This window comes from Plectropomus leopardus, chromosome 23 (genome assembly GCF_008729295.1).
Source record: "Plectropomus leopardus isolate mb chromosome 23, YSFRI_Pleo_2.0, whole genome shotgun sequence".
Classification (NCBI taxonomy): Eukaryota; Metazoa; Chordata; class Actinopteri; order Perciformes; family Serranidae; genus Plectropomus; species Plectropomus leopardus.
Window position 1 is genome coordinate 578509 of NC_056485.1, and position 121896 is coordinate 700404.

The 121896-nt window shown below is 41.3% G+C and overlaps 4 protein-coding genes across 6 annotated transcripts; 2 read left to right on the top strand and 2 right to left on the bottom strand.

Annotated features, from left to right (window-relative positions):
- The first annotated feature begins 3032 nt into the window (after positions 1–3032).
- grpel1 (GrpE-like 1, mitochondrial) lies at positions 3033–12016 on the top strand. Of its 2 annotated transcripts, none has more exons than XM_042512483.1 (4): positions 3033–3149; positions 5415–5562; positions 10240–10321; positions 11060–12016. In XM_042512483.1, exons 1-4 carry the CDS (start codon positions 3082–3084, stop codon positions 11404–11406), a joined length of 645 nt encoding a protein of 214 aa, XP_042368417.1. In that variant the 5' UTR covers positions 3033–3081; the 3' UTR covers positions 11407–12016. The 2 variants fall into 2 exon arrangements, with proteins under 2 accessions (XP_042368417.1, XP_042368418.1); XM_042512484.1 differs by having other exon boundaries at positions 5418–5562.
- A 131-nt stretch (positions 12017–12147) lies between these two features.
- ccdc96 (coiled-coil domain containing 96) lies at positions 12148–18304 on the bottom strand. Its single transcript, XM_042512482.1, has 3 exons — positions 17486–18304; positions 14866–15213; positions 12148–13888 (listed from the first exon to the last, which is right to left on the bottom strand). Exons 1-3 carry the CDS (start codon positions 18239–18241, stop codon positions 13559–13561), a joined length of 1434 nt encoding a protein of 477 aa, XP_042368416.1. The 5' UTR covers positions 18242–18304; the 3' UTR covers positions 12148–13558.
- Positions 18305–18410: 106 nt separating this feature from the next.
- tada2b (transcriptional adaptor 2B) lies at positions 18411–24944 on the top strand. The gene is made up of 2 exons (XM_042512226.1): positions 18411–18752; positions 21381–24944. The coding sequence occupies exons 1-2, from the start codon at positions 18483–18485 to the stop codon at positions 22596–22598; spliced, it is 1488 nt and encodes a 495-aa protein (XP_042368160.1). The 5' UTR covers positions 18411–18482; the 3' UTR covers positions 22599–24944.
- Positions 24945–32438: 7494 nt separating this feature from the next.
- On the bottom strand, positions 32439–110891 carry afap1 (actin filament associated protein 1). Of its 2 annotated transcripts, XM_042512411.1 has the most exons (18): positions 108804–108869; positions 108587–108660; positions 76404–76532; positions 74780–74862; positions 58180–58288; positions 57074–57285; positions 56801–56980; positions 50521–50607; positions 50025–50100; positions 46003–46155; positions 45303–45514; positions 43774–43919; positions 43344–43458; positions 38383–38512; positions 33655–33819; positions 33325–33515; positions 32853–33020; positions 32439–32478 (listed from the first exon to the last, which is right to left on the bottom strand). In XM_042512411.1, the coding sequence occupies exons 2-18, from the start codon at positions 108621–108623 to the stop codon at positions 32452–32454; spliced, it is 2220 nt and encodes a 739-aa protein (XP_042368345.1). In that variant the 5' UTR covers positions 108624–108660; positions 108804–108869; the 3' UTR covers positions 32439–32451. The 2 variants fall into 2 exon arrangements, with proteins under 2 accessions (XP_042368345.1, XP_042368346.1); XM_042512412.1 differs by lacking the exons at positions 108587–108660; positions 108804–108869 and adding an exon at positions 110873–110891.
- Between the last annotated feature and the right edge of the window lie 11005 nt (positions 110892–121896).

Sequence of the window (121896 nt, forward strand, 5' to 3'; positions counted from 1 at the left end):
ATCCAGTCCCTGTATGACCAAAGAGAAAGCTGTGTCCGCATAATTGGCGTAAAGTCAAACATGTTCCCAGTTGGTGTTGGCCTCCGCCAGGGTTGTTCCTTGTCAACAATTCCGTTTGTGATATTCATGGACAGGATCTCAAGGAGCAGCTGGGGGGAGGAAGGGGTCTGGTTCGGGGACCTCAGAATAGCATCTCTGCTCTTTGCAGATGATGTGTTTCATTTGGCTTCATCACACCATGACCTTCAGCATACACTGAGGTGGTTTGCAGCCGAGTGTGAAGCGGTCAGGATGAGAGTCAGCACCTGCAAATCTGAGGTCATGGTTCTCTGCTGGAAAAAACGGTGGACTGCCCCCTCTGGGTGGAGGGTGAGGTGCTGCCCCAAGAAGGAGTTCAAGTACTGTATCTCAGGCTCTTGTTCACGAGTGAGGATAGAATGGAGCGTGTTGGTATGGTATCCGCAGTAATGCAGGAGCAACATCAGACTGTTGTGGTGAAGAAGGATCTGAACCAGAAGGCGAAGGTCTCGATTTACCAGTCCATCTATGTTCCAACCCTCACCTATGGTCATGAACTGATGCTTGAAGAATGAGATCATGGATACCCGCGGCCTAAATGAGTTTCCTCTGTAGGGTTGCTGCGTTCAGCCTTAGAAATAGGATGAGGAGCTCAGACATCTGGGAGCAGCTTAGAGTAGAGCCACTGCTTCTGGCCCTCGAGGGGCCAGTTGATGTGGCTGGGGCATCAGATCAGGATGCACGTCCAACTGGTAGGAGGTTCCGGGGTAGACCCCGAACACGCTGGAGGGATTACATATCTCAACCTGCCTGGCAGCACCTCGGGGTCCCCCAGAAGGAGCTGGAATGCATTGCTGGAGAGAGGGACATCTGGAGTGCTTTGCTCAGTCTGTTGCCCCCACGACCCGGCCTCGGATAAGCGGACGACAATGTAGGATGGATGGATATCATAGCCTATATTTCATAGGGATTACAGAAACAGAAATGGTGTCCAAATACATAAGGTCCTGAATGTATCTTAAAACTTCCTCAATGATTTAAGTGACATAGTAATACATTTTGGATGTTACAGACATAACTGACAGTTACATTTGTTGTTGCTTTGTGAACTGTTTGTAGATAGCTGGTTTGCTAGCTCATCAAAGTCTCCCGTACTTTAACATGTCAACTCTTTAGCAGAAAAATATGTGAAGTAATTAGTTACATTCAGGTTTACTTTCTTTTACTGTGATCAGCCAGTAAAAAGAATGTAAATGCTGCTGACCTGTAATGACTGAGTTGTCTTAAAATAACTGAGCTAGATAAAAGCTAACCTTAGCCATAAAATCTAGTAGAGCAAGCTACCAGTTAATATGTAGCTTCTACTAATATGGTCGCAAGTAAATGTTGCTAACTCTTAAATAAATGGAAAAAGAGGATATTAACTATGTGGGCAAACAAAAACCAGTAAGGACTATTAATTTAAGATGAATGCAATGTTAGGTCAACTGACATCTAGCTAGCCAAGTTACATTAGCACTGTAACTTTAGTATTGACTAAACACTAACTGTGGTGTTTAAAAAAAATAGCAAATAAAATGTTGAGAAGAATCTGTTCTGATCTAATCTGCTGTTTAGAGGGCACTATGGTGTAACTTGGTAATGCCTATAGAGGGCGCCAATACACAAGTGTTCACCAGGAGCTGCTGAAGTGCAGATTTGTTTTTTGCCTGCCTGCTAATAAAGTAGCCAACTTCGCCAGCTCTTCTCTTTGTCATTGTTCACAACAGGTATTTTTCCCCACACAGTCTGTCAACACAACATTAACTAGTTACGTAATTATCTCAAGATAAGAATAACTAAAGCAGGCTACATAAGTGTCATGTCAGTTATACTTATGCATTAAAATGTCCAAAAATGTAGTCATTTCATCAACTTACCAGTGAGCGTGCCTCAGGAGCACTGAAATGGGACTGGGTTGATCACCATACATAGCGTTGCTATCTATTGCTAACTATTGCGAAGGAACACAAGAGTAACTTGTGACGCTTATGTCAAATTATGATTTACTCCAGCTCCCTGGTTGCTTTCTATTTGTGGTATTTATTTATGATTATTCCTATTGTCCTTTCTTTCTTTTATTCATTTTTTTTTTTTTAATAAATTACAATGACAGAATTATTCTTTATGCCCTAAAATGAAAGCGGTTTATGTTTAGGAGGTAGAACTTATTTTGTTTGAAAAAGAAACTGAACTAGGCATAGACATAATAGTAGGTCTATGTCAATTATGTAAACTTTTTTTTTGTATTTTGATAACAAAAATGCTGAACTCGAGGCTTCAAAACGACAGTCCACAAAACAGTGGGTGATGTGATAGTGGCTGTGTCTATTATGTATACAGTCTCTGGATTAAACTTGATTTACTGAGCTTTTTAGCCTCTTCAACTTTTAGCTACGGCTTAGCTCTCTCAGCTCAGTTGTTTTTCTTTTGCAGACAGCAAAAGGTCTTGGCAGCATAAAACAGACAGGCCCAGTAAAGAAACTTTACCTATACTCAGGGAAATTGCTGAGTAGCATTTAAAACACAGGAAAGGGCCAGTGCAAATAGAAAGAGCGCTATTATAAAAAAAAAAGTACGTATGGCCTTTAAAGCTGTTCTATCTGCCCCCTACTTGCTTCCAACAAAACACCTAATTACATCAGGTACTTTTTTAGATTTGTCCACTAATATGTACAGCCCACCTAATTCCTTCATCAAACCAAAAACCCAGAAACTTCAAATGTTTTACTCTCTCCTGTTCTTGAAAACTCCCTGGCCTCCTGTGTGATAGTTTTTTTTACTAAGCAAGCATTGTCATCAGTGCCTTTGGCAGTTCACATGTGTAGGTTTCACCTTTAACTTTAACTCAACCAAACTATGGCTACGTCAACACTTCTCTGAATCTGATTGGTCAAAAGGGGAGAGGCGTTCCTCACACTGACTTCTGATTGGCTCAACCCGTACACGGTTGCCATCAACTTTATGTGACCCGTCAGCGTGTGTTACAAGGAGCCTGTAACTGCACAGTGGAGCTCAGTGAAAATGGCGAGCTGGTGTGTTCGTGCAGTGAAACAGACCTACTCGCTTACAGCGTCACCTGCGCTCAGAAGGTAACACACTTAAGTATCGACTACTTTTTCTAAAATGTGGCCGTTACTGAAGCGCTTGGCTCGGTTTGACAGGAGCCCCTGACAGCTCAGAATCACCGAACAGCAGCTAGCAACGTTAGCTTTCATGACCGACTACGGTCTGTAATGTTGACCTTCATGCGGAAAATATACCCTTAAACCGGTATAGACCGGTGTGTGTGTATGTGTGTGTTGGAGATGTCTTAGTTAAATTAAATACGAACAAGAGTATGTAGTGCGCGTCATTGTCATTGTTAACCAGAAGGATAGTTACGTCACGTGACATATGGTGAAGAGAGATGTAACGCTGCTTCAGTGTGTTAACACATCGCTCACACTGTTCTGTGGAGTTTGATTCGTGTGTGTTCTCATATATTTCTTTGATATCAGCTTAAATGCGTTTCACAATACGTTAACTTCCTTTAGTGTTGTTTCTGCTCGTACACGGAAATAATGCCAAACCAAACGTCATTCCTAAATGTGATAATTTAATGTTTCTTTAATCGTTAGTGACATTTTGCTTAAAGCTTCCATGACATGAAATGTCTCATCTGCGACTGAAGTTTGGCGTAATGTCTCCACACTGTTCTGCGGGCCACTCAAGGATGATGACAAGCTGACTCATTGTGAAATTCAGAGTTCCCATGGTCATTGAAAACTGGAGAAAGTCATGGAATTCCACAGTTACATGTTTCAGGCCTGTCAAAGTCATGGAATTAGTAAAAATCATTGAAAGTTGTTATGTGTAATGAAATTGTTGCAGCCTTTCATGGATATCCTTCCACGTAAAAGAACATAATGGCAATTTTGTTTTCTGTAGCTGTGAACATAATGTAACCCTATCATGTTGACGTGTGACGTTTTGTTTACCATTATTTACATTTCTTTGATTTCTCATCACTTACCACATGTTGAAATTATTTTTGAAGTGAGCTTGAATCTGATGTTACCTGAAAAAGGTGAGGTAAGTGGGGTCAGAACAAATATTATGGGTCTATAGAAAGTCATTGATAAGTTACATTTTGTCAATGAAAATGTGTGGGAACCCTGCAAATAGGCTATTCTACACACATACTCTTATATAATATATTACACTTGTTATCAGACTACAAGTAAGTGGACATGTCTCACTGAATCATGCAGAGGATGATTGCATAAGATTCTTAGTAAGTACAGTCAGCTGTGTTCATTAAGCTGTCTAATACCATCAATTAGCAAGTCTGGACAAACAACCAAAATACCCTGACTTCTGGAGAGGAAACATAATAGTACTTCCAGATGAGATCAAAGGCTTCACCTAAACTCTCCCATAGGTATTGAGTTGTGTTGAGATCTTATAGTGTGTGATTCACATCATTTTCATTATCCTCAAAGCATTCATTGAGCCTTCATACCCTGCATGCTGTTTCTTTATTAATTTATTTCAGCTTTTGCACCTGTCTGTAAATAATACTGTAGATAAGCATACAATTTAGTATATCATGTTGGACACTTATTTTTCAGTGCTGTACCATGTACAGTAATCCTTCAGTTTTTACTCTTTGTGGAAGCAGTGCTCTTGCTGTTACTGTAACTGCGGTTTTGAATGTTGATGCAGTTTATAATGGACCAGTTTCTGAGACAGCACTGAGCAATTTAACAGAATTTGAACTTTGCAGCGGATGAATGAACATTGTGTAACACTACCACTAAATTGGTGGTTTTGGGGCGTGGGGGTGGGGGGTCAATACAGTATTGCATTGCAATAATTTTGTGTGGCAGTATCATATCAATACACATATGCCAAGTAATGATTTTTTCAAAAAATAAATGACAGTATTACAAGTACAAGTTAAGCTTTTGTAGCTTGCAATAAAAATGACTGAAGTGAGATAAACAGCCGGAACGCTTTATTTAAACAGATAAAACCAATAAGATTTCTTTGGGGACATAATTTGCATTTGGAAAAGGGGTAATAAAAAGCAATATGTTGCAATATATACGTTTTGGCAATACTCAGTATATTGCAACATGTTTAAAAACACAGTAATATTGTATTGAGACTTTGGTATCGTGGGACCTCTGGTGATAGAGCTGAAACTAACTAATAATTGAAAAACCTACTAATTTTGCCCATGGTGATCTTTTGTTTTGTCAAACCAGCAGTCCAAAACTCAAAAATACTCACTCTCTCTCTCTTTCTCTTTCTCTTTCTTTCTCTCTCTCTCTCTCTCTCTCTCTCTCTCTCTCTCTCTCTCTCTCTCTCAGAAGGTTTCCACGGTTGTTATGCACTGCCACCCAGCAGAAGAATGGCCAGGGGCCAGAGGAGGAGGCAGAGAAGCCGGAGCAAAGTGCAGCAGAGAAACATCTGATGGAGGAGAAGAGCCAGCTGGAGGTGCAGCTCAAGGACATGACAGTAAGTCTGAGAGTGAAGCATGGTCGCGAGGCTTGGAGATAATTATTGCTTCAGATCTGTGACTGCATTATTCTGCTGACAGTAGTCTAAAGAATTACTCACATTTTGTGTTTTTTGTTGGACCCTAATTTTACCTGATGACCATAACAACAATCAGTAGCATTCAAGGTGGAACAGCTACCCAAACAGTGACACTGTTAACTTCACTGGCATACAAGCTTCTACCGTCATTATTAGTTATTATTAGTTAATGAGACCGATGATCTTTCCGTCAGTATTTAGACTTGGGAATATAACAAACTCCAACACAGTACTGTGTTTAAATGCCTTAAACAAATGTTTAATCAAAACTGAAACATTCAACATCATAGACAGCAAGTTTCCAGCAACTTTAAAAAAAAATGTTTTAAAAAAGAATAAATAAAATTAGTTCCCTGAGGTTTAACAAAATAAAAGTCCTCCCATGCTGATGCTTTCCTTGCACTTTTTAATTTATTAATTTTCTCAGCAACCATTAAAGTAAAACACAGATATAAATAATCGGCAAAATGCCAAATATCGCCCAGCTAATCGCCCAGTCTGATAATCTGTGGACCCCTAGCTCAAATTGAAATCAGTTGATGTGTGGCTGCACACAACAAACACTCTTCATTTCTGAATGCAGGATTTATTGGTTTCATCCATTAATTAACCCTAGTTTTATCTGTACCACCTTTACAAAAGTATTCAACAGACATGATAACTAAATGTAGTTCATTTACATGGGCCTCATAACATAAAGCGGACAATGGGCCTAATGCAAGAAACTATATACTAACAAAAATCTTCTCTTATTTTTACTAGTATCCAGGATTTGTTCCCATTTTGTTAGTACCCATTGCTTTTTGGGATTCACCAATATTTTCTTGTTTTTGCTTTTCTCCTGAGTTTTATGAGTGGTCCAGAGCAGATAAGACAAAAACATCTCACTTCACAGGCCACACATTTTTGAATAAACTTAAACTTACATTTGAGGAACATTTAAGCATGCAGTAATATCATTTAATCAAATTTAGATGAGGGTTTTAGAGGAATTATAATGACTGGATTATTAAATTGCAGGGGTAAAGGGATACTACTATACTCGGTCTATTGATCCCTGTTATTTTGATTTCAGTTGCTGATCGTCCCTCTGCTGACCAGAGCTGAAGTACATTCACTCAAATACTGTACTTAAGTACAAATCTGAAGTTACCTTTACATTATTTGGTTATCTTAATCTTATGCCACTTTCCACTTTTACCCCACTACACTTAAGAAGGAAGTATTGTACTTTGTACTCCACTGCTATTAATGGATAATTACTTAAAAAATTAAGATTTTTTTCACACAAACCAAAAATATTTAAAATATACATGTGCATCTGAAACAATTAGTTGATTAATTGGAAAATTAATCTGCAACTATTTCTTTCAAGTAAGTCATTTTAATGCAAAAAAAGAAAAATCATGGTTCCAGAGCTCATATATACAGGGGACCAAAATGTCAGTGCCCCCGTCACGTGTGATGCCATGCTGCCGGACGAGCTCAACACATTTTATGCTCCCTTAAACGTCCTCAATAAGAACCCAGCTGTGAAGTCTACTCCGCCTCCAGAGGACCGGCCACTCTCAGTGACCACAGCAGATGTGCGAAAACTCTTGCTGAGTGTCAATATAAACAAGTCAGCCACCCCGACAACATTCCTGGACGTGTACTAAAAACTTGTGCTGATCAGCTTGTTAATGTTATAACTGACATTTTTAACATCTCACTCTCACAAGACACTAGTCCTTCCTGCCTCAAGACAGCCATCATTGTTCCTGTAGCTAAAAAGTCTTCTGTGTCTTGTCTTTATGACTACTACCCTGTGGCTCTTACCCCATCCTGATAAAGTGCTTTGAGAAACTGGTTCTCCAGTACATTAGAGACAACATCCCTGTCAGCCTGAACCCTCACCAGTATGCTTTCAGAACTAACAGATCCAGAGAGGATGCCATATATACTGCTCTTCACTCAGTTTTCACTCATTTGGAGAATAAGAACAGCTACATCAGGATGCTGTTTGTTGACTTCAGCTCAGCATTCAACACAATCTCTCACATGAAGCTGATTGGAAAACTTAACACTCTGGACTTAAGTACAACACTCTGCAACTGGATATTTGGACTTCCTCACATGCAGACCCCAGAGCGTTCGGATTGGCAGTCACATGTCCTTTTAGGGCTGGGCGATAAAACAATAACGGTATCAATCACGAAATAACTTTTCTTTGATTGAAATATGAGACGTAGACGATAGAATGTCGATAGAATGCATTCCAGCCATGTTTGACGGACAACACAATCAGCCAGTGATAATAAAAATAGTCCCACTGCGAACAGCTTTGACTAAAATACAGCTGAGTGTTTGACAACCGAGTCGTATGTGCTATCACAGCATTTCATTATTGAGGATCAAACACCTGATGTTCTGACAGCAGCGCAGTGAGACAGACAAACAGAGAGGAACTTCTCCAGCACCAAAGTCTCTGAAACAGCCAAATTTACAGAGGTGGAAAGTGCAATCTACAGACTACTTTGTGTTAGTTTCAGGTTTAATCTGACTTTGGATGGAATTATTTAGAAACACCATGACGCATTGCTCTGTGTCTCATCCAGCCGCTCGCGCTGAGCTCTCATTACTATTGCCAGGGGCAGATGTATTGTTTTGGGGGCCTTGGGCCACAGGCACATCACCTTATTTTTCACCCTTTCTCTCACTGGCAATGCTGCCAAGCTGTTGGCTTGGGTGATGTTGGGGCTATGTGCTGTGGAAACTTCAGCTGCTTACCCAGGTCGACCTGCAGCTGCCAGTCAGAGGCTGCGTGGAGGAGGCCTGTTGTTGTTTTTGCCTGTGCCCGGGGCTTCTCTCCAGCTCTGATGAAGGTGACTGCCTTCTTTGAGACGTGATGGTGCTGATGGCTGAGGCAAAGCTCTCAGCAACTGCCTTTAGCACCTGGTCATGGCGCCACTGGTAGCGGCCATCCCCAAGAGCCTTTGGGCAGCTGCTAAGGAGATGTTCTAACGGGCCTCTTCCACAGCAAAGCCGGCAGGAAGGAGTCACACTCTTCCCCCCAGACATGGAGGTTTGCTGTGCTTGGCAGGGCATCGTAGACTGCCTGCACCAGGAACCGGACTCGATGGAAGTCTGCCTGCGTGATGTTATACCAGGTGGTCCCACGATGCAGTGTGTTCTCCCATCTTGTCCACGCTCCCTGCTGCTGAGTCCTACTGCTCTGCTCACTCTGTGTCTTCCTCTTCCTTGATTTTAGGTATGAGGTTTGGACCTTTGCTGGTAGGAAATTTTAGTAACTTGACCGCCAGTTGGTGATGCCTGTTCTACAGGATATTTTGTCATGTTCAACGTCTGACAGAAAATAAATATGGAAGCCAAAATTAACCTCATGATATCTTCATATATCACTTAGGAGTAAAAGGTAACATTTAAGATGACAGAAATAGTGATTTAATGTATATCGTGATATATATCAATTTCAACTGATCCGAAAAAAAGATTCGACTTTTCTCATATTGCCCAGCCCTACCTCCCCTACATTAGTGCTCAACACCAAAGCGCCCCCAGGGCTGGGTGCTCAGCCCCCTCCTGTTCACACTGCACTTCCAGACATCATGAGAACTCTATTGTGAAGTATGCGGACAACACCACCATCATCGGCTGTATTACAAACAACGATGAGAGTCCATGGTGCACAGAGAACAACCTACTGCTCAACGTCAGCAAAACCAAGCAGCTGATTGTTGATTTTAGAAAAAAGGAGGCAAAGACACTCCTGTCTGCATCAATGGAGCTTATGTGGAGTAGGTGAACAGCTATAGATTCCTTGTAATTACGATCACTGAGAACCTATCTTGGTCATCGCACATCACCACCCAGGTTATAAAAGCACAGAAAAGGCTCTACTTCATATGGAAATTTAGGAAGGCTAAATTCCAGAGCAAGATCCTGGTTAACTTCTACAGAGGAGCAATAGAAAGCATACTGACTGGAAACATAACCAACTGGCATGGTTCGTGTACGGCCCAGGACAGAAAGGCTCTACAGCGGATGATTAAAGCTGCCCAGAACATCACTGGTTCCCATCTACAGAGCATCAGTGACCTCAGCGAAGTGAGGTGTCTGCACAAAGCCCAAAGGATACCAAAAAACAGCAGCCACCCCAGCCACAGTCTGTTCACCCTGCTGCTATCTGGGATACAGGAGTATCCACTGCAGAACCACCAGAATAGAGAGCAGCTTTTTTCCCCAGGCTGCGAGACTCCTCAGGATCAACTTTAATTTAATTTATTTTTAAACCATGTTTAAGAAAAATGACAAATCTACCTTGTATGTATGGGGAATTGCTACTTTATCTTTTTATTTATTTTAATGATTAATTGTATTATTTTTTGAATTCATTTAAACCTTTTTGCATGTGTACTTTTACTTGCTGAAATCACATTTACTTTAAGTTTATTTGAAAGTAAGTTTATGTTAGTTTAACTTCTGCTGAAGTTCTTCTCCTTACAGCCTTTTTTGGTGTCATGCCTCCAGTCTTGGCCATGTGCCAGAGTCTTTGCTTTTCTAAGCCCTGGCTTTCTATTTCTACTGTGTTTCCAGGAAAAGTATAAGCGGGCCTTAGCAGACACAGAAAACCTCCGGACAAGGAGTCAGAAGATGATAGAAGATGCTAAATTATATGGTAAATACGCTCCCATTTTAGCCCCGCTTTTTTCCCATATTTCAACAGGATCCACCAGCTTACATGGGCTTTGTCATGGATAAATCCTGCAGAAAATATCTAGATAAGATATTCTGCAGTTGTATTTCCCAACTAATGGATGTTTCAACTTCTGTCTTTTTGATAAAAGCACATCTTAAGGAGGTGGTTGGCTGTTTAGTTAAATCATGAATTTGCACTGTTTAAATACTAGAATTTACGTGTGGATTCTTTTATACTATATTATGGGTCTTTTTTTTTATTCCTGTCAATAAGCCTTACAATGAAGCTTTAACTTTTAAGGTTTTCTTTCTAGCTTTCTGATATCAGAGGAACTTTAAATAAATGTGTGTAATGTATTGTTAATATCAGATATCAAACAGTGTGTTTTATTTAGCTACAGTAAAAACAATTTTAAGATAAAAAAAAATAGAAATCCTGAAGGTTTGGTTTTCAATACTGTCATAAATACAGGTGCTCCTCTTTCTATTACACTTATTGTATGTAGTGCACAGTATGCACCACCAGAGCTCATTCTCTAGCACCACACATTTATACCATCAAACACTGTGTAGTCCAGTGGAATTTCAGGAAGTATGAAGCTATGATATATTACATACCGCAAGCCTAGTGACTAGACTATAAATGGATATCAGTTATGATACAAAGTCAGCGATTTAAAGTATGCTGAATATTGTTGAAACTGTCTTCCATTCCCAGGGATCCAGGGCTTCTGTAAGGACCTGCTGGAGGTGGCTGACATTCTGGAGAAGGCCACAGAGAGCGTGCCCAAGGAGGAGGTCACGAGCCAGAACCCTCACCTGAAGAACCTGTATGACGGCCTGGTAATGACTGAGGTCCAGATCCAAAAGGTCTTCACCAAGCATGGCCTGGTCAAGCTTAATCCAGATGGACAGAAATTTGACCCCTACGAGCATGAGGCCCTCTTCCATGCGCCTGTGGGGGGCAAAGAGCCTGGAACTGTTGCCATAGTAACCAAAGTAGGCTACAAGCTTCACGGTCGTACCCTCAGGCCAGCGTTGGTGGGTGTGGCCAAAGCCCACTAGAAGTGATGCTATAACACACAAAGTGGAATTTGTATTGTTGCCCTAAGTGATGGAGGAGCTCAGGAACAGCAGACTGGTCAAAGAGAGTCAGAGAGACGAGAATCCAACTGAACTGAACTTTGTATTTGGACCACCACTTTTTAACAGATACATTTTCACTTATACTCTGTCTGGCACAGGACAGTCTTTACTGTAGAATTACAGCCTGCCATCAATCCAATCCAGTCCATCATTGTCAGAAATTGTTAAAAACAAAACTTGACCAAATCCGAGGCTTTCAAGTCTTCCCCCACGACCATAAATCTGAACTGAGAGAGGTGCAGAAAAGGTTTTTAAAAATTATTAACCCCTCTAATTTTGAGACTTTGTGGGTCAGCCATGATGTAAAATCCATCTACAAATTGAGAAGTGCTGATTCTGAACTGTTGGTATTCATCCTAATAATCTTGAACTCCTCAATTGTCTTTCCTTATTGTGAGTTTAAAATTGGTTCTGTGAATGAGGTGAGGAATCTTAAGAAAGATACCTTTATCTGTAAATTAGAATAATTATGTTTATGGACCTTTGTCCAAACTGTCACAGTATCAGAATAAATTGATTAACATTGAAAGATGTCTTGGTTTAGTTTTTTTTTTACTTTTAAACACATCTTGACAAAAAATAAAAACTTGATCCACTTCTCGCCTCAGAGAGAAACAAAAGGCATACCGTGTCATGTTGGGAAAAACAAGGGAAGTTGGTAATTGTAGTTTTGAGCCCTTTAGCCAACATGGTAAACCATGACAGCTGCAACAGTGACTGTGACATAACTCAGTGAAATCTGAACACACAAACATGATAAACACATTTTTAGATTTAGTGTGATTTAAGCTCTGTATACACTGGGATATTTTGGGCTGTCTCAGGCAAGAGATGGCAAAAACATAGCAAACATTGGTCGTGGCTCGAAAACAGCATTCTTACATCGCACAGTGGGAAGTTCATGATTGGTCGTTGTCACGGTCTTGTGATCGAAGACAGCATGGGATCAAATTATGACAGTGTCAGAAATTTAGGATGACCATCTAGGTCATGTCTTGTCTGAACTAGCAACAATAACTAAGGGGAGCGGGACTTAGGATCGATCCATTGTGGACTAATACCCCCGCTGAAAACAGTCTCCAACAAATGCACCATTTCCTCCTGTCTGTTTTTATAAAAACTGTAGTGACCAGTTGATATAATAAACAGCTGAGCCTTTTTAAATAATCAAACTATATATGTGATTTTTGCGCCATTGCGAAAGACAAACATTTTCAGTAGGAATGAATGGGCTTGAGAAGTCAGAAGATACTGAGTAGACAACACAACATACTGTTGGCTTTGGTCTTTTTTCCCCATCCCTTTATTTGGCTAATAATTCTGCAGTTGTCCCTGATGTGATATAGTCTTTCCATGGAATTTATTGACAATAAGAACAATAAAGAATAACTTAAGCCTTGCCATTATTCAATTGTTTAGGACAGGTAATGTTTACATTTATTTTTTTCTAGAACACTAAAAATGCAATTTTATTATTATAATTCTTGTTCTTTACCATTTTATTCTTCATCTTATGTTATTCATTTATAAAGCTCTGCTGCTGAAACTTCCAAACTACCTCACATCACTCATGTCAATGAAATCTGACAGTGACAGTGCACGCTCCACACCTACTGATCCTCAGACATCCCTCATGTTGGCAGAGCTGCTTTCGGGTACTAGATCAGATCAGGTACTTTTAAATGGAATATACTGTAAGCTACACTCAAATTTACAGTCCTACATTCCCGTCAGAGATGTTAAAGCTTTCTTATCTGATGGTTTGTATTATCCTTGAAACCATTTCTTATAACTGCGTAGTTACTGTGTAGTTGTGTTGTTCCTGTGCAGCTCCTGATTTGCTGATTGTGTTTTATTGAATGCTTCTTGTTCTAAGGGGTTGATCTTTGGCTGATCTTAATCTAAATGAGACTGTCTGATTAAATGGAGATTTAATTAAATAAATGAAAAATGAAAACAGCCAGTCGTAATGTCTGATGACCATCGTCTATTTAATCTGTTTTTTTTTCTCTGGCTGATGTTGTGTCTGATCGCACCTTGAAATGTTCATTTTACTCATTTGTCCATTCATTTATTTAATTGTTTCTAGCTTCTTCTTCTGTCTGCCACAGCTGAAGACCATCTCAGCTTGCAGGCCCTTCAGACCCTCCCGCTGTTCCTTCAGGCGGTTGCAGGCATCCACAGTGGCCTCAAAGTCCTGCAGCAGGGCCCTGTTCCCCAGCAGTCCCTGCTGCTCCTTCAACCTCTGGTTGTCTCTCTGCAGGCCGCTGCGTGCCTGCCTGGTCCTGGTCAGGACGTCCCTCTTCCTGGACACTATGGCCTCCAGCCAGGCCAGCTGCTCTCGCTTGTCCTGGACCTCCGACTGACCCCAGAAAAGCTTCTCCTTTACATTGGACAGGAGCTGATAGAGCAGGAGAAAATACAAAGCTAATATCTGAAATCAGATTCTGTGATGCAGGCCAGTCTTTAGGAAAAAGAGGCAGAGGAACAACATTTTCCAAAGGGTTAGTGTTAGGGTCATCAAAGCCCACTAATAATTTGGGGGATTTGTGGGATTTCTTTATTTATAAGGAACACAACCAACATGTTTTAACATGTTAACATTTTCATTCAATCTTGATGGCTACATTAATCAAATATTGGTCAAATTGTTTGCAGAACCAAAGTAGAGTATTTGGCTGTCAACTCTCAAGTTTTCCAGCAATACTTACTGTTTAGAGACCCCAGTAGCAGAAATGTTTACATACCGCATATTTAAAACAGCTATGCTCTTTTTCTTTCTCCAAAATCAAAATTTGGAGAATTATTCAGCCCCTGTCCTGACAAAAAAAGAATGAGATGGTTAGTACTAACAGATTTTTTTGTTTAATATGATGGCTGTCTTTACTGTAGGATTTTAACTGAGCCTTTAACTGTAGATTTTATTTGATATCAGTAGTCTGACAAACTGCTCAGCTCAACCTGTCATACCAGGTTGAGCTGAGCCATTGGCCATTGTCTCTCTTCTCCCTTCATACAGGGTACAAGGTACAAGGTAAATGGTAAAATGGTAAATGGACTGTACTTGTATTGCACTTTTATCTTGTTATCTTGCTATCTTGGGACTTTCTCACTGAAATATCGCTGTCAAATTACCAATGAAATTACAGCTGTGGAAACATCTCTTAAAACAAGGATCCAGGGTTTGATCCCTCGGTTGTCCGCGGGCAACTTCTTTATCACTCATTAAGCAATCTTGGCTAATCGGTTAACCATGAAACCTGAAACTACATCACTTTTCAAGTATTTAGTCCCTTTGAACCCCCCCCCCCCCCCCCGACCAGCTGTGGAGCAACAACAAAAAATACTTTGAAGCAATCTATGGATTCTTCAGCCTACCTCTACGTTGCTGCTGATCTTTTTCTGCATCTTTACAGCTTCCTCGTTTTGCTTCTCAATGTGTTTCCTCAGCTCCAGCCTCTCAGCCTGCAGCTGCTCAAATTGCAGCTGTATGGGGTCTCTGGCATGTTGTACCCCCTCACGCAGCTCTGTCTCCAGCCTGTGGATCTTTATCCTCAGCTGGATGTGCTTGAGGTGCTCCTTGATCAGCTTGTCCTGCAAAAGCTTCTCTGTTGCCAGGGTTACCTCAACTTTGGCCTGAGCAACTTCTTTCCCCAGGTGTCGGCTGAGAACTGTCACAGCCACATCCTGTTTCAGTGCCACAAACACTTGCCATTCACTTTCCACCTGCGGACCAAGATGACACCATAACACACAGTCAATGGTGCCCATCTGTGCAGCTCCCCGAATCTGGGTTCTTAAATATATTTTGAATAACAAGATGTCTGAGTGCAATCATGAGGATGCATCTGAGGAGCCATGTCTGAGGATTTGTTAAATGTTTCAGATATAATTTAAGTTAAGGGTATCCTACACTCTCTACATGTTTTCAAATTACACTATTTATTTCAGACTTCTCAGTTGCATTTTTCAGATTTTCTTTGTTTGTCATAATGCATTCCCATTTACAAGGTGGGAGCGATATCTACATGGTTCAGTGTGCATGTCACCTTTACCCAGCTCACTGCATAGCAACATGTGTACAGCCCATGCCTTTTCCCAAGAGGGGAATGAAGACCATTTGGTTTCAAAACTTATTTTTTTCTTTGTTTCATTAACATAATGTAAAAGTTAATGTAGTTATTAGTTATTATCAGAAGTTTTTATAGGACTTAAGGACATCCGGGGCTCAGCCCAGATCCAGTATTAGTATTAATTACAGAATACTTCACCATTTCCATCTTTTTCTTTATTATTATTTTTTAGGATTATTTTTGGGGCTTTTTTGCCTTTATTTGATAACAGGACATCTTTAGTGTGACAGGGGGAGAGAGAGAGGGAAAGAGAGAGGGAGTGAGTGACATGCAGCAAAGGGCCGAGGCTGGAATCAAACCCACGGCCGCTGCAGCAAGGACACAGTGTTTGTACATGGGGCATCTGTTTTACCAACTTAGCTACTGAGCACTCCATCATTTCCATCTTTACACATTAATGGAGGTGAAAAACAGTTTAGTTTATTTATGTTAAAGGACTGTGTGGGGTTTTCCTAAAAATTAACAATATACAGACAAAAAAGTAATCCCTGTCATTTCTTCCAAAATGTTTTCACAAATTCCTGTGAGATGATAAAACATAGACACATGAAATTTTCACTAATGGCTGGAAGTTGTGTCCAAATTCTGCTCAAGAAATATGACACAGATCGGCTAGATGGGGACACTACAATTAAGGCCTAAAATTTCAGTTTTGGAAAGGTCAATCTCCTCACACTGTAGGTGGGATTGACTTGAAATTCAAAACACAAGTGCATTTTTAATTTTTTTAAAAAACACATTTTGGACATCTCATAAACTGTAGGTCTGATTTCTCTTTTGTGGATCATTATTGGACCAAGCTTATTAAAAGTTTCCAAAGGTTGTTAATATTTTTTTGCATTTTGAAGATACTGGCCTTTAGAGAGGGCTTGGCTCAGCACACAAATGCAAAACAATTAGTGTGGCATAACAAAAAGCAGACTATAAACCAGAAAATGTCCCACCATCACACTTGTTTCTTAACAATGTTGAACTGCGTGTGCAAAATCATTTTTAAATCAGTCAACGGTGGGTGCCACCAGTTTGGCCTTTTGCAAAATTTGACCATAAGTTAATTATATATATTAGCAATATTGTGATCGCAACAATTCATGCAAATACAGGCAAGTGCCTAAGTACAAAGTCACAAACACAGTGACAGAGATGACTGTACAATTTAAATTAAATCAATCTTTCTAAGTTATGCCTAGCAACTTTAGCAAACAAAGTCTGCTATGCTATTCATCTGTATTCTGCTGGTTGCAAACTCATATTTGTATTTTCATAAACATGTTAACATAACAGAACTCACAGCTCTCCTAACTTCATTATTGGCAAAATCCTCTTTGTCATGATCAAGTTAAGTCGCACTAACTTGGAGCTGAAGTTGCTGACACCTACATAGAACAAGATAATTTCACTTGTCATTTTGAAGCTGAAACAACTTTACGGAATTAAGTTAATACAGCTACATTTCAAGTAAACGTAACACTTTGATGTAAAGTATACTATAAATCAAGATTTATAGTTTACTTTCCTTTGTAAAGGTGGCAGTTCCAAGATTATTTTGATATCGACTTGTCAGATTTTACTTAGTAACAATGAAATAAGACTTTAAAAAATCGAAAATAAGAATCGAAGTAGCATTGCAGTTAAGAAAAATCTCAAAACATATACAAAGACTATCCACTGGCACCTAAGACTAGTGAGAAACTAGTACTGGCAGATGAGTATATTGTCCCTGCTCCACCCAAAATACTTTTAAACTTAGATTCTATGCCATCTCAGTCATTTCAACTACAAGGTTGTCATTTTTCCAAATACCAAGCATTTAATTTTAAAACAAAGTAAAAGCTAGCTGCACAGGTCCTGACAATGAGACCAACCTTATCCAGCTTTTCCTGGAACTTCACCCTGAGCTCCTCTGCCTGCTGCTGAGCTGTCACTGTGTCCGCACTGATCTGCTGCTTCACTTCAGTCAGGATGCTGATGTTCCTCTCATACTCCAGCAGCTGCTCTGATTCAGGTACCTCCCTCTCCAGCTGGGGCTCATCCCAGGCCTTCCTGTTAAACAACTCAGCCAGTTTGATGTGCAGCAGGCTGCACTTTAGGCTGGCGGTCTCACGGTCCTCACACAACTGCTGGTGGAACTGCATGTATTCTTCATAGTTAATATCGTCTATGTGTATACGAACAGCAGCAGGCTCCTCTTCTTCAGCTTGGTCTTCCTCCTGTGTAGGACGGATGTTCCGTCTCTCTGGGGTCTCCAGATGCAGTCTGGGAGATCCATCACCATCATTGCTGTTTTCAAAAACAACACTCTCCTCGTGAAACATTAGCTGTCCATTGTCCTCCTTCATCTTCACAAACAAGTCTTCAGTTATAGTGAGGTCATCAACGGCAGGGAACTTGTTTCCTCTGTTCTCCTCGGGCTCAGAGGTGGCTGCTATTTCAGCAGGGGCTTCCTCAGAGGCTTTCATACTTTCAGAATTTTCCTCATCATGACCTAGCGCAACCATTTCAGTTGGGACACCTTCATTTTCACTGATATTGACAGGAGCAGGAGTATTGTCCTTCTCACTGAAGAAATCTGCGGACATCAGTATTTCAGTCTTCATCTCATTTCCTGACTCTTCATCCATTTCAATAGCAGAAGAATACCCCAAACCATTATTCAATGTTCCTATAGCTATAGGGCTCCTGTACTTCAGTAATGACACTGTTGGTTTGGTTTCTGTTGTCCTGGAAACTGGGACCGAGAGCCAATCAGAGGCGCTGCTCATTAATATTAATGAGCAAGCTGTAAGGCGGCTGCGCTGTGAAATTCGCGCTGCGCATGCGTGCACTTCTGTCTCCAACAACAAGAAGCAAGAGCCAGCCAACATGGCCGACCTGGGGAAGAAGTACTGCGTTAACTGCCTCGCAGATGTTACAAACCTGCGGCTTCGCTGCACCGACTGCCCGGACATCGAGCTGTGTCCGGAGTGCTTCTCTGCGGGCGCGGAGATCGGGAACCACCGGAGATGGCACGGCTATCAGCAGGTCGACGGCGGCCGCTTCTCTCTGTGGGGGACCGAGGCGGAGGGAGGCTGGACTGGCAGGGAAGAGCAGTCGCTGCTCGATGCTATCGAACAATATGGATTTGGAAACTGGGTACATCAGCTTTAAGTTACTAAACTCATTTTCCCTCCACACCACACAGTGTGCTCACAGAGCAGAGTTTGAAAAAGCTTACCGAGAAAATATCTCAGTGAAAGTTTGCTATAAACGATAATTTCCCGCTAACTTTAATGACCTTTATGACAGACCGTTTTTCCATGTAGCTTAGTGTCGTCAAAACTGAAAGACTGAGCATTAAATGCGGGCAAGGCGTCAACTTAATGACTCTTACAGCTCCACCGTTTTTATTTTTTATATCGTTTACAATATTAAACTAGATATTCAAGCCACAATAAAGCGTTAATGATGCGTCACTGAGGAAAAAGGGGCGAGCAGTAGCGTTACCAAATACATGAGTTAGTAGTGACTAAACGTTTTCAGGTAATTATGTAGTAAATGGGAAATTCGTTTTCATTGCAGACACGTCATTGAACACACACTGAAACAGAATAAACAGACAGATTAAGAAAATACGAATTGTGGGAACAAACCAAAATCTTTAATGAGGAACTCAACGAAACTACTACTCACAGTACGTTTTACTGCAAGCAGGTTACACAGCTGTGTTGCCCTGAGCCTACCTGTTTACTTATATATTCATAAATACAGTTCATGACCTACATCACATTCTTTTTCATACTAATACAAGCTTTATGAAAACCACTGTCTTTGATTTTGTTTTTACAGCAGCATTTCATTCTTGTTATTGCAATATAAATTTTCTAGTTAGTTCATAATTATTTTCGTCTATATATAGTAAAGCAATGCTCAGCTTTGCAGGTATTTAATTTTAAAAAATGTAAGTGTAATGCAAGGAACTATGGAGGCTAATATGGCACAGATTGAAAGAAGTATGTGCATGTCCTTAAAAGAAGAGCTCCAAATAAATCCAAGTAAACAATCATTCATTATTTAGTTGACTTAACCTGAAGGGAAATGATATGGTATTGTGCAACATGGATCCTATTTTTAGATGTTTTTTTTTTTAACTAAGAGACTAATGGAGGCAGTTTTAGAAACTAGTCCAGTATTAAGAGAAACCACTGCAGACACAGCGAGAAACAAGCTGCATGTGATCCCTACAGGCAGCTGTCCACCCTCAATATATGTCATATTAAAGTGCTTGTTTTTGCAACTGACATGTTCAGGTTGGTGTTCTAAGTGTCTGGAACATTATGAAAAAGATCCAACAGAGGAATGAAATATTTTCTGTACCTTCTGCTGGTCTGCTTGTTATTGTGACTCATTCCTCAAAGTCAGAGAGCACTCTGCACACAGTTAGGATGTGGCAACTACATATTCAGACTGTAAGACAAAGAGGTGTGATTGAAGATGAACAAGTTTGTATATATAGTGAGCTACATGAATTGGAAAGCAAAATTAATTTTATTCTATACTTTTTCTGTATATCTTGATTAAGGATTTTGTTGTAAAAAGTTCATGTTGCTGACTTAGACATGAAAGGTATTGAGAATGGAGCTTTAATCAAATACATTTTTCATAATGTTTTGCATTTTCTGCACAATTTCTTCTATATGCATTGGAAAGAAGAAACTGTGGATTATGAAGTGGATCAAAAATACAGTGTTTGGCATGAATGGATGGAGATGTAGATTTTGTCTTGTTTGGTTGTGTGTTATGTGTTTAGGGCGCTGTGTGTGTGTGTGTGTGTTGGTATATTTGCTGTATTTTTGCTGTTTTTAGGTAATATTTGTGTTTGTGTTTGGTTGACATGTTTTGTGTTGTTGGATGATGGTGTGTTAACATGCAGGGATGTTTGTTTTGTTAGTTATTGTGTCTCAATAATTCCATGAGCTTCACGCGAATGACCAGAAACAGAAATAAAACATATGTATTAATTTAGTCATTCATTCAGTACAAAGAAGGGGTGGGATTAAATAATTTTCTTTACTTCAGCCCTCTCCTTTTTGGATATGTGAACTCATAGCTGGCAAATTCCACAATTTTTTTTTTTTTTTTTTGTTTTTTTGTAGTTGTTTTTTTTTTTTGTTTTTTGGTACTTTGTTGATATTTATTTTCTAATTTTGTGGCATTATACTGGTTCTTGTTTAAAAATGCTATTTTGCTTTTCCTGTTTTGTTTTCTTCTGATTTCAATTAAAAAAGCAACCGGTAATCTTAAACCAAGGTACACCTCACAGTTTCAAAGGTTTATCTTTATTATTGTAAACTTCATTATCGATAGATAGAGAGATAGATAGATAGATAGATAGTTGCTGACAATTTCACATTTTTTTAGCAGACATGATGTGCACTGATGATCTAGATTACATAATCAATTCATTATAATTATTACATTTTAATTATTACATTTCTGATCCTCATAATTAAATGTTTATAGAAATGGAGAAAAATCACAATTTCCCAGAGTGACATCCCCAGATTGCTAGTTTTATCCAACCAACACTCCCAAAGTCAAAGGTTTTCATTCCCAGCTGACATTTGGTGAGAGCCAACCCCCTGCCCCCCCCAGCAGGTCACCGGTTGGATTTAAAGGTGACAGTTAGTCTAACCTGGATGTCTTTGGACTGTGGGGGAACCAGAGGAAACGCACACTTACACTCTGCTCATTATTAACAACTTTCTGCGTGTTCTCTTTCAGGAGGACATGGCTGCCCACGTTGGAGCATCCCGAACTCCACAGGAAGTTATGGAACACTACGTCACTATGTACATTCATGGGAACCTGGGTAAAGCCTGCATCCCCGACAGCATTCCCAACCGGGTGACGGACCACACCTGCCCGAGCGGGGGGCCTCTGTCTCCGAGCCTCACCACACCACTCCCCCCACTGGATATCAGCCTGGCTGAGCAGCAGCAGCTGGGATACATGCCGCTACGTGACGACTATGAGATTGAATATGACCAGGACGCTGAGAAGCTCATCAGCGGGCTGTCTGTCAACTACGATGATGAGGATGTGGAAATTGAAATGAAACGTGCCCATGTGGATATGTACGTGCGCAAGCTGAGAGAACGCCAGCGGCGAAAGAACATCGCCCGAGACTACAACTTGGTACCATCTTTCCTGGGCCGAGACAAAAAAGACAAGGACAAGGAGAAGGAGAAGCCAGGAGTGCTGGGAGTTGTAAGCAGTGCTGGTGGTGTTGGAGGTGCAGGAACTGGTGGTGGTGCAATCGGTTTAGGTTCCACGACAGCAGTGGGATCAGGTCCTGTTCCCAGCACGCCCAAAAGAAAGATCACCAAGGAGGAGAAGGAGCAGCGGGTCAGACTGCGGGGGCTCTGCCAGTTCATGGCCCATCGGGAGTTTGAGGACTTTTTTGAGAACATGCACAAAGAGCGCGTGCTGAGGGCCAAGGTGCGTGAGCTGCAGCGATACCGCCGCAATGGCATCACCCGCCTGGAAGAGTCTGCTGAATATGAAGCAGCGCGCCACAAACGGGAGAAACGCAAGGAGAACAAAAGTGTGGTCACCTCCAAACGGGGCAGCGGAGGAGGGGGCGGGCTCGGCTCTGGGATGGGACTCGGGGGTGGAGCTGGAGGAGGAGGAGGTATCGCTGGTGGGTTGGGGGTCGGAGTTGGGATTAAAGAAGAAGGAAAAGATGGTGAGTTCACGGCCATCGAGAATCTGACGGGCTTTGAGTTGCTGTCGGACAGAGAGAAGGTGCTGTGTAACTCTCTGAACCTTAGCCCAGCACGCTACCTCACTGTCAAAACAATCATCATCAAAGATCACCTGCAGAAGAGGCAGGGCATTCCGGCAAAGAGCCGGCTGCCCAGCTACCTGGACAAGGTCCTCAAAAAGCGCATCCTCACCTTTCTCACTGAGAGTGGCTGGATATCCCGAGACGCCTCGTAGTGATCTGTCTGTAGTCAGGAAGTAAAGTGATGATAGCTGTTTGCTACAATCACCAGGTGGGACGAAACTACTGGCTTCCTTCATGGTGACCATGTGTATATGTACATTGCAAAGACAAACAATGCACCACTGGAAACAAAGTTTATTTTTATACCAGGGCTAAGAACAAAAGGAAGCCTATATTTTCACATTAGGAAAGGGAGAGCGGTGAAAAACAACGCTGTGGGTTCATAGTATTTTGTATCCATCTTGTTACTACACGAACTAAAATGCTAACAAATGTTTGCTAGTTGCAGAGATATTTTAGTGTTATTGCAGCAGGTTAATCTAAGATTTAAAGTCCCAACATGGACACTGCAAAAGTTAGTTTATGCTGAATAGAAATGCGAATGAGAACATTACATTTCCTGGAAATGTTTAAAAGTAGTTTTTTTGGATGAAAACTTGATAGTGTGGTACTGATGGGTAACAGAAATATTCACTCTTGTTGTAAATGTTTTTCAGGATTTTTACTAAAGGCAAAACTTTGTTTGCTATTTCAGTTCAACAAGCAAGACACATTAACACAGTAGGAGATAGCTTTGAGAATTGTCTAACATTTTACAGTTTTTGAGATGGGGCTGTATGAGGTCAGTGTATTACCTACAGCAGACAGCAGTCAGCACACTGCTTGTTTGGAGAAGCAGACATGAGGGCCTACATGAAAGCTAAGCTATGCAGCAAAAGGTACTTTTGCCACCTCAAGAAAGTCCTACCCAAAAAACTGAATGATTCTATACGCTCGATTGAGAATATTTTTACCTGCTTACCTTGCCGTCAGACAGCCCTTTCCTTTGGCATTACATTTTGTCAACCATAGAAATTATTTACACATAAGCGCCACTGTGCTGTTCACTGTATGAGGCCACAGGTCAGCTTTTTCGGGTCAGAAATTGTTGATATATATATATATATATATATACATATGTATATATGGCTGTGCATTTTGCTGTTAACCCCCCATCTACACAGTACATGGCCTAGCTTCTGTGGTGGTACTCCTGTCTGCTTCCCCAAACTGGGAATGTGCCATCAACCATCTACTCTCCATGTAGGTAATACTGTGGAGGAGTACTTCATACAGTCCCACATCAAGAAAACCTCAAGTTTCCCTACAAGGCCCTATTTTACTACACATTGTCATAAATCTTCAGTAAACTCTCAATTCTCTGACATTTTTTTTCCTTCTTCCTGCCTACAATGGAAGGAGAAGAAGCAGCAGGGTTGAGCCATGGTTTAGCTCTCTGAAGTGAAGGCATTCAATATCAGGGTCCCGCAGATACAGGCTGACATAGAGCTGTTAGTAGCTTAGCATTGTTCTATCAGTTTGAGCACTGATGTCATCCAATAAGGAACAAGAAATGTAAGTAAAGAAATGCCAAAGAATATTAAAGTTTTATGCAGGTACAGAGTTGTTGTTTCACCATCTGTCCAGCAGAGGGTGATGGAGAGTTTGTTTTTCAACTGAAAAAAGGCAGACTGAACAACACAGTGACAGTCACAATTCTGAATTTTCCATTTGTTGGTAAATCCTGATAGTTTCTTACATATTCCAAATGAGACCACAGTGAGATACAGAAATCTCTTTTGTGTAAAAAAAAAAAGAAACGGTAAGTCATTAAAGCTGACTGACAAAATGTTGGTCTTAAAATAAATATCACTTTACATATTGACTTCAGAAATCATGTATTAGTTGGGCTCTAATTTATTTTGTACGTAAGTTTTAGTTCGACCACTGAAATGAGTACGAACAATGAACTCTCCACTTTGTGAATATGTCCCAAAATCTTTACATTCACTCAAACAGTGCAACTTGGCAAAGCTTCAAATCTTCTGCTGCCCATGAATGTGTAACCAATTCAACTCAAATGCTAAATTGCAATTCCAAGACTATTGTTTATTAATATTCCCCCTCTTTATCTCACATGGCAGTGTTCCTTATTGTATGCATTTGAGTTTCCACAGTCCCATCTCCAAACTGCAGCAGTGTGACTGACCTCTTCATGTGCACACAGCCTTCCATCTGTTGCTACACACAGAGATCCTGAATGCTTTAAATAAAAGCAAATTAAATACATTTATTTAAATTAATATAATGCTTAAACTTTGAGATTCCTGAAAGCTAATTTAAAATCCCCTTTTTATATATATTTTCGTTTTGACATCAGCCTGCTATATATTCTCTTTGATCAACATATTCATGATTATTTACAGTTAACTGTCATTATAGGCAGAGGCAAAATGAATCATTTAAATCACTGCAAGTGTGACTTCAAACAGGAAGTATGTGGAAGAGAAGTGAGGATCAGGAGGATATTTCAAGTCGCTCTGTTGAATCTGAAGTGGATGACCAGCTTGAGTGCTAGTAGCTACTGATGCCAGTGAAGTTGGTTTAATGTTGGTCTTAGTGGTGGAGAGCCTGATGTTCTCTGAACTGGTCTACAGAACCACTGATCTATCCAGCCAGCTGTTCTCTGCCTCACTTAACATCAAACATCGTTTGGATTTTAAATGTGTCGATGCTTCAGGAAGATCTTTAGTGTGTGTTGAGGTTGGCGTGCACGTAGCCTCTTTTTTTTTGCAGAGTCCTGGTCATTGTTGGTTTCCTAGCAGTCTGTCTGGCTGCTGCTGGACACAATATTCATGATTATCCCAAACATTACAATTCATAAGGATGTTTTTAATCCCACTCTGCAATAAAATCATATATCACTCCATCCGTATGAGATTCATAAATCATAATTCTGCATCTGTAACTGAGGGAAAATTGCCCTTTAAGGGGTGTCGGTGGGGGTGAATGAAAGTCATGAGTAACATTAGTTGTGCAGCAGTAGGCTTCGCCTTAAAGTAGAGCTTCATGGATCAGCTATGGAGGATGATGATGTTCTCTTATGGTCATCAGTCACACCGAGTCATATTTCCTCAATGTGGAGTTCCAAATCATGAACAAGTCAAACACTATAGTTGTTGTTAAATGATAACTCTTGTGATATTTCATGTTTCAACAAATCCCATGAAAAGACAATGAATTGTTTCCATGATCAAACGTGTGTTTATCTTTTTTCTCTGTGCCATCGACTTCCATTGTATGTTCAAAACATGTATGACTGCATCATGAGCTTTTTCAAGTCATCCAACTACTCAAAGCACTTTCACACTACAAGCCACATTCACACACAAGTGCCTGAGGTTTTCAACCATTCACACGTACTCACACACTGATGGAACAGCCATCAGGAGCAAATTGGGGTTCAGTATCTTGCCGAAGGATATTTTGACAAAGACACTCTGACATGTTGCCTGGAGGAGCCAGGGATTGAACTGCTGACCCTCCTTTAAGAGAACAACCCACTCTACCTCTGAGCCACCACTGTCACTATGAGTTGCACTGGGAGATCCATTCTGTCATCACCATGAACACTGTAGTTTATTTGGACTCAGTCCCATACTCACCATCCTGCCATACACACTTGCTAATGGACCAAATGTGCACTAACCTGTGACTGATAGTTGTCCCAACAAATGCACTATTTCATCCTGTTTGAGTGAAAGTTGGATTAACTTTGTCTTTTCATGGAATATGTTGACATAAGAAAAATATCTGAAGACATAGGGACATAAACATGAGAAAAAATGTTTAGTGGAGGGGGGCTGAAGTATTTCCAGCCTTCTCTTTACATAATTAGAACTGCTTCATCAAAGCACTTTTCAATGAACTCATCTTGTGCTGAGTCTCTTGACTCTAGGTCTTAGATTAGAGAACTCCTCACCAACTGCTGTGTGGGAAACATTGATGATCATCTTTCCAACATTACTGGGTCTCCTCCTGCACATTCAAGTGTTGTCCTGCACATTAACTCCTGGCCAACATGTTCTAACTGCAGCTGGATGCAATCAGCTGTGGTGGGTTTACTGTTTGTTGTCTGAACATCAAGTCTGGCATTTTTCCTTAAAGCTGAGGGGTCAGAGGTCAGCTCCAAAGGCCATCAGGTCCCCAGTGTCCCATAAAGTTCAATGCCCAGTCTTTAAACCACACAGCCAACTGATGGTTTTCTTTGTTTGGATGTCTGCTTTGATTATTTCTTCCAAGAACCTACAGATTGTGATTTTTTTTAAGGACTATTTTTCAGATTGGGATAGTGGCGTCATTCTGCATGTGCAACCAAATGTTTTATATTGTACCAAAAATGGTGTGTTTTGGTGTAAGTGTCTCAAAGGAAAATATTGCAATTAGATTGAATTATCCCATTGGGGGCATATGTAAGAGGGAGTTTCTGTACTTTATGTCTCCAAATGTATATAGTTTTGTAAGAAACATTGGAAAAAGAAAAAACTGACCTGTGAAATGTACAGTATTTTGTGTCATGGAAATGTTTATAGCTTTTATAATAAAAACAAAACTAGATTTTGGATTACAAAGATGAAGCATTGTGTGAAGGTTTAGTCATAGTGATGGCATGCTGTTGTGCTGTTGTTACGTCTCATACAGTTAAGCTGTTTTGCTGTCCAATTATTTTGTTATTGCACATGAAAAGGTATGTATGGAGATGTATTAAAAGTGCAAAACAAAATGATTTTGAATATTCCTGTTTCCTCTTCAATAATTAACAATACATGTGACTTTAAACGGACAAACTCACCCCAGAGAACAATTATAAGTACAAATTTGTCCTTTGTTATGCAGTGTAAAGTACGGTGATACAAGTTTAATAGCTGAAAAGCTAAACCCCCCGAGCACTTTTTTCAGCTGAAAGCCAATATATATGTGTATTTGTGTATTTTGTTGATCAGTTCAGGTCCAAATCTTGACGTTTGAGTGCCCATGTTGACACTTTCATGTTCTAGAGGCATTTTTTTTAAATAAGTCAAACTGATGTGTATTTGTATGAGTGCAAGAGTAACATGGGTGTCATTTAAAGCTTGTGCACTTATACTTGCTTTTGAGTGCACAAGTGCATTCACACTGAGAAGTTTGACAAAATGCAGTGCACTATAGGCAGGATTCCATTAACCCTCATATTGGGCAAATTGAAATTAGGTAAGGTGACCACATTTCTGAAATGAAAAGTGGGGACATTTCCAGTTTGGCGATCAATATATCATTTGAATATCCACTGCTAACAGTGGATATTCAAATGATATATTGATCGATGAAGTAAAAGAGTGGAAGGTTAGGGTTTCATTTGATAATGGTATGTTCCACTGTATGTTTTAAATCTGGGAGAGCAAACTTGAAAAGATACATATTTGTGCTGTAGTCCACATTAGTTATATTGAGGATGTAGATAACAGCATGATAGCTGGGTGGACCCTGTATGAGAAAATAAGAGAAAAATTATAATAATAATGGGTGGACTTCACTATTAGGCCCCCAACTCAAAGGGCCCACACAGTAATATACCTAATACCAGAAATTTCAGGTAAATTTAAGTACTCTGTGCTGATACCAGGCTACCCCTACTGAATGCAGGACTTTGACCTAAACTTTTGCTGTGTTTGAGTAGTTCTACGTCTTCTACAGCTGCCAATAACAAACCAACATTCCCAGTTAGAGAAAGGGAAACTTAAGGCAGTTTGTCTGGGGCCCAAAGCCCCCAAATCACTAAATCCGCCCCTGCTGGTAATAATTATAGTACAACAGAGCGACTTGACGAAAGGAGAGGCTTGGAGCCGCAAAGCTTCCTAGTGGAAAAAGTTAAGAAAATTCTTGTGAAGAATTGTGTTTTTTAAAGAGTTTCTCCTTAAAGATCGTCGGAAAGATGAAAGTAATTCACAAAACATCTTAGCTGTCAAGAGAGCTCCTGAGGTGAAAAACTGTTAGGAGTACAGAGGAGGTCTTTAGAGAGGCTGAAGAGTTTCTGAAACATAGAAGAAAACAGCAGAAAAACAAGAGGTTGAAGAAATATTCTCCAAATGCTGGAGGACAGTGAGTTAATGCAACATACACATCAGATGGTGTGGAAAGATTGTTTGTGGTCAACCTCATTAAAGATGCACTCACATTTCCAACTCAACGCTGTAACCATATAAATTAGTGATCACAACACTATTATATTTGGTAACTGCAGCACAAATGACTGCCTCAGGCCTCCATCAGCACTTTGATCACTCAAACAATGAACAACACTTTCACAGTCTCAGACCATGTTCATTTGATTTCCACTGGGTGTCCACACCTCGCACGCTCACAAAAGGAAAACCAATCACATCACTTCAAATAATGTACCTTACCTAGAAAGAGTGTCAACCACGCATCCTCAGAGGGCCAAAGTTTCTGTCCCTGTATTTTCTTGAATCCCCATGAAAACTGTCAGCAGGGACATTTAAAGCATTTCACCATGAATTCATATGTGAAATGTTTCCTATGTGACAAAGCACAATGGCTTTTTATTTCTGTATATATATATATGAATAAGTCACATCAATAAGAAGACAATGCAGTTTCTTTCAATTTTTCAGTCTTAAAGATAAGGTAATAATGCATATGCTGTAACTTGTGTGAAATATCCTAAAAATAAAATGTGCACATGTACATATAATAAAAGTAGTCCACATGAGTAACACGTGTAGTGGGATTCATCAGTAATATCTTTAACCTTACAATGTTGTAGTATGTTGCTGTATATGTGATAGTGACGTGATATATCTGACTGCAGGAAAGAGCTGTCACTGTGTTGTTCAGTCTGCCTTAAATGTTCCACTCTTTTGAAAGAACAGTAAGGAAAACAATCCCACCACATGGTCCATTTAGTTGCTGCTCTAGAGCTTTCATCACATCGTCAGAGGACGGAGTTTGCCCACATGTCCACAAATGTATATGTTGGAATTCCATAACTTTTTCTCAACAGGAGTAAAGTGAGTAAAAAAATATAAGGGACAATTTTAGAGTTTTGTTTTGAGTAATATTCATTAGAACCCTCCAATAAGGCACACAGTCAGTGAGGCTGTTTGTCAGAAGGTTTATTCATTTATGAACAAGCATGTCTGTCCCCGAGGTGGAGACTGTCTGAGATATACAACAGAGTAGAAAATGTATAAGGTGCAAAAATAAACACTGATGCATAAGAGACCCCCCCCCACCCCCACCCCCCCTCCCCCACAAAAAAACATAGCTATGTACAGCAGGTTCACATTTCCTGACATCAGACATGTTGCTTAGTTCTAAGCCTCATTGAGCCAAAAGGGTATCAGAATTAAGTAAATACTTAACGAAATACTTTTTTGTAAAACTCCCCACACGCTGTCTTTATCCTAACATGCTGACTACACGCTACAGCTGGCAGACTCATGGGGCATCACTCTGAGAACAAGAACGGGATGCAAAATATTTACAGGAGCGAGGAGCAGTTGGTGCCCATGTGTTGCATGTGGAGAAACTGGCAGCAACAATCAATCCCAAAAAAGCACCAGGTATAACTAAGTATCAACATGACCACAAGCAGAACACAGCGGGAGCAGTGGAACAGAAAAAAAGCACCATAAAATGTAATATTTGTGTGTGTGTGTCTGTGTGTGTCACAGTCTTTAATTTAACAGAACAGCAATTTGAGTTTATAGCATGTGCCTCTATTTCAGTCAGTGTAATGTTGATGGGTTTGGAATGTGCCATGGAGGCATTTTCAGAGTGTACCCACACACACACACACACACACACACACACACACACACTACACACAAAGTGGGATGACAGGGCTACAGTGAAGCAGTGGCGTGATCAGAGGAGCTGGACCAAGGCTCTTGGATGAGGGACTAATTGTAAGCCACAGCAGTTGAGGTTTCAAAATTTCCAGCGAATGCCAAATCTGAAGGGGGCCACGCCTCAGCCTGACCTGCCTGGCTTTGCAGATGCTCACACACACCAGGCCAGAGTCTTACTGCAGCCTAATTACAGCCATCATCATCATCATCACACCAAAGGAGTATTTAAAGAGGCACAGCGGGTTTCAGTTAGAGGCAGGTGATTAGGTACATTTCATTTGCTAGTTTTAAATACTGAGTTAGCAGTTGCCTGCCAAATCTGTAGCTATTAGCTAATCACTAGTTACTTATTTTATCAGTTTGACACAAACACACTGTATATAAAGATGGACAACATGGGAGTTCCCCCAAAGTGAAGCCAAAACATCTGGATCGCCCCCTGGTGTCTGTCTGCAGTACAGGTCATGAAGCCCGCCTCTTCATGGCCAAACTAAAAACTCAAAGTACACGGAAAATGTTTTCCCCAAAGATAGTTTCTGTCACTGATAGTAGTTCTCATCACCCTGATGAGAAATTGATCAAAAAAATGATCATTTCAACGATCAAGTGATAATTTTTATGATCAATTTAATTAGATATTTACTTTTACATAAAGGAGATTTTCAGCCATGATTGAAAGCTGTGTGTGCCAATCTGTGCACTTGTGTTCAGTTGAGCTGCTCGAGATTTTGGTGGGAACTCCTCGACTGCGGAGATCGCTACTGCACAGACTCTGGTTTCAAATGATGACACCAGCGCAAAATGTCAGCAGCTGTATTCGGGATATTTTGCCTTAATTTAACCATAGAGGAGGTCAGTGGGGATGCGTTGTCCATCTTTATATATAAAGTCTGTGGTCTGACTTTGAGTCGATGTTAAAGTGGGTTTAGTCTGGTTTGGTCCTAACCAATCAGTAGAGAGCGACCACCATCTGTTTCATCTATTGGGAATTTACGTAAATCAAGTTGAAGTTGTCAGTTGTAGAGCTGCCTCCATCTTATTCATGTTTGTGTCATGTTTCATGAGTGGAGCTCTGGAGCTCTAGTTGATTTTTCCAGCCAGGAGGAAACAGATATCAGTGAGGCTTGTTTGGAGGATATTTCTAATTTTCTTGATAACAGGTAACAAGTAATCTTAAGAGTCCTCCTTACCTGATCTCATATTTGTATTTCAATACAGGAGTGCAAAAACAGCATCCTTTGTGTTTGTGGAAATACTCTTACAACATTTTTCAGTCAAAAAATGACATTTGAAGCTTCAGCACCCTCACAGATACAGAACATAGTAGTAAGTAGTAAGTAAGTTGACAAGGGACTCAATCAATACATATTTCATGGTTTATCAATTTCATAATTTATCACTTTCTGTTTGTGAAAATGTCCTTACACTGTCCTGACTGTGACAAAGTAAAAACAATTAACATCATTGTTCATGACCTGGGATACTGTCAATAATATCATAATCATATCGATAATGTCAATCCAGGTTTCAAAGGGTTAAACATGTTAACACTGTCTCCCAGCAGTATAGATGAACCTCACAGTCTGTTGTGTTTTTTTCTGACAGAGCAGCTGCAGTGTCCCTCAACTGGTGTGTGAAATGATTATTGTGAGGCACTTTGCTTGCTGATGCTGACAGCCATGAATGAGAACCATCAACGGTTTAAGGGATGGGATTCAACAAAAAAAAACTTTAAATATATCAGCATAAATAAAGGGAAGCTAGTATTTCCTCTAACATTTACAAATAAATACTTGGGTTTGACCTTTCTGAACCCAAACTGTCAAACAGATTTGAACAAAAAGGAAAAGAATGTGGTTGCTCAAGAAGGAAGTACAGCGGACAACACAAATTGCACAATTTAGTACACTCAGCATGCTCAATGATAAAACTAAAAAGGTTGTATGTGTATGTTGTGTTATTGACAGCATACTAAAAACCAGTGACGGTTATGTTCACGTGAATGATGCTTGTGTGCTCCTCAACACGCTCTGACAGTATCAACAAATAAATATATAAACAATTTCTTTAAAAGAAGAAAGACATGAAGGTCAGACTGATGTGAGGGTCTGCTGGTTTATGTGCCGCTCTTCTGCTCCCATTCCTGCAAAACAAACAAACAAACACACACACACACACACGTTTAACCACTGTCACTTTTTCAGAATAAAGGGTAAACATTTTTTGAAGTAAAATAAACCATACTTTAAATTTAAACCAAACTATAATTTATGCTATATGGTTGTGTGCATTTATATCTATGAGAGAGTGAGACACACACACACACACACACACACACACACACACATATATATATATATATATATACACACACAGTTTATAGATATAGATATATCTATCTGTCTATCTAGATAGAAAGATAGTATCTACCTACAGCTGTGACCGCCACAACTGGCCTGATATTAGAAAGTTTTTCGACACAGCTAGTCGCACTCAGTCTGCAGAGTGACCTCTGACCTTGGCCTTCCTGAGGACGTGTCCCCGAACTGGTGACGCCTTCTGGTTGCCCTGCTGCCGACGCAGCAGAGAGGCGCTGTTCACCGGCAGGGAGCAGGACTCTGTGTCACTGGTGTCACAGCTGGAGAATGGAGAAGATTCATGGGTCCGACGCAACATCGCTGGTGACTACACATACACACACACACACACACACACACACACACACACACACACAGAGAAGAATTATCATCCTCTATCGCTCTTCCTGAGGTTTCTTCCTTTTTTTTCTCCCCCGTTACAGGGGTTCTATTTCCGGACTTTTTCCTTGGGTGATGTGAGGGTCTAAGGGCAGAGGGATGTCGTACACTGTAAAACCCTCTGAGGCAAACCATGTTTTGTGATAATGGGCTCTATAAATAAAATTGACTTGACTTGACTTGACCGCAGTATAACAGCAGCACACATGAAACAGGTCGCAGGTGTTCCTGACCTGGACTCCAGAGGAGCTAGCTTTGGGTTCAATGGTGAGGCCCAGGGTGACCCCACCACTCAGGGCTTTCTTCAGGCTCTCCTTCACCTCCGTCAGCTCCAGCTCCAGGTTTACCCGCTCCTCCTCCCTCTGCTTGCAGTCCTGCTCCACCTTCTTCAGTCGCTCTGACAACGCTGCATGCGAGCGTTTGGCTATTGGAGGAGGAGACAAACTCTCTGTGAGTGTTTGTTACTTTAATAAACTGGGAGCTGGAGAGATGTTGTGTGGAGAACACTTCACTTTCCTGCTCCTTTAGATTTCAGACCAAACATAAATGGAAGCTGTTCATACCAGCAGCAGCCTCCAGCGCAGTGCGTAGGTCTCTCCTCTCTTTTTTCAGCTGGGTCAGATGGTTCCTAATGTCCTGCTTCTTCTTCATCAGCTCTTCCTCCTTGGTCTGCAGCCTCTTGGCGTCGGCCTCCACACGGTTCTTCCCATACTTACACTGGTCTGCACCTGCACAACAAAGATTTGGTGTGAAGAAGCTGAATCCAAGAGGTTACTTCCTGCAAGGTGACCAACACATGACTGAGATAATAATCTCACAAAGTGCAGTGACTGTGGGCTTGTCGATGTTGTCTTATGTGTTATTTTAAAAAGTTCCAACAGATGCATTTCAGTGGGATATGATGACTGATATTGACAGTAACGTTTGTTGTCTTTTTACTAGAATTGCAATGAGCTGTCCTCTTTTATCTGGTATTTCTTGCAAGATGACAGACCAACAATTGAAAGAATAATTTGACAGAGAGTGTAGAGTTGTAATACATAAAGTAACTCATGTTGGAGGAAAGACAAGAAGTTGTGTTTGCATAAGTATTCATGAAGGGTATAAAGTCATATAGTGGAGGGAGGTGGGCTTGTACATAATCATTGTTTTGAAAATGTTTGCATTGGTTGTATTAAATCACAGAGATATGGTACTTTTTGTTGAAGCTAAATCAAGGTGACAGCAGAAACATGGTGATCCCTGTGTACTGCAGAACTAGACAAGCTAGCAACTGAAAGTTCCACCCTCAGCAGTGTCTCATACCCATTTTCCACCAAATTAGCCCTGGTGTGTGGACTCTAGGTGCTATCCAGCGAACCACCCCACATTTTCATAAGTTTTGCATGGAACAATAGTAATCATGGATGTGTTATTAACAGAGGGCATTGCACAACACAAGTAAACAGTAGTAACAAAGTGGTGGATTACAGTAATTATCTGAGAAATTTTGCTCTATAATCACAGATATTAAAAAATAACCATGAACCCACTAGACCACTGCAAACTCTTTATGTTCTGATGATTTTTCACTTGACACCCACTGGTGTCCTCAGTTTGCAGTAGGGCTGGACCCAAATATTCAGCTATTCGTTAATTGGGTAGGTATTTGGTTTTCAATATAGGCATTCAGAATTTTTAAAAAATATATATGTACATTTATGTACAATGTTTTTCAGAGGAAGAATGCCATTTCAGTGTTTGAGATCCTGCAGCTGGGCCTGTCACACATGGTGACAGGAACACGGTTATTAACCGTTTATTGACAAACCATTTCGGTGTTGTGTGAGCAGCACCGGAACACAAACACGTGAGCCCCCTGCAGCTCACCCTGAGTGGAGCTCTGTCCTGCAGCACAGAGCAGATGATCATTTCAGATTGCACAAAGAAATTTAACAGATTAATTTAAAACTCTGGACACAGACTATTATACTGATAACTGTCGGAGTAGTTTTAACTTAACAAACTATTAAGTGTTAAGCTGTCAAGCAGTCGGAGGCACACCGGGAGCTGTCTTAGCTAACACTGAAGCTCTGTGGCCTACGGAGTCTTTCTCTCACCATCGTATGATCTCTTCCAACCTGACAGTGAAGTCATGAAGCACACGGTCTCTCCCTCCCCCATCCTGACAATGAAGTGTGGCAGCACAGACAGCTGTGAGTTGTCATGCCTCATTGGCAATGGCACAGCCAACCACCGGAGGCGCCCTCACCGATCCCTCCCTGCCAGCTCTCTCTTTCGCTGTTCCTGACGGGTGATGTCATATCCGCACCGGACGTTTTGCTTCGGACAGGTAACGCGGCTTGTCTGCTCACCTGCTGCTTTTCACGTAGCATGGAGCTAATGATTGTGTGTTGTGCTGCAGAGTGGCCGACTTGGTGCTTCCCAGGCTCGTGTGCGTGTCACCTGAATGGCCTGCTGTGGTGGTGTCTCCCTCTCTGCCTGTTACACGGTTACTGGTCATTACCGCGGCTAACTTTAGCCTGAGTTGTAGGTGGACGCTGGTTTATTGGGTCCTCAGATCCCTATTCCTCAGCTAATGGTGCCTGAGTGACGTCTGCCGATGGTGCGTGAGTGACGTCTGCCGCTAGTGCGTGAGTGACGTCAGCACCGGCGGACCGGGTTTGCGGCTTGAACTAAAGCGACGTATAGCCGCCAGCTACGGGGGACCGCTGCTGCTTTGTCTCTGTTTTATTTTGTTTTCTGCGTTGCTTTGTTTCCGTTTTCTTTTGTTTTGTTTTCCCTGTTTGCAAGGTTTTAATCTCCATCATTTTAACAATTTTAATGCAGTGATTGAATAGTGGGGTTAGCTCCCTCCCCACATTTGTTTATTTCTTTGTTTTGTTCTCATTACTTACTTAGTTTCTCTGCCTGCTGGCCTAATTTGTTAATTTCTTGGGTTTTGACATTTTGGTTGGGCAGAGGGTTATTCTTTCAGTATTTGTCTTTATTTCTTTCGTTTGTGGTTGGTAGTTTGTGTTGTTTAGTTTCTGATTTGTATAATTTTTTTTGGATATTTGTTTGTTGAATTTTGTTGCGACCCCACTTATTTCCTTTTGTTTTCCCTTTAGTTGCTGAGGTCCGGTGGTGGTGGTGGTGACCTGGTGGCGGGGTTTCCCCCCCTTTTCTCGTGTGCCGTGCTCCCTTGGGTTTTGGGTATCCTCACAGAGTGTGTGTTGTGTGTGACCGTCACGTGTGTGTTTGGGTGTTTATATGTTTGATTGGGGATCCTCCGCATCAGTCGGTAGCCCACGCACCCCGGTAAGCCTCAGCTTTAAATTAGTCCCCCCTGATTTGTCCCTGTGTGAGTGGTGTTTTAGCGTTTTAAATTGACTGTTAAAATAAAGAGCATGCTTGTTTGTACAGAAACGTGTCTCTGCCTTGAGTGAAACGAACTGCGTGCCTTAACGGTGAATTTGGATGAAACCTATTTCCTGGGGTGAAACTCCCCAGGTGGCGTTGTCGGTTTAGTGTATCATCTGACCAAAAACTTTTATACCTCATCACCCCCCCTCTCGCCACAGAAGCTATGGGGTGCAAGGTGTCAGCACAGTGTCTGTCATCCCACCCATCAATTATTCGCTGTATTAATGCAGAAGCTCTGGTATTTGGGACAGCCCTAGTTTGTGCTTAAGGTTAAAAAATTGCTATTTTTTGGTTCCAGCTGAGAACCAACTCTTCAGTTCTAAACCAATTTATGTTTGGTGGAAAAGCTCTTAACAGTTCGACATAAGTTGTGGGAATTGGAAAGGAACTACTTCCATGTTGTTAGAAAGGCATAACTGCCATGTAACTCCACTCTTGCAGGGCAGAGCCATCCCTCAAGAGTCGTCAGAAACTTACTGCTTAACATTTAGTTTCTTATTCATCGACTTTCTTTTGATGATAATCTCACAACTTGGTGAGTAAAAAATTTCTTCTCAAGCTGTAATAAACTGATTTTATTCTATTACTTCCGATCCCTTCTGTGTTTATTTTTGTTTTTTATAAGCAAAGTGTAATTTATACGATATTCAGAAAGTCTTTCAGCAAAATTGCAAATATGTGATCTGGCAAAGTTTCAGGTTTTGCAATTGTGGATAGTTAATTGTTAAAACTTAAATCAAGTGAAGTCCAGTGAAGAATTCAAAACTGGGTTAAAGTGGTATTTCACTGCTGGACTGATGGTGTTTTCATAAAACCAGGCTGTCTCTGCAGTAAGACACAAAGATTTTTTGAAACTGGTGCTACAGACCAGAGAAAAGAGTGAAAAAAACTGTGCCACAGTTCCTTTTCTCTGTGTCTCTGGTCATGTAGCACCCGAAGACCCCTGTGCATTCTCCTCATTGTCTGAAAAGAAGAGGTTTTCCAAGACAAGACCAACATGTGCATGAAAACTGCTCTATCATCAGGGAACTGCCCAGAAACCCAGTGAACTCCCAGCCACAGCCTGAAGCAGTTCTTCATTCCACAGAGCTGGAAAATACACTGAGGGGAACCATCCAACATTTGTATGCATGTGCATGTATATGAATGATTTAATTAGAAATCACTCCCTCAAACCGCCACTGACATCTCCACATTCAGTACACTGATCTGACACTGGAAATATGGAACAGTGTGGCAAACCGTAAATCCCAAATGACATGTATTCAGTGTTTCTATTCAAACACTTGAAGGAAGATGAGCTACTCAAGCGGTTACAACCCTGCTCGTTCACACATTATACACACACACACACACACACACACACACACACACACACACACACACACATGAACACACAAGCATTATGAACACAAGCATTAACACATTAACACAACCACATTCCATCCTCTCCCAATCATTCCACCTTCTCCCAGTCTGAGCGTTACCTCAACGTTGGCAGGGGGTTTGAGTCTGGCTGACGTGCGTCAGAAGAATTGTCTCGAGGGTAACATAGCTTTTAAGTTTTTCAGTTATTTACTCCCCCCTATTTAAACCAACTGTAACTTGTAATCCTGCATTTTTCCAAAGTGCTGTGGAGCAGAGATTTGCTAGAAGGCAGTCAGTGGTGGTGAAGCTGGGGAACCAGACAGAGACTGTCTGACACTAACGCGCACACAGAAATGACAGGGAAAACTGGTATTCAGATTCGATTTTTGAAGAACTGAAGAGTCGATTTTCTGTCCTTGGTCTTCCTGTATTAGTCTGATGAGCTCTTCCGATATCAACACTTTAGTCCTCCAAAAAAAAGAATGTAAACCGTCAGCATAGTTTCTGTTGTCACTTACTGGAGCTGTTGCGTCTAAGAGAAGCTGTCCCATTGGTCCCATTGACTCCATTCTTTTTGGGCTGGTTCTTTGACTCCGCCTTCTGCTTTAGTGCCACCCCATTGTTTCCTGTCCCCTTCTTTCCCTTAAGCTGATTGGACAACAAGGATACACAAGGAGAGAGAATTGTCAAATATATCAGAGAAGTTAATATGGCATTGTATATAAAGTACATACATGTGGACAAAGTCCCAAATATCGGACCAAATCAAACCCTTAACCTTAATAATTATGATGCAGCTAAAAGGACAGCAGTTTAATTTCTGCACAACACTTGACTATATAGACAATGTAAGTTGTTGTTTGTTTTTTTTTTTTTTCATAAAAGTACCAGCTTTTGAAAATGCTTTATAGTCTCTGTTCTGGCCCACTTTATATGACATGTGGCAACACCTAAAGGTGTAAAAACGTAATGCATTCATGTTTTATGTCCCTTTTTGCTTGTCGTAGGTAGCTCAGTTAAGTTTCACTTTATGTTAAGACCACATGTAGCAGTTACCTGCCACTTTTCAACCATTTCTTCTCTGAAGATCAAAGTCTGTAAATATTTTTGTGTGTATCATGGAACTTCATACTGCAGCGCACATATGGAAAGGCTAATTATGTGTTTTCAGTTGTGTAGAGTTGTAAAAGCTGCTGACTGAAATTAGCATCTGCCTTTAATGGACAATGCTAAAATTAGCTTGGATGCTAAGTGGGCCTTTATGGTACTTATTTGAGATTGTTTATTTTCTTATGCAACAGCTTTATGCTATATTTTGTTATTTGCAATGTTTATGTGTATGAGCCGTTTGTAATTATATTTTTCATGTTTTCACAGTTTTACAAAAGAAAGATATCCATACTTAAGCACTCAACTCAACTCCAGTTTCCTGGGTCTTTATTTCATGGACAGGATGTTAGCTATCTGCTAAGCTGTCCAGTAAAGCCAGAGCAGAATAGCCTCAGTGTTCTTATAATCAGAGTAAGCTGTATAGGCTGGAAAAAATGCTTAGCAAACAAAGCTGATCTTGATTATGAAAACACTGCAGATATACAGTATTTTAAAAAGCTGATACTTGTGTGATAAACCCAAGTTATATCATTATGTAGAATAAAAGCGCATTGGATTCCTCAAGCCTAAGTAATTGATTGTACATGGCTCTGTGAGCAGACAAATATACCTTTCTGTGTGTGTTGTTTTTTAGGTGTGAGGTCTGTGTGTGTGTGTGTGTGTGTCATGTTGTGTGTCACAGGCGGGTCCACCAGTAAACAGCAGAAAGCAGCATGGCTAGAGGTCTGTGAAAATTGAACAGAGGTTACTTCTTTTTATATATATCTTAATTATTCTGTCTCTCTTTTTAACTTGGTTCTGACTAATTTGGTTCAATGCTGCTTGGGAAACGATGGACTGTATTTTGTGTCAGCTGGTCATTGCATTTCGCCATTTAAGAGGCTAAAATTAACGTGTTCACCTGGGTGTTGTGTTCCCATCAATGCCAGAGGGGATAAATACCTACGTCTATTGCAGAGTCATGTGACCTGGGTGTGATTGCTGATTATACATTAAAAAGCTAGATGATAGCGGTTGTTAGTGGGGTTTTTTTTCTGCAGTGGGAAAGTGGTTTAGGGGGACTCATCATCTGGGACATTCCCCCTAGAAAATGTGTCAGCAGGGCTGTTAAGTGTCACCAAAACATTTGGATGGCATAAATGACAGACGGACATTACTAACATAACTCACATTACAGCTGCAATCTTGATATTTTCCCTATGAACAAATGTAAATACATTTTTTATGTGGACTAAAGGTTGTTGCAGAAACTCTGCAGTTCTCTCATCTCCACAAGGCTTTCAAGCCTCTTTCAGCTCAGTGTTTTAATTTATATATCTAAATACTGTATATAACTATATATTATGATATTATATATTATACATTTGCTCTGCTACAGCTGCAAATATTGGACTTATAGGTAGACACAAACATGACTGAATGAAAGAAAATGTTGCTCTGTAGGCATGGATTTTCCTGACAAGTTATATAGCTAAAACAACTAATTAGGTGACAATTATGTTTATATTGTATCTACGGGAGTGTTCATCAAATGGCTCCTCTCAGCTAGAGGCTCTCTGGCTGCAAACTGGCTGCACAGAACAACATAAATCAGTGTGTGATGGCCCACAGTACACTGCAGTCATTACTACTTTGTTTATGCCTTAGAATATGGTTTCTAGACTTACAGTATTTTCTAGCTGCTTTTCCAGCCTGTTTAAAGTGGGACTATCATGCATATAACATCTGATTGTGAAGAGGATTGAGTGGTCTCTCCTTTGAATCATGACTGGAGGTGGTAACAGCTCCAAAACAAGGTCGGTGTAAAAAGCAAAGCCAGAAAGACATGGCCATGGGTGTGATGTTTTGATTATGCATTATGTATTCATAAAAGTGGCCGCATCTGTAAATTAAGGAAAACAATGATATACAAGAGCTCTTTGCCATCTGAGCAGAGGAAGAGATCAGCAGCCATATAACAAATGGTTTTGATTGACATGTTTATTGTTGGTTAGAAATCGCTGCTGACGCATGTGTTGTGTTGCATTGTCATGCCCATCACGCTTCTTTTGATTGTGGGATGATGTGATGCAGTGTATAATCACATACCGGAATGATGTTGTTTGGTTCTGTGTAAAAATGCAAAGGCGGAATAAAGAAGGGACTTCGTTGCAGCCCTATAGCACCATCTCTGTGTAAAAGTGGTTGCTGTAACTTCAATAATGATTACAGCTGTTATAGTTGTCAATTATTCACAGTTTTAACACCAAAAATCCTAAATATGTATAAATGATCATTTTTCAATTTCATGACTATAAAGTTGAAAAACTATCTAACACTTAACATGAAGTAAAACATACAAACCAAGTACAACCGTGTTTTAGAGCTACAGTGTTCCATCAAAGAGAAACATTCCTGATGTTTTGCGCATCATTTCAGACACACTTCCCCCTAAATTCAGCCTAAAACCAGCCAGAGGTGTATATTTGTAGTTTATCTTATTTCAAAATACTTGATCAGCAACTGCTGTTACTTCTGTCATTATATATGTAAATATATAATAAAGACAAATCTTACCTTAAACATGTGTCTAGCAGGTGCCTTTTCAATTAAACATAGAGCCAGTGTTGTTTTGTGTGAAAACAATGCTGTGTTTGGGCTCCTCAGTAAGTCACAGATATTTAACAAAGTTTCAGTGTTACCGAGGCCCTTATGCAGTGTAACAGTTTTGATAGTTGGGGTTGGGAGACCTGTAATAATGACACACTGATGGAACACTGAAAGTACACTGACACAAATGACTGAATTATAGAGCGGTTGATGAGACTAGAGGACAGGACAGCAGTGATTAGTGAGCAGAGTGTTAGTCACCTGAGCAGCAGCTTTAGCTTTAGTATCAGCACTGAGGAACTTAGAGGAGATTTTAGAAACAGGGGTTTTGTAGTGACTGGTAGAGGTGGAGGAAGTACAAGAGGAAGGCTTGGGAGGATAGCGGCTGTCCGGCTTGGGTGAGGGCATGTTCTCATAGTACATCTCCTTTTTCAGCTGGCACCCCACTGTGCTGGGACTGGAGTACTGCGCCTCCGGGTCCTCAGGGGAGCACTCAAGCATGCAAGCAAGCAGAGAGAGGAGAGAGGAGAGAAGAGAGGACAGGAGAGGAGAGAGGAGAGGAGAGCAGAGGAGAGGAGAGGAGAATGAGAAGGAAAGAGACATACATAAAAGATCAAAAGCGATGATAGCAGTATAGAGTTAGTTGGTTGCAGTATATGAGTAAAGGTGCTACATGTGTCATTTAAGACCTGGGCATTTTCAGGCAGTCAGCCTCTGTATCCAGCAGAGCACAGCTGTGACTCTATACTCTTATTTAAAACTACTGCTACATGGTTGTGTGTCTCTACACACCATTAAAATTAAGCAGCGATCACACCAAGACACATCGCACCAGGCTCAGCCACTGCAAATACACCTTGGAAGTGAATCTGGAGCAACACTGGAGCGGGGCTGTGTGCATACTGTGTGCACATGGCCTAAAGTAACATTGACAAGTGGTTCCACTCTTGAGCTAAAAAGTTAAAAATATTTTAACTTTAAAAAACCGGCAGAAAAACGTGTCGCACAGTAGCAAGAGAGGAGCGCCTGACATGTGCGCATGTACCATAGGGAAACAATGGTTTTGCTGGCAATGCTTTTCTAGCGAGGTGTCTAAGTGTGATGGTCCCTTTACACATGCAGTTTACATCCATGTCTGTAAAAACATGGATGCTTCACACATATCTTCCTCTTCGAAGCACAGAATATCTCTACAATCAGCACAGTTTACAGATCAGTTTCACAAATTAAGTATCTGACCAAATGTCTCCTCTTCTGTTCCTGAGATATGTCTTTGAGTAACAGCCAGAAAAGTGTTTCTACAGAACATTATGATGTCACAGTGAAGTTGACCTTAACCCCAGGGTATAAAATATCACCACTTCAACATTATATCTTATAAAACATTTGTGTGAAATAAGCATTCCAATTCACGAGTTACGGTCAAAAACATGTTTTGTGAGGTTGCAGTGACCTTGACCTTTGACCACTAAACTCTAGTTGAAGTTGAAGTTCATCTTTGAGTCAAAGTGAACGTTTGTGTCTAATCTGAAGAAATTCCTTTAAGGCATTTTCAAGATAACACATTCACAAGAACAGGACAGATAACCCTAAAACATAATGCCTATGAAATAAAGATATTACATGTAGCACCTTTAATGCTACACAGGAAAGTGAAAAGCAGTAGAAACAAAAGAGAGTAAGAAACACAACAGACTTTAGCTGAAAATGAGAAAAATAGCTTAATGGGTTCCTGTTTTAAACGGCTTTAGTTTACTTGTTATGGGTGGTGTATTCTTACCATTCCATTAATGGGCACATCATCATAGTGCAGAGCCATACCAGTGGGACAGGCGTAGCCATTGACTGGGTTATCCAGGTATGGGTTAGGTGAGACAGCACGCTTACTGGTGAAACTGGGAACAGACATCCAAATTCAATATTTTCATAAATTAAGTGCATCTATGAGATTTTTATGTCACAGTGCTTAAACACACACAATCAGACACTTCCCTTGGATTAATAGAAGCTGTTGTGTCATTTCCTTTAGTTACAGTAAGGGCTGAATATTTAGCATTTACATCATGTTTTTCACAACTGTGACAGTCACTACGAAAAGGACACCATGTAAAAAAACACAATCATGATATGAGCCATCTGAATGAAACACACACACGCACACAACAATTTAGGTTTGGGTTTTTATCACTGGAGAGACTGGTGTCCCTCACCAGAAGGACTGTTTGGCCAGCTGGATGACATTGGCGGTGGTCTCCACGTCAATGTAGTCATAGTGCAGGGTGGCTGGGTCTGTGGTGGAGCCAGTCTCAGCCAATAAAATCCCCAACCAGCGACCCATCTCCTCAGAGGAGGAGGCCTTGAGGAAAAGAATAAAGGTACAGGAATTAGCCTAATGATGAAATAATAAAAAAATGAAAATTCCTGTTGCATCTTTTAGATAAAGCAAGGTGCAATCTAAACTAATGTTTTGATAAGAGTTTTATTTCATCACGGATTTTAAGACCCATTTATATAATTTTCTCAAATTTAGAGCTCTTTTGGGTTGTTTTAGGGACAGTCCACCTCCTGCATATTATAATCCATCAAAGGCTTAGAAATGATGCAGTTTTAAAGGGAAAGGAAATAGAAGCAAATATCCAGCAAAGGATTGCGTGCGGATGACTTGAGGATCAAACTACCATTACCACCCCACAATTAATGCCTCTGCACACAGTCAAGTTTCTGTTACAATTTACATCCATGTCTGTGAAAACATGGATGCTTCCCACACAACTTCCCCCTGGCAGCACAGAAGATCTCTACAGTCAGCACAGTTTACAGATCAGTGTCACCAATCCAGTATCTGACCAAGTGTCTCTCTTTCTGTTTCAGAGATATAATGTTGAGTAATGGCAAAAAAAGTGTTTTATGCCGAAAGTGATGATGTCGACCTTTGACCTTTCAGATATAAAATGTCCTGATATATCCTGTTAGAAATTAGTGTGCAATTTTGTCATAATTAGCGAATGGATTCTTGAGTTATTGCCACTTTTGGCCAAGAGCCAATCAGCTTGTCCAATTGGATGTCTGGCCAAATTTGGTGAAATTCCCCCAAGACCTCCGTGAGACATCATGTTTACTAAATTAGACAGACACAAGGTCACAATGACCTTTGACCACCAAATTCTAATCAGTTAATTGTTGAGGTAAATCTTTGTGCCACATTTGAAGACATTCTCTAAAGACGTTCTTGACATACTGAATTCACGAGAATGACACAAACAAGGTTACAACGACCTTGAACTTTGACCTATGACCACCAAAATTAAATCAATTCATTGATAAATTGAAGTTGGCATTTGATTTCAAGATGTTCTTGAGATACCGTGTTCACAAAAGGGCAGATGTAAGGACAGACAAGCTGAAAACATAATGCCTCTGGACATACTTATCGCTGACTCGGAGGCATTAAAACAAAACGGCAAAATAGAAAGTTCATATACACCAACAACATAAAACACTAAGCAAAGAAAAGTGTCTGGCAGGTGTAGATGTTTGTCCACATAATGGAAGCTCAGAGAATAAGAGGGAAACATGACAAGCAGTGTTTGCTTGTACTAATGACTATGCTTTCATATATTCCCTGGCATGTCTGTCCCGATGAATGTTTGACAGTCAACAGAGGAAAAAACACACCTACTCATACACAAGATCAAACAGACCATTGGGAGGTCACCAGGATTAATGGAACACAGCTCACCTCCAGCACAGCCACCTCCTGGCCATTACGAAGCAAGCGGAAGGCAAAGGCGTGTTTGTGATCGAGGCCGGGGCTGACCTCGCAGCCTCGGAGGGGCAGCGAGGCGATGTGGCTTTTCAGGTCATCACGGTCCTTATGGAGCAGCAGCTGGTTGTCTTTTAGGCGGCACCAGCGCTCCCTCCAGCGGTTATTGGACAACACGTTCAGGTAGCCTGTCGAACAAAGCAAAGTCAGAGGAAAAAAGTCACAACATTTTTCACAGATCTTAACCATATCAAACACTTTATGTCAAACTATCCAGCACAGGAAACAGTTGACTTCTTTAAGACATGAAATGAAAAATGCCTTATCCTGGCTTTATTCCGTAGAAACCTGGTGCCTCTATTAGGATAGACACAGATCGTGCATATATATCTTGAATTTGGCCTTAAACATACTCTTAACACATTGAAACTCATAGATTGCAATCCCCACATTTCCTTTGTTCTATTGTTCATCTGACTGACCATACTCTCAGAGAACAAAGACCTCTCTGTGACCATCTTTCATTCAGCCATCTTTGTTTCTGCTTCTTTGCAATTTTGTTTTGTAGGTCAGGTGGCCTTTGTCTCACATGCTTCCCCTCTCTCTCTCAGACGACAAACTTCATCTGAAGCAAACTGATTCCCGTAGGATAATGAGTTGAATGTTTTTGTCTCACCACATGTGGGTACGTCTTCTTCAGCTGACGAGGTCTGCTCATCTGTAGACGGCTTCTTCTTACCCAGCCCGATGATTTTAGTGATCTTCTTCCCTGCCCCTTTCCCCACTGTCCCAGTCTTTTGCTCCAACTTTGTGTTCTTCTTTCCCTTTCCTGAGACAGAGACACAGAGAATATGAATTGAATCCTGGGTAATTGGTAAAACACTGTGTAATATCCCACTTGAAGGCCCCCTGAAGACTTAATGTTCCTTCCTGTCATTATCTAGACATGAGAATTTACCAAGAGAGATGTTACACGTTTTTTTTGTTATGTTTGGATGATTTTACAATACTGTGCAACAGAAAAAGAAAGAGAAAGAGCCACTGAATTACTGTTCTATCAACAGCCACAAGTTTAGAATCAGCAGCATTTGGTTTAATCAGACCCTTGTAGGTGTCAAAGGTCTTTGTAAATTACGTTCAATTTGCAACCCCCCCCCCCCGCCAAAGACACACACAATGTACCCAAATCAGAATCTACAAATGAATACTAGTTCAAACTGATGTGCTGAAAACTATGGAAATACATTACATTTACTGATTTTAAAAAGACACTGTATCTCATGACTGCAAGATCATTTTTAATTAATTTGAGTGCATTTTCTAATTTATATTAAGATTTATGACAATTCAGCATTTTTTGCAAAAGCTTTCATGTCATGTGACTCGAAACCAATGTGGAGTTGTTTTACTACACTACACACCAGTGACAGAGAGCGCACTGCTGACCCAAACCTCCTCTCAGGGGCCGATGACAACTTTATGGATGCTGACTGGGCTGAAAGGAGAGGTCTTCCCCTTGAGCCCCTGGAGAATCCTAAAAAGGTTATCGCCTTGGGGGGCAGGCTGATCGCCTCCATCACACATTGCACCTCCCCAATTTCCCTCAGCATGTCAGGTAACCATCATGAGACTATTCAGTTTTTTTCATTCTCCCATCTCCCCTCACTCCCGTAGTTTTAGGTTTACTTTGGCTCCAGGCCCACAACCCCCAGATTGACTGAAAGACCTCATCACGGGCTGGAGCTTCCAATGCCACTCCCTGTGTCTCCTCTCCGCATCACCGGCCCACTTCCACTCAGTATCTCCTCCAGTCCCACCTTATTTGTCCTGAGTGCCCCCTGAGTATCTCGACCTCGCTTCGATGTTTAGCAAGGAGCTAGCCCTGTCTCTACCCCCTCACCGCCCTTATGACTGCGCCATAGACCTCCTCCCCGGAGCCCCCCTTCCTATGAGCTGTGTTTACAACCTCTCACGTCCCGAGAGAGAGGCCATGGAGTCCTATATCCAGGGCTCACTGAAAGCGGGCCTCATTTGCCCCTCCTCCTCTCCTTTAGGCACTGGTTTCTTCTTTGTTAAAAAGAAGGACTCTTCCCTCCGCCCATGTATTGATTTTCGCGGTCTCAACGATATTACCATCAAAAATAAGTATCCTCTTCCCCTCAGCCACTCTCAAATCTTCAGTGAGCTGGACCTCTGTAACGCCTACCATTTGGTGCGCATCAAGGAAGGAGACAAGTGGAAGACCGCATTCAACACTCCCCTTGGCCACTTCAAGTATCTGGAGATGCCCTTTGGTTTGACTAATGCGCCCGCTGTTTTCCAGGCCCTGATGAACGACATCCTGAGAGACATGATTGGTCAGTTTGTGTTTGTCTGTCTTGATGACATCCTCATCTTCTCCCGCACCTTGGAGGAACACAGGCAGCACGTGAGGCTGGTGTTAAAGAGGCTCTCCGAGGATCGACTCTTCGTAAAGCCCGAGAGTTGTGAATTCCACTCCCCCTGAGTCAGCTTTCTTGGCTACATCATAGCCAAGGGGCAACTGCAGCTGGACCCCTCCAAGATCTCCGTCACAGAGTGGCCCACTCCCTCCTCCCGTAAGGAACTGCAATGCTTCCTTGGGTTCGCCAATTTCTATCGTTGCTTCATGCGCGACTATAGCAAGATGGCCGCTCCTCTGACCCAACTCACCTCAATTAAAATCCCATACTCCTGGACTCCTGAAGCGGATCTCACCTTCACATGACTAAAGTCACTGTTTACTAGCACCCCTGTGCTTATGCCCCCCAACCTGTCCCTGCAATTTGTGGTGGAGGTGAACACTTCTGACACTGGTGTGGGGGCGGTCCTTTCCCAGAGAGATCCCAAGACCCAGAAGCTCCATTCCTGTGCGTTCTTCTCTTGTTGCCTCTCTCCAGAGGAGAGAAATTACGACGTCAGCGACAGAGAGCTGCTGGCGGTGGTGTTAACTCTGCAGGAGTGGAGGCGCTGGCTGAAGGGTTCCGAGCTCCCTTTCATCATCTGGACGGTTCACAAAAATCTCGCCTACCTTCGTAACACTAAGCACCTCAACCCCGACAAGCCCACTGGTCCCTTTTCCTCAGTCGTTTTCATTTCACCCTCTCTTACTGCTCTGGCACCCGCAACACCAAACCAGACTCCCTTTCAAGGATTCACTTTTCCCACTCAGACTCTTGCAAGTCTGATCCCATCGTTTCGGCTTCCTGTATTGTGGGCGCTGCTAAATGGGAGATTGAGGAGGTGGTGAGACGGGCTAAGCACGATCAACCGAACCCTGGAGATAGACCCCCCAACCTTCTTTTCATTCCTGAGTCTGCCCGTTCTCCTGTTCTCCAGTGGGGTCACTCTTCTTAACTCACCTGCCACCCCGGAGCCAAGAGAACACTCCTCTTCCTGTGTCAGCAGTTCTGATGGTCCAGTATGGAGAGGGAAACCAGAGAGTTTGTGGTGGTCTTCTCATCGTCCTCCGGCTGGTTTGCTGCACCCCCTGCCCATCCCTAGTCGTCCCTGGTCCCACATCGCCATGGACTTTGTCACAGGTTTGCCTCCCTCTGAGGGTAACACGGTGATTTTGACTATTGTTGATCGCTTCTCCAAATCTGTTCACTATGTGCCTTTACGGAAGTTACCCTCAGCTCTCGACACTGCCAATGTGCTAGTTGAACATGTTTTCAAGCTACATGGATTACCCTTGGACATTAGGTCAGATCGTGGTCCCCAGTTTGCATCGCAGGTGTGGAGATCATTCTGCAAGTCGGTGGGCGCAGCAGCCAGCCTCTCTTCTGGATACCATCCTCAGACCAACAGCCAGACAGGGCGGGCTAACCAGGACCTGGAGGCGGCTCTGCGTTGCGTCGCTGCCCACCACCCTGTTTCCTGGCACACCTTTGTACCATAGATTGAATAGGCCCACAACTCTCTCTTCTGCTAAGCCACGGGTATGTTGCCTTTCATGGCTTGTCTTGGTTATCAACCCCCCTTGTTCCCTGACCAGGAGGAGGCAGCGGAGGTTACGGCGGTGGCGGTTACAGCTTCCTTCCCCCACTACCATTCCCTTCCACATCATTTACCTAATTAAACACATTGATTGTTTTTCCGTCAACCTGTCCGTGTGTTTGCTCGTGGGTCCTCCCTCACTCACGGTTCCCCGAATCGACACAGAATTAGTATTTTTCCCTTCAGGACTGAATAAGCTGAAGAGTTTCAGGACCAAGGGCAAGGATTTTTTATTTCACTACAACAAACATACGATACTCAAAAGGGCAACACAAAAGGCTCAAAGCAAATGTACAGTTGTAACAATATATGAAATGTATGGAGACCCTGGCTCTGTGGCTCTATGTGCTTGTATGACATAGCTGTATCTCTAACTCTTGTGGGGGTTTTCTGATGCACTGATCCTGAATAAGGACACTGTGAGCCTCACCTTGGCTCCATCCGAATAACTTTTCCTATGTGAGTCAATTTTTTGAATCCCTGAACATATTAATTTAGACATCTCTGCTACCTTTTATTGTCATGCAGATACACAGATGATTTGTCAGTAAAATAATCTTAATGAACTCCATCGGGTTCATGGCATTATATCTGGGTCTTGCTTCAATCATTCCCTTATTGAGTCCTTAAAAAGCCTTACACCTTTACCAGTCCCTCTGGACATTTTAAGTGGACTCTCACCTTGGTCCTTGCACTCGCTGTGTCCATTCTCATGAGGTGCTTCACCATCAGAGCTTGGCCTGTCACATGACGCCTTCTGGCAGTCAGGAAGAGCAAACAGAAGAAGATTAGATGCACATGAGGTACAAAGTGAACAAAACAGTACTTTCCTGACAGAAGACAAGCTGACAAAGGCAATAACACATACTCACACACACACACACACACACACACACACACACACACACACACACACACATAGAGACACACAGACACACAGACACAGACACACACACACACACACAGTGAGGGAGGACCCACGAGCACACACACACACACACACACACACAGAGCAGTTGGATGGCAGTGCACATTGTTAAAAACGTGCAGCATGTTATAGATGAATCATTAGGCTGGCCTTGTGATTGCTGTGCCAGGGTGGGGGGCTCTGATGTAGCTCTCAGTGTCCACCACTACAAGAGGATAACAGCACTTATCAGTCTATCAGGGTGTTTACCTTCTCCAGTTCAGGTTTGTGCACTGGTGATCCAGCTCCAGCTCCATCCAAGTCTACAGCTCCATTAACACACACCTCTCTCATCACCTGGAAAACATGAGGGAAGAAGATCTGATCATGCTGCTGCTGCTCACCCTCTGGGTTTTGGTCCACCTGCTGTCCTCAGCTATGGGATGCACAACCATATTATACTATCTTTTTTCAGGACAAACTGGGCTATCAGTGTATGCATGCTGTAGTGATGTCAGCATCACATAGTGGAATGACCATAAATACCAAAGAAAAAAAGGCCTTTCTTGGCCTCGATGGCCAGGGGAAAAAGATGTAAAAACTTTTGTCTAAAAAGTTAGTCTTTCCATTCAGATCCTGTCTGCAATGGCACATCACACTCTCCACTTCCAGGGATAGACCAAGTAATGAATGTGCATGTATACATATCTACATACTGCACTGTTTTACACTGTAATACTTTCTGCCCATCTCTATGTCTATGGAGTAAATATTATACATACAGCGTGTATTCATAGATTGCTCATTATACACCCTACAAAAATGCTTGGACACAACAACACAGCCTTAGATTAGTCTACAGACTTGATCCAATGCATCATGGGAAACCTCTTGGACTTGGTAAGCTTTTACGGGTAATGACGACAACTCCTTTCATCACAAGTGAATGGATATGTAATCACAGAAGATATTCATTATTGGACTTTGTTGTTGTAAAATGTCTCCAGAAAGACAATGCTTTTCCAATTACAAATCCTCTGAAAAGGCTGAAATTGCATCGGAGCTCTCATTGGAAAGTGACAACAGAGACAAAGCAGAATTCGGAAGATATTCTAAGAATAGTACAAATTTTCATGTCGTACACTACATTAGTGTTGATCAAGGCTATTAAGCAAACCATCCCCACTCACACACATCCTGATCTCCAGCATGTGTACCTGGGAAAGTGTAAAAATCCTAAAATATTTCCTTACACCATTGATAGATATTTAGGAGGCTCATTGCTTCAGCCTGGGAAGCAGGCCAGGGATAATGCAGGCCACATGCATAAAAAACTCCCTCCTCTTTCAAATGCCGTCATGTTAGTGAACAGCAGCCAGGGAGCATGCAATGGAGTGACAACAGGAGGGAGAGAAAGCATGCATGTTGTGTAGGGTTTGCTGGAGGGAGGGGGTTTCTGCTACACACGTTGGACACAACCAAGTTTTACAATGTCAATTGAATTCTTAAAAATCTATCAATACAGAGCATTTATGGTTCAAGGTTCCAGTGTGTAGGACTTAAGGACATCTGTTGGAGGAAATGGAATATAATATTCCTAATTAAGCTTTCAGTATAGTATAATCACCTGAAAATAAGCATTGTTGTGTTTTTGTCTTCTTCTACATAAGGAGCTGGTCCAAAGAGCCCACCGTCTTTTTGTTCAGTAGCTCAAGCACGTGCCATGGTGCTCAGTCAGAGTTAATTTAGTGGGGGGACAGATTCAAAGGTCTGGACCCAGCCGTATAATAGATATATATCTGGATTACCAGAAACATCCGGAATCATGGACAATTATTAAGCATCAGACAATATGTAAGACGCAAAAAGGACAAAATTATGAGTTTCCATGTATTGTCTCCATGTGACAAAAAAATGACGACTGATTTATTGATACTTATTGCAAGAATGGCCACAAACCTAAATTAGAGCATATAAATAGAAATAAGTAATATAAATAAAAGCATTTTTATTATTATTAAAATAATACAATATTATTCAGCAATAATTATTTAAATAATTAATTATGATAGAAGTCCAGACCCCACACTATCTGCTTTGAAATGTTCTGGACTTTAGAAAAATTCTGCTGATGATCCCTGGTCCAGTGAATACACAGTATCCTTTTTTCTTTGTTGTTATTATTTCTAAAGAAATTGGGAGACATGCCTTTAAAGTTCTGCATGGTAATGGATGGACCTGCACTTGTATGGCAACTTTCTAGTCTTCAGACCACTTAAAGTGCTTTTTACACTGCATGTCACAGTCATTACATTTACTTACCAAATGTATTTTGGCATTTTGGGGGTAGTCAGTGAGTTTTGGAGTGGACCAGCCTAGGAGAGTTTTTGTCTGTGTATTTTATATTGCGTTTTTTGCATCATATACTGTATTTTCTATATGTTTGTGTTGAGACCCTGATTGAAAACGAGATGGCTTATCCCAGGGGGTTTATCATACTAATAAATGTCTCTTTAATCTTATGAAATAAGATGCAGCAGGGGTAAATGGGATCTAAAGGGCTCTGGACGGGGCGCCAGTGTGCAGTATTGTGACCTCATTGGGCGGATCTGGCAACCCATTATTAGATCTGCTAATCCTAGGTGTGTGATGTGACGGTGGAGATGAGTGGCGGGTGCGGGAAAGAAGATTTCAGTTGAACCACCAACTGCTGATGCACTCTATGACACACACACACACACACACACACACACACACACACACACACACACACACGTCTTTGTCCACAAGCATTCTGAATGCTCTCTCGCTGTGCAGAGCTCCTCAGCTCACTGGTTTTGGCTTGGAGGGAACATAATTGGCCTGCACGGGGGAAATGACAGACTGTGGCTCCATGGGTTTGGCTCAGAGAGCAGTTTTGAGGCTGCAGAGTGGGTCAGACTGCAAAATCTTGTCTATCTTCCACTGGAGAGCTATGCTGCTAGAGCTGGGTGCTAAATGGGTCTGATGATGTATTACAAATCAAACTTGAGGAATTAGTGAGGCTGTGAGTGGTAGTTTTGGGTGCTAAAACACTACTTCAAATAAAAATATGTGCCGGTTTTTGCCAGTTATTGCTGCACTGAGTTGGTCCCAGGACTGCAAAGTTTATGCTATAAAATTAGCTTTAAGCCTGCATACATGGAACTATTTTAACTTAAGTGTAGTGAAGATCCTAGAACTGATTCCAGTTACAGCAAATCAACATAGTTTAAAAAGTATTTATGCCTATACTCATTTGACATCTATTTAGGGAAAACAAACAACAAACAAACAAAAACGATTAAGTCGTTATTATTAACCAATAGTGAGAGCTTCAGTCATGTGACAGCAAATATAGGGCTTTTTGTTGGAAGTTATTTTGATTATTTCCATGAAAATGATGAAAAACCATTCTCTATGCTTTATTGGCTTGAACCATTTGCCTTTGGCTGCACTCACCACACACAGTTGATGCATGAAAACTAAGTCTTTCTTAAATCATTGTGTGTGTATTGTTGTGGTTTGTTCTGCAGAATGCTAGAGGAGTGCAGAATGGCTGCTCTATTTATGAAAGAAAATTAAAGTAAAGGGCCATGGACAATGCTTTCAGTCACTGTCGTTCTGTTGGGGTGAATGGATATCTTTTTCTTTTTCTTCATGTTTTGTTTTAACTTCTTTGAAATAGCCCACAGTAGAGATGACTGGGGGCTGTTTCGGTTTTTGGTTGGCACCTTAAAGAGACAATTTGGATAATTTAAAGTTGGGCTGTATGAGGTACTTATCTATAGTCAATGTATTACCAACAGCACATGGCAGTCGGCACGCTCCCTGTTTGGAGAAGCAGACAGGAGTATCAGCATGACAGCTGTGCTGCTGTAGACAGAGGTTAGCAGCAAAATAGATTTTAGCCATTTAAAAAAAGTCTACCCAAAAAGATCATTATCAGGCTTCATTGAGAATATTTTTTCAATGCTTTACGCCACTGTCAGACAGCGCTTTCCTTTGGCACTACATTTTCTCAACCTTATGAGCCTACAAATAAGCGCAGCTGTGCCTACACCACAGGTCAGCTGATGGGTCAGACTTTCAGCTGTAGGGAAGAGACAACAATACAGGACAATTACAATAACAAAAGCAACAGCCAAATGCCGTTCACTGTGGAAACAAATGGATATCCTTATCAATCAGAGTTTACAGAAGAAGAACTTCTACAGAAGCAGACTGCATGGGCTGAAAGAGAAAGAGAATGAAAGAGAGAGAGGAAAGTTCTGTGGAAACTGGAGGTAAAAAAAGAACTGTCAAGAAAGAAAAGAAGTGTGTAAACTGTGGGTCAATGTGTGCCCACAGACCCATAGAGCTACTGCTTCCACTTCAGGGTCTGTCTGAATCATGTTAGTGCTTCACACTTCACTGGTTGTTTTATGAGTTGTTCATTTATTTGTAGGCATTAAGCGTTATTTTACCTGATGGTTGGGAACAGCAGTGCTCTCCAGCAAGGGTCTCTCTCGTTTATTTGGTTTTACATAATCCTCTTGAGAGGAATGTTAACAGCAAATTCCAAGGTGTATCAGTCTTGCAGGTGGAGTGCTGATGTAAGGTTTTGGTTCACTGTGATTGCGCAACTGCACTTTCTGACCCAAACAGCTGGAAGTTCGACAGGTAAAAAAATGTAGTGCCAAAGGAAAATGCTGTCTGTCAGCAAGGTGAAGCAGTGACAATAGTCTTACTATAGCGTACACTTTAACTGATCCAGTATTTTTAGGAAGGCCTTTTGGTAGGTCGCTAAAACAAGTTTTGCTGCTAACTTCATTCTACAGCAGTACGTAGTAGAGCATCTGTGGTGGTACTCCTGCCTGCTTCTCCAAACTAGGAGCTTGTCAACTGACATCTACTGTAGGTAATGCACTGACTATGGATAAGTACCTCATACAGCAGCATGTCAAAAAATCCAAACCATTCTTTTAATCACACAGTAAGCCCCATCCCTGGGATTTACAGTAATTCCACTGCTAACTTTTTGGTGCTGTACATTGCACATGTACTCTACATGTTACTTGTTTTGTTTAATTCCCTTCCTCTAATTCTTCGGTTTTTCACAACTTTCTTCGACTAATTTATACTATTTGACTTCCTGGTCAAAGCAGGGACTATGGAGCATGCTCAGAATACCTAGTCCAGTTCAGGTCTGGTTTAAGAGTGTACATGAAAGAGTAAATTGACCCCCAACCACATTATAGGTGTGTTAGACTGACTTCAAGAAATTCAACTAAGTGTTAATTAAGTGGGACTAACTAACTCCAGCTTTAGTCAGACTAATACAAGAATTTGACTTTTTTTTAACATCAGGTTAGCGTACTGAATCCAAGATAAGGAATATCAGGTCAATCTGAAGCAGAAAGTGAACAGGAGAAGAGGTAAAATAAGATGGAAAGTGAGAAGATGAAGAGAAATGCATTAAAAAAGAATTGGGAAGGTTAAAAAGAATGAAGTAAGGACACAATATGGAGATGGGTATTCCAAAAACACAGTGTTAGCACACATCTGGAACAATCATTACTGTAACTAGCGGCCTTTGAAAACCATCAGGTACTTTTTTTCTCCTCTTCCCACTTTGTTCTTCTCGTCATTACTGTAATTTTCTCCTCCCTTCTCCTCACCTGGCCTCCTGACCCTTCCCTTTTCTCCTAAGTCTTTACCTGCTCTTCCTCTTTTTGTCCTTCATTTCCATTTCATATTTGCAATCTCATGTGACTTCGCTTTTGTCATGAGGACACAGGCTGGATGTTTCAACGAGGGTGGGCAACACTGAAAGGAGTCTTTATTTCCATGATCTAAATTGGTAATAAGAAATGCAAGAATGACTGTTATTGAGGTTTCATGCTTCTGGGTCCAGTTCCAGAGAGAAGGACAAAAAATTGGAAAAAGCTGCAGAAAAACACCAATGAAAGGGGGAATACCAGATAAGTGAATGCTAAACACCAAGTGGTTCTAGCAACAAAATATAAAAATACAAAAAGTCCAACTACTACAGGCCCTGACAACTGTTCTAGTATTATCAGTTTCATATGTTTTCAATATCAAGCCACCTGACTAAATATGCAAAGACTGTTTTTGCCAGCAGTCATAAGGGCAAAGTTAGGCTGCTGCAGAGATTTGTAGATTTTCACTACTGCTTGCCTTAGCCAATCAATAAACAGCTGTATACTGGTTTAATTAATGACCGAAGTTTGCTGCAACGCCAATGTATCAAGACGACCTCATGGGGATTGTTGTCACATACAAAGGGAAAATATAAATAAATTGTATTTTTTAGATCTTCTGTTGCTGTCTAACAACATTTATGTGTAGTGGAGGCTAGTGCTAATGTCTGGCTGTAGGAGTTTGTCTGACAAAGCCAGCACTCCTGCCCACTGAAAGTGTTATGGGAAACAGAATGTTGAGCTCACGTCATCAGGATGGTCACCAGGCTAACAATATGGCAGGAACAGTAGAAAATATACAAGATTAGTTTTGGGATTGATTATGTCACCTTGAGCCACTCCTCAGCCTGCTCTTTGCTCTGCACGGCCAGCACCAGCGCATCCGCCCCTTGGTGAACAATCTTCAGTTCATGCTTCTTCTTCTTGCCGTCTTTTGGGATGTGAGTGATGCTGCAGCCTGACAGGGTCAGCTCCATCTGAGGGGTGTGGTCTTTGGAGGACTTGTAACACTTGAGAGAGAAAAGGTGGCCACAGTTAAACTGGATGAACCAAACACAAACACTGTGCCTGGCTGTGCAAACATGTACAAAAGTGTCCCTCACCAGCAGTTTGTTATCTTTGATGACGCACAGGAGTTTGGTCCATTGGCCGAAGCGTTTCTTTCGCAGCAGGAACGCACAGATCCGAGCGTCCTTCACCAGATCCATGGACGCCTCTGCAGACGGCCACTGGTGACGCATCTTCTGGCCCTTTCCATCCTCCTCTTCCTCATCATACGACTCATAGGAACTGCTCATGGCGTCTGACTCATAGTCTAAGAGAGAGGTGCAGAAGGAAACTGACAATTCTTTCCAAAAACAATAGACTGTACAGAACTCAGCTGCTAGTCTTTTAACCAGAACCAACAGACCCTAGTCCCCCTGTCTGTTTCAGGATGGATTCTAAGATTTTACAGATTACTTTCTCTTCATGGCCAGGCAGGCTCCACATTTTAATCTTTTGTAAACCATTGTGTAATATGAGACCCCTAGGCAGAGGTCTTTTGTCCAGGCTGAGGACTAAAGGCAACAGAGCTAATGAAATCGGGGCCCCGAGGCCTTGGTACGACCTGCCCCAAGGATATCAGGCCGTCTGAGTCAGTGTCTTCATTAAAGTCTCTCCTAAACTGGCATCTAATTTGCAAAGACTCATAGCACTTCATCAATTCCTTCCCAATGCATTTCACCCTGTAGATACAAACTTCTTGTCATTTTTACATTTTTACCAATTTTTTGTTGTTTCATAGTCTTAATATTTTGAACAATTATTATGTTTTTCCTTTAATGAATGAATATAGTTATTTCAATGGGGAGATATCTCCATAAGTCATTTTTGGCTTCTCTCCTCTCCTGCACAATGGCCAAATGTTTTAATTTCCTTTTTCTGTCTTTTCTGTACAAATGTGTTTAGTTTTAATGTAAAGCACTGTAGTTTTGAAAGGTGCTGTATAAGCAAAAAATCAAATTATTATTTTTAACAAATTAATAATAAATTATTATTATTACTATTGTTTTACATATAATGCCTTATATACATTATATCACTATATTACATGGTAACAAAAAAAATTGTATTTCAGAAGCTTGTCCATTAACTACTGTCTGTATGTTTAGCTATGAGTAAGAGCATCATATAAGTGATGTGAATTGTAAATTAATCTGTCACTCACTGGCAGTGATGTATTCAGGAGCCTTCCCAGGACTTAAAGGAACCGCCTCCTCATAGTAGCCCTCAGGTAAAGAGGAGCTGGGCAGAGGAGGAGGGCCGCTGTTTGGAGGCTGCACCAGGAACAAAAGCACATCACATGAAATGACACTTTAACAGTTCTTATAATTTATATTTTATTGAACACTTCATCTGCTTTTGATTCGTTAATGTTTGAACTGTTACAACAACTCAACATTCCATGAGTAAAGAAATTTTAAGAAATTTCAACCCATTTATAGTGATTCCTAGGCCTAGGTGGTATCACGGTATACCAGGGTATTTAGAAATCTCGAAGCTCTGTCAATAAATACAATACTGTCATAAATACAGGTTCTCTTCATTCTATAAAACTACGTTCAGTCTCTGGTCTCTTCTGATGGAAGAGGCAGCTGAGACACCGCAACACCTAGTGGTGGAGAGAGAAGTTCCAGCACTGTAAACAGCTGGCAGTGAATTAAGGATTTATTTGGACCAAACCGGACCTTGTGATTGAAACAGTGGACTTACTAACTAGATTACTGACAAGAGAAACCAAGATGGTTTGGGAGAGTTTTATTTTGTTTTTGTTGAGTTTGAGGTGAGTTTTATGATGAGTTTACGAGGCAATTAAGCCTAGTCAGTCTGCTGTGAGAGAAAGTTGAATTCAGAAGGTGTAGAATTGTATTTCTCTGTTTAATTAGGAAAATAGCTGTGAAGATATTATCTTTCTTAACATTTTGTGGGTTCCTATTGTGTATTTGTGTAGCACTGTGTGCAATATAAACCTCAAATGCCCTTAGGCTTGCTTGGTGGAGGTTGCTCTCTTACTTCTGCAAATTACAGTGTGTTTAGGGAAAACAGGTATCTACAAGCAGAAAAATTCACAAAAAAGTGTTGAGGGCAATTCATTTATTGCCCCAAGCAGACTGAGATGGTATAGAGACACCTGACTTTAGAGTTAATGAACCCAGGTACGGATGATATGGAGTTTCAATCGTGCTCAAATTAAATATGATCTCTTCTTCAAAATCTCTGAAAGATTTGGTGGAAAACTAAAGTCAAAGAGCTCAGCACAGATCACACATCGCCACGATCACTCTCTTTTCTCAGACCTTGGAGGATTTGTATTTTTCTTCTCCAGGTCATTCAAGCAACCACTGTGCCTGATCAAGTGGTGGCACACGCTTCCCAGAACTTCCACAAAAAGGTGGAGGTCTCGCAGTCCTGCACTGAACACTGTGAACAAGCATACGGATGACCTCCTATGGTTTTTCTATGTCATCAGAAACTCTGGAAATTTTGATCCACCAACTGTCGGCAAAATCAGATGAGATTTTTTTTTTATTTTTGTGGCACTGATTCACAAGATCATGATAACTTCAATGAAAACAACATTGTGCCATATTTGCTAAAACTGTCCCTATTTTCTTGAAGATGTCCATGAGACAAACAGTTTGTACAAACATTGTGTCCTTCCTCCTCTTATGCTGCAAAAAAATAAAATATAAGTTGATCTTAACAACATCACAACATTTAGCTGTATTTATTTAATTTAGTGAAGTTGGTGCAACTTAAAAATTACAAGTGAAATGACCTTGTTCTTTCTCAGTGTTAGCAACTTCTGTAAAGCAAGTTAGTCTGACTTAACTTGATCATGAAAAAGACAATTTGGCCAATGAGTTAGTTAGAAGTTCTTTTTTCTCAATGTATATACAGATTTATAGCTCAGTAAACTTGGTGTACTGAAGGTGATAAAACTTGGAAGCTTGTCATTTTGCAAAAACTTCACAAAATTAAGTAAATACAAATAAATTTTAAGTAAACTTAACAATTAGATATAAAGTAAACATAAATTAAGATAAATAGTTATATTTACTTCGAGGCAATCTGTTTCCTAGTCTTTGAAAAAATAAGATCAACACGTCATGTCCATCACTGCTTGTGTGTGATCAAACTGCTATGGGGCCAAGACAGATCAAGATTCTGTTACAGCATTGCCTATTTTTTTTCTCAAATGTTATCAGAAACATACTTTTGTGTACCGTTTATCTGTGCTATGAGACAGTTTGTGGCCTGGCTGCCACGTTGGAAAATATCAACCAAATTTCCAGCTGATGGTGCACCTCTTACATTGACCTTTTAGTCACCTCACCTCTGTATGTGTTAAACAGCACAGCTGCACAGATGCACAGCTCCACCACAAGGGGGCACTAAGGTAACAGTTGACATCCTTTCTTAGAGATGTTAGGTGTAAAAATAAATTAGTCAGCTGTTCACCATTTTCATTTAACCCTTTAAAACCTGTGTAAATTGACTTGATTGATCTTTCATAAACATGGGTAGAAGGCAATAAGAAGCTATTAAGAAATAGACCACAATTTAGCGAGAAAAAGGTAAAAAATTACAAATAGTAAAGGAAAAATAAACAAACAAAAAAAGAAAAAAAAACAAGAAAATTATCTCCCCAAAAAATTTCTTTGATAATTTTGTAAATATTGTTACCCCTTTTTAAAAACAAATTTTCAGTCAATTGTCAGCTTTCACTTTTTTTCCAGACATTTTTTGCCACGTTGTTTTATGCCTTTTCCCATGTTTTCAAAAGCTAAAAAAAAAATATTTTCTTTAAATGCTGGTGAAAGGCGTCTGAACGCACCACAACAAAACTGTTATGGATCTAGTTTCTGAAGGGTTAAAATGCAAATGGAGAATGTGTGTTTGTGCAATATGCTGATTATTATTCTATGTTAGAAAGCCTCAATTATTCACTATTGGCACTAAATAATCAGTGACTATTTCACAGAGCACCAGTGTCTTTAAGTTTGTGATAAATGGTATTGGGATGGTTAATGAAACTGACTAAGCTGACTACAGCTTCATCAACAATATTTTTCACCAGCCGCCACTGCACTGGAAACACTGGACAGTGAGTGTCTGTGAAAGGACCATGACCTGTGATGGCTCCTGACTTCTTTCCTCTCATGGAAAACCCCTGTGATTCCTCTTTTCAGTTTATTTACTGGTGGCATCGCAGAGTTTCCACTGCCAGGCCAGCTTTAAGGAGGAAAAACTCTATAACTGTAACTGTTGTGAAAGTCTGTGTGCTATGGGCCATTTGTTACAGCTGACCCAATCAGGCGTCACTGCGCAGTGATGTCAGCATCTTGTGCTTTAACAACGTGGAACATTCATAAGAGAGTTTGGCTGACGTGCAGCCTCAACGACTTCTGAGCACAGAGGGTGGGTGGGTGTGTGTGTGTGTGTGTGTGTGTGTGTGTGTGTGTGCATGTCACAGCACAGTGACAGGCTTCCTTAAAATAGAGAAGATTAAACAAGTCTTTTTTACAGAAATGAACTGTCATTTTCTTATAGGCCTGAAAAGCTTGCAGAATGTTAGATTTTTGTTTTCCAATGTATTTAATTATTTAATTCTATAGTTTTCTTAAGTTTAATTTTACATGCAGTATGCATCTGCAAATATGTCTGCTTTCTTTCAGAAACATGGAAAGAAGGCAATGAGCCACTTCACAAGACATTGCCCAAAATTAGCCAGAGATTAGAATTACATATACAAATTAAAAATATGGTTTTGTGGCTATGTCCCTCTGTTTTTTTCTCTCCCTTTTTAAAGTAATTTTTTACAGCTGTCAAACAATTATTTAAATTCCATTATTTCGCATTTCAAAACAGTTTTGAAGTCCATATTAACCACGTAAAGCAAATCTTACCAGATTGTCTTGATTAGGAATCAAGTGGCAGCAAAAGAACTGCATGGAATTAGCATAAAGTGGGCATGTCTGTAAAGGGGAGACTCATGGGTACCCACACAGCCCCTTTTCATTCAGATATCTGCAGGTCAGAGGCCAAGGGGCTCCTATCAACTGGCCATGCTGTCAAAATTTTGTCTAACTTTGTAGCGTTGTTTATTCTCTTACTGAAAAGTGAGTATGAACTTGGCCTGCTGCAGCCTCTTAGAGACAGGAATGTCAGCCAGCGATTAAGGCAATTAAAAAAAAAACCCAACTTTTTTTCTTTTCTTTTTTCTTGTAATCTTTTAATGATATCTTGTAATTTGTGAGACTTTTCTTACCAAGTTGCTCATTGCCTTTTTCCTTATGTTTTCAAAAGAAACAGGGTTAACTGTGACAGTTAATATTTCTTCCTTCCTTCCTGTGTAATTCTCATTATATATACATATATATCATTATTATTTTAGTATATTTTAAGTATATTACAGTACACTCTGTACATTGTGTATATCTATCTATCTATCTATCTATCTATCTATCTATCTATCTATCTATCTATCTATCTCTTTTTTCCCCATTATAGTTTTTTTTTGGGGGGGGGGGGGGGGGGGTTTCCTTAATTGATGTGAGGTTCTAAGGACAGAGGGATGTCGTATGCTGTAAAGCCCTCTGAGGCAAATTGTGATTTGTCATAATGGGCTTTTTAAATAAAATTGAGTTGACTAACCATCTGCCTATCTATCTATCTACACATATATACAGTATATATGTATATATATATATATATATATATATATATATATATATATATATATATATATATATAATATATATATATAGATGTGTGTGTGTGTGTGTGTGTGTATATATATATATATATAGCTACTGCTGCATTAACTGGATGAGCCCGTCAGACGTTCAGTATCGGAAAAAAAACAGTACTCCATAAAGTTAATTATTCATGTAATTTATCAGAAGTTGGACACGGTCTGGATAGAACCATCACCTGGTCTGGATCTGGACTACATTCTACATTTTGCTAATCTATGGTATTCCTAGTTCACTTTGCCGAATGCAAAATTGACTTTCTTATTCCTCTGTCTCTTGTCACAGTCAATACATTAATGCTCTTCCTCTTCCCGCCACCTAGAAGTCGAGTGGCCCCGAGCAGAAACCTTATCATATTTTTTGCAACTTGGGTGAACTCATTTTTTGGCAGGGAAATGCTGCCCTCCTGAGCTCCTGCTCTACCAGCTTTCTGCTCCTTAACCCAAGCCCTAAAAATAGAAAAAATCCCCGCAAGAGGAAGACAGAGGGAAGGGAAGACAGAGAAGTGCAAACAATGAAAGCTGCAGACTTGACAGCCAAACAGAAAAGAACAATGTCAGGTTTGTGAGGTGGACGTGAAAGTAGACTTGTTTGTGTTGCTGGTGGAGGATTGTTGATACGAGGTCTGCGGCTTCATATCTCGCATCACAGTGACTTCCTCTCCAAGACTTTTCAGCAACAATAACATTAATAATCATGCAGAAGCAGATTGTTTGGGTAAGCATTTTCCCCTGCATGCAACAGAATACATTACGCTTGAGAGAATGTGATCCTATTGCTCTGCTATTTAATGACTCAGAGCTGAGAGGCACCGTGGTGAGGAGAGTGTGTCTGGGTTCACACACAGACACGCAAATAAACTCACAGTCTTACTGTCTTTTTGCTTTCATTTCTCAAAACAACAGCCTGGCCCCATCATGTCATCTGTGCATCAATTATGCTGCAACTCATTGAAACTTAAAGGAGGTCACTGAGGTCATATGCATACCACCCCTCTGCTCACCACAAACACACACTGCATAACTGCCACCACACAAAGGTCATCATCTCTCTGCACTTTAAGTCTTATCAGCTTCAAATGTTTCAAAGATCTCCAGCATAAGGTCAGACCTGGATAGGCTCTCCACAGTCAGTCTTCACAAAGTTGCCTTCATCTGCTTCAAAGGAGATTAGACTGAATGGAACTTAAATTATCCTTGTGAAAATTATACAGTAATCTTTATTGTCATTGTACTGGTACACCGAAATTGAGGGTGCTCCCATAGAGCTACCGTACACCATAGATTTAAAGTGACATAATACAATAACAACATACAAGGGAGAGGCAGTGTGGCTTGTTAAAAACAGGTATTCTCCCTTAAAATAAAGACATGAAAGTGAGGTATAATATGTACTGCTGAGGTGTAATATACACAGCTGAAATAAATACTGTGCTAGTATATACTGTGGAGGCAAAATACAAAGACAATACTGAAGATCACACAAAATTATCTTTACTGACAGATTTACTAGTTGACCAAAAACCACACTGGGATGACAGCTGGTCGGCTTTTTGCAAAGTTTCCTTTTATTGACATTTTCTCCTGTCTTAATCGCCATGATGTGGTGGTTCACTTTTACACTGTGATCTGTAAATTAGACTTCAGCCGCTAACTTTATCTTTTTAACCTGTTTTTTCTGCAGACAGAGAGAACATATTTCATTAAGGAGTTGAGTTAGTTGCAATGTAAGCTCCATGCTGGCCCCTACAGCTTGACAGACCATCACAAGGGGGCAGGGTTTAGCAAATGGTCAGTTCCAATGATGATGAGAGACAAGTGGGACAAAACAGAGCACACCAACACACTGAGGCAACTGCAGCACCATCTTGCTTTAACAGCATGCAAGTCACTAAAATTTGTTGAAGGTTTTCCAATTACATTTGCCATGAGTTATTGATTCATTTTGATACATGAAGACACAGGGATAGTTTATGTGCTACTTGTGTTTGCCTTTTTGAGTTTTCTTCAGTTTTATTCTTGTTAAATTTGTGAGGTAAAAGTAAAGAAAAAGTTGTACTCCATGGAACTCTTAACCCACTATGAGCAATTACATGAAGGGTTTCAAGCTCTGCTACAAGGAGAATAACAGCAGCATGTGCAGGTCATGAGCATGGATGCATATCAGAAATGTCAGAATTCCTCAGTCATAATGTGTAATTAGGTGGTGGTAAAGGAGTCCTGACCTTGGTTTGGACTTTAAATGGGAGGTTTGTCTGCTCCTTCTGCCCTGGCCTGAAACTCACATCAAAACATTTATACCAAGTATCAATTTTTGTCTTGCGTAGGAGGACATGAATAAATGTTTCTGTCACCGTGCCAAAGGGACGGAATGGATAAACTGAGTGGACACAGGAAAGCCACACCTTTATGAGAAGCAAACTACAAAGGGAAAGGGAAAATACATTTCCAATGATTTTTGGCAAATTACCCAATGTGGAAGCACATATTTTCCCAGCTGCTGCCAATCATGGCAGATTTTTTATTTTTATTTGAGGGTGAACATTGCTAAATTAAACCAGTTTTGACTCCTAACTGGTGACTTGGTCGGTTCTGTGCTGGTGAATGACAGTGTTTACATATGTGGTGTATTTATTTATTTAGCTTTTTTTACACACTTTTGAAATTTTTCATAACAGAGTTCATATAGTATTTCTAATATTTCAGCAGCTCATACATAGAGAATCAACAATTCAACTGCTTCCTACTAAGTGCTATATTGTAGGCAGTTGGACTTGCTTGAGTTTCTTTAACATGCTTCACTTCTCATCTGAGCGGCTTCTTCAGTTTAGAACTAAAGAAGCCTCTAAAGTTCTGAACTGAAGAAGCTGCATGGATCTTCGGTTCCCCCTAAAAAGGTTTTGCTTAAGGCTTTATTTATCCTGAGGTGGGGTTTGCTGAGGCCTGTGCTCTTTTCCAGAAAAACCCAGCTTCAAGTTTCGACACATTCACATCTGGGAGCTCCAGAGTGCAACCACAGTCCTCTGCTTTTGGCCTTTGGTCACCTCCCTACTGGTGCAACTGGAGGTGAAGTGCCACGCTCAAAGTCACATGGCCGGTAGATATTTAAAGGGGGGTGTTACTCCTTCAATTTTCTTGACCTACTTCTCTTACTACTAAGCTATTGCCCTCTTCTTATTCAAGCACAGTATCCAAGGGTATGATCCTTGTCAAACCTTTAGAGACCTGCTATAAAACAGAAAGGCATAGAAAGGGTGGCGAAGATGTGGACAGATACCTGTGTGCACATCCCTTCCACAATACATTTTTTAAAGCTTAAGCATGAGGTCAGGCTAAGTCAGTGGGCTGTGAACTGATGTCAGACTGCAGGAAAGAGAAGAAAACACAAAGAGCAAACAGTATGTATATCATACAGGATATTTATATTTTCTAGTTATAGTCGGTCACTCAAGAATATTTCTTTCATTTAAAATGAATGCAATATTCCAAGTGAGTCTTCACTCTTGTTTGTATGTTAAAATCACTCTAATGATGCATCTAATCAGAAAAAGCAATTGCATGATGTCGACTATTCACATACACAGACATACTCTTTGTTCATAATTCTGGGTTATCAATTGCAGTTTTGTGATAGCAAACCACAGCATACACATAGTGGTTGCAACAGTGGCAGCTGTCCAGCAGCACAACTGAAAGCTTCATTGTGAGGGAGAGCAACTCAACCCAGATGTCATCTGATTAGCAAACACACACTCTTGACATAGGACCCCCTTCACACTGCACAAACGGACACACTAGCATACAGTCAGAAACATAGAAAGCACTGGAAAAGGCAGACATGAAAACAAAAGACAAACCAAACTAGGGGAGGCTAACACAAACATACTGTGTTCACAGACACATACTGTGTACACGCACACACACAAAAATCCCCTCTCTGCAGGACTCAAGGCCTGGTCCAAGCTCAAGACCTGGCAACCTCTGTGATATACATCTAAGTGTTCCACCTCCAACACATGAACCACCCATGCTAGTGTTACCTCCGACAAAACAAAATCTTTCTCACAACTCTCATTTTAAGCTACATTCTTCACGCTCCCACTTTTGCAGGAAAAGCATATTCACCAGAGTGCCGTTACTGGCGGACATGCCAGCTTGCCGGCTGTACTAAAAAAATAAGAGATTGGGTTGGGTGTTTCCTGCATTTCTCTCACCTCACAATGAGGTGTAAATGTGGGTCAATAAGAGCTGGTTGGAGCCAGTAGGAGCTAGTGGTTCAACAGCTTTGGAAAAGCTTTGGAAGTATCTGGAATGGCATCAATCCATTGTTCTAGAAGTGAGTGAAAAGTCACATCGATGGAACTTGGGCACTACTGCTTAAACATAACACACACACAGACACGTAGGACAAAACTTCTCCCAGAGTGCTATCATTCTGCCTAAAAGTCCAGCTAAGTGAAATTATTTTCCACCAATAATCACAATTACAGTATTAACCTGCACACCCTTATTTTACTGCTTAACTGCCATGTTGAGAAATGAGAATGTTTTCACTATGTTGCATTAGAAATTAATTCAGAAAATATACAAAAACTTATTGTCTAAACATGCCATCAAATCGTCACACTCACCCTACATGGTCACATCTTTCCAGCTTCACGTTTTACACAGACCTCATTTCTGGGCTGTCATTACCTCCATTCCCGTCTCAGAGGCGAGACCAATCTGTTCCCCCTTTCTGTGATCATACATTATATACGAAACGGTGAGGCAGCATATTGGTGTAATATTCCTGCCTTGAATAGGCAAACTAAATGCTGCTTCACCTGGGGATCAACTGTCAAGCTTCATATAAAACTGCAAAACATTGAAAGTCCACATCAGTTCCTGGTAGTTTTCTGTGTTATGACACAGCTGTTTACCTGCACTTCTTACTGGCAAGAATCCCACTTTTCATTTGGTGCAAAAAAAAAACATTTGATGATATAAACTAGAGAACAGAAACAAATCCTCACGTTTAAGAGGCTGCATCCAGTGAATGTTTTGAAATTTGTACTAATTGTTTTAGCACTAATGCTTTCTGCAACAGTTGAATTGATGTCAGTATTCCAGTCACATCATCAGTTGCATCCTGTGGGCTATGCAAGGCTCCACTTTGGCTTCACTCGAGGAGAATGTGGACCAGTCCTCTTGTTGAGACACAAATGATTTCCATCTGTGTTGATGCTGGAAAGTGGTGCCACCCCCCACCCTTTCCTCCTTTCCTCCCTCGCCTTCCCCCAAGCAGACCCTCCCTCGTTACGCAAGTCAACCAGCGTACAGAAGTGTGTTCATATGATGGATATCCTGTATACACACCAGCCAAGTTGCGTTATCCACTGCAGTCTGAGTCCCATTTGGAATTAATTTCCTCCCCTTCTCATTTTGAATCAGACAGCCCCCTCCTCTCTGAGCCCCTCTGAAGTTAAATACGTGTCTCAGCTCAAGCTTTATATTCAAATTCAGCCAATACTCCACACGGAGTTCAAATGCACTCTTCTGTATTGTTTGGTATCAGTGGTGGTTTGGAGACATCTTTGAATGCACCATGTTCCCGAAGCACCTCTTACACACTGCAAGTCATGCCATGTTGGTGGCCGTAGACCAACAGCTTTGTATTTGGAAGAAATGTAGGCCTGCTGGATTTTTGTAGCCTGAAAGGGAAATACATTGTAGCAAGTAAATGTGTCATTGCGCTTTGTCGAGCTGTAGACTGCATGCACAGGGAGAGTTGCTCTAAATCACACAGTTTGAGTTAAATCAGTCTGCCTTAGCATGCCTTCAGATTCCTTTGTTGCATGACATGTTTTGGCCTCTGTTTAGTGCTGATGAATCTGTTTTCATGTTTGACTTAATTCCTCAGTGGGGTTTCCCTACTTTGTGGCTTGGTCAACCACAGCCAGCCATTCAGTGACATCAGCACTATTGTCTCATTGACTTGAGACAGGAAATTAGGTTATTTAACAGTTCATGTTGAAAAGCGTAACAATTTGTCACTGGGGAAATCAAATAAGTGGCAAATTGGAGATTGATTAAGTCTTAACTGTGATAAACTGTGGGACTTTACTAAGTGACACATGCCCACAGCCCGGTTGATCCTGAGGGCCAGAACTGTTTCAGCTTTGACACTCTTTGGAAAAAGTCCCCGCTGAGAAACTGGGCCACGAATGGAAAACCTATTTCACAACTTTTTCCTACACTCAAGTGCTTTTGAAGGCTTTTTACAATGCCAAGATTTTTTTCTAACACATGATGTGATCACAGTGACTTAATAAAGCACTGAGGGAAAATTGTAGCTATTTCTGTAGTCTGGTAAGGAAATAATACAGTTAACTGTTGGACAAAATGATTTGGTCAAATGATTTCTGTATACAAAAAATATATGACACAAAATGTGTGTGTGTGTGTGTGTGTGTGTGTGTGTGTGTGTGTGTGTGTGTGTGTGTGTGTGTGTGAGGTCTAGAGCTGGCCCAATTTTGTAGTTTTGCCAGCCCGGTCTGGTGTACAAGCATAAACCTGTTTGGATTATAGAAACCCGTTGAATCGGCACTTGTCATTAGGCATAGGTATCTGGCAATTCAAAAGTAGTCTAAGTTACAGCACTTAATCAAACTCAAATTGCGTTTGTAACAGGCAATATGACAGCATGGTTATTATAATAATGTTCATGCATGTAGGGTTTTACTAATGGAGCAACTAATGTCATAAAGGTGGTGTGTAATTCACTGCTGAGCTGAGGCAGCTGGTGTTGGCATGGCAGAGTTGGTCTATCAAAAAGACTAAAACTGCACCAATATGGCAACATTTTGGATTTGAAACGGATAAAAGAGCTGTCCTTACTGTCTGCAGGTGTGTGAGCTGATATAATTTGATGATTGATTATAAGGAGCTTTTCAGGAGAATGTGTCAGCCCCTGACTGAAAACAGAATGAAGAGATGTCTTTTACCAGAGCTAAAGCTTAAAATATCATATTCAAAAAATGTTAAATAAATATGATTTTCTTTTCTCTTTTAAAAGTCCTTTGATGACCATGAATATGTGGAGCAATAATAATAAAAAAATATTAATAATAATAATTATACTAACATAGGTTACAAATGTAGTACTACATAAATCTTATTTTTCTTTTTTGATACACACACACACACTAAGGAGAAGGCCACAGGGTGGGTCAATTAATTAATCTGATTAATCAATCGATTATTTTTTCAATTAACTGATTAATCTATCGATTTTTTCGATATTTTTTTTTTATTACTCGATTAATATAACAACAAATTTACCGTAAATAACATTTAAAACTTTTTCATTTATATTTACATTTACATTTATAGATCTTCAATCATGACGGGGTATACACTGCAAGGCATTATTCCCCAACAAAAAATATCCCAGTCTTAACTGGTAATCTTTTTTTTACAGTCTGATATAAAGTGTCTCCAAAATAAAATTAATGCAAGAGCTTGTTCCATTCAAGTAAAAGGAATGTAGTGCAATCTACATTTAGCAATCCAACAGCAAAATAAATAAAACTATGTCAAATTCAAGTCACTTTTAGAAGGAGTAGCAAAACAGTTACTCTTTGTTTCAGTAACAAACCTCAAATCTAGCAGTTCAGCAAAACATCTCACAGTAAAATTAGTGCTTTTTTGCAACATCGCTGCCTGCTGCTATGAGTGCTGTATTTTCATATTTTTAAGCATAAATTTCAATCAATTATTAAGTTGCTTAAGTTCCTGCACAGCTGAGTACCCCGTCCTGTAAATGTTTCAAAATAAAATGCATTGTATCGGCAACTGATGGGATTCTGTCCGGAGAGACACAGTCAGAGGGCTTCTGCTTTGAAGGGAAGCAAGGAAGTTGGAGTAAAACAGACACTTTTGTATTTCCTCATCTCCAGTGTTGCCAGCTATTCTGTAACATACATCCATGTTCTGTAAGGGAAATAGCTAGAAGTAGCTAGATGATGTAATCAACTAATTTGCATAATAAAAAATTCAGAGAGAGGCAAAACTAATAGGAAAGCCTGACCAGGTAGTTTACAAACTAAGTATTTATGTCTTAACATTTTTGTTGCCATATAACTAGAACTTTGGCTTTTTTCTTTTCTTGTTTTAGTGACTAGTGGTCTTGTAGCTTATATTTGGCCAGAGGAACGATGACATTGACAAGGAACCGAATAAGACGGAGTGAACCGCATGAGGGATTTTGGGTTGTGAAACTAAGAGTGAATATTCAAACAAAACATAACGTCTCTGCTGTAACTGTACAAAATCATCATCTGTGATTGGTCGTAAGCTGTACACGCGTGATTCATTTGCAGGGCAGGCAGCTCTCAGAGCGGTCACAGAGTCCGCTGCAGGTTGGGACTGCGGGGCTGCTGGTCAGACTGGCTGCATGAGTGCTGTGAGAGCGCAAAGGAGGAGGAGACAGCAGCCGCCCTCGCTGTACTCGGCTCTTGTGAGCTCAGTTGTAATGTGAACCGCAGAGCTGGATATGTTAGATGCTTTTTGCAGAGCTTTGCCAACACAGTCATTCCCCAAATGACCAGAGAAAGTCGCTACATTTAGGACCCCCTTGCTGTTGATTAAACAATATCCTGCAGGGTCTCTTGATCGCTAATGACATTATTGTGTGTGTGTGTGTGTGTGTGTGTGTCTGTGTGCGTATCAAAGACTCTACAAGTCTGACCCTGGGAAACAATTCTGTGTGCTCAGCAACATGCTAGTTTATGCACATCATGTATCTTCTCCTGTTTTAGCTTCTCTGCATTGGCTTCTGGTGAAACCAGACTTGAATTTAAAAGCCTTCTTCTCACTTACAAAGCTCTGAATGGTCAGGCTCCATCATATCTTACAGAGCTCATAGTACCCTTTTATCCTCCCGGAGCACTGTGCTCTGAGAACACAGGCTTACCTGTGGTTCCTCAGGTCTTCAAAAGTAGGGTGGAAGCCAGAGCCGTCAGCTACCATCTGGAACCATCTTTCAGTGGAGGCACACACCATCTCCACTTTCTTTTATGACTTTCATCTTTAATAAAGCCTATAGTTAGGGCTGGCTCAGGCGTACCTTGGTCCAGCCCCTAGTTAGGCTGATATAGGCCTAGTCTGCTGAGGGACTTGCTATGATACAGTGAGCTCATCTCTCCTTCTCCCTCTATCTCTTGTTTGCAAACATTCATATCATATTACTGTGTGTCACTAACTCGGCTTCTTCTCCGGGGTCTCTGTGCACCCTTGTCTTGCAGGTTTTCTTGGATCAAGGTTGCGCCTGAATCGTAAGTGACAGCTGCACTGTCACTGTGGTCCTGCCTGACGCTGACTACTACTGCCATTATTATTATTATATATTATTATCATACCTTTACTGTATGTATACACATGTGATATAATTGTCATATAAATATGCTGTCATATATTAACATATGCATATATATAATATCATAAACTATTATCATTATTTCTATTCTTATTGTTACAGTTGTTATTGCTGTTGCTATGCATCTCTCTCTCTTTCTCTATATCATTTCATCAATTTTATTATGTTGATCTGTTTTGTTAGCAAGACATATTGCACGCCTATCCATCCTGGAGGAGGGATCCCTTCTCAGAAGCTCTTCCTGAGGTTTCTAACATTTTTTATTTTTATCCGCTGTGAGGGTCCAAGGACAGAGGGATTTTGTATGTTGCAGAGCCCTCTCAGGCAAATTGCGATTTGTAACTTTATTAATAAATGGAATTGAACTATACAATAAATAATATTTGCTTTGTCAATATCTTGCACCATACATTTCAGAGGTGGTCAGGAAGTAAAGGAGCGTTTGCACATCAACTGCGCATTGAGTAGACCAGTAATGGAGGTCTGTACAATTTGATTTATTCCTCTTTTGTGTTTATTACACAAAAAGAGCACTGCAAAAAACCCTGTCTGTTCTATCCATTTTATATTATAATTGAGTCATTTACAATTAGTGTCACAATACTATACATTTATAACGGCATTATATCTCCACAAAAGTACTCCAGATTAGTTATTCCTCATATAACAATGAGTAATCAAAATGGCTGCCACAAGATTTGGGGTTGACGGAGCATTGATGTAGTTTCTAAAGCCACAGGCTCTGCAGCGAATGTTGGTTTGGCTCAGCACTGAGACGTGACGGGTCACAGACAGACTGTGGCCAAGGCCGTCTGTCTCTTCCTCCTCCACACTCTTCATTTCTCTGCCACATCTCTCCTGTCTATTCAAACTGCACTTCCCAGCCAGCTTTATTGAACATAACATTCTAAGCATGATCTGCTTTAGACACGTTCAAACCACGCTAAACAGGGGTTAAACAGTTTCATCTGCACTTTATCTTGTTCATTGTCTCCAACTTCCTTTCCTGTTTCGGTCCATTTTTGTGCATGCTGTCATTTATTGTTCTTAGAAAGACAGAATATCAAGGCGGGTCAAAAATCACAATCGGCCAAGAACGTCATCTTTAACTGCGACAAATACCAAGACCACAAAGGTTGCTACATAGACAAACTCAAATAGCGATACATCAACCCTCCTGACTCAGCTAGTTTTCCAGGAAAACCTCGACTGTGATTTCCAGACACACACACACGCGCGCGCACACACACACACACACACACATAAGGCTTTCATGTCCCACTGTATCACTAAATCAGACATTTGTGTGACTAAAAAATCCCAGATGTGTGTTTGAATGTTTTCCTTGACCTGATGGGGGATGTTTGTACTTACTCATTCTTCGGCTGAGCATTCAACCTCAACCATGGATTAAAATCAGCTGCTTGCGTTTAGACTCGGGACATACTGATTTGCGCGATCAGTACTGTCCCAATACTGACCTTATTAAGCAGATCAGCCAGACTTGACCAATCCACATTACAACATTTAGCTACTAATGCTACTCAACACTTCTGTAATGTGCTCCTCAATAATTGTAAAAGCAGTTTTTTTGATACTTTTTGTTTGCAAATATTGCAGATAAATAAACACAACATTGAATTACAAGTTACAAGTTAAACAAAGCTTGATCTAAGAAAGGCTCAGAAAATGAGGACGGACGATACATTTTATTATTGAACAATGTTCAGCAACTTGAGCTTATAAAAAAGCAGCATGGTGATGCAGTGATTAACTCTTTCACCTCACAGCCAGAAGGTTCAGCCCTCCCGCAACCTGAAAAGGATAAGACTTAGGACTGCACCATATCTGTGTAACCTAGTTCTGACTGCGCAGCTTGCAAAATGCAGGATTTGAAAAAGTAATCCTGACTTAAGTCTAATTTCATCATCACCATCATGACAATGACCTTGAGATGTGACTGAAAGCTCTGGAAATAGCTAGAAAGTAGACCATGAATCAAGACTGTTCTATGACTGGCAAATGAATTGCACTACATCATTCAAATCAGAATTTATCAGTGTTGCCATGACAATAAGTAAACTTTATGTTGTTAACCTGAGAGTTACAGCTTGGCTGAGCCAAACTTATAAAGTAGGAACAAGAGCGAGCAGCGGAAACACAGTAATTTTGCACTGACTTGAGTTATGGAGAGACACCTCTGTTCAGTCAGATGTTCAAAACACATACAGCAACCCAACATGCACGTGTGTCTTCATGATACAATACAATAGGGTGTGGTTAAAAATTGAAAGAAGACTATAAAAGGACATAACTAAGCATGAAGGACTGTGGTGTTCCCTGAAGGACAAAATGTTGTTGGGTAACTCTTTAGCTTGAGGCACTGTAAGGTCATAGGTCACGTGGTCAGATTCACCAGATGTAGATGATGGGTATGAGCTATTCTTCTCCCATCTCACTATCTGGGTGCTACTGTTTTGCACCAAGATGACTGTAGGGATTCCAGACCTTTCCCTAGCACTGACACAGCGCTGTGGAGACAAGTGTGGCTATGTGAGACTATAGGACATGGGCTGAAGAAAGAAGTCTTACCAGCCAGGGGTGAGGGATCTCAGGGAGGGGCATCTGAGGTGGGGCCGGCAGACCGCTGTGGATCTCTGTCTTGAATAAAGGCTCTGAGAGGGAGAAGCAAGGATCAGAAAATGAGAGAATGTTCTCAACTATACATATGCAGCAGGCACGGCAAGGAGGAACTTTGAAATTAAGGATTTTAAATTTCAGTAGTTTCAAACTGGATAAAATAAAACATCAATTTGTTCTCAACATTTGCTCCCTGACATTACAACAAGAAGTGCTACTTTGCCAGTGTGAAGGTGGTTTTCTGTCAACATCAAAACTACACTTTACATCATGCTGCTGATGAGAACTTAAATGGAAGAACTTAAGTTCAAAGAGTGAGCAAAAAGCAAAAACTCTACTTTCAAATATAGCATGGCACTCATGATGGCTCGGTTATAGTCTCTTTAAATGCAACTTTTACTCTCCTAATACTGTCCAAGAACTTAATTAATTTGAAATTTCATTTTCCATTTCAGGTATGATAATAATCTAAATGAAAACTTACAGTTGAACAATTATAAAACTACCATTACAATTTCATTCTCATACTGAAGTTGGCACTTTGACATTACTTAAGGCATGAGATCTCTAATTTCCAACTCTAATTTTCACTAGCAGTAAAACTTTTTTTGGTATACAGTGTGAAACCTAAACTGGGAAATGAAATTACAAACTGACCTTCTGCATTTACATTAAGAAAGTACTTTTTTCATGATTTCAATTTTTTAAAATTTGATTAAATTATTTTATTTTACCCATCACAGTATTTACAGCACAACAACAATCTTGAATTCATACAGATGAGCCTAATTTTCAAAAGTCAACACACTTTTAGAGATCTGCCTTTGACCTTAAAGGGACTTAAACAGCACCAGTAAAAATGGCAAAGAGAGACAGCAGATCCAAAAAGATATAAGGTTTGAAATAGACTGGAAGACATGTCTCTTCACTGCAGTGTTTAACATGATGAAACTACAGTACATTTTTTGGAAGCTTCAACGAGTGCTATTAGTTTGTGTGTGCAAACTGCTTTAAAGATTTTACCAGAGTCCGATGTGACATCTCAAAACCTAATGCATTTGTATCGCTCAATATGTTTACATGATGTTAGGAAAAGTCAAATCATTGTGTTAGTCCGACTGAAAAAAAACAGAAGAGAAGAGAAGAAAACAAAGTAAGACAAAGGTAATGTACGTGCAGAAAAGTTATCTATTCCACCTGCAATCCGTTAGCCGTGTGCTAACTTGTTTGGAATGTGATGTAATAGGTCAACCAGAAAAAGGTCCAATAGCAGTTAGCTGACAGGGGGCATATCTCCAGCTAACATAGTGGAGTTGAACATACCAAGGCAAGAGTCAAACAAAAGATCTGTCCTTTAGAAATTATTTTAGTTTTCTCGACTCTAACAGTGAGATCCCATTTATTCAACAGCTTCACCCTCTCAGCATGTGACAGCTCTGAACCTTTCAAAAAGATCTGGGCTGGAAAATTACTGAATACAGGTATTATCAGGTATCTTATCATGTAATTGCCACCTCCAGGTATCCCCACAGTGTGTCTGAAGAGTTTCATGGTGCAGTGTGACTTGTAATCTCACCTTTTTCAGAGAGGACTCTGTGCAGGATGTTGGAGAGGTGCATCTTCTTCTCTCGAACCCCAGCGCTCAGATACTCCCTGTCCAACAGGTCCAGGAACAGACGAAGCTCACAAACCAACTCCTCCATCGCTGCAGCACAACCACAGGACATACATTAGCATTTCACACACTGAAGATATTTATCACATCTGTTAGAAACACATTAGTAATCTTTAACTCATTAACTGCTAGAAGCAAGAAAAGGCATTTAATGAAGTTGAACAGGGCACAAACTATAGATGCTTAATTATGGCAGAAAAAAAATAAATTGTGAAAACAAAAAAAAAAGGCTGGGCTCAAAGTGAACTGAATATGCAAAGGCCTGGCTGACAGTAATTGTAGGTTTAGCACAGGCAGTCATATGATCAGACAGGTTGTATACTACAGCCAGAAACTGGTGGGAGGTAGGGACACAGTGAATGCTGAAGCCCTGAGACCAAGTCCCCAGTCAAGCCAACAAGTTCTTAACTTTGTTTTAAGTCCAAAACAAGTCAATATGCACCCTTCAGAAAATGCAATGCCTTTTAAAAAATGTCTTAATTTTTAACATTTAATTCAAAAATAAAGTCGACTACCACAAAGTCTTTACATGCAAATGTGATAATTTATGTCATTACATTCATAACTTGTACCAGTTTGGCATACTTACTCCTATCCCAACTTGGTCTTATTTCAAGAGGAAATTATTTTGAAAATCAGACCCAAGTTGTAATAAAACAGAAATAAACCAGAATAAAACAAACGCACAACAACAAGGTGCAGAAATATGAAGTACACCAATTCTCTTGTGAGCCACAAACTGTACTGTGCTCTGCACATCAGCTATGTACTTCAACAGTCAGGTGAACAACTTTCTTTCACCAAGGCTCCACAGATAATATTTAGGTTTGTCTACAGGTTTATTCATTAGGAAAGGGTGAGCTTATGAGCTAAGAAAGTACAAGCAGTGTCTGAACGTAACTTTTTGACTGACCGGCCAAGGTGGCTGACAGATGAAGAAATTCCACCAGCCAAATATATTGTTGTATCATATCGTTACATTTGTTACAAACATATATACATTTTTGTTTTGTTTAAGTGATAGCTTAGCGGATCAGCTAATGTCCTGAACAGTAAACAGTGCCGCAAAATAGGAGGAGCATAAGACAGTCAAGTTTTGCTGCTCAGGAGCAGCTTAGGAGCAACAGAGCTGTGCACGCCTTCATGACACCGAAGCATGGCAGTGACTCAGCATAGTTTTTCATAATATGACTATTTTGGTAAACACTAGGGCTGTCAGCTTTACCACATTAATTGCAATGTGATTAAGGTCTTTTAGAGGCTGTACCAGGATGAATTTCAGATCACAGTGATGATACTTATCATATGAAATCAAAAGGCCCGAAGAATCCAGTGGAACCAACCATGTCATGCGGGTGGAATAACGCTCTAAATTGAGATTACATTTTGGAGATGGAAAAACTGCATGGCCATTTAACAGGGGTCACAACCTCTCGCCTCCAGATAGCTGAATGAAAATGGGTTCTGTTGGTACCCATGAGTCTGCCCTTTACAGACATACCCACTTGATGCTAGTCCCATGCAATTTTTTGCTGCCATTTGATTCCTTATCAAGACAATCTGGTAAGATTTGCTTTACCTTGTTAATATGGACTTCAAAACTGCTTTGTAATGCAAAATAATGGAAGTGAAAACATGCAAAAGAAAGTGCAATTAATTGCAATTAACTATAGAAATTCTGCAATTAATCTCTAAACTTTTGCCCACTAGTGTGGTGGATAACCTTCTGAGATATAGATAAAAGAGAGGAAATCTTAAAAGAGAAAATCTACCCATAATTGGCACTTGCCTGGTGTTAATTTCTGTCCCTGAGTACAAATATGTAACAACCAAATCACAGCACCGGCAACCTCCTCACAGAGATGGAGCAACATTCTTGACAAAAGGGGAGAACTATACATTGTTATAATTAATAAATCGCATTTGACCAGGTCTGGCACAGAAGGTAAGAGGTAGAAGGTAGATTTATTAGTCATTTTTTAAACAATGTTTAAAAAACAAAATTACTTTTGTCCTTGGTCCTATTACATCTTTGGAGCTGAATGATGAGTTGATTAAAATCAACAGCTAATATGAAGAATCGATCAGCATGGGCATGTTGCTGCTGATGGCATCAATCAATTCTTGCAGTGCATTTTCAAATTTGCATCAGAGTCTTGTGTCCTGTCGGCTCCCAACAAGGTCTGCCTATCCAGTGCAACAGCCTGATCCTGGATGTTAGGGGTTAACAATGTCTCTGTAAAGATGTGCACAGAGCAGTGTCTGATCTCCCGTTGCTGAGTGAGTCTCAATCACATCTCATTCACTTTATTCTCTCGCGACCGGACATTAGCCAGAAAAAGGCTTGGTAGAGGAACAGCTCTTGGCACAGTCAGGTCAGCATCGCCCTGATGCCAGCTCTCCTCCCTCTCTTCGTCCTGTGCTTTCGGTTTGGTTTCTCCTCTCATGACCTGCTGCATCCAGTCCAAGCCTCACATAGCTTTTACCAATGTTGATAATTGCTTCTCTATTTTAGAAAAGTCATGCTCCAGCAGAAGGGGCCGTGGAGTGGAAAAAAAATAGAAAAATATAGTAAAAAGGATTTGAGGAGCTACTGTCTGCTGCATGTGCATGCACTGCCATCGTCATAGCAAAAAAAGTGTCTGTGCCCTGGCAGGTGTAAATGCTGAGAAGCTGCTTCGTGTTTTACAACCTGCCCCTAATTGACTGACTGTATTACAATAGTCAGCAATTGTCTGATACTGAACAGTACTGATGTATATTTAGCTATTTATTTTATAGTATTTTTTTAAAATGGTCAGCAAAGACCATACAGTACTGACGTGTATTTTATTTTTATATTTTTCATTTGAATTGTCAGTGAAGACTGATGCTGAACACATACAGTACTGATTGTGTTATTTTTATTTACTATTTTTTGTTTGTGTGTAATGTTCAATAAGTAAATTGTTTAACAAAAGTTGTTTGTTCAAGAAAGCAGCCTTCTAAGTACTATTGCATAATCATATCGGTGCAAAATCAGTGCACAATCCATATAGAAATTATCTATTTTCATTCCAGCTCAAAAAATCACCAATCTGTCGCCTTATTGGTAATCACTGAATTTTTCCACCATAAAATCAGTATCGGTCTCAAAAATCCCATGTCTGCCGGGCTCTAATCCACTCCCATTAATTTTGTATTGGAAGCAATTGAGTTCCTGCACAAAGCATGCTGGGATACCTGCGATGCAGACCAAGCTGGCGGCCTGGCTAGAGGGAGTGATAATTTTAGAAAATTCAAATGTAGACAGCGAAGTCAGTCACTTTCAACATCAGCAGCTATCTCCAGTGCCTCTGCTTCTGCTGTAACTGCAGCTGCTGCTTCCTTTTATTCAACATATCCACAGATGCCTTTAAGCGTACCTTTTCTAGCTTTATTTCCATCTTTTCCTGTGCAGTTGAGTGTGCTTTGGCTGCCTCTGCTTCCATGGCAGCAGCGGCAAGATTTCTTTTCTTCTTCCATAGTGCTTTGAAATGTAGGTTATCCTGTAAACGACCCCGAACTCAGATAGCCTGAATATGACAGCAAGGCCCGAAATTTATCTAGACCATTTCTCCCCCATTGACCTTCATCAACTCTATACTTTGGTTTCTGCATCTAAGCCATCAACATGCCTGCTAGACCCCATCCCAACTAAGCTCCTTAAGGAAGTTTTACCTTTATTAGACAACTTTTTATTAGATATAATCAACGCGTCTTTATTGACAGGTTATGTACCCAGTCTTTTAAAGTAGCTGTCATTAAACCTCTTCTAAAGAAGCCCACTCTCGATCCTGAGATTTTAGCTAACTATAGACCGATATCTAATCTCCCCTTTATTTCTAAAATCCTTGAGAGAGTGGTTGCTCATCAGCTCTGTGACTTTCTCCGAGACAACAGTTTATTCGAGGACTTTCAGTCAGGCTTTAGAGTTCATCATAGCACAGAGACGGCACTAGTAAAAATTAATAACGACTTATTTATCGCTTCTGACACAGGTCTGGTCTCTGTTTTAATCCTATTAGATCTCAGTGCTGCATTTGACACCATTGACCATCAAATCTTACTGCACAGACTTGAAACCTCAATTGGCCTTAAAGGAACGTCACTAGCCTGGTTTAAGTCATACTTATCAGATCGTTCCCAATTTGTTCACATCAATGATCAACCCTCCGCACATACAAAGGTCTGCTTTGGAGTGCCACAAGGTTCGATGCTTGGACCAATCCTTTTCACTTTATATATGCTTCCTCTAGGCAACATAATTAGAAAACATTCCTTAAATTTCCATTGTTATGCTGATGATACGCAATTATATCTATCTATGAAACCAGATGAAACTGATCAGCTATCTAGACTTCAAACATGTCTGTCTTAAGGATGTAAAAGCCTGGATGAGCCGTAATTTCCTGATGTTGAATTCAGACAAAACTGAAGTTATTGTTCTTGGCCCAAAACACCTCAGAAGCTCCTTTTCCAACAATTTAATTTCTCTAGATGGCATTACCTTGGTCTCTAGCACAACTGTAAGGAACCTCAGAGTTTTATTTGACCAGGATTTATCCTTTGCCTCCTATATAAAACAAACTTCAAGGACGGCTTTCTTTCACTTGCGTAACATCGCAAAAATTAGACATATCCTTTCCCAAACAGATGCTGAAAAATTAGTACATGCATTTGTCACCTCTAGGCTGGATTACTGTAATTCCCTATTATTTGGTTGCCCCAACAAATCTCTTAGGTCTCTCCAACTGGTGCAGAACGCTGCTGCTCGTGTTTTAACGGGAAGCAAGAAAAGTGATCATATTTCTCCTGTTTTAGCTTCTCTGCACTGGCTCCCTGTGAAATCCAGGATTGAATTTAAAATCCTCCTCCTTACTTACAAAGCTCTAAATAGTCAGGCTCCGTCTTATCTGTCACAGCTCATAGTTCCTTACCAACCCTCAAGATCACTGCGCTCTGAAAAACACAGGGTTTACTTGTGGTTCCCAAAATTTCCAAAAGTAGGTTAGGAACCAGAGCCTTCAGCTACCATGCTCCTCTCCTATGGAACCATCTTCCATTTTCGGTCAGGGAGGCAGACACCGTTTCAACTTTTAAGGGTAGACTTAAGACCTTCCTCTTTGATAAAGCTTATAATTAGGGCTGGCTCAGGCTGCCTGGACCAGCCCATAGTTAGGCTGACATAGGTTTAACCTGCCGGGGGACTTCCCCTGATACGCTGAGCTCCTTTCCTTCTCTCAATGCCGCCATCAGAAATCATGCATGTCTGTTAACTGCATTGCCATGTGCAAGCTTAGCTTAGCTCTGTGATAGCCATGTGGTACTCTCACTACCTGGGGCTCGCGATTACAGAGCCTGGGTCTGTTGAACTGCACTACGCTAATCCTGTTGCCTCTCGGGAGCGTTCCTGTTCCCTTGTTTCCTAGTTTCCCTGGATCCTGGCCGTAACCTTGACTGTGCTTGACCGTGGTGATAGCTGTGCTGATGCTGCGACCCTGCCTTTGGTTGTGCTCGTGCTGTGGCTGTACTGATTCTGTGCCCCCCGCTCGCCCTGATCGTGGTCTGGTCCTGGTTGCACCGATGCTGTGATCTTGCCTTTGGACAACTCCCTTTCACATATGCATGAGACTGTTATCAACTCTCTCAACATCATCATAGAGAGCAATTACTAATTTCACACCTACCATTATTGTAATATGACATGCATCTGTTTCTATTATTATTGCTGTGCCCCCCCCCCCCCCCCCCCCCCCCCCCCCCACCCTCTCTCCCCCTCTCTCTTTCTCTTTCCTTTTTTGCCATGATTGTATTTCATTTGCTATTTACAACATCTATTGCTCGTCTGTCCGTCCTGGGAAGAGGGATCCCTCACTATCCTCTACCGCTCTTCCTGAGGTTTCTTCCTCTTTTTTTTCCCTGTTACAGGGGTTCTTTTTGGGGAGTTTTTCCTTGGGTGATGTGAGGGTCTAAGGGCAGAGGGATGTCGTACACTGTAAAGCCCTCTGAGGCAAACCATGTTTTGTGATAATGGGCTATATAAATAAAACTGACTTGACTTGACTGTAAAGAAGTATTTCACTGCTGGATAGATGACCTTTTGTCAAAATTCAGACGTCTCTGCAGTAGAGAGATGCAAATAATTTTGAAACTGGTGCTAACTGACATAATGCAAACTCATATGTGTGAAGAATGGCAGCCTAATACCACCAGCTAATAACCTAATGACATGATCACAAGAGCCACCAGGATGTGCTAAAAACTGCTGTTACTCTTAACCACACAAATAAAGGCCACAGTGTTCTTATGAATCAGTCATAACACTGAATTATCTCCTGCACTGTAATCCCACATTAAACAGACACTGAACAAAAGCTAAACCCAGTTCTATAAAGAGAGAAGTGGGCAGCCAGGGAGACAGACCTGATGGACATTTTACTGCTGAATTATAGCTATGAGTGGAAAATACACCGCAGCCACTCTGCAGAGAGCCAAACAATGGCAGAGAGTCCAAATATATGGAGAAGCTGAGGTATGTGTATGCAGTATTATACTGTGCCTTGGTCTACACTTTCTTGCTGCTATCTGTTGTGATACGACTGGCACCACATGGAATTCATTACCATGACTAGGAGCTGCCACGCTCTCTGTACAGCATGACAAAGGCACTCAGATAACAAGTAACTCTCTCAAACCCGGGTCCTGGCCTGTTTTTTGTGCAACTCCAGCTTATTGTAAACAAGAGATTCAATCAAAGGTGACAAAATCAAATTGGAAAGCAGCTGCAGATTGAAGGGAGTGGTGGAGTTAATAATAATTTATGCATTGCACCTCTGTGAAGTCAGGTATAACTGAGCTCCCATGTTCTTTTTAAAAGAACCCTGCATCACACTGATATTACCCTGGCCCGCACTCTAAGCAGCAGCGGGAGTTGGAATTAAAAGTAGTTAAGCTAAGGCAGGGTGACAACCCGGCCAACATGGGAAATTTACTGAACTAATGAAATCCAGTCACAGCCTCTAGCTGTGCTAGCAAGCCTTTTAGTAGGGCTGCCTCCTGCAAGTTCGAATCATCGCAGACCCTCAGTCAACTGAGATCAATTGAAGTTGAACAGTGGATTTTTTTTTGTGCAGTGTACTTCTGGGGATGTTTTGGTCCCCGGATTTTGCAGCGGAGTGAGGCTCTTGACATTCATGCTACTCTGCAAACATGCAGGCTACGGTTCAGAGGAGGAGAGACCTTCTACTTAAAAGTGGTGAATATACAGCTCACAGAAATTTAAAAAGTCAAACTCTCTGGCTCTTGCCCCTGTCACACTGAGCATACCAAGAAGCCCATTCAAACTTTTAAACAAAATAAATCGTCAGATATTCCTATTGAACAGCCAAATCCGATTTGACTGGCATGATTCTGAGTTGGGTACAACCCTACCTCTTAGTGTGTGTGTCTGTGATATTAACTTGCTCCTGGAAGACTCCCTAAATAAATGTAACAGTTTAAGGCAAGAGCTAGTTCAGTGTCTTGCTTAAGGGCACTTCAGCAGGGGGATGCTTACTCAAACATACATGCTTCAATTCAAACCAAAATTTAGCTTTACACAAAATTAATTACTCATAGCACATTAACCTATAACATAAAGAAACTTCTATATAAATGAAAACAAACACTGATTGCAGTCCAAACATGTTGCAAGCGATGTTTTGACACATTTTCAACAGGATAGGGTAATGCCACATATTTGTGTAACTGCCTAAAATATCACAACATAACACAGATGAAGATGGTATATGTGTGCAGCTCTAACGGTGCATAACTTATAAAAAAAACACTCAAACTCAACAGAAAAAGTAAAACTCACCCAAACCATCTTGGCTACTCTTGTTGATAATCTAGTTAGTAAGTCCACTGCTCCAACAATCACCAGATCTGGTTTGGAAATGAAGCCTTAAAGTCCAGGTAAAGTCCGTTCTGAGTTTGTCACATCACAGAAAGATGTGTTATTAACCCTAACCCTAACCCTAACCCACACCTGACCAAATTTGAATCACCCAAAAAATTGCCACGTATGTAAAAGGTCTCAAAATCATGAAAAAATACACAGTATTCTCCGATCTGAACCGCTGGGAGCGTGTCCCAATTGAGGGACTATGCTAATGATGCTTCTCATTTTTATACTGCTACACTGTCAGGGGTGGGTTTATGCTAAGTATAGCTTCATTGCATCATCGAGCTACGGTTTTAGGCCTGCCCAAAAAATCTTAAAACAGGAAAATGGTGAAAAAACCATCTAACTCCAGTTTTTAACATTTAGAATTTGTTGTACAAATATTCTGAATTCATTTTACCCAGACTTTAATTCACCAAGTTAGATGCAAAAAAACATGCTGTTATTGGGGCAGCTGTGGCTCAGAGGTAGAGTGGGTCATCCTCTAATCAGAAGGTCAGCAGTTCGATCCCCAGCTCCTCTGGACAACATGTCAAAGTATCCTTGGTCAAGATACTGAACCCCAAATTGCTCCTGATGCTACATCATCAGAGTGTGAGTGTGTGTGAATGATTACTGAGTAGCAGGTGGCACCTTTTATGGTAGCCTCGGCCACCAGTGTGTGAATGGGTGAATGTGACATGTAGTGTTAAAACGCTTTGAGTGGTCAATAAGACTAGAAAAGCACTATACAAGTATAGTCCATTTACCATTTACCATTTATTCCCCACAGTCTCTCTCTGCCGGCTGACTGCCAGCTGTTTACAGTCCCATAACGTCTTCCTCCACCACTAGATGTTGTGGTGTCTTTTAGCTCAGCTGCCTGTTCCACCAGTAGAGACTAGAGACTGAGCTGTGGTGGTGCGTGAAGACAATGAATTTAATAGAAAGAGGAGGTATGGTATCGAGCAGCATACCTTCTGGATTTCTAAATACCTGATTTATCTGACATACCATAATACTATGATATCTTCCAAGTCTTATTTCAAGGCCATGAAAACTACCAGTAAGTGCTGCTTGACGACAAAAACAATGTTAAAAAAAGGGGGGTTGCGTATTATGTGAGTCCATCTGTGAGTGATTTGTGTGTATATATCCATGTTTGTTGGCAGTCCTGATGGCCCAGGGGAAGAAGCTGTCGGTCAGTCTGCTGGTGTGAGACTTGGCTGACCTGGAGCACCTTCCGGTGGGCATCACTTCAAACAGCGGGTGGGCAGGGTGTGAGGGGTCTCCTGTGATGGCCTTGGTTTTCCTGAGGCAGGATGTGGAGATGTGTTTCAGGCTGGGCAGAGGGCAGCCAATGATCTTTTCTGCCGTTTTTATGACCCTCTGCACTGTGTTCTTGTCCATGTCTGTGGAGCTTTTGTACCACACACCCAGACAGTACGTCAGGACACTCTCCACAGAGGAGTGATAGAAGGCCAGCAGCAGCTTCCTGTCCAGGTTGTTCTTCCTGAGGACAAGCAGGAAGTGTAGCCGCAGCTGAGCCTTCATCACCAGGGCCTTGGTGTTGAACGTCCAGGAGAGGTCAGCAGAGATGTAGGTGCCCAGAAACCTGAAGGTGGTGACAGTTTCCACCCCTTCTCCATTTATGAGGAGGGGGGTGTGGTCCTGTCTGTTTTTCCTGAAGTCCATAATAAGTTCCTTGGTCTTATGGACATTCAGGGTCAGGTTGTTCTCTGAGCACCAGAGTGACAGTTTTGCTACCTCGGCCTTGTACGCTGTCTCGTCCTCATCACGGATGAGTCCAACCACGGTGGTGTCATCTGCATATTTAATAATGCAGTTGGTTGGGTGGGTTAGAAAACAGTCGTGGGTGTACAGAGGGCGTACAGTAGAGGGCTCAAAATGCAGCCTTGGGGGAACCGGTGCTTTGTGTGTGTGTGGAGGAGTGGTGAGGGCTGAGTCTCACAGACTGTGGGCGACTTGACAGGAAGTTCTTAATCCAGATGCAGGTGGGGAGGGGGATCTGCAGCTGAAGCAGTTTGGTGAAAAGAATGTCCGAAATGATCATGTTAAACCCTGGGCTGTAGTCCACAAAGAGCATCCTCACGTAGCTCTTCTTGTTCTCCAGGTGGGTCAGCGCTGTGTGGAGTGTGAGAGCGATGGCATCCTCTGTAGACCAGTTTGCCCTGTATGTAAATTGGTGTGGGTCGAAGGAGGGAGGGAGGTAGTCTCTGATGTGCTGGGAGACTGACCTCTCTAAGCACTTCATGATTACAGACGTCAGGGCAATGGGTCTATAATCATTCAGACTGTGGATGGCAGGTTTTTTGGGGATGGAGACGATGGTGGAGGCCTTCAAACATGTGGGGACGATGGCATGTGTCAGGGACAGGTTAAAGAGCTTAGTGAGGATCTCTGTCAGCACTGGCAAAGAAGCTGTTCAGCTCCTCTGCCAGGGTGCTGCTGCTGCTGGAGGATGTGGGAGAGGGCTGGCCTTTGTAGTTGGTTAGGGCCTGGATGCCCCTCCACATCTGTCGCGGGTTGTTGTCCGTCAGGTATCCCTCCACTTTCCTCTTGTACGTGTCCTTGGCCTGTTTAATGCCCCTCCTCAGGTCAGCTCTGGTGGTGCTATAGAAAGCTCTGTCCCCCGTCCTGAAGGCCGAGTTTCGAGGTCTGATCAGGGTCTGGACTTCATTTGTCATCCAGGGCTTCTTGTTTGGGAAGACCCGGATGTGTCTTTCCTCTGTGACATTTTCTACACAGCACCTGATGTAGAAGAGGACAGACTCGGTGTATGGTCCAGGTCCTGATCTTCAAAAATGCTCCACTCCGTGTAGGCAAAGCAGTCCTGCAGCTGGGCAAGAGCATTTTCAGGCCAGGCTTTGATGGTCTGGGTGGCTGGTTTTGTTTGCCTCCTGAGGGGGGTGTAGGCCAGGAAGAGGAGCAGGGAGGGGTGGTCTGATAGTCCAAGGTGGGGGAGGGGGGTCGTTCTGTAAGCATGCTTGATGTTGGAATAAACGTAATCAAGTGTGTTTTCTCCCCTGGTTGCACACTTGACATGTTGGTGGAATTTGGCGGGAACAGACTTGAGGCATGCCTTCTTAAAGTCCCCTGCGATGATGTGCACGCCATCTGGATGAGCCCTCTGTTGTTTGGTTACCATGAGCTGAAGCTGGCCAAGTGCCATGCTAACATTAGCATAGGGAGCGATGTAAACAGCGGTCACAATGGCTACTGTTAGCTCACGTGGCAGGTAGAAGGGTCAGCACTGGACAGTCATGGCCTCTAAGTCCGGTGAGCAGTAGGTTTCGATTACTCTGCAGTCTGAGCACCAGTGATATGTATACTCAAGAGCTACAGGAGAAAATCTTTCATTCTACTTCAGAGTCAACAAGTCATGACTTTTCTATATCAAGAAATGTGCAGCTCTGATATGTTGTCATAAGTTGAGGTTGATTCCGTACAGACCCAGTCTTCTAAAACTAACTAGCCCTCCACCACATATTGGACCCTTGGTTAAGGATTAGAACACACCAATAAATCTTCTCATCAGGCACTAGATGTTCTTGCTCCTTTCTGCCAGGTATATGTGGTGATGCAACAAACTTAGATCTTCTTCAAAACTTGTCTAAAAACCAGATCTGATCATATTTCACTCTGCCCATCACACAGGTATCTATGGTTAACCAACAGCAGGTGAGACTGCTGCTAGCTGGCACATGGTGGAGAAGATTCCTCCTAAAACTTTTCTTAGCAGAATATCTCAGTGTTACGAGAATGAATCCTCCAAGAGAGATTATATAAGTTTCCAATACAACCATAATTCATTATGATAGCAGCAACAGACATTTGGGTGTTGGACAGCAGCAGACGTTGGGGTGTTGGACAGCAGCTCCGTGACTGCATTCACAGCCTTCACAGCTTTCACACATTCCCCACATAATCTAATTATCCGACAGGAGATAGGAAAGGAGAGGGAGGTATGGAGTGAGTTAGAGGTGAACATGCTAGGAAGAGTGATGCGCAAAATGTGGTAGAAAAAAAGAGACAGAGGGAATGAGACATGATGTAAGTTGCCTTGAACTCTGAATTTAAGTCAGACTCATGACCTGATTTTAAAGGAAAATTATGATTTACAAAAACTCGTGTTTTTTTCTGTAGCTTTGCTCATCATTTCCACCAGATAACAATTACAAAGGTACTTTCTATAGATAGGTGCATGTGTAGGTTTTGTCTGGGACCGTTTTCTTCATGGTATGGCCAAATAGTAACAATGAAGGGACATCTTATTGCTACAGTGAAAAATGACATTTTAGACTGTGTTCTTCCAACAGTTTGTCCCTGTTCTGTGTCAACATGACATAGCCCCTGTGCACAGAGCCACTTCCATAAAGATACAGTTTCTCTATTTGGAATGGAAGAACTTGACTGGCCTGTACAGAGCCTTTACTTCATCCCTATTAAAGATTTTTGGGTGAAATGGAACACCAACCAAGAGCCGGGCCTTACTGCCCATTATTACTGGTCAACTTCACTACTGCTGTGGCCATACTGATGAATGGTGGCAAATTCTTGCAGCCAGATTCTGAAATCTGGTGAAAGGTTGACCAAGTGGCTCTGGTGGACACATGGCGTAACTATGTGTTTGTGTCATCAAAACCTTGAGCAAGCACTCCACATCACCAAAGGGGAAAGAATAAAGTGGCCTTGAGCAAGATGGACCACCCTTTAAACAGGGCCCAAGGGCGAGCAGAAAATACCTCATCATGCTAACAAACCACCTACGCCCTTTCTTCAAAATCTCACTCCCTCTCTCTGTCTGTCATTTAACTGCTCACCTCTCATCTGCTTACTTTATTCTTTCCTTCTTTTTGTCAATCCTTCACTCCAACTCCATTGAACATGAATATGCATGCTTTTGTGCATACTTTGGGTTGAATAGTGCAAATACATTTTTTGCTAAAGATAAACCACATTTTGATCAGTGATCTGATATTTGCAAACATGTCTCCCACATATTATTTCAGTTATACTTAAGTCAGATAAATTCTTAGCTGTTAAATTGGCCTCTAACCACATTGGCTGTGTCAAAACTAATGATAGGAGCTCTTAAAAAAACAGATCATCCTTACACCCACACACACAAAAAGACACAAACCTGCTAAAATACCTAGTTTTCACTGTGAGCTATTGAAACTTCCCGGAGCTCAGAACAAAGGGGGTTTTCCTGTGTGTGTGTGTGTGTGTGTGTGTGTGTGTGCGTGCGTGCGTGCGTGTGTGGATCATGTTTGGGTCTTGGAGAGAACTTGAGACCTTGTGGCTCAGTTGTTGTTTCGGTGCAAAAATGCTTAGCCAGGTTGGAGAGAGGAGGGTTTACTGCTCTCTTCCCAGAATACAGCTGTTGTGATTGACAACCCAACGACAGATGCTATTCCACTCTGAGTGTGTGTGTGTATTTCAGGTATCTATGTTTAGTCTGGGCATTTGACAAGCTTTCAGATTGGGATCTGCCTCCATACGCACGCACATATGCACACGCATGCACACACATGCACACACACACACACACACACACACACACACACACACACACACACAACATAAAATACTTTTTTAACAATTTTGAAATCTCAGCAAATTGGCTTGATTTCTCTCAAAAAATGATTTTTTACACATATAGCAGTAAAGAAAAGCATACATGTATTTAAAAAACTACATGAACATCAAAAAGAAACACTTCTAAGTGCACCACAAGAAAAGTGACATTGATCCAGGTTTCAAAGGGTTAAATGTGACTAAAGTTGGTTAAATCCAGTTTCTTTTACAAATATGTGTCCTGCTAATTGCAAAGCCTCATCATCATGAAGCCGTGCCTCCTGTCACTCATTATGTGCGCTTGTTTCCTTGGATAACTGAGGGTTTACAAACATCATGATGGTCTCTGACTCTTGGCTGGACCACAAACACACAATACCAAAAGTGAAGTTCTTAGAATTAAAAAAAAATTACTGGCAGCATAGTGAGAAAGGTTGTTTATTTTCTTAACGCATTTTTGCTCATTTCATCATACATCCAAACAAGACGTACTGAGGCAAATCCCCACATCACAGGGCTGTCAGCCTTTCAAGTTTAGACAGGGTAACATGAAATTTATTTGAATTTATTTGAACTCAGTTTGAGCTTTGTCGTAAAAGTGATGCGGTGAGGAAGGGATGTGTCTTTACCTTTGAATGCATTTTTCAATTTGTATTTAGAGAGCTTGTTGAAGATAGAGCTGGCTATTAAGGCCCTAACACACCAAACCGATGATCACTGTTGGGCCGTCGATGAGCATTCATGGACCTTGTCGCTGCGGTGTGTCCCACATTGTTGGCCCTCATTGACATTTGTCTGCTTTCTTTCTGACAGATTCAGCACGGTGAATCGCCAGCATCAATGCCGCAGCCTGTCGGTGAATGAAATGACTCTGACTGGCAGTTCAGCTCAGCGCACGAGAGGAGAGATGGAAGTAAGTAATGGAAACAAAGGGCTAAGTCAAGCTGGAGTGGGATCAAAACAGCACTACAACATTTCATAGTATAGAGGAATTTCAGACACAGCCACTTTCTGGTAACATTACCCAATGCATGATGGTAACGAAGGCTGCACAATATATATCTTTTTGTTATCAGCACTGCCATGTTAACTTGCTCAATAAACACATCACAAAAGACTGCAATAATGCACTCAGGGATTTTTAGAGTGTCAGGAGAGCACTGCACTGACAACAACATGTTAGCTTATAATAATATGGCTTTTCTGAGTTTTACTGCCATAAACATACCGGTAGTCTAATCTGTGCAAAACCAATAAAACAGCATCAGTGGTTTTGGGGCGACAGATCCAGGAAACACTCTTCGATTCCTACACCTTCTCAGTCAAAGAAAATACAGTACTGAACCACATGCCCCGTTCGGGTGGTTATTTTAGGAATACAATTAGAGGTCAGAATGTGTTACAGTAAAGCTACAGATCATCCAAAATTCACATTAAAAGACAGATCAGCAGATGGCATGTCATCTCACTATTGTCTCTATTGCATGCCATGGCAGGTCAAATTAAAAAACTGAAATTATATCTGCTGTTCCAGACAAAATAGGGCATCAAGGTACAAATACTATTTCTATTTCTAAGCTGAATTGAGCTGTATTGTGCTTCTTTGTTGCAGGTGATAGATGTCTTTCCCAGGCAGAACATCCTGCTGATGAAGTCAACAGATGAATTAGAGGCTCAAACCATTTAATGAGTCAACCACTAAATCATTGTCAGTGAGCACCTTCTGTGCTTCTGGGAAACTTAACTGCAATGTAGGTTTAGAGTTACAGTAAGATGGTAGTTGTTAACTGAGGTTGGTTCATGGTCTGGCCTCGTCATGGTTACTGCCTCCAATGAGCCATCAAAATACAGCAAGACATCGCTGGAGAGCATTAATTTGTCAAAGGACACTTTTAAATAAGCTTTCAGGCACACGCAGGTTGATCAGTGAAAACATCCACTGTTTCCAACGTTGACAAATATGACAGCTCGCTTAAAGTACTTTTGTTAAGTTCTGGGTAATCTGAACTTTACACCAAAGCTAATGACCAGTCTGATCTTGTTATATAGCTGATGTAATGTAATGATATGTCATGTTATTTAGACAGGGACATAGCATAATAAAAAATGAACCTTATATAAAACAAGGAGAGATGCACTGTACCAGGTTTTATTGCTATTTTCCACCCGTAGTCCCTGGGCAGGTTGGTGATATTCACATGATTTGTTTATGCGATATAATAGAGGTGCATATATAATGGATTCAATGAGGACAGAGAGAAGCCACATTGTGTGATGCACATGCTATAGTCAGACATTAATTTGCTGTTGGGATACAGTGCAGTGATACAGTTATTACTACATATTCTACTGCTATAATGCAAAACGACTTTATATACTACTATATTTGGTCTGTACTGATGGTGAAAAGCTGTAAAACTCATGCAATATCGGCAGCATAAATGTTTCCTTTTGGCTTTTTAGAGCCTTGCCTTGAAGGAGAGAGGGAAAATTGTGAACACATCAGAAGGAGGGCAATGTTGCATTAGTTTATGATGAAAGACAAGCTGTCGTTCTCTTTCCCGATTCCTCAGGTCTGTAATTATGAGGGTTGGACATGTCCAACGAACATCACAAAGCGGGGCTGACTGCTATTGAACAGCACAGGTGGTTCACTGTATGAGCAGATGTTCCCCTGACCGCAAATACACATCTGCAAAAGCCTGATCTAAAGAAAGAGGAGGGAGACGTATGGGTTAGAGACAGAGGTATAGGCCAGTGCTGACAGAGGTTTACAGAAGATATGAGAGAAGAGGAGGAAACAGGGAGGGAGAAAAGGGGCTTCTCCAGCAGCAAGGACAGTGATGATGTTCCCTTTGGTATCTCTTTAAACAGATAATTAGAGGCTGCTCAGTTATAAACCACAGGCCAAGGAAAGGGAGATGGGGTGAGGACGTGGTTTTCCTGATGGGACTGGGAATGGTAGCAGCCTGATTGTGAGAGAAATGAGCATCACATTGTTCACAACTCTTTGATTACTGAGGTTATGGGAGCTGCAAACCTACTGAGATCATTCATTTAGCAACTGATGACATAATCCATGATGGGGTGAATTTCCAATCCAGACTAACTACAGTTTCTTCATTAATGTTGATTTAAAACATTATTATTCCATTTTCTAAACTCCAGAGCTTTGCCATTAATCAACAGCAAATAATCGCAGCTTTGGTTGGCCTGATTACAGACACCTTGCCAACACTTTGCGCTCTAGAGCTTGGGTGATAGAGAGACCGTGCACTTCATGGCTTGACCGTCAGGTAGGGTCACAGCTTCACCTGTGCATTGAGGGAGCAACAAGCTCTCATCGCGACAGTTTTCTGTGTTAGGAGAGAGAGACACACCGTGTCCCATGGACTGTTACATGAGAGAGCCCACTCCAAATAATTTTCAATATGGTCAAAAATACAGAAGTTCATCTTTCTGTTAAACTCATACTGAAAGGCTGTGTTGAGGCTATATTGTATGTATTGCACAGCACATGCAACCATAGGCCAGTCTCTACTGCAAGAGCAGCCAGCTGAGCCAAAAAAAATAACTGAGAGGTGGCGACAACGTTACAGGACTGTGAACAGTCAGCGGTCAACAACAGAAGAGAGCCTGCAGGGAAAAACAGCATATTTTTACATCAAACTTGTTGTAAGGGTTTTTAGCAACCAAACCAGAGCTGGTGAATGTCAAAATAATGGACATACTAAAAAAACTAACAAAGACAGTTTTGGTGATTTTTATTTTGTATCTGTCAAGTTGATATAAAGTGTGTTTTAGAATGAGTTAACAAGGCAGTTACACTAATATTAGTCTTAGTTTGGTGAAAGAGAGAAACAGAGTTCAGAAGGTTTCTGGTTGTAATTCTTTAATATACCTTCCAGGACATTTTATGAGTTTGTTATGCTAATTTACAAGACTGAATGAGATATTAGTGCTAAGCCTAATGTGACTTAACAGTTCTCTTGTTTATCAGTGTATGAACTACAGACTCGATTCCAGCTATATACACATCCATATACATCTAATGTGTTGTAAGGCCCTATTAAATCAGTTTACATTTTTTCCATATTGTTTTATTTTTTCCTAAATTTCATGTGTTTATTTTATTTTTTTAAAAAAAGTGTATTCTGTATTCAACAATTTTACGCACATTTTGTCATTAGAAAGAGTGCTAGTCATGTGGTGATGAACAAGTTTCATTCATTCATCGACAAGCTACGGACTAATGTTTGAGAAGGAGTAGCACATCTTCACCCTGAATGAGATGGATATTGGGAGCACCCAAGAAACTGTCCAGGCCCTGAAATCGATGCAAGTGGTGACGACTGTGATGTCTGAGGAAAAGAATCCTGCTCTATCACTCATAGCACTGCTGCTCAAACAGCTGCTCCCTGAGACACAGGGCAACATCAGTGACTCAGAGCTGATCAGAGACATCAACCAAAGCCACATTAAACACCTCAAGAAGCAATATGCCAGTGCAGTAAAAAAGAAGATGCCCTCTACATATCATCAAGTGTTTGCTGAAGCTATAACCTTTAGGTAGAAAACCATGTCAATGTTCATGTATAATATATTCTTAACACTAAAGATATATCCCTGCTGCACTAATACTGCATTCCTAGTGCTAAAGATGTAGCTAAAACTTCAAGATAAATTAACAAAAATAGTATTATACAGCTACCACTGCCTTGCTGTAAGAATGAGAAACAACATATTTGCTGCACACGTTAAGATATATTTTACATAATTATTTTCAGTCTCTCTATGTCTCTCTGACTGATTGTGTGTGTGTGTGTGTGTGTGTGTGTGTGTGTGTGTGTCTCTTAGCCAGAAGCCCAGAACCTGGCTGCACTGAAGAGGATCCCCAACCCTCATCATACCATCAAAGATGAGCAAGTCCTGTGGGAGCAGCCTTCTTTGTCACACTTGTGGGGATGTTGGAGTCCCACTAAAATCTGCCATAGCTGAGGAGGAGGTGAAAAGAAACTAGGAGTTCACAACGCTGCCTCTCACAGAGGACCCACTAGGCTGGTGGAAAACAAATGAGCAAGTCTATCCTTTGCTGGCCATGCTGTCTAAAAGGTACCTGTGTAGTCTGTAGCTCAGCAGAAAGAGCTGTCTCGATGGCGAGAGACATCATCTCTGTACAGAGGAGCACTCTGACCTCAGAGCATTTTGATCAGCTCCTCTTTCCGAACAAGAATGGTAACAAATCGTCACTGTCCAAATGTCTGAACTTTTTTTCATTCCTAAGTCAGCAGCAAACAGTAGTGTGATTTTTTCATTTATTTTAATTTGGGAGTATATTTTTTTTCAAATATATACATTTTTTTTAAAAAAATATCAATACAACATTGCAATTTTATGAGTAAATGTTGTTTTTTATTTTTTTTATTTATTTTATTTTCTAAGTTTTTCAGTGGGGACATATTTGCAGTACAATGTAAATAATTATCACAATACTCAGCATATTCAAAACATTTAAAATCGCAATAATATTGTACCATGACTTAAGTATCATGTTAGTATTTGGGGTTGGCGATGTATTGAATATACTGTATGGCAGCTTGTTCCATGTAGGATGTATTTTGACTATATTGCAAACAGCGAGTATAAATGTTCCCAATACTTTTTAAATCACCAACACAAGACTCACCACCATCACGAGACTCACTTTGTTATTTCAGTTCTCTCACTGTCTCCTATGGCTCTCTCCTGTCAAAGACCCAAACACAAAAATATATGAACTGGAAGAGCTGTTAGTTTATTTCCAGCCCACAGTGAATGAACCCTTTTGTTTAACTGTACCACAGTAACATTTTAAGTCCCTCCTAACTGCTGACATCAAACTGTTGACTAGAAGCCTCAAGTTCTCGGCAAAAACATAAATACTTACAGCCTGAGACAAGCCGGGTGCTTCAAAGTAAAAGCACCAGTGGTTCTGCTTTGATTTATTTAATTATAACAACAGGTTATTCAAGTGGATTATATAGTACTTTACTTAACTTTATTTTAACAGTAGTCTTATAAACTTTTCAGTAACAGTATTTTGATAAACTTTATTATGACAGTATTTAATAAACTTTATTATAACATATTTTATTTAAGTTTATTACATAGCAGTTGTTACTTTATTAAACCTTATTGTAACTGCAGTTCATTCAATAATTTAATATTTTAGTAATCTTCTGTAGTTTACAGGAGATTTCAAAATATCAAGATACTAACTGTTGTAGTATTCTGAACGTTGCTATGGTAACCGCTGTGTGTTTGAATGACGTAAGCAAGGTGCGCCAGAGCGACAGATGTAATAGCACGAACGGTGAATAAAGTTGGAGACCGACGCATATTGTTGTGTTTATTTAGACTAATAATAGTCAATATCACAGGAACAATACATGGTGTCAGTTAATCTTGGTACGCATCGACCTGCCGATGGAAGATGGACAGTACAGGTGTCCCCACGCCACGGATGGATTGGGATTCGTCTAACCTTCCCGACACTTGGAGGAAGTTTCGCCAGCATGTTGAGCTGATGTTTTCGGGTCCCCTACATGCTAAAGAAGAGGAGGAGAAGTGCAGCTATTTGCTACTTTGGATCGGTGAGAAAGGCCGCGACGTATTTAACACATGGACTCTTACAACGGAGGAAAGGAAACTGCTGAGGACGTACTACGACAGGTTTGAAGCCTATGTGACGCCAAAAGCAAACCCAATTTTTGCACGATATAAGTTCCACAAAAAGACACAAGGGGAAAATGAGAGTTTTGATCAGTTTGTGACTGAACTAAGGCTGCTAGTGAAAGACTGCAGTTACCCCAATAGCGACGAGATGATTAGGGACCGCATTGTTTTTGCCATAAACTCACCAAGAGTACGTGAAAAGCTACTTTGCCACGGTCCAGACCTCACGCTAGAGAAAGCTATTGACATTGCTCGTTCACATGAGCTATCACAGCAACAGTTAAAGACAATGGTTAGCCCTGTTGCTAATGTGGCTAGTCAGTCCGTGCATGCAGTTAGCAGGAGGATAACGAACACTGATGTCGTACACTGTAAAGCCCTCTGAGGCAAACCATGTTTTGTGATAATGGGCTATATAAATAAAACTGACTTGACTTAACTGACTTGATAACTAAAACCGAACAAGCACGCCATGGACGCAAAACAACCATCGGGACAGACGGTGACAGTGCCGTTAGGAGCAGAGAGTGTGGTGCATGTGGGCGAGAGCACAGCCGCACAGAGGACTGCCCAGCAAAAGGACGTCAATGTAACAAATGCAAGAAATTCAACCATTTTGCTAAGGTCTGTAGGACACAAACATCACAGAGACAGGCAAAATTTAAGCCCAAAAAAGTGCATGCTGTCTCAGACTGCACAGAGCAAACATCACCTGAGCTATACATTGACACTATAACAAAACTACATGCAAACACAGCCAGAGAACAGGCATTTGCAGAAGTAGAAATAGGCAAAGCGAGGCACAAATTGATGTTCAAAGCCGACACAGGTGCTCAAGCTAATGTGATACCAGCACACATGTTCCACAAAATGTTTGGAAGTGTAATGTTAGGCCCATCAGACAGTGTCATCTCAGGATATGGAGGACAGAGGCTCAAAGTTAAAGGGGCTTGCAAGCTAACATGCAGATACAAAAATGAAATAGCTATGTTAGATTTTGACATAGCATATGTCAAAAACGCTCCCCCTGTTTTGGGTCTGAGAGCCTGTCTAGACCTAAACATAGTCAAACTGATACACACAGTCGAAGTACAGCCAGAAACACACATAAGCACCACAACAGAGTTTGCCGATGTGTTCAAGGGCATTGGACTATTTCCCGGAGAATGCATCCTTCACCTCAAGCCCTCAGCTACACCAGTGGTGTGCCCCCCCCGCCGCATCCCATACGCTCTCCGCGGCAGGCTCAAGGATGAACTGGATGAAATGGAGAAAATGGACATTATCCAAAAAGTGACAGAGCCGACTGAGTGGGTAAACGCTTTAGTGGCAGTGGAAAAGCCCAAAACTGGAAGGCTTGGGGTGTGCCTTGATCCTCGCCCCCTAAACAAAGCCATACAGAGACCACACTATCCGCTTCCCACTCTAGATGACATCACACCGAGACTAGCCGGAGCACAATATTTCAGCGTGCTAGATGTCAGATCCAGCTATTGGACAATCAAACTAAGCCATGAGTCATTCCTGCTGACCACCTTCAACACCATCTATGGCAGATACAGGTTCAAGCGACTCCCTTTCGGAATCATTTCTGCACAGGATGAGTTTCAAAGAAGGGTGGATGAGGCTTATGAAGGGCTTCAGGGCGTCGCAGCTATTGTGGACGACATCCTGGTATATGGCCGCACCAAGGAGGAGCACGACACAAACCTGCGTGCCATGTTGGAGAGGACTAGAGAGAAGGGGATAAAGCTCAACGAGGACAAGAGCATCATATGTGTGCCGGAGGTGAGCTATTTTGGTCACAGACTGACACGAGAAGGCATCCGGCCTGACCCCAACAAGGTCAAGGCGATCAGAGAAATGGCCCCCCCACACAGCAAGGCAGAGCTGGAGACCATACTGGGCATGGTCACCTACCTCTCCAGGTTTGCCCCCAGACTCTCGGAGACAACAGCTCCCCTCAGACAACTGTTAAAAGAGAGCAATGAGTTTGTGTGGGACTCAAATCATGACATTGCTTTTCAACAAGTAAAAGACCTGCTGACACAGGAACCTGGCCCTGTACTCGCATACTTTGACCACACAAAGGATGTTAGGCTGCAGGTTGACGCATCAAAATGTGGACTGGGAGCTGTGCTACTCCAAGGAGAGAAACCAGTCGCATACGCATCCAAAGCACTAACTGAGACCGAAGAAAATTATGCTCAGATAGAAAAGGAATTGTATGCAGTGCTGTTTGGATGCAAACGGTTTCACCAGTACATCTACGGCCGACAGGTGGTTGTCGAGTCAGACCACAAACCGCTGGAGTCAATCATGCGAAAGCCTCTGGCAGCAGCTCCCCCACGACTGCAATGAATGATACTGCAGCTACAGCGGTACGACATCATCATAACACATAAGCCCGGAAAACAAATACCAGTCGCAGATACACTTTCCAGAAAGCCCATCGAGTGCAGTGAGAACTCACTGAGTGAAGGTATGGACTTGCAAATACATACCGTGATCAGTAATGCACCAGTAAGTGACAACAAAATGGCAGAGATCAGAGCCGCCACAGCGCAAGACGAGCAGCTCTCAATGTTGAGGCAGGTCATCACGTCAGGGTGGCCCGAGTCGCACAAGAAATGTCCGCCTGCAATTTCAGCATACTGGAATCACAGGGATGAGATATCAGAAACAAACGGCATCCTTCTAAAAGGGGAAAAAATCATCGTGCCCCACTCACTCAGAGCAGAAATGCTTTCACGCATTCACACAGGACATTTAGGGATCGAGAAATGTAAACAAAGAGCAAGAGATGTTCTTTTCTGGCCTGGAATGGGGAAACAGATAGAGGCGTTGGTAGAATCCTGCAACATCTGCCTGGAGCGACGCAACTCCATCCAAAAGGAGCCGATGATATCGCATCCTATTCCAGAGCGACCTTGGCAGGTGATCGCCACAGATTTGTTCATGTGGAACAACATCGACTACATCGTTGCTGTTTACTACTACAGCAGATACTTTGAGGTGGAAAAAATCACCAGCCTCACATCCAACACAGTCATAAAAAAACTCAAGGCCATGTTTGCTAGGTTCGGAGTACCACAAACACTAATCAGCGACAATGGACCCTGTTATAGCTCGCAAGTGTTCAAAGACTTTGCTCGTGCATGGGACTTTGAGCACATCACAAGTAACCCACTGTACCCACAGAGTAATGGGTTAGCTGAAAGGACTGTCCAAACAGCCAAAGCCCTCATGGACAAGGCGCACGCACAGCGGACAGACCCCTACCTGAGTCTGTTGGAATACAGAAACACCCCCGTTGATGGACAGAAATCGCCAGCGCAGCTGTTAATGAGCAGGCGTCTGCGTTCAATCCTCCCGACCACTGACAAACAACTTGAACCAGAGGTTGTCTGCCGCAGCACAGTTCGCAGCAGGAGGGAAACCTGTCAGATACGACAGAAACTGTACTATGACAGGACTGCAAAGACACGGCCTGCCCTGCCAACTGGAGCCACAATCCATTTCCAGCTGCCAAGTGGAAACTGGAAGCCTGCAACAGTTCTAGACTCAGCAGGCACAGAGAGGTCATACAACATCCTCACAAACGAAGGTCATGTGCTCAGACGCAACAAACGTCACCTCGTAAAGACTGAAAACAGCACAGATCGAGGAGCACCAACTAGTGACCCTGATCCTGAGAATGCTGAGCCAATGACTAGGCAGCAGGACACTGAGGGTCAAACAGGCCTAAAAGAAACCCTGGACTTCACCATCACTAAGTCAGGTCGCATAGTGAAACCAAGAGATAGACTGGACCTGTGAAAAAAAAAAAAATAAAAAAATTCAAATGTGAAAGTATGCCACGTTGTTAATGTTAGAAGTGTTCATTTGACCCTGCAGTTAAAATATACCAGAGTTAACAGTGCAAACATAATATGTGGTATTGCTAATGTTTACAGAAATGTTGAAAAAAAAAAACTGAATTCACTACTGGCATGTTCTGTTTCAGTTATATCCTGCCTATACACCTTGATAAAAAAAATATATATATATATATATATATATATTGCCTTGAAGTAGCTAAACCTAAGTTCAAATGGTTTGAAATGATAATGCTATAATATTGTTGGCAGCTGTAGCTATTTGCATTCACCGTTATATTTTTTTTAAAAGAAAGGAGATGTAGTATTCTGAATGTTGCTATGGTAACCGCTGTGTGTTTGAATGACGTAAGCAAAGTGCGCCAGAGCGACAGATGTAATAGCACGAACGGTGAATAAAGAGACCGACGCATATTGTTGTGTTTATTTAGACTAATAATAGTCAATATCACAGGAACAATACAACTGTGTATCAGAATATAGCCTCAAACTATTGTGATATTATGTTTTAGCCATATCGCCCAGCCCTAATTGGTTTGCATGGGACCTCTGGTGATTCCAAATCCTAGTGGCTAAATGATAATGGCTAGACAAATGTATAATAATAATAATAATAGATAGGACTTATATAGTGCTTTTCAGAATAGTCAGAATACCACAAAAACAAATTCACATGAACGCACGGAAATGTGCTCACAGGTGCATCCATTTGTCCATACCTTAGCCTCTCCTTTGTTGTTGTCTCTTGTTCCTTAATCTGGCAGACTTCTTGCTGTGTTAACCCCCACATTCCCCACATCACTCCCAACCCACTTTATTAGCTACACCAAACCCTATCATGGCACACTGCCAATCCAGCTTTGCTCATGTAATCCTAAAAGCTTTACCCAAGACAGACAGACTGCCTAACAAGCTAACAGGCTCATCCTGTTGCAACAGTAAGTGTATTAAAGGCGCCTGCTGAGGCTCATCACAAATGATCCCCTCTTAATTGACCTAAATTACTATTATTATTAAGGTAACTATCATGACTAAAGAGGATTATTTCAACTGTTACTTTTACATTTGGAGGCAGAAGAGGTGAATACTTGGTTGATGATGTTGAATTAGTAGACTGGCTGCCAGTTGCATTTAAGCAGTGGGCCTGACATCACCCTCCTTTTCTCTGTGTTTTTCCAGATGGATACTAACAGAGGGCGAAGGCCGGCAGGGCTATGATTAGTCAACCCAAAATTTAAGTTTCTGTTCCCCAATGCCAGTTTACTGACAAGCGAGGTTTGAAGGGATGGAGGGAGAGATTACAAACTCATTTTTCCTCATCTCTCCTCTTCACTTCTGGGATCCGTCTTCCCCACCGTACCAAAACCTCAGGGCTCACACGTGAAAGCTTTTAAACTTCAATCATTATTGGAGCAAATGGGCCTTTAGAACAAGGCAGAGAGGGAGCGTGGCCCCCAATTCCAAAGCAGAACCAAATGGGCCAAGTGGGCCAGAACGGTGACACCATGTAGCCATTCTGCCCACATCACATACACCCTAATTAATTGCACTTCAACTCAGGGTTTCCGTGAGGAAAAGGGGCAATAATAAATGGCAATAAACACTTAAACACTTGTGCATTTTTGCCCCCAAAACATGGCACCCTGTAAATGGGAGAGATCTGGAGTGAGGACTTGCTGAAAGGGATTCTTGACTCGCCTAAGTGGCCTGCTGTGTTTCCACCACCAGCTCAAGTGAAAGGAAGAGAAAGCGTGACAGGGTCCAATAGACCAGTACATAAATTGGCCTTTTCAGGGCTCAAACCCACCAGATTTAATAACGGCAAAGTTTGAACTGCAACTTGTTCATTTTTATGGAACCACTGAGGTTTTTTGATTCTTGGAGGCAGAATGTGAGCAGAACTTCCTTACAGATTACATTTTTGTGGAACTTTATCGGGCATTTATCGTTATTATTGTTGTTGTGCATCCCTGCCTCTTCCTCCAGTGCTCTTCCTGACTCTCTCTCTCTCTCTCTCTATTACTACTGCTATTTTAGTGTTCAACATCTATTGCACTTCTGTTCTGCTCCTTAGTCGCCCTTAGTCAGTTGCACCAGCAATAGATAGAGTTGTGTACAAGACAAGGACGTTGTGGTAGGGTATGTGAATGCTCCCGCACATTCAAAGACATCACCCAGATGTGCCAATCGACACTCCTTCTTGTTAGGGATGGCTCAGGCATGCCTTGGACCAGAGCCTAGTTATGCAGACATAGGCTTAGTCTGCTTGGGACTTCTTATAATACACTGAGCTCATCTCCCTTTTCATTTGCACACATTTAGGTCCTATTACTGCATACCACTAACACCGCTTCTTCTCCGGAGCCTTTGCATACCCTTGTCTCATAGATTTTTTGGATTGCAGCTGCGCCTGGATCATGGGTCATGGTTGCACTGTTCTGGTCCTGCCCGACACCTACTACTACTACCATTATTATTAGTCATACCTCAACTATTACTATACACACATAATTATTATTGTCAAATACATATAAAATATGTATGTAAAATATACTACATACTACCATAAACTACGTTCATTAATAGTCATATTTCTATTACTATTGATATATGTTATTTTATTGTTGCTATCATTGTTGCTGTGCATCTCTACCTCTCTCTCTCCCTCCCTCTCTTTCCTATGTATTATTTTGTCATATACTACTGTAATTTTATCATTGGAAGAGGGATCCCTCCCCAGTAGCTCTTCCTGTGGTTTCTATCTTAGAGGGTTTGTTTGGGGGGAGGTTTACCTTAGTCTTTGTAAGGTTCCAAGAGCAGAGGGCAGAGGGATGCTGTATGCTGTATCTGGGGCAAATTGTGATTTGTGATAATAGGCTTTATACATAAAATTGACTTGACTTGACTTAATGCACAAGTTTGATTGTTCATGTATTTTGGTATTTTTAGATCCGTAGCATAAGAGTTCCTTTTCACTTCTATTGCCTGTTGTGATCTGTTGCCTTATAGTGTTTGTACAGTGTATTACACAAATTACATTTCAAGTGTCACTTTTTTTAAAGTATAGGCCTACCATGGTTGCCAGTGGGCAAAATGCTACCTTAATGGACCTGCACCTGTAAAGCGCTTTTCCAGCCATTTGACCACTCCAAGCACTTTCAATACACATCACATACACCCATTCACACACACATTCACACGCTGGTGGACGAGGCTACCGTACATGGTGGCACCTGCTTTTACTCACTCAGACACACCGATGGAGCAGCCATTAGGAGCATTTTGGTGTTCAGTTTCTTGCCCAAGGATACTTTGACAGCTGGGGAGCTCGGGATCAAACTGTCAACCTTCCAATTATAGGACTACCTGGTCTACCAGTTGATCCACAGCCATTCAATCCCAAGCAAGAAGATTGTGTCTGTCTTTAACACAAGCAGTACTGTCTGTTTACAATAAATGAAGAGAGACAAATCCTCATGCCTTTCCTCTTCTTTCTACTGTACCAAACTCACACCAAACTGTGATTCCAAACTGAAGTATGATCTGAACCATGACTTCTGCTTAACATTACACTGCTATCTGAGTACAAGGGTAACTAAAAGTATAATCCAAGGTCTTAACAGGTATTATACGTGTTGTTGCTTTGGGTAAACTAGCCAGGTTTAGAAACTATCACATTGCTGAATATTGACTGTCATAAACGTACACTGGTCAAACCTTTAGCCAAATCCAAAACTAACACATGATCTGCAACATTCTCATGTGCTGCTCGGAGGCGATTACAATGCATCTACACTAGGGCTGGGACGATGAAAATACGTCGACGCAAGAACTGCACGTCGATGCGTCGTCACTCAGAATCAAAAAATGGCGCCGGCAGCGGCATCGAGTAGCAGCGAGTCGGGGGAGAAGAAAAGATGTTGTAATAAGATGTCAAAAGTATGGGAGCACTTTACACCTAAAGGGAATGATTCGGTGGTCTGTGACCTGTGCAAGATAGAGATGGCGTACCATAAAAGCACTACAGCGATACACCAGCACCTTAAGAGGAGGCACCCGGGAGCTTGTGTGGAGGAGAAGACACCGTAAGTTTTAAACTTTTTTTCTTTCCTTGTTTGTAATTGTTAGAGGAGAACCTTCAAACGAAGCGTATTTGTTTTGGCGTTTTTTTGGTTTGGTTACGGCAGCGCATCGGACAGACAGAGACCCGACTCCGCGTTCAAGCGACTTTTTTGGTTCTGTTTTGATTCAGATTGTGTTTTTTGCGCAACAGTTTTATTTATTGAAAGAAAATTTTATTTATTTTATTATCCTTTGTTAAGTCCTGGGAGCTCCAGTAACTACTAAAAGTTAAACTACTGTTCACTTAACTGTAATAGGCCTAATACTTGAATTTATTTGTTATTTATTTCACAGATTTAAATGATTAGGCTAAGTTGCTGCTGTCACACATTGTGTTGTTTTGTATATTGCAGCTGTTGCAGCTGCTGCTGTTATTTTTTATTTATTTTATGTTGATAAGATGTTGGTTCAGATTGTGTTTTTTGCAGTTTTATTTATTGAAAGAAAGTTTTATTTTATTTTTTTATTATAAGATTCCATTGCACTACAACTGTGTGCACTTTATTGTTGTATTGTTTAATACAATTCATTTTTGAACTTTATAATAAAAATATATTGGAAAGAAGAAATATGTTTTTTATTCATGGAGATAAATTAGCATTAATTGCTATATAGGTCAAATTATGGGGAGATAATCGAATCGAAATCGAATCGAATCAGATTTAAAACTGAATCATTAGATTAATCGATGCATCGAAAAACTGTTTTCTAGATTAATCGATTACAAAAATAATTGTTTAACCCAGCCCTAATCTACACAATAAATGTCTGTCAGAACCTCACCAAATGACAGGCAGGGAAGCACGGCCGGGGTATCCGATACCCCGCAGCTGCTAGAAGAGGCCCTGTTTTTGTAGGGATTGCATTCACTGCTACAAGCAGGAGAAAGTGGAAATATGTAGCATTTGTGTTGTCATTCCAGGATCATGTTAGGAAACCTCTGGGTGTGGTGTGGAGTTACCCCAATGCTGACCTGAACACTGGGCACTGGCAGCTTCAGTTGAGCTGGGAAATCTGATAGCAAATCAACTAAGTGGATGAAAGGCAGGACTTCAATAACTTTTATTAATTAAAGCTGTTGAGGTGGATGGACTATGACTTGCACAGGGAAAGTAAGAGACTATGTATTACCCATGGACAAAATACGTAGGTCTTAGACCCTTCAAGCCAAATCTGGCCCCCACTAGGGTGCTAGGTGGCCGGCCGACCATTTTCTAATTCATGATAAAAAAATCCCAAACTAACATCAAAATAGAGCTTGCTTATGAAAAAAGGGCAAGTGGAGGATCCCCCGGAAACCCTGACGGAGATTCTAGCTAAGACCCTAATGTCCTGAAATCCTAGACATGTCCTGGAATCCTAGGAACATTGTAAAATCCTAGAAATGTCCTAAAATCCCAGACAAATCCTGAAATCCTAGACATGTTCTACAATCCTAGTACCGTGCTAAAACCACAGAAATGTCCTTCAGTCCTACAAACATCCTTAAATCATAGAAAGGTCCTAAAATCCCAGAAACATGATAAAATCCTGGATCCCTCCTAAAACCCTAAAATGCCCTTAAAATTGTAAAAACATCCTCAAATTCTTGAAATACCCTAAAATCTTACAAATGTACTTAAATCATAGAAACATGCTTGGGACTGCTGAGACTGGTCCCTGGCCTCCTGCCAATTTGCAAAAGTGCCCCCCAAGCAAAGTAAGTTGAGTATCCCTGTCTTACAGGTTTATCAATTTATTTTATCCAATAAATATTTAAGTGAGCCTAAAAGTCCAATCCAAAACCAAAAAGGTGTTCATGAGTTAGATTGACTGATGTAGCTTTACCTTTTTCCTGCTGCTGCTGTAAACTAGCAGGTCTTAAGTGTCACAGTTTGTTTCTTTTTAAATCTAGGTCATATGGGGACAAGGACAGAACCCTCAAGTTTATACCTTACAGTTCAGCCATGAAGCAGATGCTAAAGGCAGAGATTCTTTCATTATTTACAGTCATTTAAAAAAAACTGCTGATCCCTTATTTTATATTACACTGAAGCATTCAACATAATATGCGTTGTTGATGTATCTGATACTGTTGTCTAGCTACATTGAGGTAATGAAAACCAGACTTGCTTTTCAGGTTACAAGGCTGGAAAAGCAGGGGAAAGATACAGTGGGCTGTGTCCCAAAGTTTAGTTAGTTTGGGGGTGGGGGGGTGTAACATGAATCTTGGCATATTGTATTCATAAATTCTGTCAGATAATGCAATTTGATGACTGCTATTTCTGCCATTTTGAAGTGAAGTCTCAAGATAAAATCTGTCTTGGATACTTCCAAACAAAGCATCTGCTCTTCAATGTGACATGCAAGTTTTTTCAGCTTTCCTGTTAATCTTCCGTCCACCAGATTCTACTGTGGTAGGTAGCAGCAATGAGTAGCCTGAAGTGAGCTGAAAAGTTTCACTTCAAATAAAGTCCTGCATCAAAAGCACAGCTCATAAAACAAGGTCTTAATCCTACACATAAAAGATCTCTCTTCACTTTTATGAGCAGTGCATTTGTGCATAAAGTAGGTTGGGCAAAATTTAAATTGCCAAGTGACTGAATGGAGTTTGGAGTGAAGACCATACTACAGTCACATGACAATGGACCACAACCTCAACGACAATGCCTAAAGCCAACTGTCTCTCCACAGTCTCTCCTCCTGAACTTCCTGCCCCTCCCATTCTGCTGGACAAATTATCCTTTGAGGGGAAAAAATCTCATTTGAGGCTTTTCAGCTGACATTCACCACTGGCTCATCAGATTTAGCACTGACAAGACATCATCTGGGTGTCTCGTGAATGTGCTCTACATAAAGTTTGACCTTAATGAGGTATTTCCAGTGTGTGTGCACGCGGGCTTTGAGCGATGCACAAAACACAGATAGAAACAGCCTACTGAAAAAGTCAAACATGTTAAACAGAGATAAATATCAGATAAACCGTTGCAGTTTTACAATGGTGTATATTTAAGTCATTACTTTTCACACACTAAGCCCTTTGAAAAAACCTTAATGTTATAGAACATTGGGAAATAAACTACAAGTTTAACCCTACACTTTTGCTTTCCTTGTGCTGCTTTTTAAACCTTTGAGCAAACTGATGGTTTCTTTTATAAACATGATTGTAAAGCAATGTGCAACTTGGTGAGAAATGTGCCACAACCTGCAAGAAATGTGTCTTGGGGGTTGGGGGATTAAAAACAAAGCTAGGGAAAAACTATATTAATTCTTTTCATAATTGCCAATTTAAAATTATGTTAGAAAAATTACATTATTGAAGCACATTTCCAGGGTATTTCTTTGACGTTTTTCAACTTCTTTTATCATTTTTTTTATTTTTTAATTTTTTATAATTTCTAGGTACTTTTCCTGTATTGTACTAATCTCTTGCTATTTTGTAGGGTCATTCTTTATTTCGTTGCTCATAGTTTACTTCACATGTTTTTGAAACAAATTTGGGTTCAAAGAGTTAATATTCCAAATACAGTTCATGCGATGAAATACCACATAAAAACTACAGGTAAGCACAAATCCATACCGTTACTGTCTATTAGCTCAGAATGAAGTGAGGATACTAAGCAGTTACAGAGGATAACTCCAGATGTTAACAGCAGCTCATGGAAACACTGCCCTTACTTGTAGATATTGATTCATACTCGCTGAGAGGAGCTGCAGATAAATAAAGTCACTTTAAACTGCTGTCACGCGCTTTAATATCCTATGGAAGCATTACTGTAAATGAGCAAAAAAAGAAAAGAAAATAACGGTACAGAGGTTTTGGTGTTGAAAAAACAGCCACTCACCCCTGTTGGAAGTGAACAGAACGGGGTCGCTCCTCATCGTGAAGTCAAACTCATCGAATCCGCTCGACGACACACTGCAGCAGGTACCGGTATAATCCACACACACACGCACACACACACACACACACACAAACACACACACAGAGACTGTAAAACTGTTTGTGCTCCTTCACTTGACTCCAACACTTAGTTCTTTTCAACAAGGCCGGATACTCACACAGCTCTCTGTTCCTTTCAAACTTTTTTCAAGATCTTTCTCCTCCTACTCCTCCCTCCCCTGTTTCCTTTCCCTCGCTCCCTCCTCCCCTCTATTTCTCCAAATCTCTCAGCAAACTGCCTCGTCCCATGGATACTGGAGCTGCATTTAAAGACAATCGGAAGAAAAACAGTTCCCTGCCTGGTTTGTGGATTTATAACTTGATCAAGGGTCAGACGAAATATTTGGTTTGATTCCGTTTTATAGGCCTAATACACAAACTAAATAGCCTCCACAGTTATGGATGAAGTATATGAAAGCAATATCTGAGTACAAGTACAGATAATGGAAAATGACTTTGGTAGAGGTTAAAGTTACCTATTACAATGTTACATGAGTAAAAGTGAAAAGTAATAATATTAACTGTGGAGAAGAATACATCTTATTTTTGTCTGGTTTGCATTTCTCCTTTTTCAAAGTACATGTTCCATTTTGTCACAGGGTATTTACAGCAATGGCACATGCACAAGTCTCAAAATGAGATTACCTGAGTGCACTTGAAGGCCACTTTTCCTCTTGCTATTCCCTCCCTCCTCCTCCTCCTCCTCCTCCTCCACTCTGTGTGTATGGTTAGTCTGTCACAAGTGGCTTTCCATTAGCTCATACTTATTTTTGGAAATATAGTTTATAAACATTTGAATATAGGTTACTTTCAGGATAGGAGGATGAAACACACAGCAGTATAACAACAGATATGGATAAAGAAATAGTTAGAATACAATGACAATGACATAGAGTTGCCCTACTTTTGCCTTCATAACAAAATGCCTTTTGGAAAAGTCTGAGAAGTAGGACTGACTGACAACAGTGGTCCCAGTTTCAGTGCTTATTGTCTTTAGTGATATTAGAAATCAAAATTTCAAGATTTTTTAAAAATCTGCTTTTGACTATATCCTGCCCGTTTTCATTCCGGACTCATTAAGAAGCACCATTTGACAACTGGTGCAAGTCCACGACGCCAAAAGGCACCTTTCACATGACAGAAAACGCCACTGGACAGGGTTGCATGAGAACAGAACCAGTCACTGTGTTTTCATACCCTGCTGGTAGTGGTGTAATATAAGGAGCATGAGGATACCAAAAAGGCAGGTGGGAGGGATGGTGGATGGATGGGTCTGACAAACCCCAGACTTTCATGCAGGATTCCAGTGTTTGTTTCCCGTCTCAATGTGATGATTTTTTCTAAACCTTACCATGTGCCTCTTCCCTTTAATCCTAACCATCTGTGCCGGCATGTGCATCTGTTGGTGCTATGACGACGGCAGCACATGCATTTTTTTTTTCACTCCATCGCCCCTTCTGCTGAATCACGACTTTTCTACAATAGAGAAGCGCTTATCAACATCAGGAAAAGTTGTGTGGGGTTTGGCCTGAATGCAGCAGGTCGTGAGAGGATCTCCATCAACAGCATACTCCAAGCGGCGAGCACCAGTAGAAGAGAGGGAGGAAAGGTGGCATCAGGGCGAGGCTGACCCAACTTGGACTGAGAGCAGTTCCTCTACCAAGCCTTCTTCTGGCTGATGTCCAGTCACAGGAGAATAAAGTGGATGAGATGCAATTGAGGCTCACTCAGCAACAGGAAATCAGAGACAGCTCTGTGCACATCTTCACAGAGACATAGTTAACCCCGAACATCCGGGATCGGACTGTTACACTGGATGGACGGAACTTGCTGGGAGCTGACAAGACACAATACTCTGATGCAACTTCAAAAAATGCACTGCAGGAATTGAATGATGCCATAAGCAGCAACATGGCTAACCAACCTGATGGAATCTTCATAGAAACTGCTGATTTTAATCAGCTCAACCTTTAACTCCAAAGATGTAGCAGGATCAAGGACGAATGTATTTGTGCCCTCTTGAAATTAACTTTATACTTGAAACTTGAAGAAGAATTCTAACCCTGTAACCTCAAACCACTTTCAAACTGCTCTAAACCAGCTTTAGTCAAATTGCCTTATACAGGGGAGAGGTGAAGAAACAATAAAGAAGAGTAAGAGGCAAGCTTTCCGAATAACACTTAATTACCATAAGCTGTGGATTCCCCACATCCCTGGGGGAAGGAGCCATTCTGAGTTCAATATCCCATCTGCCACGAGGGGAGGAGGAGGAGGAGGAGGAGGAGGAAGGGAAGGGGAATGCTGTGTTTTTCATTTCTTTCTTCGGGACTGCACTTTTTCAGTGAGCAACCTGATACTGAGGGAGGGAACAGTATGGAGAGGAAGAATAATGTCCCGGCTCACCTTTCAGTTCCTCCTGTTAAAGGAGAACTGCAGCATGGCATGGTTAAAGTGTATTTCCCTAAAGGATAATCACCATAATGTTCCTGTAACTGACCTCGCCCTGCAGAGAATATTTGTGTGTGTGTGTGTGTATGTGTGTGTGTGTGTGTGTGTGTGTGCATGTATTGTGCACAGTAGTGAACATATTGCAACTTTATTTTATTTTATTGACATTTTGTCCGGATTGGAAAGAATTTCTGTGGCTTTGAGGCTCTGCTAGCTTTTTTACTGTCCCACTGTATCATCCTTATGTTAAAGTCCCATTGAGGTATGAATCCAGCTTTCTCTGAATGACCATTCTGCCACACTGATTGTTCCTAGTAACATAAAAATAAAGAGATTAAGAAAAAAAATTCAAACAGTTTTGAATCGCAATGTGACCTCTAGACAAAGTGCTTTTTTGCAATCTAATGAACCAATTAGAGTTAGCTATGTGTTATTCATGCTATAGTATAAGTATGTATTATTACCTGTTAGTATGTATCATTCATATTATAAAGAAACATTTTAGTTTCTTGAGCATAGCAGACAGTGCTTTTTAAGTCCTTTTCCATTCATTCAGAAAAAAAACAACACAATTATAAGCATATAAGCATACCTAAAGCTAAAGTACCGTATGTGTTGGTGGCCGGTGTAGAAGTGGATGAAGAAGAGTTTGAATTTAAATGTGAAATAATGTGAATTAGGTGTATGTTTTATTCTTAGTGCATTGGCAAACTAACATTTGTAACACATTGAGTCTGTCTTTAAAGAAAACACAGGGGTGCAAAGTCATCAGGGGTGAAAAAGGTGACAAAGATACCAAAAAAAAAAACATGTATCTCTAGATATGTGTAAATAAACTAAATATAAAAAAAAAAAAAAACAGGAAGCAAACACAGGACTCCTGCATGAAAGTCCAGGGTTTGTTTGATCCATCCACCACCACTACTGGTAGTGTTTTAATCTGATGCCATTCTGCTGCATTTCATGCAGATGCAGCATGTGCCATCCTGCCATCCTACAGAAGCTGGAGGCAGCATATAATAACATTGCGACTGGTTCTGTCCGGCCCCCTTGTCACGTGATGCTGTCCACGGCGTTTCAAGCACAGGAGAAAGGTAATTTTTGGCGTTCTGCAGTTATGCCTATAGCACTGTCAAAGGGGCACCACTTTAGTGTGGACTTTGGAATAAGAACAGACAATTGCTTCAGACATGCCAGTGAAAATAAACTGTGGGCTAATCTGAACCCTAAATCCCTCCGGATTTGAGCTCTTAAAACTCACTTTGCAGATCTGAAAATAATAAGGCGAGACCGACATTAGTGACTCTCAAACACAAGAAACTGGTTGCGTTTAGGCTGTTTTTATGGGCAGAAGAAGGTGGCATTCCTCACAGCCCTGTTCATTGTGTTGCTCAGCAAGGCAGTATGCAGGCCACATGACCTGAACGTCAGTTAATTGCAGTGAAGAAATCCAGTGGGAGGATTTCTGCTAGAGCTATGAGACTCTTATCAGGGTGAGATATGATGATGGAGAGGGGGTGTGTGTTCCAGCATGTGTGTTGAAGAGATGAGTGATGAAAGAATGGATGGATTACAGTGTCAGAGCATTTGTACTGCAACTCTTCTTTGTGTGTATACAAGTGTGTGTGTGTGTATGTGTGTGTGTGTGTGTGTGTGTGTGTGTGTGTGTGTGTGAAATCTCCAGTTGGATAGATGTTTGGCTCTGTTGTAAAAGTCAACAGTGACATCAGTGATTGGCCCTCTGACTGAGATGAAATTAAAGAGACTGAGATACCGTAATGACCGCTCCCTGCCTTAGTCATCAACTTGTCTTGTTTTTCAGCAAACTACTGCTCTGCTCTTGGTCCCTCTTAGGAAATTTAGATCGTGTCCTTTGTTTTGGTTTTTTTTTACAAATTTTTTTTTTTCAGTGTTTACGAAGAATTTTTTTGTGAGCGAAATTCAGTTTTCTCCTCCAGAACGACATCAGACCAAAATTAGAGAAACATTAACAGAAAATGCAGTTGAACAGAGTAACTGAGCATCCCTAGCATAAATGTTCGAGGGGAGAGAGCAGTTTTTCACAAATAACACCACAGTTTTAACGTGACGACAGTACCTACCTGTTTTTTGGCTATTCACAGTTTTCCTTTGAGTGCAAGGGTGTTTGTCAATGAATCACTAAGTCAAAATCAAGCAAAACATCAGTACTTCTACTTGCTCTTTTCAGCAGTGTTTATTTAACTTCGTACCATAACATGTATTAATAAATGTATTTTTGTAAAGGACATCACAGAGGCCTTTTGCAGTGAGTCTGGTCACATCTTTTTTCAGATGTGATTATTAAACCAATATTACAAAAAATGGAAAAAAGCTACTCACAGAAACCTTGTACACTGAATCCAATGTGTTGTATTGTTCTATTTATTGCATTTGTTCTATTTGTTCTGGCTGCATCTTGCATTTGGCACCGCAGCTACATGAAGAGACTGAGCTGTCCTCCTCTCTGTCTCCACACTTTCACTTTCTCTGTCTGTGTGCGCGTTCCTCATCCTCCTCCCTGTCATCATCATCCACCTGAATGACACTCTTCAACCTGTTAAAAGTGAGCCATCTGAGTTATGAAAGGATACTGCACACTCCGCTCCTCTGCTGTGACATTTCTTCACTGTCTCTTTGTCAGACTCTCAAGGCTTATGACAGATGCAGACAATCAAACCTGTTCTAAAAACTTTTTATGATGGACTCAAGTTTTGGAGTCAGTCTGCAAACATGATTGTGAGGTCAGATTTATTTCTAGCCCTTCTGTGTCCCTTGGGGTATTTTTTTTTACCCTTTTGGACTGTTTTTTGTGGATAACTTTGGTTGTGTTCATGCATATGACATATATTTTGCTAAGGGTGTATATTTTGGGGTGAACTACACATGCACTACACACACACAACTTTACACATGCCCTCTGTCAATAATAAAAATATCTTGCATCTTGTGGGACTTGAACAGTTTACCCACAGTGATCTAAGTGACCTAAAACAAAAGGTTGACACAGGTGCAATCGCAGATAAACACATGTATGTGTCTGTTGGATGGGGTCTCATTTCATCCTACCTGGTCAAGATGAGCAGACGCAGCTACAGCGTTTCCCAAGTCATCAGCCTCCTCGGGCTGGGGGACGAGGAAGACCGCTCCGACGAAGTCAGCTCAGATGGAGACACAGAGGATGATGTGGAGTATGTGCTGGGGGCTGTGAGGAAGACACAGCGTGTGGGACCTTACCTGGATGGAAGCTGAGGAGTGGTATAACCTGGTCCCCCACTAATAAGGACACAGTCCAATACCGGCCAGCTGGCACCCCTCGTCCCAGCATCACACGCTATGCCATCGCCGGGATAGCCAACCTGGGGGTTTTGATTTTTTGTCACGGATGAGATCATCCAGGTTATTGTGAGGATGACCAACCTGGAGGGGGCAGCGTGTCAGTGGTGACTGGAGGGATGTGAATGCCACCGAAATCAGGGGCTACATCAGACTTCTCATCCTGGCTGGTGTGTTTCGCACACGTGGTGAATCGACTCGCAGCCTGTGGGTTGAACACACAGGATGACCCATCTTCCGTGCCACAATGCCGGAGAATAGGTTCAACCTGCTGAGTCACACCATCCGCTTCGACGTCCGGCTCATCCGACCAGCACGCCGGGCCCGTAACCCTGACAAGCTGGCTCCGTGTGGAGCAAGTGGTTGGTGCGGCTCCCAACAGCTTTCAACCCATGTCTGTGTTGACGAGCAACTGGTCGGCTTCAGAGGCCACTGTCCTTTCAGGCAGTATATGCCAAGCAAACTGGCAAAATATGGTCTGAAGCTGCGACGTCTTCACAGCGCACGCCTGGAACATGCAGCCGTATTTGGACAAAGCAACCCCCCACGCCCCACCAGAGAAGCAGCAGGGCAAGCAGGTGGTGATGGACCTGACAGACTGAGGGGCTCAGTGGACACACCATCCCCATCGATCATCTTTTCACGTCCTTTGAGCTGGCGATGGAGCTACTGAGGGAGAGAAAGATGGCCTTGGTCGGGACCATCCGCCACAACAGGCCGGAGCTACCCCCGCAGCTCCTGGATAGTGCCTTTCCTCCCGCTTCGCCTTCACCCAGAACACCACGGCCGTCAGCTATATCCCAAAGCGGGGAAAGAACGTCATTCTGCTCAGCTCAAAACACCAGGATGCCTCGGTCTCGGAGGCAGAGCACCACAAGCCCAGAATTGTACTGGATTACACCTATTGCAAGGGGGCTGTTGACAACTTGGATAAGGTATTTATTTTTTATTTATTTATTATTTAATTTATAGTGCATGTCTGCTAAATATGTCATGCTTTATTTATTCTGTGCATTAATTTATTGCATTTATATCGGGTACAGAATGAATGATATATAATGTGAAAAAAATTTATAGGACTAATTTATTCATTTTCTTCTTTTCTTTTTTTGCAGCTTGTCAGAACCTATAACTGCAGGTGGATGACAAGGCGCTGGCCCATATCGCTGTTCGCCAACATATTGGATGTGTCAGCCTATAATGCCTTGGTGCTTTGGCTGGGGATAGAGCCGACCTGGAACCAGGCCAAATTCTAATGTTCTAATAATAATTCTGTTGTATTATTAATTGTAATTATAATGTTCTAATAATAATCTTGTTAATAATCAGCTTGTTCTTATGTTTTGCTTTTTTTTATTGTTGAATTAAATCTTAAAAGAAAATGTGTATTTTTTTTCTACAGCAAAGTAAGGCATTAGGCCAGTAAAAGGTACATACAAAATCAGGTCTAATCACAAAAACTGGCATTTAAGGGGTTAAAATTCAGAAACAGATAACAAATATTTGCTATTTATGGTGAGAACTGAAGTTAATAATATTTTTTTTTTTTTTTTAAATGGAATAATACATTAATATATAATATTTCTATGGCAGTCTTTATTGGGAGGTTTTACACTAAGGGACACAGGTGTTGCACTTATTATACAATCTGACACTGCACAAAAACAAAAATGGATCAAAATCAATGTTTCTGCCAGGCTTTAACACTCCCAGGCTCTGATAATCCCATCCAAAAAAATAATCCATTTTGCATGTATGGGAGGAAAAAAATTCACCTTTTGTGGGGTTTTTTTCAAATAAAAATCAAATTCTAATCATAAAAACTGGCATTTAAGGGGTTAAAATGTTTAAACAGAATGATTTTTTGCTATGTATGGTGAGGACTGATGTTACTTATAGTATTCATAAAAACGCAGGTGTCGCACCTATTTGAAGAATGCACAAGAGCTAGACATGCAACAATCTTGAATGGAAAAAAACAGACTGTGCAAAAGCCTGAAGTCTTGACCAAAAACTATTGTCATCCCAGGCAAAACAAGCCTTGTCTTAATTGTTTGGAAAGCCTCTGGTGGGGTGGAGTGCTGCCAGGGGCTGATGGGAAACCAAAGATGCAGGGCTACACCAAAATCTGACAAGAACTACAACTAGGACTGATTGAATGATTTTGTGTTTGTCAGTGCCCATCACAGTGGCTTCCTCAGTTGTGATTATTATTCTGCCTTTCTGTCCTGCCTTCCATCCACAGTCCAACTTCCCCAAGTTCTTACATCTTACCAACCGTTATTGCTATTCTCCCCCTGTCTGCCAAGTGCCTCATTCAGATCACCTGACTCCCACATCCCTCTGTTTCTGTGTCTCATAACCCAATGACCCCGTCGGCATGCATATCAGCCCCTTTTACCAAGTCAGTTGCGTCATGCTATTTCTTTCCAGCCTTTGGAAGCTGAATCTGCACCCTTAAAGGAGTCATACATGCCATCCCTATGGTCGAAGACGGCCCAAAGAAACAGTAAATTAGAACAACTTCCTCCTGAATCCAAAAGCTATTGTGCTAAAACTCAAATTCATGACATCTTTGAGTACAGTGTCTGGAGCTGCTCCACAGAATAAGATGTTAGAAATGTCAATTAGAGCACCGAGAGGAGTTTTCTGACTATATGGGCACACTTTCTGTTTCAAAACTGAAAACACTACAGTAGCATAAAGCTAATTTGGGTATAATTTGGCTAAATGGTTGTAAACGCATGGATTGCTTTTTGATCCCCGTCGGTCACTGAGAGAGTGTAGAGACCGAGGAAGGCTAGGTAGCAGAGAAAGGCATTGAGGGATATCTAATATCTCAAACACACTACCAGCTGAACCTCAATGACAGTGGGCTAAAAGCAAGTCAGCAAAGTGGACCAACTTACATGGAGCAAGGTCATAAGTGTGAGCAGCAAAAACAAAGGGGATGAAAAGGAAGGACTGTGTCGGCAGCGTATTTTGATTCAGTGTTTCCCTCTTCCCAGAAAAAGACACGGCTGTCAAAACAGCAGCCAACCTGCACACCTCTCAGCACGCATAAATACACATTCTCCAGTCACACATGCACACACACACACATACTGGCAAGTGAAACAGGGTGAAGAGACCTGTTAGGGATCTGGATTTGGTTGTGTACATTCATGAGAAAATAACTATGCAAATGTGTGTGTGTGTGTGTGTGTGTGTGTGTGTGTGTGTGTGTGCGCGTGCGCACGCGTTCGCATGCTTGCGTGCGTGTGTTCTTGTTAAAGTTTGAGTTTACACAAAGGTTATTCAGAAGGCTGTGAATTGTTTGAGCAATAGCTTTTCCGCATAATGTTTCTATCTAAAGGTAAAGGTAAGCCACTTTGCTTTAAGGTCAAACTTCAACACATGCTCCCCAACCAGGCAACCTCCAGCAATTCCTCTACATTTAGTCAAACTCATCCCCTTTGTGTTGTCAGATTATTCCCTGCTCCCCCAGAAGCATGGGATGCTAAACCCAACCTGGCAGCCACAACTTTTTTCAAAGAGTGAGAAGGAGAGACCGACTGAATGTTCCATAAATACAAGGGTTATTTTCATCCAACCTGGAAACTGTCTGGGTCAGATTTAACAGTTGTATGTTTTTCAGTTGCAAAGATCAAAAAAGGTTTCAAACAATGTGTCCAGCTCCAAATCATGGCACTATAGTCTAGCCAAATTAGGCTCAGATGGCCAGACCCCATAGTTTGTATATGCTGCTGTCCATCGCTGTGCCTTACCCTCTTGTGACAAGACAGCCCCCGCCCCCCCCAATCACCACAGTCCATCTCCCGAAAGGAAGGCTCACTACAATCTGCGTACCTCAACACCAGAGGGGGACTCAACATTTGTTTCAGTGCAAAGCATTCTCACAGGTTGCATCCCCATAACTGGCCAAACAACAGAACTAGAGAAGGCCTCCTGTTCCCAGCTAGCACATAGAGGGGGACCCCAACTTAGTACAGTTCCCGGCAAATCTCCAGTCGGAACTCACAAAGCCCAAGAGGGACCACCACACTCTGTAGCGGACTCTGTGGCTAGTGTATTCAGTGTAGCAGCCAGATTACACCTCTGGCCAGATCAGCTTTCTTAAACTCCTACAGGCTGTGAGATTTATGCAATCTTATATGTTCAGTGCAGCTACAATGTGCAACATGGATCTAATAAACTTAGGTACGACATCAAATTTGATATATGCAGACTGTGCAATAATAAGGCCTGCTGAATCACAGGCTATAATGTACATAAATCCACATTAATATGTCAGAACAAAATGTTGTCAGTGTACGTCATCCATCTATGCCACTGTAATGGTAAGAGAAGAATAAAAACGAACATAAGTCAAGCCCTCACTATAGTGGCATTTATGTTTGTCAGAAAAAGTCTGAACTGGAGGAGGAGGAGGAGGAGGAGGAGAATGTAGATGCAGTCATGGCATTTCTATTGGTTGGTAGGTAGATGTAGGTCACAACAGTGGTCAAACAGTGAAGTCCAGTATACACTGTGATTTTAGGCTGCTCCAGACAAAAAATGAAACGTGGCATTATCTTTGGTCGTGGCTTTAAAACGGTGGTATCTTATTACTGTATCTCACTGGTTATTGTGCTCCATGAAGATGTGGTTCTCCGGTACTAACTCCCACAAACAAAGAAACAGCTGGAGCTGGGCTCCACTGCAGTCTGGACCTCTTTGTATTCTGACTTGTAAACAAATGGAGCTAAATGAGTCATCTTGGACTTCATTTGAGGCAGGATCTTTGTATGGCTGAATCTTGCACGTTCTTTGCAAAAGCATACAGATAACAGAATGAACACAGGAGCAGAAAATGGAAGAAATGGAAAATGGAAATAGACCAAGAATAAAAACACTGCCTTGATTTATTGTTAATAACATATTGCTAATGTCAAATGTTTGCATTCTGAGTGTGTGGGCTTTAGGGAAAGTGCTTGAACACACAGATACTGTGCTGTATTCCGTTTCAGAGCTATCAGGCTGGAATGTGGGTGAGGACTGGAGGAATTCCTCTGGAGCCCAGACTCCTGCTGGCTGTGTTACAACAGGCTGCAGAGAATCAACACTGCCATCAAACGTGTGTGTTGCTCTCCCAACACATCCAGTAGAAAGCACAATCATTTAGCAACGTGTGTCTTTCAAAATCTGGCTTGTGCCTGTTTTCCATATGGTAGAGGCTCAGCAAGTCCAGTCCAGTTAAACCAATAAGCAGGATATGAAAATACCACCCAAAGTGACCATTTGGATGTAATAGTGTGTGTAGACAGTACTTTGCTCTGAATACAGTGGTTTGGCTGTCCAATCCTGCTGATTTTGCTGCTGGTTTTCCTTGCAGAATGCACATTTATGTCTGTCCACACATACATAGCAGTATTTGAGTGCTGCTATGTATGTGCTATCACAGTGATATGAAATATCACTGTGATAGCAGTGTAAAAAGTATTAGTTCACGCTCTCTCACACACACATACACACACACACACACACACACACACACACACACACAGTGCAGGCTCACCTTTCTAAACGGGAAGTGTATAAGGGATGTTGACGTCAAGCTATTATAAATCTCAAGTCACAAAGCGACACAGTTGAGGAGTGAGCCTGCTCTAGTGTCCAGGTCTGGAAGTCCCATCATCATTATTATCATCATCCTCACCAGAGACACTGAGCTCTTTGTGTGTGTGTGTGTGTGTGTGTGTGTGTGTGTGTGTGTGTGTGTGTGTGTGTGTGTGTGTGTGTGTGTGTGTGTGTGTCTCTCTCTCTCTCTCTGTGTGTGTGTGTGTGTGTGTGTGCAGGCTTGATTAGTCATATGACTGTGTCCATATGGTCATACAGGATTGTGTGTGCAGTCTGATCCACAGCAGACAAGATGCTGACAGACTGGCCTGTCAGGGAAATTAAGTCAAATAAGGACGCAGGACTTTTCACAGTGAGTGAGTGTTTAATCACACTGTTTACTTTGAAGTGTTTTGTTTCTTTGCAGCATGTTGACAAATCTGAACTCACTGTTATTGGCCCAAAATCCCTCACAAAGTCCCCTCACTTCTCCGTCACCATTGATAACTCCACCCTGTCTCCCTCCACTCACATCCTCAAACACTGCGTAATCTTCAACAAAACCTCACCTTTGAACCCCACATTAATCATATTACGAAAACTGCATTCTTCCACCTCTGTAACATTGCCCGTCTCTGCCCATCTTTCTCCTTCTCAGCCGCTGAAACCCTCATTCATGCCTTTGTCACTGCCCGTCCAACAGCACTCTTTGTGGTTCCACCTCCAAAGCTCTGAATAAACTCCAATACATCCAAAACTCTGCTGTTGGACTCCTCACTCAACCCTCTTCCCACAATCAAATCACCCCCATCTTCCTGAACCTCCACTGGCTCCCCATCCCTCACCGCATCAAGTACAAACTGCTCCTCCTCACCTTTAAAGCTCTCTAACCCTCAAAAAGAATATTCCATTAAAGGATGACAGGGCTGCATGCTGTCCACCTGTAATTACCAGGTGAGAGTGAGGAGCTCCACTTGGAGGATAATTACCTGATCAGGCGGGGAATAGAGATGTGGGGAGAGATGGATGTCAGCCTGCTGAGTAGAGGGAACTGTAAATAGTACAGTTTGACTTCATTTAATTCCCATCCTTCTTGTTTGACATTGAATATCATTTACTTTGTTATAGACAGAACATTTTACAAGTTACATGTTACTTCTGTGTAGTAACTCTGTTTGAAATGTTTTACTTCTGTCTTTACAGCTGGGAGTGGTGCTCAGAATAAGAGTGTAAAGGTTAAATGTGAAGAAAGTCTGTGTGTTTGAGGTTAAAGGTCACTGGCTCCAGTCCATTCTCCCACTAGGACTTTTTCTTTTTTAAAACAGACAAAACTATCCCTCGGCCCCCCATTAACTCTCAGGATTGCTCTTAACTCCACCACCAATCGCACAAAGCTCTGGCCTCTACCCTTCAGCCCCTCCCAGTCCAAAGTAGCGCCACATCTTGAACTATTCTAAAAAGTAATCTGAGTCAGAGGTTTCATTTCTGTCAAAAGTCCTCCTTAAATAACACTAAGGCCTTTCAAAGCCTTAAGTCCTTAACTCCCCCTCAAATAACTCTAACCTTTCCTTCATTATTAGCTCTAAAATGGCATCTACACTGTCAAAAAACCTTTAAATCCCCCCCAAACTAAAACAATCTGCAGCTCTAACTAACCCATCAAAGTACAGTCGCCCTCAGTGCATCAAAAACAATGCTTCATCTCCCTCCTAAAAACAGCTTTCTACAACCTAAGACTGCTATTTACCCTTAAAATGACCTTTAACCCTAAACTCCCCCATCACCTAACTGAAAAAAAAACTCAAGAGAGCT

Excerpts from the sequence above, each read along its gene's own strand:
- grpel1 (XM_042512483.1), top strand. The coding sequence starts at position 3,082 with ATGGCGAGCTGGTGTGTTCGTGCAGTGAAACAGACCTACTCGCTTACA. Across the intron at positions 3,150-5,414 it reads GCGTCACCTGCGCTCAGAAG|AAGGTTTCCACGGTTGTTAT; the intron begins GTAACACACTTA and ends TCTCTCTCTCAG. Across the intron at positions 10,322-11,059 it reads AGAAGATGCTAAATTATATG|GGATCCAGGGCTTCTGTAAG; the intron begins GTAAATACGCTC and ends TTCCATTCCCAG.
- afap1 (XM_042512411.1), bottom strand. The coding sequence starts at position 108,623 with ATGAGGAGCGACCCCGTTCTGTTCACTTCCAACAGGG. Across the intron at positions 57,286-58,179 it reads TCCTGAATACATCACTGCCA|ACTATGAGTCAGACGCCATG; the intron begins GTGAGTGACAGA and ends CCTCTCTCTTAG. Across the intron at positions 33,021-33,324 it reads CTAGCTCCTCTGGAGTCCAG|TCACCAGCGATGTTGCGTCG; the intron begins GTCAGGAACACC and ends GTGTATGTGTAG.
- tada2b (XM_042512226.1), top strand. The coding sequence starts at position 18,483 with ATGGCCGACCTGGGGAAGAAGTACTGCGTTAACTGCCTCGCAGATGTT. Across the intron at positions 18,753-21,380 it reads AATATGGATTTGGAAACTGG|GAGGACATGGCTGCCCACGT; the intron begins GTACATCAGCTT and ends GTTCTCTTTCAG.
- ccdc96 (XM_042512482.1), bottom strand. The coding sequence starts at position 18,241 with ATGGATGAAGAGTCAGGAAATGAGATGAAGACTGAAATACTGATGTCC. Across the intron at positions 15,214-17,485 it reads TCCAGGAAAAGCTGGATAAG|GTGGAAAGTGAATGGCAAGT; the intron begins GTTGGTCTCATT and ends CTTGGTCCGCAG. Across the intron at positions 13,889-14,865 it reads AGATCAGCAGCAACGTAGAG|CTCCTGTCCAATGTAAAGGA; the intron begins GTAGGCTGAAGA and ends CTGCTCTATCAG.